Source organism: Centropristis striata, chromosome 17 (genome assembly GCF_030273125.1).
Source record: "Centropristis striata isolate RG_2023a ecotype Rhode Island chromosome 17, C.striata_1.0, whole genome shotgun sequence".
Classification (NCBI taxonomy): domain Eukaryota; kingdom Metazoa; phylum Chordata; class Actinopteri; order Perciformes; family Serranidae; genus Centropristis; species Centropristis striata.
The window spans coordinates 9,674,565-9,814,530 of record NC_081533.1 but is presented as its reverse complement, the minus strand read 5'-3'; the positions used below and the strand labels follow the sequence as shown (position 1 = coordinate 9,814,530).

General features: G+C 37.6%; 3 protein-coding genes and 1 long non-coding RNA gene across 5 annotated transcripts; 2 read left to right on the top strand and 2 right to left on the bottom strand.

Annotated features, from left to right (window-relative positions):
- The first annotated feature begins 47,372 nt into the window (after nt 1-47,372).
- Nucleotides 47,373-109,117, top strand: rin1b (Ras and Rab interactor 1b). 2 transcript variants are annotated; one of them, XM_059354952.1, is made up of 12 exons: nt 47,373-47,618; nt 74,234-74,377; nt 74,667-74,781; nt 74,990-75,062; nt 77,570-77,661; nt 80,879-81,060; nt 83,077-83,355; nt 84,585-85,134; nt 93,039-93,347; nt 95,224-95,355; nt 100,803-100,972; nt 107,238-109,117. In XM_059354952.1, the coding sequence occupies exons 2-12, from the start codon at nt 74,234-74,236 to the stop codon at nt 107,559-107,561; spliced, it is 2,370 nt and encodes a 789-aa protein (XP_059210935.1). In that variant the 5' UTR covers nt 47,373-47,618; the 3' UTR covers nt 107,562-109,117. The 2 variants fall into 2 exon arrangements, with proteins under 2 accessions (XP_059210935.1, XP_059210936.1); XM_059354953.1 differs by lacking the exon at nt 47,373-47,618 and adding an exon at nt 58,036-58,275.
- Nucleotides 109,118-110,997: 1,880 nt separating this feature from the next.
- Nucleotides 110,998-120,767, bottom strand: zgc:101810 (uncharacterized protein LOC493612 homolog). The gene is made up of 9 exons (XM_059354828.1): nt 120,498-120,767; nt 118,933-119,043; nt 116,282-116,440; nt 115,825-115,954; nt 114,774-114,910; nt 114,538-114,687; nt 113,220-113,365; nt 112,993-113,125; nt 110,998-111,933 (listed from the first exon to the last, which is right to left on the bottom strand). The coding sequence occupies exons 1-9, from the start codon at nt 120,543-120,545 to the stop codon at nt 111,763-111,765; spliced, it is 1,185 nt and encodes a 394-aa protein (XP_059210811.1). The 5' UTR covers nt 120,546-120,767; the 3' UTR covers nt 110,998-111,762.
- Nucleotides 120,768-121,894: 1,127 nt separating this feature from the next.
- Nucleotides 121,895-125,392, top strand: LOC131989593 (uncharacterized). The gene is made up of 3 exons (XR_009395967.1): nt 121,895-122,022; nt 124,450-124,520; nt 125,256-125,392. It is a non-coding gene; the product is annotated as an uncharacterized LOC131989593 (long non-coding RNA).
- A 15-nt stretch (nt 125,393-125,407) lies between these two features.
- On the bottom strand, nt 125,408-128,854 carry six7 (SIX homeobox 7). The gene is made up of 3 exons (XM_059354861.1): nt 128,447-128,854; nt 126,881-127,044; nt 125,408-125,618 (listed from the first exon to the last, which is right to left on the bottom strand). Exons 1-3 carry the CDS (start codon nt 128,852-128,854, stop codon nt 125,408-125,410), a joined length of 783 nt encoding a protein of 260 aa, XP_059210844.1.
- Between the last annotated feature and the right edge of the window lie 11,112 nt (nt 128,855-139,966).

Sequence of the window (139,966 nt, the reverse complement as noted above, 5' to 3'; positions counted from 1 at the left end):
TATTCCTCCAGTGATCAGCAGGACACTTCTAAGTAACTGGGGGCGGAGGACGGATGTCTGTGTGTATTTGTGTGAGTGTGTGAGAGAGCCAGGAAGTCTCTCTCTCTCTCTCTCTCTCTCTCTCTCTCTCTCTCTCTCTTTCTCTCTCTCTCTCTGTCTCTCTCTCTCTCTCTCTCTCTGTCTCTCTCTCTCTCTCTCTCTCTCTCTCTCTCTCTCTCTCTCTCTCTCTCTCTCTCTCCCTGCTTCGTGTTGTATTTTTTCCCCCAAGGCCAGCCGAGTTGGCAAGGCAACAAAAGGAAATAACGTGTGTGAGATTTATTAAAACTATGTATAATTTATTATCGGGATTTAACAAGTCCCATTACTGTATTTTTAACTGTTATTTTTCATGAACCACTGGATAAAAACCTTCATATGTTCAGCATACTGTGCCACTTCAGGCATCTGGGGGGGTGAAAAAGGCATGTGGAAGTGATATAAAAGATTAATTCTATACATGTTTTACATAATGCAGAAGTACAAAGACTCCACTCCTGAACGCCGCACATTGAAACAAGTGTAGTCGCTTTAAAATTAATCTTTCATTTCGACAGTGCTTAAGTGCTCGACCACACAAAAAGCTCCTGTGGTCGGAGTGTGTCGCGCTGCAGGTTACAATAATGAAAAACACACAAGCAGCTGCTGCTGCTCCGACAGGAACCGAAGAATGGAGCAGGGGCGGGAGAAAAGAAAACCTGAGCAGAGGATAAACAGGTTTTATGAAGTGGCTGTGAATATTTGAATTCAAGTGTGCTTATTTGAACATAACGGGGAACCTCAGCTTTGAGAGCACGAGATGCACAGCAGTCTTTTTAAATTTATTTACAGCTTTTTGAAATGTGTTCAGATATGTGTTATATTTCTTCAAGGTACATACACTGCAAAAAAGCTCACTTTAAAGGATAAGGCTGGTGATTTTCTACATTTTCTTTTATTGTCAACAAATAGCCCAAATCCAACAAAGTCCGACTGCCAACTGAGCATTTTGTCTGTCACACAGCTTTAAATGCATTTATTACTACTGAAAATCTTTTTAAAAAACTGATAGATTGTCTTATTACGAACCATATTTAAGCTTGCCGTTAGGTGGCGACCTCTATTGGTTGTAATAATTATAACAGCATGGAGGAAAGTAATTAAAGTGACATTGCATAAAGAGTGACAAAGTCCGTATGGGTCAAACACACAGGATTTTTACCCAGGAGACTTGTATTTGTATCTCAACGCAACTCAAATTTAACCTTGGGTTACAGAGTTCATACAAAGTCTTAAGTTTGCTTATTTTAAACCACTTTCAAGGTTTTGAATACGCTTGAATTTGAATATACTCCTTGATTAATGCTTGATTTTCAATTTACAATAAAGCAGGCAAACCAAAAATCCTTTAATATTAGAAATGAGACAATCCCGTCATCTTTTTGTTTGTTGTCTCCTGCAGTATACAAAACATACAGTCAGCAGTGGTAGAAGAAGAATTCAGATCCCTTACTATTATTAAAAGTATTACTACCATCCATCCATCATTGTTCCTTATTTGAACACAAACCAAGATCTTTTCCCAACCTCACCAAGTAGTTATGTTTCTCTTTCTCTTTTTGTCACAAATATATGATTTTATTTTTTTGAAAAATGCTTTGTAATGGGACTATTTTCCACTGTGGAATACATATTTAAAGCTCTATTCTTCCGACGGGGTGTGTCGGATTTAGTTCATTGTTGGTCTTTTTAAACAGGTTTATTGACAATAAGAGATGTAGAATATCACCAGAAGTATCCATACTGTATATTAAGGTACACTATATTTTACTTACTTTAAATTCAGCTGCTACACATAGAAAAAGCATTTTAAGCTTTTATCCAAACTCTTGGATTGCTTCAACCTGCTGAGAAATAACAAGAAAACACTGAATTAATGTCTTTGTCTGTCACTCTTCAAACATTTATGGAGACCCAACATGTTCAATATTTAATAAATAAACAAGAGATTTTGAAAGAAATTTGCATGAATAAAGTTGAAATATACAATCATAAGGTTGTGAAATAATGCAATAAATTAGCTTTTAAGTTGACTGTTTTTACATCAAAATGCCCTTTAAAAAAACAAAATTTTCCCCAAAGTTGATTTTATTTCACAATGCTTCTTTTAACCAAAGTTTTTTTTGTTTTTTTTAATTAACCGAGAAAAACTGGACAAACACACATAAAAGGGCATTTTGGATTAAAAACTGTTGCAAATAAGTTTTGTTTTTTTAAATAAGGAAACTGATGAAATAACATTTTTTTAAACTGCATTTTAACTGTAAAGTGTCTTTGAGTATTCTGAAAAGTGCTCTATAAATAAAATGTATTATTCTTATTATTGTTATTATAATATTATAATTATTATTCATAACAATCTTTTATTGTATTATTATTTCCTACATTTTTGGTTATATAATGCAGTATTTTCTCAGTATTATGTGATAATTTACTTCATAATCTCTCACACTTTGGGTCTCCATAAGCATCGGAAAAAACTTTTATTTTTCTTAGTATTTTTTTATTAAGGTTGAGTTCAGGTACCGTCAGTACATTCCTGTGGTGAAATAAAGTGTCTGCCAGTCATTTGTAGACAAATAAAATAAAATGTGACATCAAAATGGGGTATTTGAAAACTGAAAATGCATTTTTCCTCCCACGTTCGTGTCTTGACTGGGAGCTTCAGCTGAACAATATGTTTTTATTTCCTCTCAACTGTTCATTTATGACCCATTTCTCCGCGGCTGTGAGTCGCTCTAAGTGCTGTTTTGATTGTACGAGTTGTTCGCCCGGCTGTTCTGGAGAGTCTCTGTAATGGTCACGCTGTCGTGTCTAAAGTGTCAGAGAAAAAAAGCCAGACGGGCTGTGAAAAAAAAGTGCGCTAAACTCTCATTGTCTTCACATTATCTGCCCTTTATTCTTCTGTTACAATTTCTTTAAAGCGACATCGCAAAGCTGTTGTTCTTTATTTTACTAGAAATCTTTCCTGTGGTGTCAGATGCATTTTTTGGGGTCTTTGTTGTTGCAGCGAAACATGATGATTCTCTGATTCCTCCATTGATTTCCACCCTCTGTTTTATCTGTGAACTGTGAAGAATGGGACAGCTTTTTCCTCCCGTTCTGGTGATTGAGTGGGAGAGTTTTTTGCCATGTGGGGGCTCTGAAAAAAGTGGCTAACGACAATCAGAGCTAGGGGCCCCAAAGCTTTGTGATGGTGGCGGATAACGTGATGAATAAAGTTTGAATGATTTCAATTCATCTATGAGTGGACGTGCTTTATTTCTCTTCAATGCAGATTTATTCAGATATGCACTGACTTGAATTATTCAGAATATGACACACACACACACACACACACTCTTCATCAGCAGCGATACATAACACACAGTGGCAGTCGCTCAATTAAGATTCAGATTCTAAATGGTTTTTATTTCCCCCAAGACTGAAACCAGACTTTTCAGCCTGCAATCAGTCGTTTGAAATTACCTCCATCCAGCACGCCCGCCCTAAATGAAGGAACAAATTGCTTCTCACAGGGACAAAAACAAAATGCAAAGCAGTGTGTTTGATATGATTTCGATCGAGGCAATCATGATGCTGCATCGCCCCTCCGGCCCTCCGGTCCACCTTTCTGTTCTTCCCCTCACGTCATTTTTCTGAGATATAAGATAGAACTTTATTAATCCTGAAGGAAATTCTGGTTCCGGACTGCTCTTAAATTACAAAAACAATCACAATATAGGATAATGTAAGAAAAACAATGAACAAAATAACACGTCTTCTTTCATCCAAAATACATATTTAGGTGTTTTACCCTCTGAACTTCACCATGAAACAAATGTTTTCTTTGAAAGATCGGCACAAATCATAGAAAGAAACTGTAAAAACAGGTATTATCGTCAAAATTTTACTTGAATTTGAATGGATCATCGATTTACGAAAGGTTCCATTAGAAAAAGTAACCAAACAAAGCCTGAAATTGTCATATTTCTATCAAAATCGCTTTACTCTATGTCTAATTCAAAATCAAAATCTCTCAATAACTAGATCCTGTTAAAAACATTAAATTCTGCTCCTCACTGTGAAGCCATGATTGATTCTGCTGAGACGAACGGTCACGTGACAAATATTCACTGAAAATCTGTTTACACAGAGCTGAGAGGAGAGGACAGGAGAGGCTGGAAACATACAAATAGTTCAATATGTATAACATGCGGAGACACAATTTTCCCCAAAAAATATTTATGACATTTGTGGGCACTTGGGAAAGTGTTGTATATATAAATTCTATTTTATTCCAATTTTTTAAAAATAATTTTCTTCTTTTATGATTTATGTCATTATAACTGTGTTATTCTGCACCAAATACATTTTTTAGTTGTTCTCTCTTCTAGCCATGATTGAGCTGATTCCATCGAGCTGCAGGATTTATAGATTTTATATATATTTAATATGTTTCAGTGAAATACAAGGCCACAGTGAGTAAATTGTACAAAGAACAAAAAAAAACCTTAATTTAAAACACTTTGTCTATTTGCATCTGTAGATTTCTCCTGAATTCACTAAAACTTATTATATTATGCCTCATTTGCATGTAAAATTCCAAAGAATACTAAACACATTTGTCTTAATCTAAGACTTAGATTACTTAGATTCTAAATAATCAGCTGGGGACATTTCATGGTGACATCTATTAAAACATTCACCATATTCACAACTTTATTCTCTCAAACTCTGAGACAGAAATCTCCACTTATCTCCACTGTTGTGGTGAATTGCTGGTGTGTTGTGTGAATTGCTGGCATGTTGTGGTGAATTGCTGGCGTGTTGTGGTGAATTGCTGGCGTGTTGTGTGAATTGCTGGCGTGTTGTGGTGAATTGCTGGTGTGTTGTGTGAATTGCTGGCGTGTTGTGGTTAATTGTTGGCGTGTTGTGTGAATTGCTGGTGTGTTGTGGTGAATTGCTGGCGTGTTGTGGTGAATTGCTGGCATGTTGTGGTGAATTGCTGGTGTGTTGTGTGAATTGCTGGTGTGTTGTGTGAATTGCTGGCGTGTTGTGGTTAATTGTTGGTGTGTTGTGGTGAATTGCTGGTGTGGTTTGCACTTCAGTACCGCCGTATATTTGACCTCTTCATGATTCCACAACTTGTCAAGATCTACAAATGTATTTAATTTCACCTACATTTCTTCCCCTGTGTTCACCACATGACCACAAAAAACTAGAGCTGAAGCTATTAAAGAAACTTCTGACTGGCAATATTTTGTACAATATTACATTTCTTCATTCATTATTATTTTCAGAGAACATGTCAGGAAGCTGAAAAACCTCTCAAGCAGCAGTCTTCTTTTCTTTGAAGACACTTAACATGTGGGAAAAACAGGAGCAGAAGGTCTGCAGTGCTTTTAGTTGAAGTATTTGAATTCTCCGCAATTTTAACACTTTGCTGAGTCACTCGGGCCCTCGGGACGCTTGTTAACCTTTAGACTCTCAGTCTGAACGTGATTTCACAGTAAATCACTGAATTCTTCCTGCTGCCCCCTCGTCAGTTCCATCTACATTTTGATCCAGTCCGGTTTCTCCTGACACAATAAGTCACTGACTTCAAATTACTTATTGTAAGTCCCTTTGGACAAAAGCGTCAGCTAAATGACATGTAATGTAATGTAATGACTTCAAATACCTTTTGCATCAATGCTGTAGTATTATCAAGCTTTTTTTAGACTAAATAAACAATATTATATATATATTTTTTTGTCTTTTTAAGACTAACTATTATCAGAATCATCCACGGACTATTGTATTGTGTGCTTTTTTTATTGCACTTTTAGACAAAATACACCATGACAGTTTTTGACATAAGTTTTTTCAAGTTTAAAAAAAAAATTGGACATTGCACAATATTGCTCTTTATTTACATCTTTGGACAAACTATACTGTCAGAATTATCGACAGTCTGTTTTTTGGCGTTTCTTTGATTATTTTTCAACAAAATGCACCATTTTTTGCCATTTCTCAACATATTTTTTGTGTTAATTTAAAATTTTCTTTCAATTTTAAGACAAACTATATTATCAGAATTAATAACTATTACTATTCTATTGTGTGTGTGTGTGTGTGTGTGTGTGTGTGTGTGTGTGTTTTTCTTTCATTTTTGGACAAAATGTATGATGACCTTTTTTTTGATGTTTTTGGCCTTTTTACATACTATACTATAAAGTTTTTGTAATTGGACTTTTCTATGGCATTTTTATTTTTGATATTTTTGGACAAAATGCAGATGTTCATTTTTGGACATTTTAAATATGTAATACAACTTAAAATCTTGTGTTTGGCTCTTCTACTATATCAATATTCTGCACACATATTGTGCTGTGTTCAACATGTGACCGCAACTCATTGTTTATAAATTAAACTTCACGAGTGTTGTTTTTAACATGTTGTTAATGCTGTAAAAAGATTCGGTTAACCAACAAAACTACTTCTTTAGGTTTAGGCACCAAATGCTAAGATGGGGAAAAAGACAGAATTAAGCTTTAAAAAAACCTTCTAGACATAACTTCCATCAACAGTAAATGAGCACCAGTCTCCTTTGACCTTTTCACCCACCTGTTAGGCAACCAAAGTGGCCTTTTATGTCACGTTGCTTCATCACCATCAAAATTTTTGAAGGTCTTTTGATAGGAAATCGTATAAACCTTTCATGAGGAAAACCTGAATCTCTCAGACTTGCTGCTACATAATGCATGTGCCTGAAAAAGAACTAACACATTTCCTTATTCAAGATACGTAAAGCCAAATTAAACCCATTTCTTCACTTAACACTAAGTATTCATGCAAGCTGCTCCATTCGTCCTGCATCACATGAATGTACCGTCAGAGCATCATAAACCCTCCCTGCACAGAAAACAGCTTTCAAGACTGTCAGAGAGAATAATAAGCTCTGCAACCAAATGGCCACTCATTTGGGATATCAGGCTACATGCACTCACAAGATCACATTTAACTGTCTAATAACACACAAACAAACACACACACAGCTGTGCACCGAGCATCATGCACTCAAACGCATTACATCTCTTGTTAATGTATAAACAGGCTTTAACACATGCACATAAGAGTCTCGCAGACACAAAGAAACACTCCCTGGTGATGAAAACCCTAAATTGAGACCTCAAACACAAACAATGCCACAACAATGGGTTTTATTAATTCCATAACCATGTATTTATAATGTGCACACGCTGTTCTGTGGAACAAGTGGAAGTCTGGCTGGACTGCCGTAGCTTAGCTTAAGTGCTCTGCCTTGATTGCACTATGATTGGGCCTGAAATGTCAAGCACCTTTTCATCATCAAGGAGAAAGTACATTTCCAGGCTTTATGCAAGCCAGTGCTGTGACTCACGCTGCTGTAATCACAGGAGATAAATCACAGCGCTGGGGTTAAATATGTTTACACTTGAACATCAATTCTAATAGCCACGGGGGGAGTTTGACCACTGCAGGACGCTTTGGAAGAAATGAGTGCTTGATGTTGCCTCCGGACATTAGATTTCAATTAAAGACATTCAACATTACCTGGAATGTGATTATCGAACAAGCAGACTCCAAACCTGGAATAGAGTCTGATTAAAATCCCCCCAAATCAGGACTTGAGTCTTGACTTGGACTTGACTTGGACTTGACTTGACTTACCACTAATTAGAAAGGCTCGACTTGACTATAATCGGCCCAATCTTTGTTGGTTCTCCACTGGCAAAAGTTGCTCCTGGTGCTCTTTAAGTTAAAACACTAGAGAATGACATGTGTTACGTCCTGGCCTAGGATAACCTGTGCGCAACAAAAAAGAGCTCTCCCCCTTCCCAACTCCCAGAGACCAAGGATGACCAAGATAAGCAGTCCAATCCAATTTTTTGTACACAATAACTATTTTTGTGTCAGGGTGAGCATTGCCAAAAAAAACATGAAAAATAACAAAAAAAAAACAACAACATGAAAAATAACAAACAAAACATCTCATATTAAATCTAACTAACCAGAAAACAAATATAAGTAAAAGAAAATATGGGCTTCTTACCTGAACTCCCTACACAAAAACAGGAGAAAACGGTTATTAAACAAAAAGGCTACCCACCCCCACCTACCAGGACTGCACAAATAACCAAAGGGATCTTTGTCAATAAAACAACAGAGAACAAAGATCACAACACTACATACAACTGTGTCTACAAACAATTCAAAACTAAGTCGTCTGGCTGGGAGTCAGGAAAACAGGGCCAAGAGTGGGAGGCGTCCTCAGCTGTCCAATCAGCCGTTGTCCAATCCGACTCCAACCACCACCTGGGAAACAAAAAGGGGAGACGCAAAGAAAACAAGCAGCACCTCTCTCTGGACGGGAGGATCACCTGCAGCAAGCACTGCAAGAAACAAAACAAGGGAACCATATGACCCTCGGTCATAACACCCCCCCACCTAAGACCTCAATACATCACAATAACTACAATAAGGCCCCCTGAATTTATCACGAACACTACAATAAGGCCCCCTGAATATAACACAAGACATTCTTCACAAGACTGTTAGTTTTAAATAGCCAAGTCATCAATAACAAAAAAAATGTCAGCCTGCAAATCTATGCCATACAACTGATGAAGTACAGAGGTAACAAAATGAGACATTGAGTAGTAGTTTATTTTTTGGTTTAATTTTTACTACTGAATAGAAAGGCTCGACTTGACTTGACTGGACTTTTTTGGTTCTCCATTGGCGAAAGTTGGTGTTAAAACACTAGAGACTGACACACAATACAGGTCACAAGCCCACTATACAAGCCAAGTGGTCAAAAGCAGCAAATAATAGCAGCCTGTCAAACTAGTACATCATACAACTGTTGAAGACGACTTGAGTCTTGACCTGGACTTGACTGTTTTAATGCAGTTTTACCAAAAATTAGAAAGGCTTGACCTGATTCTAATCGGCTCGATATTTTTTGGTTCTCCACTGGCAAAAGTTGCTCCTGGTACTCGTTCAGAACCACCAAAACTCTCAGATTGACATATGACACAAGACATTCTTCACAAGCCTGTTATATTTTAAATAGCCAAGCCATCAATAACAACTCTATCTTTCCATGTACCCAACGCAAAGAATGGCAGCTTGCAAAACTAGCGGATCAAACAACTGTTGAAAACAACTTGAGTGTTGATTTGGACTTGACTGTTTGAATGCAATTTTACACCTAATTAATAAGGCTTGACTTGGCTCTAATCAGCTCGATCTTTGTTGGTTCTCCATTGACAAAAGTTGCTCCTGGTACTCATTCAGGACCACCTCAGTCGATGGTTCCAAGCAAGTCAAGCCGATGCTAGAAGGTGGTGTTAAAATACATTGACACTTGACACAAGACATTCTTCACAAGCCAGTCTTTTTTTTAGTTAGCCAAGCCATCAATAACAACTCATCTTCCCATGTGTCCAACCCAGATTTTTAAAAAAATGGTAGCCTCCAAGCAAGCCGAGCTGATACTGGAAGGTGGAGTTAAAACACAAGATTATTTTTAATAGCCAAGCCGCCAAGAGCAGCTGTAACTTTTCATCAAGAAAATACAAACAAAACAAATTGAAGCTTTAAAAAAAGGTAAGAAATTAACATGAAGTAGTTAATTTTTTTAGGACTATAGAGTTCAAAATTCAGAATTGAGAATGATGAACTAGTTCGCTTTAATCTATATATAATGCACAACTGCTCATCAGCCAAGTCACCATGGTGAGTGTGAGCTAACCACCAGTACCACAGTTAGCTCTGCCAGCGCTGTTGACAAAGCTGATAACGCCACCTGACACACGTTCGTGGTGCATCGCTGTCAGCCGCAAGTGGCAACCGGCATTATTTCTAATGGCCAGTAGAGGTCGAGTCTGATAGTTGCAAAAAGAAGTCAGTTTCTATTTAAATCATTTGGAAAATAACCCTACTTCTCACTTGATTTATTACCTGGGTCAAAAATTTCCTAATGAGTTTATGGTCTTAATTTCTAGATTCAAGTCTTCTTCAATGCAGCATGATGTTCATTTTGTAAATGTGATATGGGCACATTTAGAGTGAAATAGAGGATACACCAGGGTATGCTTTAGGGCTATGCTACCTTATGATTGACAGTTTGTTACCTCTGTGTTACCTCTTCTGTGTGTTTTGTGTTAAGAATGGACCCTTTCACAATTTGTAACAAGTTTGTCAAAGTTCATTTTAACATAATTCTGGGAGCCTAAAAATGTCTTGTTCAGTGTTATGTTGGAAAAGACACTCTAAATAGTCGGCTGTTCATTTAAAAATAACGATTACCCCACGATAACTAGTGTTGGCGTTAGCTGATGACGTAGCATCATCTGGCTCCTGACACAATCTGCACGTGCTGGTTGCAAAAAAACAAGATGCCGATCGCAAGGCTTCAAAACCAGAGTCCACAAACCAATAGGCATCATAATGACATCATAATGACTCCATACAGTTTTCATACACTTTATGGTTTGTCTCTGTGAATTTAATCTACTACTACTTGCATATTTCATTCTTAATCTTGCACTTTGAATGTCTTTCTATGATAAATATCTGATGGACTTATATAATTAGTTATAATAATAAGTTATATAAAATTATAAATTATAATCTAGAAACTTCAGCATATATGCGGTCCAAAATGGATTTTTCCAAAATCCAGATACAAACATTTCCTGACATGCAGTCCCTAAAACACATCAGATTGATTTCATAAACTGAACCAAAAGTGCCACTGATCTTTTCATAACTCTCAAATTTTCTATGGTTTCTCTTCATAATATAACGTGTCTTTTCATGAAATTTTACCTGGTACCAGTCCCTCTTTTTATGCACCTCCTTAACATTTCAGCAGCAGGAGGACGCTGGCAGCAGCTCCTCGGATGTTGCAGGCTAAATGTAGTCCAGCTTTGTGAGTCACAGAGAGCAAGGAGCCCTAGCAGCAGCAGCAGCAGCAGCAGCAGCGAGGTTTCCATGTATTTTTTCCTTTTGTGAGTCAGAGCGTGTTGGAACAATGCAGGAGCACAGGAGGTTGGCTGGGTGGGCTGTTGGAGCAGCTTATCCCTGATCATGTGCGCTCATCCCGTCTCTGAATAACCGCTCCGCTGGGCTCAGAGGTGCCACTGACATCAAATCCACCGTTTGTTCTTGCTCTCACTCTTTTGTTTCCAGAGGAGGAATATATAGTTTTACACGTGTTGCTCTGAGGCAGAAATTATATAATTGAGTGAGTTAAATCTCGACTTGTGGAGCAAAAGAACCACAGTTTCTCCCGGCTGAATTAAAAGTACAGAAGTTCAGAGGAAAAGGAAAGAGAGGAGGAGGTGGATAAACTTTTCGTTAGCTAATGAATCGAGGTTACACTGGTCAGAAGCTCTCTGGGTGCTGGATGTTGGTAATGAAAGACTATCTGTAACCCATCTCTAAAATAAATGTTGGCATTGCACCTTTCTGCAGACAATAGACATGAAAAATCTCAACATTTTTAACTACAATGTTTATTATTAAAGTTTCTGAACCGCTGCTACCTGTTCTCACTGTGACACGTCACAACAACTTTAAAAAGTCGACAAATATATACAGTTTTTCCCAGAAAGAAACTGTAAGAACAGGTATTATCACCAATTTTTTTTACTTTCCGACAGTCCTTGAACAGATCATATTTTACAAATGTTTATGTTAACTAATAACCAAAACAAAGCTTAAAATTTTGATATTTCTGTCAAAAATCACTTTATTCTACATGTCTCATTTAAAACGTCTCAAAAAATAAAATGTTTGTAATAACTCATTTCCTGTTAAAAAAGAACATCAAACGACACTGTGAAGGCATGATTGATTCTGCTGAGATATAAAATTAAGGCAACTTTCAGTTTTCTTCAAGTGAAACTTCAATTTTAAGGTAATTTTTTATTTTTTTTATAGAAACTGTAAAATAATGGTAAAAAAAAGTCTGTCAGAAAAAGTTGAAAACACTTACCATCATATTATAGTTATGAAAAAATAAATTTAGTTATTTTACAGATATGTATATTTTTTAATACAGATATGTATTGTATATTCATATTTAGAATAAATGATGTGTATAATAATATTAATACCATTATTTGATGGTAAGTGTTGACTTTTTACGATTCCAATCAGTGTCGTACCTACTGTTAAAAACATTAAATTCTGCTCCCACAGAGCTGAGAGGAGAGGACAGGAGAGGCTGGAAAAATGCAAATAGTTCAATATGTATATCATGTGGAGACCAAGTTCTTTTTTAATCCAATATTCATGACACTTGTGGGCAAGTGTTGAATATATAAAATCCATTTTTATTCCAATTTTAAAGAAATAATAATCAGAGAAGTTCCTTTTTTTTTAACGGTTTCTGTCATTATAACTGTAATTCTGCACAAAATACATTTTTTTAATTGTTCACACTTTTATAGGAGGTGCAGGACTCATATATACATTGCAGTGAAATACAAGGTCACAGTGACAAATATTCACTGTAAATCTGTTTACACAGAGCTGAGAGGAGAGGACGGGAGAGGCTGGAAAAAATGCAAATAGTTCAATATGTATAACATGTGGAGACACCATTTTATTTTTCCAATATTCTTAACACTTGTCGGCACTTGGAAAAGTATTGTATATATAAATTCCATTTTATTCCAATTTAAAAATACATTTATTTATCAAAGAAATTCGACTTTCGCTTTTTCTTTTTTATGATTTATGTTATTATAACTGTTTAATTCTGCGCAAAAGACATTTTTGAGTTGTTCCCACTTCTAGCCATGACTGTACTGATTTCATAGAGCTGCAAGACTTATTTATTTGTTGCAGTGAAATACAAGGTTATACATTTTTGTTTGGTGTTGCGCGTCCTTTGGAAGCAGAATACATTTTGGTGTTGAAAAAAAGATAGGTTTGCACAAATCTTGTCCAAAAAAAATCCATCTAACATTTAGCATTTTCCTCCTTCAGAAAAATGCTTGTAAAACTAAACATTTAATCTAACTACTGAGTAATTTGTAGATCTTTGTCTCTCTGTGGATGTAAAGCAGCCTTTCACACAGAGAGATGTGGACAGATGAATGAATGAAGTGATGGAGTGATGAGAGGATCCAGGATTAGAGGAAAGACTCTGACTCTGTGTGTTGAGCCAGAGCAGACGGCCGGGACTGTGATCAAGTTTTTCGCCGCAGGGATAGACAGACGGATGGAAGGGCATCAGCCAGTTTCTGTTGTTGTTTCTGTTCACATGAAGCCAGCGAGGAGATCGCAGTTAGGTCTCATTCCTGTGACTGACTTAATTAGTCCCCGGCCCTCGCTCTGTGCTGTGTGTTTGGGATGTGGAGGCATGCCTGAGGGAGAACGAGAGGAGCTAAATCGGCTCTGCATAAACATGAAATAAACAGATACTTCAGCCACTCGTAAAGGGAAACACAGCTTCCCCCCCACATGCACGTGCTTTGACTCACAAAGTAACACACGCACAGACATGCAGATTCACAAACGGCGTAATTAAACATCACAGGGGGGTCTGATGATAATAAGAGGAAAGGCCAGCAGTGGGAGAAGGCTGGAGACGATGGAGAGGGAAGCAGTGACGAGGAGGAGGAGGAGGAGGAGGAGGAGGAGGAGGAGGAGGAGGGGAGAGACTCTCTGCCACGACATGAACTTAACAAAACACAACATGGAGCTGTTGTCGGGGGTTTTGTTGTTCTGAGTGAGGTTTAGGAAGACATTTCGACCCTGCTGCGGAGGTGATACTTTCCGGCAACTGTCAAGTTTTTACACTGGATAAACAGTCCACAAATATTTGGCTTTTGTCTTTAGTGGGAAAGTTTACATTCTGCAGTCATTCTCCAGGACAAATGATGAACACGATTAGCAGTGATGGAAATATGACTTTCTCATATAAAGTCTGGTGGGCTCGGTGCAATTCAGTAGTGAAGTTACAATAATAGTTGTGTTTCCGTCAACAAATTTCTTTGCGCAATTTGAAGATTTGCATGAGAAAAGCTAGATGGAAACTCAACAATTCAATAAAAGGTTTGAAAATGTGCTTAAACGTTTTTACGCTTGATTGAGGTGGTTTTGCCACACTGTGCTTTATGCAGCATACCGAGATTGTACACACGTTTAGAGCTGGCGTTTTTTACAGTTACAGACTTTTCTATATTACTTTTACATATTTCTGGCTTTTATAAATCACTTTTATGCACCATTGGTTCTGTATGCGATTTAATCCATTAGCGACCATTCTGTAATTTGAAGACTTTGTTGTTTTTGTGTACGTGTTCTGTGATCTTCTGAGAATAATTCGGGGTCTTTACTTCATCATTAGACCACGTCTGTCCACATGACATTTTTCAAGCCTGCTACTTACTTGCCTGGTGTTGATTCTCAAATTTCCGCCCAAATTCAACCCAGAATGCTCTGTGTTTTGGTTGGCTTCCTTCCTTTAGTCCGGACTGTGTTCTCACCTGCAGAAAACTGAACTCTGGTGCATAACAGAGAGCTCCATTTGTTAGCAAACAAAAGTTCAGTTCTTTGGTCTTCACCATAGTTTGTTTGAACGTTCACATGAGCAAAAACCAAATGGAATATCCAACAAACAAACCAGAGTATGTTTAGCCCCTTTTAGATTCATTAGGCAAGAGATACACTTAGCTTCTAATACATGTTCACATACACATGATGGCTGTCTTGTTTATCATGCAACTGTTTGGAGTATGGGTGGTGCACATTATTAGAAATTAACTCTATGTGCACATGAACTTTAGCTGCAGTGTAGGAACAGTTTGCATTGTCACAACGTGATTCATTTAAGGGCTTTACATATATCTGTCGCTGTCACTGTAACCCCTTGTAAAGGATACTGTCCAACAATGTCAATTTTTTATATGTATATATACACTACCACTCAAAAGTTTTGGGTCACAGAAGCAATTTTTTAAAATTAAAATAACAAACAGTCCAGACATTGTTAATGTGGTAAATAACTCTTTCTTATGAAATATCTATTATATATTGTCCTGTGTTCCAGTGGCACATTGTGTTAATCCACATTTACTGTGTTGAAAGGCTCATTGATCATAAAAACATCTGAGCATTATGTTAGCTGAAAACTGTTTTGTGCTGATTTGAGGAGCAATAAATGATCCTTCCTCAGGCTGGTTGAGTATCTACAGGTAAAGTTGGAGATTTGTACAGGTAAAAATTATTATTTCTGCCCTTGTCAATGTCTTAACTATATTTTCGATTCATTTTTAAACTCAATCATGATTGTTTTTATGGAAAACAACGGACATTTTCTGGGTGACCCCAAACTTTTGAGCACTTGTGTATATATATAAAGGGAGTATGAGAAAGAAAGTAATGGCAGGTTTATGCAGGATGTCCCATTTCGTGCCAGTGATGATTCTCTCTGACCAATCAGTGCACAGTTTTAACCACAATTTCTACCATGTACCATGTACTCTCCACAACTTTTGCGAACGGAAACCCAAAGAAGGACGGTTCTAATCGGGTCCGGTGGAGTCGAGCCGCGCCTTCTAAATGAGGCAAAACAAATCATTACATCACAAGAATAATCAAATGACACTTAACACCATTCATTTTACAATCATCCTGCCACCTATACGTCTCTAGGTTGTGGCAACGAATGAGTTTCCCCGCTATATTTCCCCAAATATTCCTCTAAAAATATTAAAACCGCAATGCAAGCAGCAGAGCAAACAGAGATGATGCACTAGAGGGCTCTTTAACCATCTGATCAAAGCTTTTCAAGTTAAAAAAGGGTTAAAAATATTTTAAAAATGAAGGAGATTGATGATTATGGGTGATGAGCTGCAGGGAAAGAGATCAGAAATGAGAGGAAACACATTAAAAAATAATGTGCTATCAAGTTAGCTCGGTGTTGATTGCTCATCACTCAGCCCCTGCTGTGAACACACACAGCACACACTGCTAATCATATAGATGAACCTATACACACACTTTGATGCCACACAACACACACAGGCAAGCTCAGGCAAAGACACACATTAAAAACACACACATACACACACCCCCTGTGTCTCTATCGGCCTGCAGCGGCTCCAGAATCGACAGCAGACCGACGCCTCCACCTACGGCCTCGTTGTTTACCGAGACTCCCCTGACCGCAGTTCAAAGCGCGCCTCATACTTCCCTCCGCAGTGCACCACTCTCTGACCCCGAGCCCACACAGGAGCTGTGATCTAAAATAAAACAAACAAATGCTTTGTTCTCTGCAGAGTGAAGCCCGCTCAATATCGAAGAGAGAGACAGAGAGAGAGAGGGAGAGAGAGAAGAGGAAACCTCACAGGGAAATTTCTTTTGGAAACGAGTTTGACGAACGTGGGTGTGTGTGTGTGTGTGTGTGTGTGTGTGTGTGTGTGTGTGTAATTGAATAGAATAGTATGCCTTTATTGTCACTATACGCATGTACAATGAGATTTAAAAGCTGACTCCAAAAAGCAGTGCGACAATAAATATAATATATATATATATATATATATATATATATATGAAATAAACAATAAACAATATGAACATTGGCAAGTAAATGTAAAGAAAAATATATACAATATAATGTAAACATTGGCAACAAAGGGAGGTGAGGTGCACAGTCTTCAATTTGCCAAAGCATATATAATGCTATACAGTGTTTATCCATAAATATATTACACATTGAAGGACAAATATTGCACATTGCCAGGTATTGTATATTAAAAAAAGAAATATTGCATAGTAGTATGAAATCAGTGCATATGAGAGTTCAGGGTGGTTATTGCTTTTGGGAAGAAATTGTTTTTGAATCTGTTTGTTTTGGACCTGATGCACCTGTAACGCCTCCCTGAGGGCAGCAGGTCAAAGGTCAGAGCCAGGGTGGAGCTGTCCTTAGTGATGGTTCTGGCTCTGCTCAGGCAACGGGAGGTGTAGATGTCCATCAGTGATTGGAGAGGGCAGCCAGTGATCTTTGGGCTGCATTTACGACTCTCTGGAGCAACAGTGCAGTCGCCATACAACACTGTGATGCAGTATGCCAGCAGGCTCTCGATGGATGAGTGGGAGAAGGTAAATGGTAAATGGACCTGCACTTATATAGCGCTTTTCTAGTCGCTTTGCGATCCTTCAAAGCGTTTTACACTACAGACTGCGCTCATTCACCCTTTCACACACACATTCATACTGGTGGCAGAGGCTACCCTAAACGGTGCCACCTGCCACCATTGGGAATTCATTCACACACCAATGAACGCAGCATCAGGAGCAATTTGGGGTTCAGTATCTTGCTCAAGGATACTTCGACATGTAGGCTGCGATGGTCAGGGATCGAACCACCAACCCTTCGGTTGGGGGCCAACCAACTCTACCAACTGAGCTGCTAAGCCTTCGTGATGACTGCCGTGATGTTTGCTGTCCAGGAGATGTCGGTGGAGATGAGCACGCGGAGGAACGTGAAGGTGTGGACCCTCTCCACACACTCGTCGTTGATGAAGAGGGGGGCTGGGTCAGTGCTGTGCTTCCTGAAGTCAATGATGAGCTCTTTGGTTTTTCTTGGTGTTCAGAGCGAGGTTGTTCTCTGAACACCAGGCCGCCAACTTCAGGACCTCTTCTCTGTAGGCTGACTCATCCCCCTTTAGGATGAGTCAGCCTACTGTGGTGTCGTCAGCGAACTTGACGATGAGGTTGTTGTTGTGGGTCGACCTGCAGTCGTCGGTGTAGAGGCCGTACAGGAGGGGGCTGTGTGTGTGTGTGTGTGTGTGTGTGTGTGTGTCAGAGATTTTAAGCATACTACACAAGGAAATATGTTCAAATTGTGATGATTTATTCAAAATGAAATTACAATAACTTATTTAACCAGTTACTTGAACAAACTGTTAAACAAAAACAAAAGAGCCCCTTAATGACAGAGTGTTACCTTATAACAACAACTTGAGTTAGAGTTTACTAGATGCACCTTAATGCACCATGAAGTCCCTGTCGGCGCCCACCACTGTGCACACTCTTTGCTGTTGATTTTACATAAATTCAATGGGAAGGCAAAATGTTTTCTTTGGACATATGCATCTTTGCAGTGACTTATGGTGAAAAAACAGGATATTTTAGTGTTTTTCACCCAGCTTGAAATCGGGACAATCAGAAAAATGGGGATGTGTTGGCACTGTAGTTTATCTTACGATTTCACATCATTACAATGTTGTATCCATTACTTAGCTAACTATCTCAACTGTATATGAATCAATGATACTTTTCGCTAGTTAACCATTTAAATTAGATGTTATTTTAAGCAAACAATTTCAACTGTTTATCCATTGATAAACTATAAGACAAGTATTTTAACCATTTATCTATTGATATTGATGTTTCAAACTATTTCATCAGTTCACTTTTAGCAAGGGTTTCAATTTTTTGTCTTCTAACATTACTTAAAGCTATCTATTTCATCTGTTTATCCATTAAAGTTAGGCTACTTTTAGCTATTTTAACTGTTTTATCCAATAGGTCTACCTGAAGCTAACCAGTTTTCACTCACTCTTAACCAGATAATCACAGCCGATCATGAAACTTTATAACCACAAACTAGAGAGCTAGAGCATTCAGAGGATGTGCAGCTTTCTGATGTTTATTGACAATAAGAGGGTTTCTCAGCAGTTTAAAGAACAGAAGTGCTCGTCATCCAATCGCTGAAAATACAGAAATCTCCAAAATGACCAAAGTATTCAAAACCAAATCACAGCATGGATTTTCCTATGTTGTTCCAAAGGTCTTGACACATTGATGTAATATTCTGGAGGGTTTTTGACCATTTTTTAATCCATTCTCAATATTTAAAAAAAAAAAGCCAGCAAATATGTGAAACAAATGGTATCAACCCAAAAATTGCTGCAACAACTTATGGGGCATAGTTGGACATGGAAATGGACTTCAGGGAGAAACATATTTATGTTAAGAACCCTTAAACATTAAAAGGTTTAATTAACGGATTAATTAAGTCATTTTTATCAGAGATTTAAGACCTGAACAACAAGCTTTCAGATTATGTGCAACACAATATGTGGCATCTATTGTTGACCTGCTATCTCCCCCTAAAAACCACTACCCACAACTCTCTACAAACGGAGGTCGATCACTGCTACTGCTACATAGTGTTCTGGTCTGTGGGTTTATTCTTCCAATCAAATCATCGTTTATATGTCTTTTTTCCAAACAAGTTTAGGTGCTCTACAACCTCTCCACGTCACAGTAACCCTGGCTGGGAATCACGTCTGTATGTGCTCATCGAAGGCGACGCGCGTGTTTCTTTTTTCTGTCGAGGTGAATCTCGTGTCGTTATGGATGCGTGCATGTGTGCCTGTGATCGTCTGGTGAGCTGTCAGGTTTATGCCTTAATAATTGGCTGGTTGTGGAAACACCTCCATTCACATTTATTAGCTGCAAACATCAAGTGAGGAAGCGGGACCTCTGCTGCGAAGTGTGTAGGTGTGCCGAGCTACAAAGAGCATAAGAAATGCTGCAGACACAAGAAAAATCTAAAGCAGGAAGATTCTTAGTGGAGTGTGATTTAGCAGCTTGTTGGCGAAACATATTAGATGCAACTAATATGGAATTAACAGTACACTGTAAAAATAAAAAACGGTAAAATAATTTCTTTAAAAATAGGGATAATATACAGTAAATATCTGTATTTTAAAATATATATCCGTAGAATAACTAACCAAACTACTTTTACATATTATTCACTGTAATTTAACAATACAGACCATATAACAATTTAATAATACTGTAAAAAAAAAAAGAGTTTTAAAATTCTTTTAAAAATCTATAATGTCCCATTATATTAATTTTCAGATTATCACTTTTTATGGTTAATATTTTTAGTAATTAACTATTTTTTTCAAAATGCAATTATTTAATGTAGAAAAACAAGAAAACCCTGTAAGATGATACCGTAAATCTGTATTTTTTAAAAATATATTTCCAGAATATTTTTTTACTTTAATATGATGAGAAGTTTAAAAAAAAATTTAACATTAAATTTAAAGCTTTACTTTAAAAAGAAAGTGTCCTTAATTTTACTTTCAGCAATATGTTGTTTTTTTTTACATCAAATTCAGTGTAATTTGGCATTCAATACCCTTAAGTAATATTAATAATATCCCATTATATTAATTTACTAATTCAATTTATTAAAATTTTTATGGCATTTTCACTTAATGTAGAAAAACAAAACAAGAAAAACATAAGAAAAATACCAAAAAAATGGCATTTGCACTTAATGTAAAAAAAACCCCAAGAAAAACCTTGTAAAATAATAGTCAATTTCTTTCTCTTTTTACAGTGTGATAACAATTGAATAATACTGATGCAAATCTATAATGTCCAATTATATTAGTTTTCAGATTTCAGCTTCCATTTTATAGTTAACATTCGTATTAAAAGTAGAACCCAAGAAAATCCCTGTAAAGTTTTTTTTCCCCCTCCAGTGTATAGTGAGAGATTTAAGTCTCATTAAAGAGACATGCATAGAAATAAAGAGTCGGTCCAGAGTTAATCTGACAGCGATGAACTTTAATTTATCGCAGATCTCATAAATAAACTTGAGATGTCTCCCCTTGATGTCTACGTTAGTCTTTCCTTTAAATTGGACTCATCTTCATTTTCTGCACTCTTGCTTAATTAATGGTCTTTTTTTAAACACAGATGAATGAGATTCAAGCCGCTCGGCTCTTTACTTTTTACCAGCAAAAATCCAGTTAATGAGTCAAGCCTCACAGCGAGAAACAAACATATTTCCAAACTGATTCCTGCTGTGTAAAAAACTTTTCCTTCCCAGCAACTTGGCTCAACAACATTAGAAGAGTTGTGTGTTTTCTCATAATGTCAGCAGGTGACATTGATGGTTACATAACAGAAACTCTGAGCTCAGAGACAGCCTGGGGGCACGATGTTGAATTTTTCAGGTTTAAAGTGCCGACAAAGCCATCAGCCACCCACACAGGTGCTTCCACTTATTCTGCTTGATCCGACCTCGTCTGTAGGTGTGAACACGCCACAGCTGATTGACTCCTGAGCTGTTAGCTCTGCTACAGCTGGTAGGAGTGAGACAAATTAAACCTTCATCACTCTTAATTAATGTAGTCCCTCTGGTGATTGATTTCCAGCACAGACCCACCAAAATAAAAGTCTTGCTGGAATATCAGAAAGCAGGGTTTCCACCACAACGACACTGGTAGGGTTGCAAAATTCCTGGAATTTTCAAAGTTGGAAAGTTTCCATGGTAATAAACAGGGAATTTACTACAAAATGAAGGTTGGCCTTTAACTGGGAACTTAAATATAGTTGCGGAAAATATATTTTAGCATAATCTTGACTAATACAACCAGATTTCATGCAAGTACACTTGAATATCTTCTATTCCTCAATCACATGCACACTGCTTACTGCAGGGCGGCTGAGGCCACGCCCCCTACCGAGGCCACGCCCCCTACACGCACTGCGCATTCCTCCATCACATGTTCAATTAATTGACATGTTGAATGGGACTTTTTTGGATGAAGAGGGGCTCTTTTCATTTTTTTTTGTTTTTGTTGCATGTTATCAGTATTTATGTTTCCATCAAAAAATTTCTCTGCACATTTTGAAGATTTGCATGAGAAAAGCTTGATGGAAACCAACCAAAAGTCGATCGAAAATGTGTATAGAACTTCTTACACTCACTTGAGATGGTTTTTAATGGTTAATGCGTTAAACAGGAAATGGAAAAGCTTCTTCTGAATAAGTTCTGATGTAGCGTATATTTAACTCTAATGACTGATCAGCTGTTTCTGCAGGAAACCCCAAAAGAAGAAGAAGAAGAAGAAGAAGAAGAAGATGTTTCCACTGTTAGCATGTTCCTGAAGACTTTTCTCCATATTCTCTTGGGGTGTGTGGACAAAATTGTTCGATTAGCAACCTCCTTTTTGACGTTGTTTTTTTTCTTCTCTTGCTCAATCTTTTCTTCAACTGTTTACTGACGGATTAGCCTACAAGATCTCCAACCTAGACAACAGAATAGACCGTTTGTCAATACCACCCACAACGACTCATAATAATAATAATAATAATAATAATAATAATAACTTTATTTATGTACGGCCTGTTTGTTAAAATGACTCATATGAGCGTTTGTGGCATTTTGTGGCTCACAGTACAGTGGAGTGGAGCATTCTAAAATCAGCAATCATATCATTATACATACGGTTCCAGTTGTAAAAAAAAAAAACGTATTGTTGAATTTAGTTTACAAACACTGACCTAGGTTCAGGACAAAAAAAACACTACAAAACAACAGGTTTAAACAGTAATCAATGTACGTAAATGCTGGTAATGAAGTAGTTAGGGGGGTGACGTGAGCCACAGAAGTTACGCTGTCAATCATTCCGAGTACATCAGCAAGATGGAGCCAGAGGAGAGTCTGAAACGTAAAAATTAGTCGTATTTTGCTGCTTGTACAACACCCGATATTGTCTTTTCTTAGGGGACACCAGTGTGGAAAACTATTATATTCTTCATATTTTACAGCATTTAGCATTTACAGCAGAGTATTTAAATCCTGTTCTCAGAGACACATGACCAAAAAACCCAAACTCAGGGGGTTATAATGTGAATTTGCATGATAGCATCTGACTGTCTCCCTCTGTTTTCAGATCTGATCCTTGTATGTTAATTACAATAAGTCGTGACTTCACCTGTAACTACTCCGCCCCTTTGATCACATACAGACAGATTTTCTGTATATAAGTGTAATAGTTCCTTTTGTCGAGAGGAAAGGCCGAGCTCCTTCTTTAGGTGGACCACGTAAAGGCTTTGATTCATCACAGCGGCATTCTGCATTTTTCTTCAGAGACTCAGCAAACCTTAACTTTTCAGGAAGAAACGGCTCCTACAACAGTCTCGGATGACACTGCCATCTTCTGACCAAAGTACGTTATTGCAGCTTTGTTTATTTGTTCTAAACCCATTTATGGAAACTTCTCTAATTCGCATTTTTGCTTCGACTTTAATCGAAGCATTCCAGCGTCGTAAAAAATGTGTTGGATGGGGCTTCTCTTAAACTAACAGAAAGTTGTTATCACACCATTTAATGGACAGTCATAGTTTTGTGAGGTTTACGTGGTTACAAACAAACACTACATGGGAAACATGCCTAATTCGCATTTTCCTTAATGCAACATTTAAAAATTCCGCTCCAAATTTGCTTTGACTTTAATGGAAACACGCCTATAGTCATTGTGAGCGTGCTGAGGTTAGCATTTAGCTCTGAAGCTGTCAAAGTAGATAAAAAGAAACTTTATTGCACAACCTTTTTTTTCTGCTGTAATATAATATGAAAATGTATTTATCACCAAATTCCTGCACATGTGCATGATGAGTAAACATAGAATGCACCGTGTTTTTATGTCGTGCACGGTTTCTGTGTATTTAATTCTTTCATTTACTTTGATAGATTCCACACCACGCCTACGGCCTGGCAGAAGACCTTTTGTTTTTGTTCTGTTTTTTTGCTCTAATAGGGTAATGAGAAAGAAACAGCAGGCAGCGAGAGATGACAGAGCCTGTCTCACTGTCATTAAACCTCACACAGACCTGTCTTCACCCACAGATAAAAGAGCAGGAGAAGAAGACGGGAGGATAATTGGAACAGCAGTATATGCAAATATTTAGCCATTTAGAAAGGATTCAGGGATGTTTGTGAGTGTGTGTGTGTGTGTGTGTGTGTGTGTGGGTGGTTGTGTGCATGTGTGTGTTTTAATGGAAGTTTTTTTTTCCGTCTGTGTCTTCTCCCCAAGCGGTTGATGTCACTCAGTAGCCGAGCGGAGGAGCATCTCCGGTTTCCCGAGCTCACAAAGAAAATAACGGGCGCTCTGTTGCAGCGCTCCATTCTCCAGCAGCCTGCAGAGACCTGGTGGACCTTACAGAGGACCCCTCGCCCCGCTCATTATCCACCCCTCTTCTTCTCTCTCATTTCAACCTCTCTCACAAACGCACATGATATAATTCCACTCTGTCTCCATCCCACTTGTTTTCTCACACCCACACAGGCTGAAATCCCACCTCCTCTTGAATCTTCTGCCCAAAAACTATGAAAAAAACACGAGCAAAAGTGTAAATACATCACCTTATCCCTCACACCGTCTCCTCCATCTCCTCCCAAGGATTTCTTCAGACACCTCCGGCTTAAAAATTATGATTCATGTTGTGTTGTTGCCGGCCGACTGCGAGAGGGGCTGCATCTTTCATCGAGGTAGGGCCGCGCTCTTCTGTTGCCTTGTTTCAATAATGCAACAGTCTAAAGCATCAATACAGCATTCAGAGCAGACAACGCTGCTTTCCTCTCGCCTATAGGCCGACACTTCCTGAACGAGACCCTGCGAGGCTCCCTGCATCAAAAAGTTTTAGGGTTGTTTTTTTTTCATAGATTTTCACTGAAAAATACAGCATTTCTGATTGTTTAACCCTCTCTGAACCACAGGCTGCTTGGTTTTTTTTTTCTTTTTACATTTGACTCACTGTGGCCTTTTATTTCCCTGTAATGTATAAAATCTACATAAAATCTATAAGTCCTGCAGCTCTATGGAATCAGCACAATCATGGTAGAAGTTGGAACAACTTAAAAACAACTTTTGAGCAGAATAACAAAGTTTTAATGACATAAATCATTTTTTTTAAAAAGGAAAGAGCAAGTTGAATTTCGCAAATAAATGTTTTGTTTTTTTTAAAATTGGAATATAATGGAATTTATATATATAACACTTTTAGTGGCCACATGTGTCAGGAATATTGGGGGGGGAATTGTGTCTCCACATGTTATACAGGAGTGTTCAATATAATAGCAGTCCAATGTGATTTACCAGATTAATTCAGGTTTTTAGTATATTTTTTAGCATTTGTGATGTGCAGCTCTTAAGGCTGTGCGATTGGTCAATTAGTTGAAAGGGGTGTGTTCAAAAAAATAGCAGTGTCTGCCGTTGACTTTACAAACTCAAAACTATTTTGTACAAACTTTTTTGTTTCTAGGATTTAGCAATCCTGTGATCACTAAACTAATATTTAGTTGTATGACCACAGTTTTTTATAACTGCTTCACATCTGTGTGGATGGAGTCAACCAACTTGTGGCACCTTTCAGCTGTTATTCCACTCCAAGATTCTCTAACAACATTCCACAATTAATTTACATTTCTTGGTTTTGCTTCAGAAACAGCATTTTTGATGTCACCCCACAAGTTCTCAATTGGATTAAGGCCACTCCATAACATCAATGTTGTTGGTTTGGAACCAAGATTTTGCTGGTTTACTAGTGTGTTTGGGGTCATTGCCTTGTTGAAACACCCATTTCAAGGGCATGTCCTCTTCAGCATAAGGCAACATGACCTCTTCAAGTATTTTGACACATGCAAACTGATCCATGATCCCTGGTATGTGATAAATAGGCCCAACACCATAGTAGGAGAAACATGCCCATATCATGATGCTGCACCACCATGCTTCACTGTCTTCACTGTGTACTGTGGCTTGAATTCACAGTTTGGGGCTCATCTGACAAACTGTCTGCGGCCCTTGGACCCAAAAAGAACAATTTTACTCTCATCAGTCCACAAAATGTTCCTCCATTTCTCTTTAGGCCAGTTGATGTGTTCTTTGGCAAATTGTAACCTCTTCTGCACATGCCTTTTTTTAACAGAGGGACTTTGCGGGGGATTCTTGTAAATAGATTAGCTTCACACAGACGTCTTCTAACTGTCACAGCACTAACAGGTAACTCCAGACTGTCTTTGATCATCCTGGAGCTGATCATTGGCTGAGCCTTTACCATTCTGCTTATTCTTCCATCCATTTTGATGGTTTCTTCCGTTTGCTGCCACGTGTCTCTGGTTTTGCTCTCCATTTTAAAGCATTGGAGATCATTTTAGCTGAACAGCCTATAATTGTTTGCACCTCTTTATGAGTTTTCCCCTCTCCAATCAACTTTTTAATCAAAGTACGCTGTTCTTCTGAACAATGTCTTGAACGACCCATTTTCCTCAGGCTTTCAAAGAGAAATGCAAGTTCAACAAGTGCTGGCTTCATCCTTAAATAGAGGCCACTTGATTCACACCGTTTTTTTACAAAATTGATGACCTCACTGATTGAATGCCACACTGCTATTTTTTTTAACATACCCCTTTCAACTAATTGCCCAGTTGCACAGCCTTAAGAGCTGCATATCATGAATGCTGGGTCTTGTTGGTTTTCTGAGAATCTACTGCACCTACTGGTACCTTGTTTACCATGTAGCAATAAAAAATATACTAAAAACCTGGATTAATCTGGTCAGTCACATTTGACTGCTATTATTTTGAACACTACTGTATATATTGAACTTTTTGCATTGTTTACAGCCTCTACTGTCCTCTCCTCTCAGCTCTGTGTAAACAGATTTTCAGTGAATATTTGTCACGTGACCGTTCGTCTCTCAGCAGAATCAATCATGGCTTCACAGTGTCTCTGAGGAGCAGAATTTAATGTTTTTAACAGGATCTACTTATTACAAACAGTTTATTTTTGGCAACATTTTACATGAGACATGTAGAATAAAGTGATTTTGACAGAAATATCACAATTTTAAACTTCGTTTTGGTTACTTTTTTTAACGAAACTTTCCGATTATTACAAACTTAGCATTTTGAAAATAATACCTGTTTTTACAGTTTCTTTCTACAATAAACAATGTATTTTTGGCGATTAAAAAAAAAACACACACATTTTTAGAGGGTTAAACACCCATTTTTTCCTCTTTATTTCCTCCTATGTGGCTTCATGTTTGAACAAATCATCTCATTAATTGTAAGACTGCATCATTTTCTCAAATTGAAAAAAAGTGATTTTGACAATTTGACAATTGTAAGCTTCGTTTTGGTTGGGAACACTTTCTTAACCTATACGCTCAGTTCAATGACTGTCAGAGGGTTCAAATTTTGACAATAATGCCTGTTTTTACAGTTCCTTTCTATGATACGCGGTGTATTTTTGGCAATCTATTCAAGCAAATATTTGTTTCAATCCCACCAAGTTAGAGGATTTTATGTCCCCAAGCATCTAAAAGTTCTGGTTGTTGCAACAAGATACTCAATGTACTATAATTAGCCTACAGGACCTAAGGATTCAGAAAGAAATGGAGCGAGGTCGAGAGTAACCATAACTGCAACAATTGCATTTAATGAAACCCCTTAAAATGATTTATCATGTACATAACATTATCATACAAGTGTTATCCAACCTTTGAATAACCTCAATGAATGAATAAATGGAAGTTTATATTCTACTATTAGTTACAGGATCTTCATCAAACCTTTATTTGGGATACAATACTTCCATGGTGACAAAGCATTAGATAATGGACACCTCCACTGTTTGAAAAGTTTAGTTTGAGAAAGTTCTTGACTAATGTGTCCCTTTCATCAGGCTGCGTTTTTCTCTTTTCAGTCTTTTTCTCTGTTCAGAATCCCAAAGAGCGAAAGCATGAAACCTGATCCTCAGATAAAAGCATTCAGTTATTGGGTTATCGAACAGAGGGACAGAGAGGAGGAGGAGGAGGAGGAGGAGTGGGTGGGAGGTGGGATGTGTGTGTGAGGCGGCGGTGGTCCTAACAGTCGGCCGTGGCCCCCGAGAGCGGGAGTCATGGATTTAAAAAACAAATGAACGGTTACAAGAGGAGGGAGTAATCTGACCCCTCCCTTGCTTTGCATTCACATTAAAGAACTAGTCTCTGCTACCTCTACACCCCCCTCACACACACACACACACACACACACACACACACACTCCTCACTCCCCTGAAAGACAGCTCTCAGAATTGGATTACCAGCTCTGAATGGGGTCGGTTCCCCTCCGCTGGGTTTCGTCTCCATCCCCTGCCGGGACTAGTGGTCTACACACACACACACACACACACACACACACACACTGCAGACCTCCTTAATTGGTGGGCTGTGCCCTCATTACATGTCCAAATATATGCATGTGCTGCTATTGTCTCTCCCCAAAGACTCCCTCTTTGAATGCGGATTGAAAGAGCGCACCATGCTGTGTGTGAGTGTGTGTGTGTGTGTGTGTGTGTGTGTGTGTGTGTGTGTGTGTGTGTGCGTGTGTGTGTGTGTGGTGATCCCAGCTGTGGATGTGTCCTTGATGGCGGTGAACTTGAATCTCAATCTGACCCTATTCTTCGTAGACAAAGCTTCATACTGTCTATGGGGACACCCTGAGGACTCTTTCACACACCTACATACACACACACACACACACACACACACTCACACACACACTCACACACACACACACACACACACACGCACACACACACACTCACACACACAGGGGCAGGTGAGCTCAGTGGGAGCTCTGAGAAAGAGATCTGGTGTCTTGTTATCTGCTGCAGGCTGTTGCTCTCTCTCTGCTTCTCGCTGATAAATACCTCTGAATAATTACCATAAAATATTCAAGCACGAGTGAGTAAAAAGGGAGAACCACTTCAGCAAAAACCACAATTATCTTCCACCGAAACCACAAGCTGTGGCAGCGAGGCAACCAAAGCACTGCATGAGCTCATTTTTTGGACATCTAAAAAATCCTGACCAACTGCTTCCTGCTGGAAATATTGGGAGAAAATCAATCTCCACACAGGAATCCATTAGCTTTTATGCATTTGGCTTTCCTCTTGTGTTGGCAGGCTCGCAGGTTTAAAGTCAACAACCATTGTAAACTCAAATATAGTGCAGCAGCTGCCAATGGATGCCTAACAACAGCTTACATGTTTTAAAATGTTATTCCCTCAACATTTTGTCATATATAAAGAAGCTAATTGTAACTCACCACTGTCTTTCCTGCTTTGTCTGCCTCGATGTGTGAGTGACAAGAAATAAAGTTCTTCTTTGTCATTTTCACGTAGAGACATGACATTTGGTAGGCAGATATAACGTGGAGACGCACAAAAAAGCCTCTTGGACCCATAGCCTAAACCCAACAGGAAGCCAGCCATCTTGACTCAAATGTCATTTTTTGGCCGTTTTTGGCCATTTCCAGGCTCTGTACTTTAGTGATCTCCTCCTACAGCATTAGCCCGATTGACTTCAAACTTGGTCAGTCGTATCTTAAGATGTTAAGACGCACACTGACGTGCGTGGAGGTGCGAGGATCCGTTCAACGCTGCTTCAGCTTTCATTTTATCTTGTCTTGTTTTTTCTTACATTGTCTTATCGTGTCTTGTTTTGTCTTAACTTGTTTTACCTTGCCTTATCTTCTCTTGTCTTGTTTTGTCGTGTCTTGGCTTGTCATATTTTGTTTTGTTTTGTTTTGTTTTGTCGTATCTTGTTTTGTTTTACCTTGTCTTGTTTATTTGTTCTTACCTCGTCTTCTCTTGTCTTCTCTTGTCTTCTCTTGCCTTTTGTTATTTTGTCTTGTATTCTGTTATCTTATCTTGTCTTGTGTTATCTTGTCTTGTCTTGTTTTCTTTTGTTTTGTCTAGTCTTGTTTTATATGTTCTCATCTTGTTTTACCTTACCTTGTTTTGTCTTGTCTTCTCTTGTTTTCTTTTGTCTTGTCTTAACTTGTCTTGTCTTGTTTTATCTGTTCTTATCTCATCTTATCTTGTCTTGTGTTATCTTGTTTTATCTGTTCTTATCTTGTCTTGTCTTACCTTATCTCATCTTATCTTGTCTTATGTTATCTTGTCTTTTCTTGTGTTATCTTGTCTTTTCTTGTGTTATGTTGTCTTGTGTTATCTTGTCTTGTGTTAACTTGTCTTGTGTTATGTTGTCTTGTGTTATCTTGTCTTGTGTTATGTTGTCTTGTGTTATCTTGTCTTGTCTTGTCTTGTTTTATCTGTTCTTATCTTGTCTTGTCTTACCTTATCTCATCTTATCTTGTCTTATGTTGTCTTGTATTGTGTTATCTTGTGTTGTCTTATTTCGTCTGTTCTCATCCTATCTTACCTTGTCTTGTCTTGTCTTGTTTTCTTTTTTCTTGCCTTAACTTGTCTTGTCTCACCTTGTCTTGTCTTGTGTTGTTTTGTCTGTTGTTACCTTTTCTTACCTTGTCTTAACTTAGCCTGTCTTGTCCTGCCTTATCTTGTCGTATCTTCTCTTCTCTTGTCTTCTTTTTCCTTGCCTTATCTTATCTTATCTTATCTTATCTTGTCTTGTCTTGTCTTGTCTTGTCTGGTGTTATCTTGTCTGGTGTTAACTTGTCTTGTGCTATCTTGTCTGGTGTTATCTTGTCTTGTCTTGTGTTAACTTGTCTTGTGTTAACTTGTCTTGTGCTATCTTGTCTGGTGTTATCTTGTCTTGTCTTGTGTTAACTTGTCTTGTGCTATCTTGTCTGGTGTTATCTTGTCTTGTCTTGTGTTAACTTGTCTTGTGCTATCTTGTCTGGTGTTATCTTGTCTTGTGTTATCTTGCCTTGTCTTGTGTTAACTTGTCTTGTGTTACCTTGTCTGGTGTTAACTTGTCTTGTGTTATCTTGTATGGTGCTATCTTGTCTGGTGTTAACTTGTCTTGTCTTACCTTATCTCATCTTATCTTGTCTTGTGTTAACTTGTCTTGTCTTGTATTGTATTGTGTTATCTTGTGTTGTCTTATTTCGTCTGTTCTCATCCTACCTTACCTTACCTTGTCTTGTCTTGTTTTCTTTTTTCTTGCCTTAACTTGTCTTGTCTCACCTTGTCTTGTCTTGTGTTGTTTTGTCTGTTGTTACCTTTTCTTACCTTGTCTTAACTTAGCTTGTCTTGTCCTGCCTTATCTTGTCGTATCTTCTCTTCTCTTGTCTTCTTTTTCCTTGCCTTATCTTGTCTTGTCTTGTCTTGTCTTGTCTTGTCTTGTCTTGTCTTGTCTTTTCTTTTCTTCTGAATAAAGTGGAACTTACATAATGCAACAATTGACACAGAACACAGGGATGAAGAAAACAAATTCAAGATCACCTCAAATTAACACAGTGCAAAAAACTGCTTTGCAAACAAAACAAAACTTTGTCTAAGCAAGAACTCACAAACTCACCCCAAGGACTTTGCTCGCCACTTTGACAAACTAGTCAACACCTTAACAGTTGATGGGTTCATGTGAACCAGTTATGGTTAATTATAGTGGAGACAGTTCATTTGCATTTATAAAAATCAGACGCGAAGAAGATTTTTGTTCTCTTTTTGTTCTTCCACTTCCTGTAAATGCGTCCGCCTGTCAATCATCAGGGATTCTCGTCTTTTAACAGAGTAATTTGCGGATGGCGGGGGAGGGATTAGTCAGCCAGAGGTGTGATCGTCACGGCTGTCATACGCGTCCCTCACTCTCACCCCGCCACCCTCGATAAAAACGACACTTAACCATATTCTCCTTCACAATCTCGCCTCCACACACACACATGCCCATCACTCCCTCCACACTTTCACACTCTCGCTCATTTCCTCCCTCTACCTGCGTCTCCGTCTCAAAGGTTTGTCTGTAAGTTGACCCGGTGGCGCTGGCAGCGACGTGCTTATGTAACGCACACAGACAGATATCGGAGGAGTGGAGGCGGAGTGTTTATGTGCATGTATATACAGAAGAAAAGGAGACGCGTTGCTTTTATTTTTTCACTGTGTGTGGGGTGTTAATGTGTGAGAGAACAGCTGGGGATAATTTTCATATCAGTGACAGTTTCTTCTGTCTTTGCTGAGGAAGGAAATGTGACCTACTGTCAACAACATGAGTCTGGAAAAGAAGTGAACAACAAGGCTCTTTTTTTCCTCTCGTCTCGGAGCAAAACATGAAAAAAAATATATAATGTGTGTCTATTTGTCTCCCCTCACCCAACCCCTTGTTCTCCCACAGCCAATACGTCCGTTAAGTTAACAAATTAAAGCTATAGTATATAACATTTCTGCTTAAAAATGGCTAAAAACGGCTTGATTTATCTTAGGTATTTGAATTTGTTTACCAGAAATTTTCAAAGCGAGAGAAATTTGTGCATTTGATCACAAGTGGACATGTCAATCTTAGGTTATTAGAGAAATAAACTGGGCAAATTGTTGCAGCACCTATCTGTCAAAAAGCATTGGAGAAATACTTATTTTTGGCATGAAACTGCTTTATAAAGTGAATTTAAGAGTTTTAATCACTGGATCTGTTTGTTTTGGAAAGAAGGAGACTTCTGGGGATAATTCGACTTCCAGTAAAAACCTACTGAACATCTGGATCTTCAGTTTTCAGAGAAACCTGAGCAAATGTTGAGGCCCAGTTCACATTTTGTTTGCCTGTTACCCTGGGTGATCTGATGACAAGTGGGCAGCTCTAAATACAGGTGTGAACACAGTAACGGCACATTATAATTTCAGGTGCATAAAATGTACCCAAATTCATGTTGATGTGGGATTTCATGGTGGATTTTTAGTCACCAAACATCTCAATCTTAAGTTATTAGAGAAACAAGCTGAGCAAACGTTAGCATCAGCCAAACAACATTGGAGAAATACCGATTTTTAACATGAAACTTCCTTTTTCAGTGTTTTTACCTGTTTTAATCATGGAGTCTGTTTGTTTTTTGGAGAGGAGGAGACCTCTGTGGACAATTCGGCTTCTGGTAAAAAACAAACAAAAAAAAACACACACCTGGATTCTCTCTGGATTTTAGGTTTGGAGAGAAACAACCTGAGCAAATATTCACATTTGGCTAACAAGGCCTCCATCATTTGATCAAGTGAACAGCTCTAAGTTCAGGTGTGAACACAGTAAGGACACAATATAGTTTCCGGTGCATGAATTCATGTTGGTGTGGGATTTCATGGTGGATTTTAGTCACCAAACACATCAACCATAATGATTTCGAGAAACAGGCGGAGCAAACAGCAGAAAAATTCAAATTTTAAGCATGAAACTGCTTTATTCAGTGTTTTTGCCTTTTGGATAATTCAGCTTCTGGCAAAAACCTCCTGAACGTCTGGATCTTCAGTTTTCGAAGAAACAACCTTATATGTTGAGGCCCGGGTCCGATTTGGTGTTACTATGCACCCTGGGTGATCCGATCACAAGTGGACAACTCTAAGTACAGGTGTGAACACAAGTTTCAGGTACATAAATACCTACATTTATGTTCATGTAGGATTTCATGGTGGATTTTTAGGCACCAAACATCTCAATCTTAAATTATTAGAGAAACAAGCTGAGCAAATGACAGCTATGCAGCAAGCAGCAGAGAAATTCAAATTTTAAGGATGAAACTGCTTTATTCAGTGTTTTTGCCTGTTTCAATCACAGGATATGTTTGTTACGGAGAAGGAGACCTCTGGGGATAATTCAGCATTTAAATTTGAATAGTTTCAAGTTAATGAAATGGACCCACAGTCACGTTTTAGTAGGATTTCAGCAGACATTCTTCCGCTCTACGTTTCACTGACCGCTGTGGGTACTCCGTGCAGGAAAGTGAGATTCGATCACAAGTGAAACACAGGCGGCAACCTCCGGGTCTGAGCAGGGAGGCAAACCAGGAAGTGCCTTAAGCTGCATTCTACCAAAAAATTCCAGCAGGGGGCGCTGACGGCGGCTACAGAAGCATTTCTGTCCATTTCAATGCAAAATGAGAAAACTTCTCACTTGATTTATTACTTCAGAGTAGTGTAATAGTGTAAATAATGGCCCCATTTAGAAGAAAATAGCAGATAAAGAATCGTATGATTTGGGGCGTGGCTACCTGCGATTGACAGGTCACTAACGAGGCGAGCCGTCATCAGGAGAGAAGCAGAACAAATCGTATGCACGGCAATGTGTCAATAAAGTTATGTATGATATTATATAGATATAAAAAAGGACGTTTACCGGTTTGGTCTCATAACTTTGACCCTTTCACTGTATTTTCACTTAATGACGCTGACGATTTTTCTTCGGTAAGTAACATACATTTTGTTTTTGCTTTTTGCCAAAACTAACTATCTCCGGCTGTCATCATCAAACAAAAACTGGCACAGAATTTAAAGCCAAAACTTTAGAGGGAAGCTGACGAAAATATGACATATTGTGCATTAAATACAATTCTAACTTTCTTTCTGCACAGTTGTGTTTCTCCATTTTTACACATATTTCAAACTTCATGAACATGAAAATGTCTCATTAACACCAGAAAGAATGCTTTAAATAATGCATATTTTCGTACAAAAGGTCTCTAAAGAGGCCTTTTATGGCGTTTAAAGATAAGTAAATGGAATAATTTGCCTTTTCATTACTGAGTGCAGTCCACACACACACACACACACACACACACACACACACTGGGTGTCACAGTGCCTGACTGTGCAGGGCGAGGGACAACAGCTCTCAGGTTTTCAGGTACAGGGCGTTTGGATTGTGTGATTTACACCTCAGCGTCTCTGTGACAACGATGTGGGGAGCGAGACGACAGCTGCAGGAGATCTGGAGACGTCAGCTGACGCGCGGCGTCTCGAACAGATGTTGGTGTCAAAACATTTTTATGAAGTGTCTGTTCCGGTGGATGGGCTCTGATCTGGGACTTCTGCCTGTCCCTTCCTGCTTGTTCTCTGTCTTTAAAACACACACACACACACATACACACACACACACAGAACAAGCACTCTACAGCATGTTGGCATTCAAATAAAACTAAACTTTTAATTATTGACATCAACAAGGAGCATTTTCTTGCCAAAAATATAAACGTATTCAGTTTCTTGCTCTGTTTTGCTCTTAAAAGGCTTCTGAAGCCACATTTAGACCATCTGGAAGCATCAAACAGCATTGATTAATACCATTACTTTTGGTTTAGTAGCTTCTTCTTTTTTAATAAAAGAAGACTGTAATTGGCAAAACTGAATGAAATGAATAAATGAAATGTGAAGAAAATTTGGTTTGATTGCAGGCTAATTTAGAAGAAGAGCCTTCCGCCGTGTTAGGAGGATGTCATTGGATGACATAACATGTTTTTCATGCTCCTTGAACATGAATAGAAACAAATGGCTGCCTGGAAATTAATCTAAAGCCCATTGTAAGCTTTGGCACATTTTATATTGAAGAGCATAGTTAATGGACCAAAGGGTTTTGGTCACTTTAACATCAAGCATGTAAGAAAGTGACAAATATATGAGTTTTATTTATATGGTTTTATATGGTAGCCAGTGGTTGAATGTAATTTACCCAAGTACTGTAAGTTTAGTTTTGAAGTACTTCTACATATGTAACTTCTACTTCTTCTTCGCTACATTTTGAGGCAAATATATCCACTATATGTAGCTTTAGTTACTTTTCAGGTTGAAATTTAACATAAAAAACACGATTAATTTAAAATGACTCTGTAGTTTTATAAATTAAACCTCATAACAGTATATAAGGAGTTAAAATTAGCCCTACTTTAATAAATGTTTACATAAATGCATCAATTATATATTTGGAATATATAAAAAACAATCTGAATGGGGCCATTCTGCATAACGAGTACTTTTATTTTTGATACTTTAAGTACATTATGATGCTGATATTTTTGTACTTTTATTTCAGTAAGTTTTGAATGCAGGACTTTTAGTTGTAGTGGAGTAATTCCACAGTGTTGTATTAGTACTTTTACTGAAGTAAGGGATCAGTATATTTCCTCCACCACTGTCTGGGTCAAAGGAGGAAGGCAGATGGAAAGTATAAGGAATCACAAAGTGCATCCTTTATAACTGTTTCCCTTTATTTATATAAACACAATAGACACTAGGTGCAGAAAAATCTAACTTTATAACCAGTTCTTTATAATCTCTTCATACAAGAGTCATGCAGAGCTGATGATATCTCTATTGTTTGCCACTACTTAAAGGAGCAGTGTGAAGGATTTAGTGACATCTAGTGGTGAGGCAGCAGATTGCAACTGAGTGAGCACCTCTCCCCTCACCCCTCCCTTTCCAAGCATGTGGAGAACCTACAGTGGCCAGCAGGTATATATATATATATATATATATATATATATATATATATATATATATATATATATATATATATATATATATATATATATGCTATAAGGCAATGTTTGAAAAACCTGCTGCTGTATAAGAAGAATTTCCCATTTGGGGATATATAAAGTTCATTCATTTCTCTATATAGTTGTCAGCTGATCCTTGCAATGTGTTAATTCTTTATTCTGTTTGCAACACTTCTTCGATTTGCTTTTAAACAACTTGTAAATGCTTCAGTTGTTTTTTCCAGATGCTTTGACCTCCAGTTGTGAGATTCCAAATACATCACTTAATGGATTGAAGGAGATTAAAATGTTACATAAAACAGGAAAAATAAATAATGAAATATTGAAGACATATGACCACGTCTTGCTGAGCTAAAAGACAATTTTCTACCCAGATGGACATGAAATCTGGTAAAGTGGTTCACAGTCTAACAGTGAACCAGGTCACATTGCTTTGTGTATCCTGTCCGCTTGGCAAACACCCTCACGTCTCGCTCCGAGCAGCAGTTGCATGCTGCTTTCTGACTAGACGCAGGATTAGCCGTGTCTTCCAGCCCGCTGTAACTCTTTCGGCCCTCTACAAACCAAACCACTGCCTCCCCGCTTCCTGCCTGTTCGGCCTGACTCTGTGACTCAGCTGCCAGTTTCTGAGATGTGAACAAGGTGTCAACCCGGCTGCGTCACTGAGCTGTGCGTGCAGCGGAGGGCTGATCTGTGATGAAGGGAGGCCGAGACGGACGGACAGAGGGACAATGGACGACGAGTCAGCTCTTCTGCCTGTTGTCATATGCTGCTCGGCCCCCGGGCATCGTGGGAAATGTGCATGTGAGAGGGTTGGCACGTGTGTTTGACATCGTGGGTGTGTGGAAACACTCATACTCTGACTGTGTTTCATTGTTTGTGCACTTTAAGGCTCTGTGTCAAATTTATTTTTCTTTATCAATCCCTTAACCCCGTGAATCCCAAGCCATTTCATTGTCCGTTTGCTCTTTGTACATTTCACTCACTTTGGCCTTGTATTTCACTGTAATAAGTAAGTCATGCCTCTATGAATCAGCACAATCATGGCTAGAAGTGGGACAACTCAAACATGACTTTTGTGCAGAATAACAGTTATAATGACATAAATCACAAAAAAATAATAAACGCAAGGAGAATTTCTCTGATAAATTATGTCTGAAAAATTGGAATAAAACGGAATTTATATATACAACACATTACCAAGTGCCCACAAGTGACACATCCTCGCAGCTCTGTGTAAAAATATTCGTCACGTGACCGTTCGTCTCAGCAGAATCAATCATGGCTTCACAGTGTCGCTGAGCAGAATTTAATGTTTTTAACAGGATCTGGTTATTACAAACTGTTTATTTTGCTTCAATTCAAAATGAGAAAATAAAGTGGTTTCGGCAGAAGATTTTATTTTTCTAAAGGAAACTTTTGTAACATATGGTCTGTTCAAGGACTGTTGGAAAGTTCCCATTTTGATGATAATCCCTGTTTTTATAGTACCTTTCTTCGATAAACTATGTATTTTTTGGTGACCTTTTAGAGTGAACGTACATTTTGTGAGGGTTCAGAGGGTTATCCACCCATTTTTCCTCTTTATTGTCTCCTATTCTGCTTTATTTTTGAAGATATCATCCTATTTACCATTAGACCCCACCATTATCTCAAATTGAAATATTTTCCATGTGTTGAGCATTTCTCCAAAACTCAGCCTGTCTTCTTTGGAAACTTTCAAAATAAAGTTCTGTGTGTTTGAACAATGTTTGGGCTGAACAGCTTGTACTGACTGACTCATCAGTGGGCCAGCCCGGTTTAAGAGCTTTCATGTTCCATTCTGCAGGAAACATATTGCTGCAGAATAAATTAGACACATTTGCATTGAAATGGTCGCAGATACGTAATCAAGGTAATTACACGTTCTGCAGAAATACGAATGTAAATTTTCATGCAAATGTTTTAATTAAGCCTCTTTCTTGACCTCTTCCTAATCACACAAATTGCCATGTAATTTGTAGCCGGACTACATTTCGGAGTAATCTCACTTTACGTAGCAGATAAATGTGAAAACAGCTCTCTAGTGTCAAAACTACACAAACCTCAATCCGCATTTTTGAGACTTAAATCCTCAACTGTAATGAAGTGGAAGTTAATAATTGAGGACTCTCACATTACAGCTTCCTGAAGACACAACTTTTCTGATCCGTACCCCTTTGCTTCAGTTTTGGACCATAAATTGTATATAAAGATGGACAACGTGACAACTCCCCAGAAGTGAAGCCAAAACAGCAGAATAGGTGCTAAACCCAGCCACCTCCATATTAGTCAATGGGACTTGAGCCAGATTAAAAACTCAAAGTAGAGGTCCAATAAATGTTTCCCAAAGATGGTTTCTGTCATTTTAGGTAGACATTATCACACTGATGTTTGTTCAAATGTTTTTCTGATAGGATTGGTTTTAATTAGTGATTTGATGTTAAAGACAGCTGTAATTGACTCGCCACAGGCTCCAATCTTTGACGCTACTGCACTGACTCTGTATCAGGAATTTTTGGCTTCAGCGTTTTACAGTCTATGTTTAGGATGTTTCGAGGACAGTGTGTCACTTTCCACTTGCTACAAGCATAGGGACTTTTCAAAAGAAACGTACATGTTCACAGGTAGTGGTTATGTCTAATTTAAAATGCAGCCAAAAATAAAGCATTTTTGATAACTAGTTCCTGTTAAAAACATTAAATTCTGCTCCTCAGAGACACTGTGAAGCCATGATTGATTCTGCTGAGACGAATGGTCACGTGACAAATATTCACTGAAAATCTGTTTACACAGAGCTGAGGGGAGAGGACAGGAGAGGCTTTAAAAATGCAAATAGTTCAATATGTATAGCATGTGGAGACTCAAAAATTTTTTTCCAATATTCATGACACTTGTGGGCACTTGGAAATGTCTTGTACGACTAAATTCCATTTTATTCCAATTTTAAAAATAATAATTTATCAGAGAAATTAAACATTTTTTTATGATATTTGTCATTAAAACTGTATAAAACTATATTGCAGTGAAATAAAAGGCCACAGTAAGTAAAATGAAACGGCTTGGGGTTCAGAGTCAATCTGAGCTGACTTTAGCAGTCTTTATAGTACATCATTTACTCTAGGTGTCTAATATTGCTGTGGACACAAAAATTACATCACACATATACACACGCTAACTTGTGCCATGTGTGTTGGTGTCACACGCTGAACGTCGTATCTGACGAGTTGGAAGTGAGACCGGGATGCTCGTCTGTCCGTCAGCTCACTTTTTAACTGCAGAGGTCTGAACAGCAACACGGCCGCCTGTCTCCATGACCGCCCCACAGCATATGATATGAGCCTACACACAGTTTCTGACATGATGACACCCTCCACACACACACACACACACACACACACACACACACACACACACACAAACACACACACACTCTCTGACAGTATCTTACATGAGCAGTGTCCGTGTCTCTGCTCATTTCTCTCTCTGTGAGTCAGAGATGCTTTGCCCAGCGTTGAGACCACAACACATCACTTCCATTTTAGTTCACACTCTGAAAGGCTGTGGGCGGCCTGAGAGTGAGAGTGTGTGTGTTTGTGTGTGTGTGTGTGTGTGTGTGTGTGTGTGTGTGTGTGTGTACAGAGAGAGAGGGAGAGAGCAAGAGGGCACCAAAGGAAAGAGAGATAACTCATGTATGTGTGTGTGTGTGTTCCAATTAATTAGCATTAGCCCGGCGCTGTTGGTTTCCGAGTGGCTGCAGATTGCCACACTAGTGGTTTTTCCACTCAGTGGACGGAGGAACTGGCCCTACAGTGATCTGGCACGTGAAAGATGCTGGAGAGATGTGGGAGCTGTCCTAACGTGGCAAACACCCAGGAATGAAACACTGAGAGCCACACAGCATCTGAAGCCGAGTTCCCTCCCCTGAAGGCGTTCAGCAGACCGCAGCTTCAGAAAATGGGACGTTAAAAGAGCACATCACACATCCCGACCTCGGAGTGAAACAGTTTCTCGGTCCAAAATGAGCTACTCGCATTAGAGAAGGCACATGAAATGTAGCTATATATAAGTGCACACTGGATAATGGGAAAAAATGGTTGCAGTGTATTAGTTTTGCTATTTGAGACATCAAAATGTCTCTCATTGCAGACAGGGCTTCACGGAGTCATTTGTGAGACGGCAATTTTGTAATTTAGCCCCAAAATACAGACAGACAGAGTCAATATTAGCAGGGCTGCAGCCGCCACCGGGGACACTGAGGTCTCGTCTGTATTTTTAGGTTTGTCTGTCCGTCCTCTTTGTTCCCTGGCAGAAATATCTCAACTACCATTTAATGAATTGCCATAAAATCTTGTGCAGACATTTATAATCCTCCGAGGATAAATCCTTCTGGCTTTGATGATCCCCTGACTTCTCCTCCAGCACCATCATCAAACTGAAATACTGTCCAATACTTTGGTTTATGGCTAAATACCAGTGGAGGAATGTAACTAAGAATATTTACTCAAGTACTGTACTTAAGTGTAATTTCTTGTACTTAACTGTAGTGTTTCCATTTTATTTAACTTTATACTTCCACTACATTTAGAGCCAAATATTGTACGTTTTACTCCACTACATACATAATAAATGCATCAATAATAATAATAATCCAATAATATATCTAGAATATATAAAACAATCTGGGCCCATTCTGCATAAAGAGTACTTTTCCCTTTGGTACTTTAAGTACATTTTGATGCTGATACTTTTGTACTTTTACTTCAGTAAGGACTTTTTTAGGACTTTTACTTGTAGTGGAGTAATTCTACAGTGTGGTAATAGTACTTCTTCCACCACTGGCTGCGTCAAAGGAGGGTGGCAGGTGGAAAGTATAAAGAGCGACAAAGCTCACACACAGAGGGCTTTTACTTTTTTATACTTCTGGTACATTTTGATGCTGATACTGTTAAGGGCTAGTACACAGCAGACAAAAAAAAACCCATCCACGACAAAGAATTAAGAAGAAGTTCTCCTGGGAACCAGTAGGGCAAGTTACCATGTGAAGTACAACGACGAACTGGCAGAGCCTGGAAGGGTGAACCGGAGTTAAATACTGCAGGAGGTTGATTAGGTGATGAGAGGCAGGTGTGGAGGCTCAACAGGTGAGGATCAATCAGGGAGTGGTTGAAGAAGTAGGTCAGTCATGCCCAGGCTGCACAGACAGGGAAGACAGACAAAACAAACACAGAACATTTACATTACATTTACATTTAGTCATTTAGCAGACGCTTTAATCCAAAGCGACTTACAGGAAGAGTAAAAGCAAACAATCAAGGTATAGTGCAATAAGAGCTATTAGTGCAAGTGACAATCAAACTTTGAGGAGTAGACTTATCATGTGGTCTAGGAGAGAAGATGCTCTCTGAAGAGCTGGGTCTTCAGGAGTTTTTTAAAGGTAGAGAGGGAAAAAAAAAACATGAAGGGCAGGGAAACACCAGGAAAACCCAGGGTAATAGACAATGGTAGCACATCCTAACAGATACTGTTGTGCTAATTCACTTGAATGCAGGACTTTTACTTACTTTTACGTGGAGTAATTTGGCATTGTGTTAGTACTTTTAGATTCATATCTGAGTTCCCCAGCAACACGAGCATTCACCATGCCTGAGCGAGCCCCTGCAGAGCAGCCAGTCTGCTCAATAGTCAGAAAACCGTCCTATTGGATCCCAATAGGGATTTTACCAACTATGTTTGTTATATAACCTACTAAGTTCAGTGTGTAAGTTTGGTAACACAAGACACAAACAGCAGTCTTTTTATAGATATATATTATAGATTTGGATACGGTGCCGCCACACAGGCTTGCAGACAATTTTCACCAGTGGCCGATCGCATTATTGCAACAAAAAGTCCCAAAAAAAGGTTTTTCCCACCATCATTACACAGAGACATCTGTTATACTGGGACGCCTCCAACTTCAAACAAAGTCACTTACTATTATCTATCATGGATCTATTATGATTTTTAATCAATGTTATTTAAGTGCTTAGGTCTCCTGGTGAAAGTCATGGTTTTGTTTGCTTCATTCATTCCTATGAAAGCTGCTAAGTGGTGCATGATGCCAAGAAAGTTCAACTTTCCGATATTTTGGCCCTCCTAAACTTTCCAAATGTTATCAGCCTCAGACAGAAGTTGTAATTCCACAGTTTGGTCACTATGTCAAAATGGCTTCAAATCATAGAGTACTCAAGTCCAGGAATCGAACTTGAAGCCAGATTTTCGGTAATCCTGACTCAACTTGACTCACACTGTGATGACTTGGACTTTAAGCTGGATGTTTGAGATGACTGTGAATCGTGCATTCTGGCACACAATGACTTGGACTAGCACTCTGATGACTTGGACTCAAACATATTTGAACCATGACTTTCTTAACAATGCATATCGATAAATGGAATAACCACATGAGGTATTAAAGAATTGACTCTGACTCAACTCAGGGTCTTCTTTGGTGACTCAGACTCGAACACTGGGGACTCGAGACGGACTTGGATTCAAGAATTGGTTGAGATTTAAGAATCAATCCTCTCGACTGTATGTGAGCTTTGTCGCTCTTTAGACTTTCAACCTGCCTTCCTCCTTTGACCCAGCCAGTGGTGGAAGAAATATTCAGATCCCTTACACTACTTACGTGTGTGTGTGTGTGTGTGTGTGTGTGTGTGTGTGTGTGTGTGTGGATGTGTGTCTAGGGCATATCTCGCTGACGGTTAGTCGGACTGACTTAACATTTCGTATGTGGCTTGTGCACGAAGGTGTGCATCCTCGATTTTGAACATTTTTGAATACGTTTTTCAAAAAAACATTATTTACGTAGGACATGTTGCGGCATTGCACTCTTTCTGATCAGACGCCTTTTAGCAGAGCTCCGCCCATTGTGTGATAGACCTACACCTGGTCAGTAACACAAGTCACTCTGGATTTCCACCCTGACTCATCTCATTTGTAAGTCTATTTAGCCTACCTATCTTTAGGAGTTTTAAAGAGCGCTACAAGGTTCGATTTTCCAATAATATTCGAATAGTTTCCAGCGAATATCAGTGTTCAATGTGTATGTGCTGGATGTTGTGGTACCTTATGAAAAGTAAGTGTTTTATGGAGTTGCAGACGTTGTAGTGGTCTGCATAGCCACAATATATGAAACACAATAGTTATCAATCAATCTACATATTCCACAACACAACTAATAACCCTTAGTCACATTATTCACATCCACTGTTTGAGCTGCATGAAAACGTGTTCCCTCCTATATCTGTGTCTGTATATGTGTCTAACCATGTTGAATGATTAAGTTTCTTTTTCTGAAAAAAAAATATTTCTGTATCTCTTCCATGTATATCACATCCATGTATTACCCAATATACACTTTGTATATTAACACTACGCAAGAGTATTACACCTCATTGTACATCCCATTTTCACACACAACCCATTTGGCCATAATTGAAAAATCTACTCAATCTCCCACTATACCAATACACACTTCCTACGGGCACTGCACTAGTCACTTTAAATGTATCATGTTTTTATGTTGAATCTGGACCTGAAAAGTAACTTAAGTTGTCAGCTAAATGTAGTGCAGTAAAAAGTACAATATTTGTCTCTAAGTAAAATGTTAGAAATGTGGAAATACTCAAATAAATGACACAAAGTGACTTACTGTGAAATGACAACAGAGAGACACACAGTAACTAAGAAGAGGCAAGAAATGACAACAAAGAGTCACAAAACAACTTCAAAAGGACATACGTTGACTGCAAAGAGACTCAGAAAGAGCTCAAAGAGACACACAATGATGTAGAAGAGGCAAAAAATGACTACAAGGAGTCACAAAACAACTACAAAGGGATACAAGATGATTACAAAAATCTCAAAAAGCAGACACAACAGTCTATAAAAGGCATAAATTGACAAAAAAAAATACTTAAAATGACCGCAAATTGAGTCAAAATGACTTACAATTACGGTACTTGAGTAAATGTACTTAGTTACATTGCACCACTGGGCCCAGTCTTGCATGTCCAGGCTCATGGCTCTTGATTACGTAGGTTATATACAAATAATGGTGCAAGTACGAACAGAGGAATAGAACAGCTTGACTTTGTGGACAACAGAAAACAATAAATAAATAAATAATGGACTCCATATTTGTGCACCAGAATGTTATTCCTGGCAGCATGCACAGGGCTCTGAAACAGCATTTACACTTATGTGTGAGTGAATAACTTAAACACAAGGTCCACTTAACAGCTTCTGTGGAGTTTTCGAGTGCATATCACGCTCTCTTTTGTCTTTAATCACAATTTCACACTTCGTTTTATGGGGCTGTAATTTCCTAAAAGGTTTCTGGAATGAGTTATGTAATCTCGTGCTACAGTACTTACACAGAAATAGAGACAATGTCAGCTCTTCTCTGCTTTGGGGGGTTTTTTTTGAGTCATGACGTCAGCATTTTTAAAATCCTGAAAATGTGTGACTGAACCAAGGAATAAAAGGAAGAGCAGGGAGCTGAATAGGAGGAAAAAAACTGTAAACTCAGTCACTGATGCCAGCCATCAGTTTGTAAGTGTCATTGTCCTCGTTTTCAAAATGGCAGGATTTCACAGTTACACTCATCATCTGCAAGGATGAGTCCAGAGAGGCATGAAAATGCAGAGAAAACAAGTCTTACTGGGAATAAAAAAAACAAACCCGATTAAATTAAAGAGGAACGACTGTGGTCATAAGATGCATGGCAGAGACCCAGAGAATAATGATCCGCTGCCAGACAACAAACAACATCTGGAGCTGGCTGAGCACCAGCCAACACAGCAATTATAAAGACTAATAATGAGGAATGTGCATAAGAAGGGACATTATCAGGCTTTGCACTTAAGCCGACTAGAAATGGGATAAAGTGGTGTGAGATTCGGATAAGAAAAGAAAGGAAGAATTAGGTTTAAGTCTAGCCAAAAGTATGTGGACATCCAAATGTGACCGTTGAACATTTTCATTTCAAAACCAAGGCCATTAAGCTGCTGCTAAAATAAAAGTATTTATATTTCTGGCTGCAGGAATTTACTGGATGGCTTCTTGTTTTAACACAAGAACAAGAAACAAAAGGCTGAAGCACACTCCCATTAGGAAGAGCTACTCAGGTCCAAATGCAACAGAATAGAAACCTTTGAGGCAGGACTTAAAGATTATTATTTATATTATGGTTCAGTATATATGCAAAAGTTTTGTGAGTTGAAAATATTTAATTATTGTGCTTTGTTACCTATTTCCAGTGATGGTTCAGACACAAAAAGACTACTGAGATATGCAAAACATACCCAAGGAGACACACGATGACTATGAAAAGGGGGAAAATAAAAGGGGGTCATAAAGAGTGACAAAACAACTACAAAGAGACTCAAAATTACTACAGAGAGACTTAAAATTATTACAAAGAGATACAAAAGACTACAAGAGGCATAACATGACCACAAAGAGACACAAAACAACTACAAAGAGACACAAAATGACTTCAAAGACACACAAAACAACTACAAAGAGACTTAAATGACCACAAAGAGACACAAAAAACTACAAAGAGACCCAAAATGACTACAAAGACACACACAACAACTACAAAGACACATATTATAACTAAAAAGAGACTTAAAATTACTACAAAGACGCTCAAAACAACTACAAAGAGACTCAAAATTACTTCAAAGACACACAAAACAGCTACAAAGAGACTCAAAATAACCACAAAGACACACAAAATAACTACAGAGACTTAAAATGCCTACAAAGACACTCATAACAATTACAAAGAGACTTAAAACAACTACAAAGACACTAAATGACTACAAAGAGACCCAAAAGACTACAAGAGGCATAAAAAAAGACTCAAATTGATTTCAAAGAGATACACAATGACAAAGAAGAGGCAAGAAGTTACTACAAGTCGCAAAACAACTACAAAGAGACAGAAACGATTAAAAGAGGCACAAAATGACCCAATGAGCCACAAAACAAATGCTAAGAGACTTAAAATTATACTACAAAGAGACACACAATGACTAAGAGGCAAGGACTAACTGCTAACAAAAGACTAGAATAGTCACCATACAACTACAAAGACACTCAAAACAACTAAATAGAGACACACAATGACTACAAATAAGCAAAAAAGACAAGAATAGTCACACCACAACTACAAACAGACTCTAAACCACCACACTGGTTTGTCTTCATGGAGCTTTTGTCCCTGTATTTGCAGCTAAACGCGGCCTGTGGCGCCCTCCAGTGGCCAGAAGCGGAACCACACACACACCTGTAAAAAGAGAGGAAAAAATAATAATGATGGATGCAGCAGTCCAGAAATAGCTCACACACAAAAAAACGCACCGTGCGTCAAAGTCCAGTTCCGGTTATATGACGCGACGAACAGCTTCCTCGTGGTCACAGTGTGAGGAGACCGTGATATTTATAATTAATACGCCTCACTAGATGAATACAAAACGGATCAATTAGCATTTTAAGACCATCAGCTGCAATCGCCCTCTTCAACACAGTGCTGTATATCAGTATATAATGTTGGACAAAGGGGTGCTGATTGGATGCTTTTTAGGGGCTTTAAAAAATAGTTTTTATACTTTTTAGTAGCACTATAATAACTCCTAAGGGACTAATTATGTATATTCCTTTGCATGCTTGAAATAAAATAATTTAAATAAGAATCATAAATAATATAAAATAAGATTGGATGAAAGGGTGCGGATTGGATGCTTTTTAGGAGCTTTATATACTTTTTAATGCATATTTATAATATTTATAGGCGTGTTTATACTATATAATAACCCGTAAATACTAGGAGAACATTTTTAAAAATTCAATAAAAACAAAAAATATTTTTGAAATATTTATTTAAATAATGATTATCGTCATTTTTAAAGACGTTTATATACTTTTTATGATCACTATAATAACTCCCAAGGGACTTATTATGTATATTCTTCTACAGGCTTGATATAAATGAGAAAATATTGTAAATACGAATTATAAATATTCTAAAATAACTAATAAATTGTGATTTTTCAGTGGCAAAATATGATTTGGTGTGTGTGTCGGAGTCAGGGAGGCGGGAGGGGAGGGGGGCACGCACACACACACACACACACACACAAACGCTCACACACAGTGTCTCTGCTGTGACTGTGTATCACTTCAGATGCTCAGACAGAATTAAAAATGCGCTCCTCCGCCTTGTCACCAGTGTTGTGCGCATTTTCTTGACAAGCCCGTGTTCCCACAGCATGGTGCTCGGACTCCGAGGCTCAGCACTGTCTTCATACATAACCATTAAAACTCTCTCGGACGCCTAATTAGGCAGCAGACCACACACAGCGCCGCGCAGCACCTGTTCCCACCTTCACAGAGAAGGTAAGTTATTTTTGATGCGTAAGAGAAAAAAAAGAGATAAGAGCGAGTGGTTGTCAGAAGAAGAAAAAATAGACTCCGTGAAGTAAAAAACGTAGCAGTAGTTCCTGGAGAGTTGGCACATGCATCTGTGGCTGCAGGCTACTGTATCTGTATTAATATTTTCTCCTCCCTTTGAAGGTCTCTTTCAATTCTCAAGTTCAAAGCGCGTTGGCGTTTGTTGTTTAACGTAGTTTCCGGTCGGCAGGGGACGTCTTGGTAAACAATGCAGCCCAGTGATTCATGCATATGTGTCCCCTTGACATTCAAGCTCTGCCAATTAATCAATTAGTGATCAGGAAGGCGAGCTCTGCAGAGAGGGAAGGGTGGCGGTGATGTCACTGTTCTCCAAAAGCACCAAAAACCCACAGTGGCTTAATTTAATTAAAGTTTTCAGCCCTCCAGACACGATTTCTTGTAATTGTTTCAGACTGGCATTGATGCCACAAAGTGTAGGTGTTCCATCTACAGGTTTGTGCTCAGAGGAGCTGTTGTTCTCTGACAGTTGTTTTGCATATTTGCTATGACTTTTGGAAACATATTGCGGTTCCCTTTTGTCCAGAGAAGAACAATAAAAGGCTTAGAAATCAACAGAAGTTTGACTGCAGCAGAAGTTCAGTTGTTTGAACCTGAATCCAGCACCCAGGGGAATTTAAATCTGCTTTTTTTTTTTTTTTACGTAAAGTTGCAATATTTAGTTAATTTTGCATGCAAAAATGGCAGAAAATGCTGTTTTCAGTCCCTCAAATGTGAAGATTTTCCACTTTTCTGTTTCATATCATATTAAACTGCACATTTTTGGGTTTTGGACTGACCCATAAAATCATTTTTCACTGTTTTCTGACATTCTAAACACTAAATGATTAATTGAGACTCCAATTAATTGATATTGAAAACAATTAAGCCTCAAACTAATGTCCTCCATGCACCCGCACCTCTTTTACCAGCCAGAACAATGCTCAATTAGCCACTCAGACTTTTTATTTTTGAGTATTTTGATCTCTCGTCTCCCCTCTGAGGGCAAAGTGAATGTAATCTCACACCATTGGACTGTTACATAACTTTAAAACTGAAGTGCCATCATGCCTGCGTAGGAGTGGATGTGATGTTCCCACTTCCTTGCTGTTGTTTTGCTCGTTAATTCTGAGAGGCACATTACTGTAAGTGGCGTTTTGTGACTTAACATGACTGCTGATTTTCTTTTTTTCTTATGCAGATGAGGGCCTGATTGCTTTAGAAGTTCTCGCTTTGATTAAGTAGCCTACCTACATGTAGTCTGTGGTTGTGACATGTTAGTGGTGAAGGTGGCATGACCAAATGTGTGTGTGTATTTCTGTGTGTGTGTGTAGGGGGGCTGCGTTCTGCCCTGTGTTGTGTAGGAGGGGTGTGATCGCAGTGTGCCCGAGCATGACGCTCAGAGCGCTTGGACACAGTTCAGTCCTTTGCTGAGCAGTCTGTCCTCGGCGCTGGAAGTGGTGCGCAGACAGACACTTTACAGTAACCTGACTCATGTATATGGCAGGCTTCCCCCGGCGCTGCTCAGGAATTGTGTCATCGTCGTCATGTAACACAACACACAGGAACCAGCCACGAAAACTGGTCCTGCAACAAAAAGTCCACCATTTTAAAAGGAAAAATCTGGCAGCTACTTGTAAAAAAAAGAATGGCTTGCTTGCCAAAAAAAACCCTCCTAACTGTGAAGTGTTTCGGTTATTTTTCAGTTAAAGGCTACAACAAGAAGATGATGACTGCACTTTTGTTTTAAATGCTGGCAAGTCACGGTGAAAGTTGGATTACTTAACAAGACTACCCAGGGACCAGAGGGGTCACAAAATGGCACTAAAACAGACACATTCTGAATACAAACAACCCAAAGAGACACAAAACAACCACAAGGAGATGCAAAATGAAAAGATATAGATGCAAAATTCATACATGTCGCATGTAATGACTAAAGATAGTTACAAAACAATCACAGAGATGTGAAAAAAACTAGAAATAGATACAAAACCATCACGAAAAAAACATGCAAAATATCTAAAAATAGATGCAAAATAATCACAGGGCTGCAAAATGACAGAAAAAATAGATGGAAAACCACCATAAAAATATGCAAAACTACTAACATAGATGCAAAACAAGACACACGAGACACAAAATGAGAAAAAAATTATGCAAAATTCATACATGAGGCGCAAAATTGCTAAAAATAGATACTATGTAGGTACGTACCTACTCGTATAAGATAATGGCTTGCATGCCAAAAAACCCTCCTGTGAAGTGTTTCGGTTATTTTTCAGTTAAAGGCTACAACAAAAAAATGATGACTGCACTTTTGTTTTAAATGCTGGCAAGTCACGGTGAAAGTATCAATAGAAAACCAGGGACCAGAGGGGTCAGGGGTCCTAACTCACACAATGTCACTAAAAGAGACACATTCTGACTACAAAAAGACACAAAACAACCACAAGGAGATGCAAAACGACAAAAAATAGATGCAAAATTCATACATTAGGCGTGAAACTACTTTAAATAGTGACAAAACAGTCACAGAGATGTGAAAAACTAGAAATAGATATAAAGCCATCACAAAAACAAGCAAAATGACTAAAAATAGATGCAAAATAATCACAGGGATGCAAAATGACAGAAAAAATAGATGGAAAACCACCATAAAAGTATGCAAAACTACTAACATGGATGCAAAACAATCATAGAGATGCAAAAACAACCACAAGGAGACACAAAATGAGAAAAAATAGATGCAAAATTCATACATGAGGCGCAAATGACTAAAAAATAGTTACAGAACAATCATAAAGACATGAAAAATGGCTAAAAAATAGTTACATATATACGTAGGTACCTACTCGTATAAAATAATGGCTTGCTTGTCAAAAAAACCCTCCTAAATGTGAAGTGTTTCAGTTATTTTTCAGTTATAGGCTACAACAAAGAGATGATGACTGCACTTTTGTTTTAAAAGTCAGGGTGAAAGTTGGATTACTTAACAAGACTACCCAGGACCAGAGGGGTCAGGGGTCACAAAATGTCACTAAAACAGACACATTCTGAATACACACAACCCTTAGAGACACAAAACAACTACAAAGACAAACAAAACAACTGCAAAGAGAGACAAAATGACTAAGAAGAGGCAAGAAAAGAGTTGCAAAACGACAAAAAATAGATGCAAAATTCATACATGAGGTGGGAAATTACTAAAGATAGCTACAGAACAATCAGAGAGACGTGAAAAAAAACTAGAAATGGATGTAAAACCACCACAAAGAGACGCAAAATAACTAAAAAGAGATACAAATTGACAAAAAAAGTAGATGCAAAATTCATACATGAGGCGCAGAATTACTAAAAATAGTTTCAGAACAATTACACAGACATGATAAACGGCTAAAAATAGATGCAAAACCACCACAAAAATATGCAAAACTACTAGAGATGCAAAACAATCATAGAGATGCAAAATGATTACAAAGAGACACAAAACGACCACAAGATGCAAAACAACTAAAAGTAGATGCAAAACACATGTCACTAAAACAGACACACCCTGACTACAAACAACCCAAATAGACACAAAACACCCACAAAGAGACAAAAAGTAGATGCAAAATTCACGCAAGACATGAAAAAAGGATAAATAGATTTAAAACCACCACAAAAAGATGCAAAATAACTACAGATAGAAGCAAAATAATCACAGGGATGCAAAATGTCAAAACACAAATGGAAAATTCCTACATGAGGTGCAAAATGACAACAAAGGGACACAAAATGACCACAAGGAGACGCAAAACAACAAAAAATAGATTCAAAAATTCATACATGAGGTGCGAAATGACTAAAATAGTTTCAGAATAATTACACAGACATGAAAATGGCTAAAAATAGACAAACCTACTAGAGATGCAAAACAATCATAAAAATGACTAGAAAGAGACGCAAAACGACCACAATGAGATGCAAAACAAATAAGAATAGATGCAAAACACATTCACAGAGTTGCAAAAAGACTAAAAATAGTTACGTATACGTACCTACTCGTATAAAATAATGGCTTGCATGCCAAAAAAACCCTCCTAACTGTGAAGTGTTTCGGTTATTTTTCAGTTAAAGGCTACAACAAAAAGATGATGACTGCACTTTTGTTTTAAATTCTGGCAAGTCACGGGAAAGTTCATACATGAGGTGTGAAATTACGAAAGATAGTTACAGAAATGGGTGTAAAACCACACCAAAAAGATGCAAAATAACTAGAAATAGATGCAAAACTAGTAAAATAAATGCAAAACTGTTGTAGAGATGCAAAATGACAAGAAAGAGACAGATAAAATGACTTAAAGTAGCTCCAAAACAATATCACTCAAAGACACTCAAAATTGTAGAAATAGATGTAAACTACCAGGAAAAGATGAAAACTAACTAGAAATAGATGCAAAAATGAAATATTGAAATAATCACAGTGATGCAAAAAGACCATAAAGTGAGGGCAAATGACCAAAAATAGATGCAAAACCACAAGAAAACCACTCAAAACTAGTAACATGGCGGAAAAACAATCATAGAGACACAAAATGACTATAAAGAGACACAAAACAACCACAAGTGAATGCAAAACAGCAACAAACAAAAAAAAAACATGTTAAATACATACAATGAGGCCCAAGATGACTTAAAATAGTTACAGGACAACCACACATGTAAAATGGCTAAATATAGAAACCACACAACAAACCAACACAAACATAATATGCAAAACTACTAATAAAAACTAATCACATGGATGCAAAATGACCACAAAGTGATTGAAAATAAGCCAAAATAGATGCAAAACTACCAAAAATAAATGCAAAACTACTAACATACATGCAGAACTATTGTGGAGATGAAAAATGACAACAAAGAGACACAAAATGAATGAGATGCAAAACGACTAAAAATTGTTGCAATGGAACTACAAAGGGGCACAAATGACTGAATGACTGATGAAGTACACTCAAAATAACTAGAAATAGATGTAAAACGACCACAAAACGATTAAAAATGAGCAAAAATAGATGCAAAATGATGACAAGGTGGTGTAATACCAAAACCACCAGAAAAAAACACTCCAAACTACTAACATAGATGCAAAACAATCACAACTATACACAACCTAGATGAGCATGAACTGATGCAAAATGACTACAAGGAGGAGCATAACAGCAACAAAAAGATGCAAGACTATTAAAATAGATACAAAACAATCACAGAGGTACAAAATGACCACAATGAAACACAAAATGACAGAAAATAGATGCAAAACCACCATAAAGACATGCATTACAACCAAAAACAGATGCAAGATGACAACACGGCAGTGTATAATGACTAAAAAAAGATGTGAAACCACCACAAACATGCACATTACAACCAAAAACAGATGCAAAATGACAAAAAGATCCCAAAAACATCTCAAAGACATGCAAAATGACCAACAATAGATGCAGAACCACTACAAAAAGATACAAAACTATTAAAAATAGATGTAAAACAACCACACCGAGATTCAAAATGACCTAAAATCGATGCAAAACCACCACAAACACCCTCAAAACTACTTAATAGATGCAAAACAATCACAAAAACACTACAATTACTTAAAAAAATAGATAAATGATTACTACAAAGGGGTGCAGAATGATGAGAAGTAGACTCTTCTTGGGTGCTAAACAAAGAGCACCCTGTTGAAGTAACTAGAACTGATTTTAATTCACATTACCAAAAGGTTATATTTTATTTTATGGGTTTGTTTTTGTCCAGTAATTTCCTAAGATTAAGACCTAATATGTGCATGATAACTCTGGGACAATTCCTGGAGGTTTCTGTAATTTGGTAGCTTATAGGGAATTCTTCAGGTGGTCCTTATACTTTACTTCACTTAAATGTAATTTTTCCACTTTTTTTACTCCACTACATCTCAGAGGTAAATACTTTTTACTGCGCTACATTTGTCTGACAGCTTTAGTTACTAGTTTGTTAGTTTGGTTTAAAAAAACAGACATTTTGGAAATTTTCGGCAACTGGATGACGAGCACTTCTGTTCTGTAAACTGCTGAGAAACTCTCTTATTATCAATATACCGTGGAAAGCTGCATATCCTTTGAATGCTCCAGGTCTCTAGAATATGGCTGTAAAGTTTCATGAGGCTGTGATTATCCTAGAGGTCACAGCAGCTCATTTTATACAGTGAGGTCGAGACTCAAAAATGCCCTCACTGCAATGAACTGGCTAGTATTGATGACTAACATCATCCCTCATGAAGAAAACTGGGCTCTTTGAATCCATAAGAGTCTCAGCTTTCCAGTGATGCTACATGTTGCAGTTAAAATCCTTTATAGTGACACCAGTATGCAGAAATATACATTGTTTAAAACAGCAGGAGAAAATAATGCATGAGAAAAACTGTTTGGGTTTTGCCTTAAACTGTATAAAGTCATCAGCGTAAAGTTTATAAAACATATGTCAGTTTGTTTTACTTGCTTAAAAATAGCATATTTCACCCCTTTACGGACAAGATAGAAGAGATACTTACACATGTCAAAATATTTCATGAATTTGTGATTTTACCAGAATGGAAAATAGAGAAATGAATAGGAAAAATATATATTTATTCTGAATGTTCTGATTAGATTTTCCTGCAGATTAAGTTCATAGGATAAATTAATTTGGTTAAAATAATAAATTAATTTAATTTAATATATTAAAATTGTAATTAAATATAGTAAAAAGATTATTAGTAAATATAAAATATTCAAAAATAAATAATAATAATAATAATAATAAGAAGAAGAATAACAATCATAATCATAATCATTATTATTATTATTATAAAATAATTGGGAAATAGAAAAATTAATAGGAAAAAATAAATTATTATTTTTATATATATTTGTTCTGATTTGATTTTCTAATAATTCATCCTATAGATTAATTACAGAGGATAAACAACTCAGGGAGATTTGAACATCCTGTTGCCTGGAGATAAATGAATCTTAATTTGGTTAAAAATAATAAATTAATAAATTGAATATAATATAAAAAAATTCTAAAAATATATAAAATTGAATAAAATATAATATAAAATAAAATAAAACATAATAAAATATTATACATTAGTAAAAATATAAGTAAATAAATAATATATTATAATGTTTAAGGCTTTATTTTTATTATTTATATCACTTCATTTGATTATATGAGTTAACTGTTCATAAAAAATCCATAAACCTTTTTTTTTTTTTTTTTTACTACTGGTGGTTTTCACATTCACATTCACATTCACCTTCCATTGAAAAAGACAGAAAAAATAACACATGATAAAGCAATTTAGTCTATTTCTTAATTATTATTGCTATTGATTAAGAGTAGAAATCCATTATTACAGTCATTTTTAAAACCTAATTGACTTCTGAACAGGTTCAAATATTTTTCTTACTGTTTATGTTTCTACAGCATTATTCTCCATGCATATATCTCTTTCTGAGAAGCTTTGAGGAAGGTCTAAGTGTTCAAAAGGAGTCGATAGAAGAGCAGAAGTTGAAAAGGAAGAGGTCTGGCTCGGCTCCCTCCCTTCACTGAGTACAGTAATAATGCAGGCTTTTGTCCTCTTGTGGTCACTCTAACACAATCTGAAAATGGAGGATGAAAGTGATCCCTCATTGTCATTGTCAAGACTGCGCTCAGGAGCTTCACACGAGGGAGTGGAGCGCCTTGAGATGCCTGGAAAACCAAATAAAGTCCAAGTGTGAGCCGTTTAGAAAGAGGCACAATATGGGCAACAGCTTAAAGAAAAAGTAAGACTTTTTACACCATGAAATGCTTAATATTTTGTCCTTTAATCCACGTGATGCATCTTGTCTTTTGGGTTAAAGCATCTCTGGTTATCTCATTTAAATTAAATATATTTTTGACCCCAAATGTATGAAACTAAGCCACAAAGAAGGCAGTTCAACCTGGAATTTAGCACAAATTCTTGCCCGTTTTTGTAAAATATCTTCTTAAAAACATCTCAAACATAACTTTAAAAGCACTCCCTCTTTTTTAGCAGGTGTTATTCACTCACTTATGGAAAACCTCTGACATTACCTAACAGTTCTTTACAAAAATAACATTTAGTATGAAGTGCTCCTCCTGCCGACCCGTCATTAGTCACACTGTGAATCACACAGTCACGCAGGGGTCAAAACACATCAGGAAAAGGCACGAAATGTGGTGTTAAAACACCTTTTTAAGTGCATGAATTAATTATTCCTGAGCTTTAATTTCAGCCTGAAGAAATATTGTGCTTTTTTCTTTATAAAACTGAATGTTATCGAGCAGTTGAGGCTCAGCTCCACTGTTGTTTTTATTGAAATAAGTGTGAAAACTCTGACTGCAGGGTGAGACTATTGCAGTTGTTTTGTCTTTTGAGAAGTGACAGTAACAAGTGACAGCATCTTGGAAAAAGTTGTTCCCACTGGAGAGAAGTGGATAGATTGGAGCTAGATTGTTATTCTGGCAAGTTTCCTCGGCTTTTTATGAGAAATTTTTGATTTTCAAAACTCAAACTAGATCGGCTGACCTGTTCAGATGGACGGATTTGGCGTCGCAAGCCAAGAGCAGCCTTCAGAAAAAGCTTAGAAACATGGTGAGAAAAACAAGACTTGGTGATAAATATTCATAAGTCATTACTTTAATCCAAATCCATTAAAACTTAGTTTAAAAGTTTCAGGGCACCATTTATAGCATTATGAGTTCATCAGGTTTGGTGATATCATGTAGTTCAGCAAAGCTCCACGGAAAGTAATTCAAATTTTATGTATTTTTGATTTTAATTCAATTAAATTTACATTTTGAAAACATACTGGCATTTAAATGGTTATGTAAAAGAAAACGTTATTACAAATAATATTAATATTATTATTAAAATTATTGATATTATATAAAATACTTTTTATTTTAAAGCAGTTTAAGGAACAAAAAATATATATAATTTCCTTTTGAAACAATGTTGTTAATAATCATATACCAGATTGTTGAATCCCTCTAGAATATAATTTATAGAAAATCTTTGTTTTTTTAAAGCAGCATTATGTGAACATATGCCGTGAATTGATATTTGGTAATTATCAGTCAAAGTCAAAGTAGAAAGTAATATTTTAATGTAATTTCATGACAGTTTTTTTTTTTTTTTACCCAGACATGTTTTGTTCTCTAAAGACATTAGAGATACTTTTCCCCCTCTTTTTTATGGAAACACAGGGGTAATTATATTATTATTATTATTATTATTATTATTATTATTATTATTATTATTATTATTATTATATAATTATATTATTCCTCTAATGGACAAATAAAAGGATCCCCAATTCCCACTCAAGGGCAACTGCTTTTATTTAAATGTTTTGGGTTTATCTCTTTTTTTTGGATGCACAAGGTTAATTATAAATTATTCCACTAATATCCATATAAGATTAAGTCATGTTCCCACTCTAGGGCATTTTTTAATTAATTTTTATTTCCATTCTCTTTTAATGGACGCACAAGGGGAATTATAAATTATTCCACTAATGTCCATATCAGCAGAGCCTCTCTTTTACTTTTTCCCATTTTAATGACCTCTGTAGTATTAAAAAAACAACTATTTTATAAATTAGAATACCTATAAAATAAAGTAAAATAAAATACATTCAAATATTTTTTTTGTGATTATGCCCCAATTAGTATTAAGTATTAAAACTATTTTAAAGGAGATTGCTATTAAATAAAATTCATTAAAATATTTTATAAATATGCTCCCAGTAGTATTACGTATTAAAAACATTTAAAAATTTAAATTACCCTAAAACTTTTATAAAATACATTAAAATAATTTTATAAATATTCTCCAAGTAGTATTAAGTATTAAAACCATTTCAAAATGAAAATTTCCATAAAATAAAATTCATTAAAATATCTTATAAATATGCTCCCAGTAGTATTAAGTATTAAAAACATTTTTTAATTAAAATGACCCTAAAAATGAAATAAAATACATTAAAATAATTTTATAAATATGCCCCCAGTAGTATTGCGGTACGTATTAAAAACATTTTTAAATTAAAATGACCCTAAAAATGAAATAAAATACATGAAAATATTTTTTTATAAATATGCCCCTAAGAGGTATTAAATATTTAAACTATTTTAAAATGAAAATACCTATGAAATAAAATACATTAAAATAATAATATGTAAATGTAAATATACCCCAAGTAGTATTAAGTATAACAACTATTCTAAAATTAAAATTGCTTTAAAAATAAAATAAAATACATTAAAATAATTGCATATATCTAAATATCGACTTAATATACAAGTATTTTCCATAAAATGTATAAAATAATTTTCCTTATGGAAACTTCCATGCCTTTTATTACCTGTAATAACTGATTTCGGCCACTCGGCGGCAGCAGAAACAAGCTGTAAACACAACACAGCCGTTAGCATCTCTTTGGCTAACAGCTGCTTATTTACACATTCAGCTGCGACATGAAAGTTCATATGGAGTCATCATGTTTGTGGCCATCTGGCGAATGTAAGTCCAATATTTACTTGCCTTAACTTCTGTTTTTGATCTCTACTGACTCCTGGGTGAAATATCCGGCTCTTAAGCTGCCAAATGCTCCACTATTGGCAGCTAACTTGTTGGTGATTCTGCCGTTTTTTACTCAGCAGTTAACATAACGATACAGTGACTTTTAGACATAGACTGTATAAATAATGGACGTAGTGACCGTGACGTCACCCATTGGTTTGTGGACTGCACGTTGGAAGCATAGGTTGGAAGCATCGAGTTCAGCGTTACACTCGTCGCCATCTTGTTTCCGATACGGGGAGCAGACCATATTTGGAATGTGGAGGAGCGAGAGGGATCTGACGACACCGACTGTCTGTTAGTCCAACTAAATGCTGAACAAGTCATTTTTACTGAACAAAAGTGAATTAAGTGAAAATACAGTGTGAAAGGGTCAAAGTTATGAGACCAAATTGGTTAACGTCCTTTTCAAATCTATATAACATTATATATAACTTTATTGACACGTTGCCATGGATACGCATTGTTCTGCTTCTCTCCTGATGAAGGCTCGCCTTGTTAGTGACCTGTCAATCAAAGGTAGCCACGCCCCAAATCATATGATTCTTTATCTTCTATTTTCTTCTAAATGGGGCCATTATTTGAACTATAAACATGAAATTGTCTTGAAGTAGAGTTTTTACTAGCGATTGAGACCATAGTGTTGTCCTAAAAAAATTTCTGAGGTAAAAAATCAAGTGAGAAGTTTTCTCATTTTGCACTGAAATGAATGGACAGATTTTTTCTGCAGCCAAACTTAGCGCCCCCTGCTGGAATTTTCGGTAGAATACAGCTTAAGCCACTTCCTGGTTTGCCTCCAAGCTCAGATACGGAGATTGCCGCCTGCTTTTAGAGCATTTTTTGTGAAAATCGCCGCTTGTAATGGCAGCAAAAGTGAACCAAAATAGTAAAGTTATTGGCTGGAAAACTAACCCGTGAGCTAAAAGCATGTTAAAAGAAAAAAGAAAAACACACTTTGTAGAGTTAGTTAGTATAGCTAAGTTAGCTCAACTGCATCAGTTCATAATTTTCTGTTTGTGGCTATGAGCGAACCTTCGATTAATATATTTATATGTGCTTTTTTGAAATTATTCTTAACTTTTAGTATGAAGAAAAATGAGGCAGCCTCTGTTGAAATAATGATGCTACCACTCGGTGGCGCTAAATACACATGAAGTGGCTTCATAGTCTGGTCAATAATAGAGTTTAATTGTTATGTAAAGTTAAAATAGAAGTAATCCATATTATGTATATATTATATATGCCTTTAGTGTTTACTTATTTGTTTTATTTTTATTCTATTTTATTACAACTACCTATTTTTTATGTTCCGGTATCTTATTCCGTCTATGCTGCTTTAACACCAAAATTTCCCCTTTTAGTATTAGTCTATCGATCTATGTCTAATCAGAAAGAGGTGTATTGCCAAGAGAAGGGATTTGTCTTGGTAGAAGTCAAGAATCATTAATAATAATTTAAAACAGAGATGCATGATATTGCATTGCCAATCATTTTCATCTGTTCATACCGATATACAGTACTGTGCAAAAGTCTTAGGTAGGTGTGTAAAAAAGGCTAGAAGAATTGATGCTGGTTTGAAGGCAAAGGGTGGTCAAACCAGATATTGTTATGATCTAGATTTTTTCTTCTGTTCACTCACTTTGCATTTTCTAAATTGATTTAAAAAAAAATAAACTATTAACATTTCTACTTTTGAAAACATTTTTATTTTACAGCATTTTATTATTATTATTATTATTGTTATATTTTTCACACCTGCCTGGAACTTTTGCATAGTACTGTATTTGCACATATTTTTCCAATTAATTGCAGGGAACATCAAGTCTTCCCTGTAGCGCAAATAACATATTATTATGCCAACTGTTAAATTACACATTGCCTGTGCAAAACAACAGAATTACTTCAACTTGAGTGATTCATTAAAGAATCTTTCCATATAGCAACTTTGTTATTTCTCCGTCCTAATGACCAACTCACTTTGGCTCTGCGTGCCAGCCTGATTGGTTAAGGTCAGGACAGCCCATTGGTCAGCAGTTAAATGTTGCAATTTATATTAAATATTATTATATTTTAAATGTTTCTGAATGATGTAGCTTTTTCATTTTAAAGTCTTTATCTTTATCATTGGGCATCTCTAATGATAAAATAATATATAATGAAAAACATGTTAAAATCATGTGAATTATATCCATTTTTAAAGTCAAAAGAGAGTTGAAGTGTTTAAAAGCAAAGTTTAATAATAATATGACATTATTGAAAATGAACTGAGGGTAGCGCTGTATTATTGCTCATCATTTTTCACCAAAAATAATTTCAGGATGATAGAACCTTTTTATAGTATTCCGCTTTTTGTGGATCATTGCTCAGCCAATGAAATCATTTCGTATTTGATTTCGTACACACTTTCCATATTGTGCAGCAATGAGGGTGTCACACTTGTGAGTTGGTCTTTTTGTGTGGGCCTCAAGAGGCCACGGGACCCGAAGCAGCTTCTTATCTGCTTCAGAGCAGATCTCTGACAATAGAGAAGTATTCTGTGGAAGAATTTATTCACACAGATTGTCAAAGAGTCAAAGCAAAAGATCGATTCTGAGTTGTTTCAGTTCAGCTCAGTGTCACACTGCCGAGACAAATCAAGAAAAGGCGCAGTAGAGACCGTTCATGGAGAAATATGAGGGTTTAAAGATTTTATGACATCATGATGGATACGCTGTAGCGCGTCTCTTTCTGTCCTTTACACACACACACACACACACACCAGTGGTCTGACAGAACCATTTGTGATATCTTCTATCTCTTCTGAATCACAAATACACTTCTAAAATTATGAATATTCACAGTTATGCTAACAGGCTTTCTTCTCTCCTACAGCCCCAGCGTTACTTCTGACTCACACTAATGCCTTTGTACGACTTCGTCACACATACAGTATACACACACACACACACAAGAGAAAACAAACACACACACACAAACACGTAACACAGCTTTCACTTCCTTGTCACTGGCCCTGAGTGCCATTGCTACGGCGCTTTTTGCAGCAGGCATCAGAACGGACACCTGTCATCAGTCAGCAGGCCCCCGTGCCCACTGTTGCCCTCTGTGGATACTTATAGCCCACTGCAATTATGTTGTTCCATTAGTCATCCTACGCATGCACTGATGGGCTGCTGGCTATACTTAGCCATCGTCATGGTCACTCTTGTGCAAAATGAGAGATTTTACAGTCTGATACTTGTGTTTGCTGTCAAACGCAATAAATAGAGATGAATAATAAGCACACGGTAGTTGTTTTGTCAAAGTTTGGTAGGGAACAATTGTGTTATCAACTATTAGTTTGCTTTTTGTTTGTTGTGTTAGAGAGCTGAAGTGTCTAGCACACAAACTGAAAACACGGCGTGTTAATACATGAGGTTAAGGTGGCACTAGAGCCCGAGCAATGTGGAGACCGATATCTGCGGAGAAAAAAATCACCAATATCATACATGGTGCCTGCTATAGATTTTGACTGAGATTTAGACTGTGAAAAGGTCCTCAACACAGTACAAATAACTTAATATTTTAAACATAATTATACATACAATATATTAAATTGTCAACAACTTCTAGAAATTGTAACTGAGAAAATAAAGAATAAAAAAAAAAAACTAAAAAAAACCTACTGTATGTACACTGTCAGTCAATTGCTGACCATTTAAATAAAGAGAGCATTTTTAAAAAATGAATGGCTAATAATATTTCTAAGAAATTCACCAATAACCTATATGGTGCCCGACATAGTACGTCTTTGATCTGGAAATTTGACCTTTTTTATGGATAAACTTTGCATAAATATGACTGTGAAAAGATCCTCAGAAGGTTTCTGTTTAACGATTCACTGTATTAAATAATATTTAACATTAACATAACAATATTTATACATTATACGTTCAATACATACATGAATACTAGAAGTAGCAACTGAGAAAATATTGAACATCCATATCAATACTGTTTGTATAGTATTTCTAAATCACCCCATGTAATGTTTCCTGCATTATAAATTGTCATATAATTTCAAAAAACAAAAAACATTTCATATTGGTGCATATCGGACTGATTCCTGCTTTGGTGGCCCATGTTGTTAATTTTTGAACTGGAATAAATATAGACCCTTTCTAAATTAATTATGCACCAATATGACTTTGCAAATGTACTCAGAGGGCTGCTAATATTCAACAATATTATACAATGTCATACAATATAATTACAATATATTACATTGTCAACCAATGCTAGAAATTAAAGAGAAAAAAAATACAAATTGAATAAATAGTTAAATAAACATAACCCTGTTTATTGCCGACCATTTAAATAAATTTAAAAATAAAAAAAATCAGTGTATGTTGAGTATCAGTCAATTGCTGACCATGTAATTGATAAAAAATAATAATAAATAAAAATAGCTAGATTATACCTTCTCTAAATCACCCAATCGAGTTTTTCATATTGGTGCGTATCGGAAAAAATTTACAAGATGCTGATAGATAGCGATATGTCTGTGACAGGCCAATATCGGTCACACTCTAGTTTATTTACTAACTCTAACTAACTTTTGCTGTACCGAAAACATGATTTAGTTTCCTGTTGCCTCTGCAGAGAGTGAGGGTTTGTACAAAGCTCCAGTGTGACAGTGTGTACAGACACTTTATTTTGTGACTGGACTGTAAAAGTTTTAGCAGAGTTTGGGATTTACTTCCCACCAGAATTTTCTGTTGTTCCTTTCTGTCATAATTAGAGGTGGTGTGTGTGGTTTTTGACAGACAGTTTGAATATGATTTTAATATGAGTCATTTCCTTCAGTGTAATTGTTAGAGTAGGTTAAATGAAGTTTGCAGCTTCCTAAATGTGATTCACAAAAGAAAAAATAGGGAAAATACTAAAGCTGCAACTCACGATTGTTATAATTATGAATTAATAAGTTGAACATTTTCTTAATTGTTTGGTCTAAAATGTCAAAAGAGACCAAAGCGGTGTCTTTATGTCTTGTTTTGACAGCCGAAAACCCAAAGAAATTCAATTTAATATGATGTAAAACAGAGAAAAGCAGGAAATCTCCAAATTTGAGAGGCTGAAAAACTGCATTTTCTGCCATTTCTGCATGAAAGTTACTCTTAACAATTACTCGATTATTAAAATATTTTTTCTGTCACGTTGCAGCACTAAAAAACTACATGACACCATGACACTAAAAGTAGGTAAATTCTTTTAATTTTTCAGATTTTTAAATAGTGCTTTAAACACGACTTTTTATCATGGTTGCATTAAAAGTTGCAGCATAAAAAATTACATGACACCATGACACTAAAAGTAGGTAAATTCTTGATTTTTTTTATTTTTAAATAGTGCTTTAAACATGACTTTTTATCATGGTTGCATTAAAAGTTGCAGCATAAAAAATTACATGAAACCATGACACCAAAAGTAGGTAAATTCTTGATTTTTCTGATTTTTAAATAGTGCTTTAAACACAACTTTTTTTATCATGATTGCATTAAAAATATATAAAAAATGCATTACTGGATCATGAAGGTATGCAAGAGCTATAAAACATACTACGTAAAAGAAATCCTAAGAAACGTATTAGAAAATACAGTACATAATCTCTAAGACAACCTAAGCATTTTAGAACATCAAAATAAAGATAAACGTGTGAATCTTCAGTGGCTGGATATGTGCTTTGCTAGCTGCCTGCTCATCAAAATCTCCAGATGGAAAAAGCGTATGTAGGATGTGACAATGAGCAAAGTGCACGACATCGCTGTCTGTTTTCAGTCGCACTATCATTACATGTCTGTTGGCTGGAGGTTACACTGGAGAAGAAACACGCTGTGAAGCCTCGCCTGATGAAGCAGAGGCAGGAGGAGACGGTGTGTGGTGTCGAGGGGGTGGGAGATGTTGTGGAGGATTCGGTTTCCTCCTCATCCTCCTCTGCTGCCATCTCCGGAGTCTCTGGAACTGTCTCTGGACTTATTTAGTTATGTTCTGTGTTGCTGTGGAAGGCAAAATGTAATGAACAGCCCAGATGATTTATCACTGAGATATTTCCATCGCGGCTGTAACTCAGTTTACATCAACTGTAATATTTCGGTTCTAATGATCAGAAATAAGCAGCAGAGAGATATTAATTTCTCCCCTGGCTCTATCCTCGACTCCAGAGAGTATTCAATGCAAGCTGGAAGATGTTTTGTGTGAGGTGTAAAGGGCAGGTTTTCTTCACAGGAACCTTGTGCTCTTTTGCTCTTACTATCTCTATCATTATGGCTTCATCCACCCACACAAAATACTTATCTGAATACAAGTTCATGTGCATGTGGAGGCTGCAGAAAGTAATTCTGGGAAATGTAGGAGATTTCTAGAAGTGGAAGAGGCAGGTTGAAGTCCGAATGTTAAAAAAAAAAGCAAAAACCGTCAAATCAAATGAATATTTAGTTGAACATCTTTTTCACCTTTCAAGCAGCCGTTGGTTTCTGTTCAGTTTAGACTCATATAGACCCGTTTTGTCCTTTTTTTAGGGGACAGGGAATCTTTAGGAGGAGATAGTAGGTCAATAGAAGTGGTTTACACCATACCATCTGAAAGCTGAGAACCTGAAGGATAATCGAGATGCTTTTCTTCACTGTGTTTTTTTTTTTAGTCGTAGATCTGTGATAAAAATTGTTCCATATTGAAAAATATGTTTTCTTTAAAAGATTGTCAAAGATACACTGTTGATCGTACAAAAAAAACTGTAAAAACAGGCATTATTGTCAAAATTTTAACTTTCTGACAGTCCTTGAATGGATCATAAATTATGAAAGTTTCAGTCAGAAAAGGTCACCAAAACAAAGCTTAAAATTGTGATATTTCTGTCAATATCACTTTATTCCACATGTCTAATTTAAAACATCACAAAAAATAAAGCGTTTGTAATAACAAGATCCTGTTAAAAACATTAAATTCTGCTCCTCAGCGACACTGAAAGGCCATGATCGATTCTGCTGAGACGAACGGTCACGTGACAAATATTCACTGAAAATCTGTTTACACAGAGCTGAGAGGAGAGGACAGGAAAGGTTGTAAAAAATATATATATTTCAATATGTATAGCCTGTGGAGACACAAATGTTTTCTCCAATATTAATGACACTTGTGGGCACTTGGGAAAGTGTTTCAATTTTACAATTTTCAAAAAAAAAAAAAAAAAGCGGGATCATAATTTGTAATGATATTAGTGGGATCATTTTTTTGAAACTTGAAAACCTCATGAAACTTTACAACCACAAACTAGAGACCTAGAGCAGCCATGATGTATAGCATTCCTATGTATATTAACAATAAGGGGGATTCTCAGCAGTTTACACCATAGAAGTGCTTGCCAACCAACTGCCGAAAAATGCAGTTCTTGCAGAAATCTCCAAATTGTTAATGTTTTTGATACCAAATCACACTATGGATTTTTCTATGGTGTTCTTCAAGGTCTTAGTCTCTCAATGTCATATTTTGACAGAATTGTATCAATTCTCAAGTGGTCAAAAATGGTAAGATTTGGCACTAAATGTGTTTAACAAATGGTATCAACCCAAAATCTGCTGCAACAACTTATGAGACATAATTGAGCATGGAAATGGCCTTCATATACTCATATCGTAATATTATAAGCCCTTATACTGCATCTCAAATTAATCCTCAGCTTTCAGGTGATGTACACCGCTTCTATAAGGCATCTACTGTTGACCTGCTATCTCCCCCTAAATATCTCCTCTTCCTTCTCCATGCTCTTTGTCAGAATGTAAAGTTGCATGAGAACCACGTCATTCTCCACCTCACTCAGGATGGTTCCAGTTTATTTTGTGCTCCACTGCAGGGCGCTCCTTCATCATGCAGACTCTGAGCTGCAGGTGGTTCTCCTCGGGAACACCTGACCAAAAAAAAAAAAAAACCCTCACCAGACTTGAATCCTCCTCTTCCTCTGCCTCACATGACAAAGCTTCATCTGGAGGTGGAGGAGATTGATCAAAAAAAGGTTGAACCATCGGGGGTGCCACTGTGCTTATCTGTAACCCAGATGGGGCACTGGTCTGGAGGTGGATCAATCTGGACTCCATGATGTTGTCCATGTGCACCAGGCTGAGCTTCCCGCTGAGCAGCTGCTCACTGCCAGTGATCTCTCTCATCCTACACTGTTCTTCTGAAAAATTTAAAATCCTTTTGTTTCATCATCCTCCTCTTCAGCTTCATTTAGGTCAATATAACTTCCGCTTCACCTCCAGCCCTTGAAGCCTTCTTTTTTCGTCTTGAATCCCTGCTATTCAAGGATTCGTTGGATGGAAAAAAATGTGCATATCTTGGATTAACACATGCATGACACTGTGGTCTGATGAGTGACGGCTGGTTCCTGCCTAAATCATACTTATTCTTAGGCTGCACAGATTATTTTTTTTAGGAGCAGCACTTATCCAATCTACTGGGAAATGTTATTTAACAGATACCTATAGCACCTGCTATGCTTTCTCAGATCTGCAAAAAAAATTGTATTCTGTTAGTGTTTGAGTCACTCCATCAATCCGTCATCATTCTCTCGGCCAGCATGTCGGTCTGTCCTTCTGTCCAGTTTTGCATCTCTTTCCAAATCTCTCCTCTCTTCTGCAAAAAAGGTGTAAACTGTTCAGGTTTTCTGTAGCAGTCAGTCATCATTTGCACAATAAAATCTGATGTTCCCTTTCCAAAACTACCCATTAGCAGCCTGCTGATTTCTGGCACTGGTAGATGCTCACACCAGATTTGCCTCTACAAGCCGATTCCCCCTCCACTGAGCCGGGCTCCCAGAAGAGGGGACGTAATTTAGGGTTTTTCCGAAACTCCACTTCCCTCTACAACTCCCCATAGATTCCCAGTACTGGCTCAGCACTCCTCTGCCTCCCTCTCCTCTCCTTCATCACCCTTCAGACAAGTCCTGCCCTAACTGTCTTTTCATCTACTTGTTAAGTCCTCACAGCAGCATCAGACTTTCTGGTCTATCCCGCTGCGTTCCCAGCTGCTTCTGCTTCTGCTTCTGCAGCCCTCAGGTGCAAAAACACCTTGTTAGATATACAGTGTACGTCTCCTTCTGCTTATTAAACTCGCAGTCTGCTAGCTTGAACTTGAGCGCTGCAGGCCCAGCTGAAGTTGTGATTTCCTTACCCAGCTTTAATTTTCAGCGCCGGCTTTTCTCCTCTCTTCTCTTTTCATCATTTTTATCTTTTATCTTGTGTTTCTCCCTCTCTGTGTGGCTCTCTTTCTCTGAGGGAATTACATAAGTCTTTCTGTGTGTGTGGGCAGCGTTGCATTTTATGTAAGGCGGACCTGGAAATGGCTAGCGAAACACAAGGGTCTTGCACTCTTTTTTTTCCCTCTCTCTCTCTCTGCTTGTCTTCTAGCCTTGTATGGTTGTGTGTGTGTGTGTGGTTGGGTCATCGGACTGTGGATCTGCGTGGTGGTTGGCTCCGGATACACAATGGGGTGACTCTGCAGGCCCACTCAGACTCACACTCACAGCTTCTCCTTCTTTTTTTTTTTAAAGCACACCTTGAAATAAAAAATATTTGACTCCTAATATGAAGATGATGATGCTTGTTGACTTGTACTGCTTGTGTGAAGTGTGTCTGTTTTGAAGTGACGAATGTCTGAAGTGTAACTTTGATGGATAAAACTTTATTCGCATTTAACTAAGCCCTGCCCCCCTTACTTTCTGTCTAACCTTGATATTTTCTCAAACAATGGGTCTTCGATTTCACACAGAAGTTAACAGGAGCAGGCCTTTCAGTTATAATTTTATCTGCTGATGTGTTGTCACTAGCGTATTTTAGCACCTGAAGCTAACAATTAGTGATCGCAATTAATTTCAGATCGATTACACTATTGTTTGTAAGTTGCCGGAGAAGTAAACAAGAAGACCGAACGTGGAGCTAAAAGGGAAGCTGAGGGCAGCGAAATAGATGTCAGCCATGACTTGGAGCAATAAACCAGGGAGGTACAGGTGAATGTTGGGAAGAGCAAAGGAAATTATAATCTATCCGACGCTTTATCAAGAGAAAACTATTCACAGCACAGCACTTCACACACAGGTGTGGTGCATTCAATAGTTTGGGAACGACTATGGTGCGTTCAAAAGCATGAGTCATATGAAAACTTATAGAGAAACAAGTTATTACTGAATGGAAGTTAGTTCAATAAACAAGTTAACAAAACATTAACAAAATGGGCTTTGTAACAACAACAAATCTGTTTAATCATTTGAAGTACCACCTAAGTGATTATGCGGAAAGCATCTTCAGGACAGATTTAAAACGGGCAGTTTAAAAACAATATAAAAATCGGAGATCGGATGATATGAAAAAATATATTGTGATAATTTTTTTTGCCATATCGCCCAGCCCCAAGTGTAAGCGAATTTAGCCTCAAGGTGACTACTTTTTGAATTAAAAACCTATAAAAGTGTGCAAGGTAAAATCTCAGCATCCTCAACAATCTGTACTGTAGATGACATGGAAATAGTATTGTTTGGAAGCTGTATTTCATGGTACTAGTTAGCCCTAATATTATAAGATTGTATCATACTTTTTACTTTTTTTTTTTATCTAGATTTTACGTCGTCTAACATAACCTTTGAAGGTTTGGTTGTTTTTGCAGACAAAATCTACTTGGACGACTTGGACAAGCAACACATTAATTATTCACATTTATGTTTTATAGCATAATTGCTAAACGTGTGGACAACTTTATCATGTAAGCACAAAGTTAACCAACATTCAGTGTACCAGAATAACTGTCACCATTTCACGACAAGATAGGATTTATTAATTCTGAAGCATGCTAGAACTGAATCCGATGTTGTGTGGATTAAATGTGCATTGAACGACCCTCCCTTGCTGAAGAATAAATTTCCAAAAACTAAATAAAGAGCAGGACAGAGTCGTGATCTTTCCTTTAAACTGACATAGTAGCATGGCTGAACCTCTCGAGGTGAGGTTGTGCTGAAAAAAATGTTACCAACATGGCATGGTAAACATGTTTTTTTTAAGTGGTATATAGAGACAGAGTGATAAAAATATATGGCTAAATAGGGTTAATAAAGATAGAAAAAGAATAGATTAGAATAAAATAAAATAAAATAATAGCCCCATGCACTCAGTTTCTGCATGTGGAGGAATCCAAGTTTGACATTAGCCCTGTTAGAGTTGATATACTTTCATTTCAGAATAGAAAAGTTCTGCAAGAGTTTCCTGTAAAGCCTTCCAGCTGTCAAAACAAACCTGAGATTATTATATAACGGCGACCGCCTCCTTTGATTGATGTCTGCCGTACTTGATTCCTAACCCCTCGAACGCTATTTACCGCTAACTGCTAATGGTCCTACAGAACGCCGATTGGCGTGCGGATAGCTGGTTTCCCCGAGAGGAGGGGAGAGTTATGTAATAGGTTGCAGGAGGTGATGAAAAATGTAAAAAATTCAAATGTGTTATTGAATGAAAACAATATTCATAAGGCTTCCTCTAATGCAGCTGAAAAAGGCTGCTGCATCTGAGCTGCAGAGTCACTGTGCAGGCATGAACTTTGATGTGGAAAATTATTAGTGGCATCACTTTATTATTTATTTACTGCTATGATTTTTGGTGGGAAAAAAAAAAAGGCTTCCTAGAAATAAAATATTTCTGTGCCGCCGGAAAAACTGTCAACCTTTTAAGATTTTGTGTGTGTGTGTGCGCATACTGTACTGGATATGTGTGTGTTTGTGCGTGTGCGTGCGTCTCCAACTTGTCAGAGAAAGGGTGTTTCACTGAGTGGGAATGCCTGGTAGGATGTGTAGGCCCGGGTTGCTATGGCAACCATCTGCTGCTACGCTCACAAGCGTTTGCCGGCGGCCCACACAGTGTGACATCCAGCAGCAAGCCAATCTGAGAGAGAGAGAGAGAAAGTAAATCAGTGATTGAATGTTAACACTGAAGGGCCAAAAATATGAGAAAAACACACACGGTTCAAACTGAGTGATTAAAGCAGCATGTAAAGGTGTGTTTTATCTACAAAGTCTCACATGCTTAAATATTTAATATTGAAACAATCTAATTTTGTTCTAATTTCATGGTGCATGGCGTGGAGACAAAGATGGTCATCTTCAGATATTTCCAACAATTTAGACATATTTACTAACTTTTCCTTCCTTTCACCAACCTCAAGTCTCTTTCAGACGTTTCAAGCCACGTTATTTACGCTTATGTGACGTACGGGATTTTTGAGACCTACACCGGCACTGATGGAGAAATTCATTAATAACCGATATAGTGGCCAATATAGTAATTTTTTGAGCTGGAATGAAAATAGACCTTTTTATGTGGATTGTGCACCGATTTTTCACCACTCAGAGAGCTACTTTCTCAAACATAAAACTTTATTAAATAATAAAAACACTTTTATACATTATAAAAACAATGTGTTACATCTTCAGCCAATTCTATAAAATAGAACTGAGAAAATAAAGAATGAATAGGAATTAAATAAATAGCTAAAAACATCATTACTGTTCAGTTTCAGTCATTTGCAGTCATTTCACACCAAGCAACATTTTCTGCATTGCAGTGTAAAAAATGTTTCCATAACAGCACATATCAGAAAGCATTTACACTAATATCGATATGCCTTTGATAGGCCGATATCGGCCAGTAAAAGTAACAGATATATCTGTCAGGCTCTACTTGAGAGGAAACGTAAGGTGAAATCTAAGCCTTATGATGAGAAAAGAAAAAGATTCTGCAAGTCATTATAATGACACAATTTCAATTTCAATTTTGTCAAATTACTTACCTTAACATAAAATATACTCATTTTTTGGGGAAAGTTTGTTATTCTCATTGTTTTGCAATACAATTAGATTTTGAGCTACTGAGTCACTAGTTTGAAATAAGTCATTATTTTGAAATGTCATTCATTTTGACAGATTCTCATTTTTTAAACAAGTGATTATTTTCGATTGTTTCCCATTTTTTTTGTCATACTAAGTAATTATTTTTGACAGAAGGCATTATTGTGAGATAAGTCAGAAGTTTAAACTTTCAAATTATTCAGAAAACTGTGGAGTTTTCTGCTGTTATAGTGAAGTCAGAAGGAGGAGAGGTTTGCAGCACAACACTTGGATTATAGACTTAACAGAAAGATGAAAAGCTGGTTTAAAATGTGTGAAACTTTAAACTGAAGTTTGGTGACAGGGAAGTTAGTTAGGAGGTTTCATACCATAGTTTTGTGAGATTTTGCCGCATTGTTGCATTTTTCATTTGGTTTGCGCTCACACTGCATTTTGTCTTATCAAACATTGGAAACTAATGTGGAAGCAGTCACTTGTGGGAAACTCTAACACTTCCGGTGCGGTCTTGGGATTTCTGGCTTTTCTTTGGTGTATCTATCAATCAAACATTTCTAGAGGAAGGCGAACAATACCAGCTGCTGACAAGACAGCGAGTTGTCGAGAATTTCATTCTTCGAAATGAGACGAGTAAGATGGTACCATAGGAGAAGGCGGGCCCTGACGAGAGAGAGATTATGATGTGTTGTCCTCTTTACACAGACGAGGAGAGAGAAATGGTCATAATCAGTAATTGGCTCGGTTGGTAAATGTTTATTCACACATTCATACCTTCAGGACTTTTCACAAGATTATGAGATGGTAGTTGTTTGAAAAAAAAGTCACTGTATTATATGTGACATTAGACAAGTCCACAGGGAGTGCAGGGTTGCAAAATTCCAGGAATTTTCAAAGTTGGATACTTTCCATGGGAATTTATGGGAATAAAGAGGAATAAACAGGGAATTTACATGATTGAAGTTGGCCCTGAACAGGGAACATTTTCATTTAACATTTTAAATGGCACTCTTTTGGCCATTTTACTTAATTTTTTAATTGACGGGGAGGGTGAGTAATATTTAACTCAACATTAATTTTTTTGTTGTTCAATGAAAGAATTATTTACAAATAAATCTGTTGAAATTTGAAATGAAAGTTTTTTTTATTTTTAATATTCCCAAAATTCCCCAGCTTAACTTCCCATGTAAAGTTTCTGGAAACTTACTCGAAAATTTTACCAGCAATTGAGACCATAGTGTTGTCGTGATAATTTTTTCTGAGGTAATAAGTCAAGTGAGAAGTTGTCTCATTTTGTATTGAGATAGATAGGACCAAAATGCTTCTGCAACCACCATCAGCGCCCCCTGTTGGAATTTGAATGCTGCTTAAGTCACTTCAGTGTTTGCCTCACTGCTCAGACCCGGAGGTTGCCGCCTACATTAGACAAGTCTAGAAGACAACTAGCCCACCAAATTAAAAATATCTTGAGCGTTACAATAAAATTTCATCCAAAGACTAAATCTGACGTGATATGTCATATATTATATCACATATATATATGGGCCTGCACTTACATAGTGCTTTTCTAGTCGCTTTGCGACCACTCAAAGCATTTTACACTACAGACTGCGCTCATTCACCCTTTCACACACACACACATACTGGTGGCAGAGGTTACCCTAAACAGTGCCACCTGCCACCATTGGGAACTCATTCACACACCGATGGACGCAGCATTGGGAGCAATTTGGGGTTCAGTATCTTGCTCAAGGATACTTTGACATGTAGGCTGCCACGATCAGGGATCGAACCACCAACCCTTTGGTTGGGGCCCAACCAACTCTACCAACTGAGCCACAGCCGAATATATACCGAACAAAAATATACACGCCCCATGTCAAATATTGATGCCACATGGACTTAACAACTCTAAGTGAACTTATGCGGACTTTTACTTGTACAATAGGATTTTTTAATTTATTTGTGTAACATTGTTATTCCATCTCTGTGTCAGTGAGCATTTGCTCAGGGATGCAGTGGTTTCATGGGTGTGGCATTTCCAGACGGTGATCAGACAGAATGAGCAGTACCCAGACACTCCTTATACTGGGGACCCCAAAATGTTACATTTTGTCATAAGTCATCATTCCCCAGATGTCTCAGGTCATGCGGGAACGTGCCATTGGCATGCTGGATGTAGGGACGTCCACCAGAGGTCGCTGTGCAGCTGAGTGTTAATTATCAGGTGATCGGCCGTTTGAGAGTTCGTATTCACCGGACATGTCGCCCATAGAGCATCTTTGGGATGTTCTGCATCGACGTGTCCCCGACCGTGTTACAGTTCTGGATAATGTGCACCAATAACATTCCTCAGACCACGGTAGACAACCTGATCAACTCCATGAAGGAGATGTGTTGCTCTGAGAAATGCAAATGGTGACACACAAGATATTGACATTCAATTTCTTCAACCTGACCCCCAACGTTTTCAAAGGATTGTCACTCCTTTGCAGATGCCAATATCTAGATGTAATGGACGTTGATCTGAATTAGTCATGAACAAAAATGTATTTAATTTGCTTCACACATTGCATAACCCTAATGTTAATAAAAATTCTAAAATTTGACATGGGGCCTTTTTTTAATTTTTGTTCAGTATATTACTCATTGTAGCCTTAAGACCACTCGTTGACAAAAAGATACAAAAAGTAAATCTGAGTACGACAAGTAAACACAATGTTACAATTATTTATTTTTTTAAAAAGCAATGAATCTATTTATTTTAGTGTTTATTCCTGTTTTATTTATTTTATTGTCTCTTGTTCTGTTTGTTTATGTACAGCACTTTGTTGCGGCTGTGGTTGTTTTAAAGTGCTTTACAAATAAAGTTGAGTTGAGTTGAGTTGAGACAAACTAACAGCAGGGGAAAAAATTGGATTTCCAAACGAAAACAGGAAAAATGTGACGTGATGGTTGTTGAGTAATAACCCTGTTGGTGTGTTTCAGATGCAGGAGGTGGGCAGTTCCCATCGAGGCTCTCAGAGGGTCTTCAGCGTCCTGGATCGTCTGCTGCTCACACACCCTGTGTGGCTGCAGCTGTCACTCAACCAGGACTCGGCCCTCTACATCCTGCTCAGAGAGCCTGTCGGGGTACGCACACTCGTTCATTTCAATGCTTGATGAATTTAAGAAGTTTCTACATAAAGCTGTGGGATTTATTGACAAAGTAAGCTTTAATTTCCCCGTACATCTTAACTTTGAGGGCACACTGATTGCTCATACATATAGGATAGAAGGTTCTCATTGTTTTCTCATGCTTTTATTTTGTACTTTATTGCACCATCTGTGCCTCCTCCAGGAAAAAGTGTGAAAAAAAAGAAACATTTTTAACATCCCTGTGCTTTATTGTCGTTTCTGTGGTGCTTGTCGGTGCTTACAGACCTTTTTGGTGCGTAAATGCAGCTCCAGCCAGAGGAAGGTGCTGTGTTTGAGAGTGACGGCGGACAAAAGTGCCTCCTCTGTTAAGGAGTGCTTCATCTGTGAGGAGGACTCCAGTGAGTACAAAACAAGAGAGATTAGCATGTTCCATCCACCTGCGATACACATAACTCTGCGTTTCTCTGCAGTTCATACACTCACTGGGTGAAGTAGTGTGGGACAGAGAGGAAGGGTCCTCCAGATTGTTTTGTAGTGGCCATATTTCCTGTTAGTGTCCCACTGCCTCCACAGCTGTCAATCAAACTCTGTCTCTCCTGTCACCAGCATTTGCCTTGGAGAGCTCAGCGCTCACCTTCCCCGACCTGTGTCGACTGGTGGCCTTCTACTGTATCAGCAGGTGATGCATTATCTAACTTTACCCTCTGAAACGATTATAATGTATGTTTCCTTTAAGTAAGCACCAAAAATACAATGTTTGTTGTAGAAAGAAACTGTAAAAACAGGCATTATTTCGTGAATTATATGTGAACTTTCCGACAGTCCTTGAACGGATCATAGGTTACGTAACTTTCCATTAAAAAAAGTAACCAAAAAGAACCTTAAAATTGTGATATTTCTGTCAGAATCTCTTAATTCTACATGTCTCATTAAAGAAGTCGCCAAAAATAAAGCGTTTGTAATAACTAGATCCTGTTAAAAACATTAAATTCTGCACGTGACACATATTCACTGTAAATCTGTTTGCACAGAGCTGAGAGGAGAGGACAGGAGAGGTTGTAAAAATGTAAATAGTTCAATATGTATAGCATGTGGAGACACGTTTTTTTTTCCAATATTCATGACACTTGTGAGCACTTGGAAAAGTGTTATTATATTATATACTATATATAAATTCCGTATTATGCAAATTTTTTAAAATGATTTATGAGAGAGTTGCAGAACTTATTGTATGTTGCAGTGAAATAAAAGGCCACAGTGAGTAAAATGTAAAAAGAGCACAAAAAAAACACCCTGAAACAGCTTGTTGGGGTTCAGAGGGTTAAACAAAGTTTAAGATGTTTTTCATGATTTCCTCCCGTATTTCCTCCCTAATGGTTTAGAGAATCATCTTTCCTGTAACAGCATGAAAACACCCCTGTGCACAAAGTGAGATCCGTAAAGAGATTGTTTACCCAGTTTGGTGTTGAAGAGCTTAACTGGCCTGCACAGAGCCCTGACTGTAGGGATTAATGTTTTTCCGGAAAATAATACATTTGCTGCCTCAGGAGCAGAAGCATCCTGGGAAACCCTTGGTGCTGCAAGGATTAATATGCATACGCCTATTGCCTCCTAAAATTACTATTTTAGCATTTTTATTTAGTGGTATTAATAATTATTAAGGAGCAAGACACGGTTGCCATGCTTCCTGAAAAAAATGGAAAATCTCGGGGGAAAAATCTTGGACAGTAATTTCTAAATAACAATGGGAAGCATTATTATTATCAGCAGGTCCTTAAAATAAACAAAACATAAACTTTGCATGCAGCTAGAGCTTCACTGCAGCTGTGAGGAATATGAATTGCCAGGTTTGTCTGCTGGGAGCAGCCTTGTGGAAGTTATATTTAACAATTGTTTATTGTATAAGCAAACTATATTTGTCTCAGCAAGTAATTTGCCATTTTCATTCATTCTATTAAGCTGAGACAGATTCTATATATCTGTTAGCACATAGAGCAAACACTCTGCATCTTCATTTTAAAGTATGTCCATGCAAAGTGTAGTGGAGATGTGCAAAAATTCACATAGGGGTTTTAATCACAAAAAGCGACTCATTCTTAATTACCTTTCACTAAACATATGCAGCTTTCAAAATAAGAGCACAGTGTGTTAATAGAATCCACCGCAGAATTGACAAGAAGACTGTCAAAATAAAGGACTCATATTCTCCTTTAAAATAATTCATTAAAATATGCAATCATTAAAATCAATGTATATAATGGAATAATGGCATTAAAATGTGTGAGAGGCACCAAATGTGGGCTTTTATGGAAAAAAAAATTTCAACGGGGGCATTCCCCCGGACCCCCTAGCCAGCTATTATCCACACTGGCTAGCTACTCCATGTGAAAAGCATGGAAAGCATGTTAACAGCAATTTAAAATGTCATATTAGGATAATAAAGATTCTATAATACGGTATCTCCCGACTGTGAAAAATGTTATTTCAGGTGTTTGCTCTCATTTAGCTCTCAAAGTGCTCAGGATTGATCCATTTTACTTAAAAATGTACCAAATCTGGGGCGTCCCGGTGGCTCACACTGGTAGATCGCTTACCACTAAGGCTGAGTCCTTGCTGCGGCGGAGCCTGGTTCGAATCCGGCCTGAGCTCCCTTTGCCGCATGTCTTCCCCTCTATCACCCCCTTTCTATCTATCACTATCAATAAAGCAAAAAAATGCCAAAAAAATTATCTTTAAAAAAAAAAAAATGTACCAAATCATCTCCCGGGGGAAGGGCATGCTCCCGGACCCCCTAGATGTTTATTTTTATTATTTGATAATACTTACAGTCAAGAGTATTTTTTTTTTGTACTTGGCAACTGTTGAGATTTGCATACATTTTAGATTTATTGTTTATTTTTATTTTTATTTTGTTGTACGATTTTTATTTATTTATACAGACTAAAAATAAATCATATTTTCTATATATTTTTCAGTATTTTGTAATATTGTCAAGAATATCATTATCACAAAAATACCTTAAAATATCAGGATATTCTTTAAAGGCCATATCGCCCAACCCTAAGTTCACTTACATTTGGCCATCCAGTGTACCTGACATCATTCAGCCTCTGGACACCTCGTGTCCACACATGCTCAGAGTTTACTTGAATTGATTTCTGTGTTGATGTTTTCTCTCGTCTGCAGAGATGTGTTGCCCTTCCCGCTGCAGCTACCAGAGGCCATCGCTCAGGCCTCGACACACAGGCAGCTGGAGGCCATCTCACACATGGGACAAGGTAATGATAAAAAAAATAATAATCTTTATTTACAGAGCACTTTTCATAACACGTTACAAAGTGCTTTACAAAGGCTAATTTAAAACAGAAATAAAAATCAACAGATAAAAGTAATTTTAGTGTAGAATTACCAAATCAGTCTAATAAGAAAATGACAACATTATGTGCAACTAAAAGACAGTTAAGGAAAGTTAAAGTTCATGTAAAATCAGGAAAGGCTCCAAGATAAAAGTATGTTTTTTAGAAGAGACGTAAAACAGATCACTGACCCAGTGGACCAGACTTCCTCAGTACATGGATGACGACTTCTCGTCTTTTTCACAATGAACTCAATAAGTAATCGAGGATTTTCATTTTTGATTTTGGCTTTCAAAAATGATGAAAACAAGATAAAACGATTATTGTATCACATTCTGTTTCACAGTGATGCTCTTGTTTTGTCTTCTGTCTGTCTGTCTGAATAAGGTGAATATACATACTTGATCTAAATTATTTTGGTCTGATTTATTTTTCTTCATTTGTTATATATTGAATGTTTGTATTTAGTATTTCTCAGTAGGTCATGGAAGTGGGCTCAGGTTGCAGCACATAAAAAATATATTTATTTATTATTTTATTATTATTTTGTACTAGTTATTCAAATATATATTATATATAATTAATAAGTGATTTATTTCTTTTTTTTACATTTATTTTATATTCGTTTTTCAGTTAGATTTTATATTTATAGTTCAAAAAATTCCAAGAAAAGCTTTTTGTAAAAGTAATATGGAATAATAATAATATAATAAGGAATAAATGTGTGATTTCAAAGCCAACTAGTAATTCTGTTAAATGATCATGTTGACCAAAATTATTGTAATCATTATTATTAATCCAAAAGAAGAGGAATTTCTCAGTCAGAAAGTGAAATGCTGACGTTCAACAGCACCAACACAACAAACTGGTTTTGTTTGGCAGCATAAAAAGTGAAAAAGAAGGAAATCAGTGGTGCTGTCAGCAGAGTAGCAGACCATTAAACTCCCGGCGAGGTTTGAGTAATTCATTCATACATCGTGATATATAAAGCCGAATAATCTATATAAAATCTGAATATTGCTATTATTATGATGGAGAGATATTATTCACCTCTTTACATTTACTAATAATGATGTCCTAGTGAGAGGAGTGTGTGGCAGCGCTGATTGGAAATGTTTCTATTCGGGCAGCACCGCTGGTGAAGGAGACGCTGACGCTCCGGTGTCCAGCAGGATAACAGTAAACAGCAGAAGATTTAACATTTAAGAGACATTTAATATCCTTGGCTAGTATTCTGTTTGAAGAATTTCACGATTGCAGGGTGTAAAAAACAAAACACCAAAGAGTTTGATCAGCTCCAGGCATCGATACAATAGTCTAAGATCAATTCTCAGACGTGTGGACTTCACACTGGGCGGCTGTGGCTCAGTTATCGTGACAGGCCTACACATTAGCCTCAAATGTCAAAATTCATGCTCTGTTCACATTCCCCTTTGACTAACCAACAATCAAAAAGCGAGCATGCCAAGAAATATTGCCAGAAGTTTTTTACACTCTTCTGTGTTTATAACTATCAAACTGGATATCACCCTAATCATCACCACCCGGCAGCTCTGGATGCTGTGAGGAAACAGTGAAGCTCTTCTGTAAAAAGCTTCTCCTCAGCAACGTATTGCGTCTGTGAGAAAGTAAAGGAACAAGTGTCTACAGTAGTGACTGCCAGCTTGCATCTATTTTAACACGGTAATGTGTACTGATGCAGCGCGGCAGCAGAGAGCGAGGTGTGACTTCAAGATGGCTAAAAATGACAGAAGTAAGACACAGTGTGTGTGTCACTGACTGCAGCTCCTTCTCACCACGGTTCTGCAAAATCTGTCTGCACAGAAACTTGCATCGTCCACTGATTTTTGTGCCTTTTTGTGTTTTGTTTGATGACTGTTTTTATGCAAAATGAGAAAATGTTATCTCGTCTAGTTTTTAAGAGATAACCCTTGTGTTGTGTGCACCATTTTTTTACATTACATTACATGTCATTTAGCAGACGCTTTTGTCCAAAGCGACTTACAATAAGTGCATTCAACCTGAAGGTACTAGACATAGACCACAGGAATCAAGTAAGTACAGAACTTTAAGAGCTAACTGTCATCGCTACAGGAGTGCTATATGTTAAAGAAGAGAAAAGAAAAGAAGAAGAAGAGCATTTTTTTTTTAAATATATATGTTAGGTGACCATGACTTAACCACTTGTCCTAAGGGTCAAAATTGACCCACCATCACAAAACCCCGTTATATAAAAAAACTTCATTGACTTTTGGTAAATGGACCTGCACTTATATAACGCTTTTCTAGTCGCTTTGCGAGCACTCAAAGCACTTTTACACTACAGACTGCGCGCATTCACCCTTTCACACACACATTCATACTGGTGGCAGAGGCTACCCTAAACGGTCCCACCTGCCACCATTGGGAATTCATTCTCACATGGATGAACGCAGCATCGGGAGCAATTTGGGGTTCAGTATCTTGCTCAAGGACACTTCGACATGTAGGCTGCCATGGTCAGGGATCGAACCACCAACCCTTCGGTTGGGGGCCAACCGACTCTACCAACAACCAGTCACTCATTACAAACTTTGTGGATATCGAGGTTTTCCCTCTCACAGTGCAGAAAAACTGTGTTTGATCAGTTTAATATTTTATTGGTTAATTTGTGTTGCTAAGGGTACTGCATGTGTGTAAACATATTTTTAAGCAAGTGTGCATGTCTACATGCACTCAAACATGCATGTTTCTTATGTTTTCTGTGTTGTTGGTTTTTATAGCTGCTGGGTCAAAATTGACACCTAAGACAAGATTTGTCCCCTGTTGGTGTACAGCTTTCATGGAAATGTGAACAAAGGCAATGTTTAACTTTTTCTCATGTTGGGGTCATTCTAGGAAAAATGATCGAATTTCAAGTTGAAAAAAGATCGTTATGGGAGTTTCCTCTGCTGTTAAACATAGTCGCAGGTCATTGTTTGACCCCTCAGACAACACAAGAGTTAAGAAGCCTAAAAGAGAAAAATAAAGCTTCTCTGTGTAGTTTTTGACATAAATATTTGCAGAATTGCTGCAGAAAACATGAGATTTATCGGTTAGTATATCTGTGAATATTGTATGTACATCTGAAAAACTTTTGTATCCAAACTCTCTCGACTAGAATTCTGGAGCGCACCGACTGCTTCGGAGATCCAGAACGGCCCGGTGGACCCGGTCCCATCAACCAGCAGCAGCCAGGCTCAGACGTCTGCGGCCCAGGACCGCTACACCCTCCTGACCCGGAGCAGACCAGGAAAACTCTGCTTCATCAACCCGCTTTTCCTACAGCTGGAGGTCAGCAAGGTCAGTAGTGATGGTTGGGAGCTTTCTGTGACACTACAGTCCCTTTCACACGAGTTCTGCAACCCTCAATATCAAGAAGATGATATATGGCAGGGGTGGTCAACCTGTGGCTCCAGAGCCTCATGTGGCTCTTTAGGCCGCCTGCTGGGGCTCCCAGTGGCTGAGACAAAAAAAATACATATATATTTTTACATGAAAAATGTAATTAAGCAATGGTGTAGACCAAAAACTATTTGTATTCTTCAATTGTAAAAAAAAAAAAAAAAAAAAAAAGTATATTAATCTTTAATATTTAAAAAGTTTTGACATTTAAGTCAACTAAAATGTGCTTCATAGCTTACGAAAGTCTCCGGCCCGGCGCCTTAACCTTTAAGTTTTGCCAACTTTGAGTTTAGTTTTGAGTTCCCCTAGATAGACTAGTTTTCAAAATTGTATTAATAAATGCACAATTTGACTATTAATAATGTTGGTAGGCTAATTTAGACTTATTAGGCTGTTTAATTTTCTAAATTTTTGCTCAATATAAGGTTTGCGGCTCCATTCAGCGATTTTATCTTTTTTTTTGGCCAACAGTTGCTCTTTAGTTAGTAAAGGTTGCCCACCCCTGATATATGGTAACGTACGTTGGTAAGGGCTGAAATCACAAGACGGAATAAGAGACTGGGTTGTTTATGACCAGATTTTGAAGCAGCTACGTGGCCACGGCATTATCTGCATCAGTGAGTCAGTAAGAGCGTCTGACAGGGAAAGCAACTGCTTCATTAGTTCATATGAGAACAGCTCAAATAGGGATGAACCCTCTGAACCCAACAAGCCAGTTTCTTTTTGCTCTTTTTACATTTTACTCATTGTGGCCTTGTATTTCACTGCAATATATAGAATATAAATAAAACCACAACAATCATGGCTAGAAGTTGGAAAAACTCAAAATTGTCTTTTTATTTAATTATTGTAACAGGCATTTGAATAGAGGTTTTCAACAACCTTCTTTTAGAAGCTATTGTAATATTTAAAGTGGATATATTATGGGGGTTTTTTAGGTGCATGCTGGCGTTTTTTTTTTTTTTTTAAACACGTTCACATGCTTCAACTATCTGAACCCCAACAAGCCGTTTCAGGGTGTCTTTTGCTCTTTTTAACATTTTACACACTGTGGCCTTGTATTTCACTGCAATATGTAAAATAGATATATAATCTCCTGCAGCTCTATGGAATCAGCACAATCATGGCTGGTAGTGGGAACAACTAAAAAAATGTATTTTTTCTTTATAATGACATAAGTTAAAAAGTTGGATTTCTCTGATAAATTATTTTTTTTAAATTGGAATAAAATTTCATTTATATATAAAACACTTTTCCAAGTGCCTACAAGTGTCATGACATTGGAAAAAAATAAATTGTGTCTCCACATGCTATACATATTGAACTATTTGCATTTTAACAGCCTCTCCTGTCCTCTCCTCTCAGCTCTGTGTAAACAGATCTTCAGTGAATATTTGTCACGTGACCATTCTCAGCAGAATCAATCATGGCTTCACAGTGTCGCTGAGGAGCAGAATTTAATGTTTTTAACAGGATCTAGTTATTACAAACACTTTATTTTTGGCGACATTTTAAATGAGACATACACGTAAAGTTTCGTAACCTATGATCCGTTCAAGGTCAAATTTCGACGATGATGCCTGTTTTTAGTTTCTTTTTTTCTATGATGAAGGTTGTATTTTTGCGGATCTTTTAAAGAAAACACATTTCAGTCCTGCCTTGACAGTGAGGCTCAGAAGGTGAAGTGTTGGTGATTTTTTAGCAGTTTATCTTCATTTAAACTTCACAACCTTTAAAGAAAAGTCAGGCAACCTTCTGAAAATCTCAAAAGTTGAGTCCATTACAAGTCTCTGAATCCATCCATATAACCACTGTTCACCTTACACTTCACTTTATACCCTTTGAAAAATAAACCGATCAAAAGGCCCCCGGCTCTGAACGACTGAATCCACTTTTTTTCTTTTTTCTCTGCAGCAGCCACAACTCATTAACCACAGTGCCTCCAATAAACGGCACCGATTCAAGCGCAGCATGCGGCTCCGGCTCTCCGAGTCCTCCATGAATCTGTCCCTGGAGGGGATCGGCTCCTACTCGCCCCCCTCGTCACTGGAGCTTCCCGGCGGGGCGGAGAGGCTGCAGAAGGCTAACCCTCAGAGGAGAGTTCACGCCGGGGCAGGGGTCCTGAGGAGGACCCCCGCTGTGTCACCTGGGTCTGCAGAGGAAGAGGACATGATGACCGTCTATGTGCCACAAGTAATCCGCATCAGCATCTTTATTTGTTTTTCAGACCATCTGAATATAAGAAAGTTTAGTTTGATGATTTTTAAATGGAATTGTTTGCTTTTTTATCTCATGCAAAGATTAGAAAATTACTAGAGGTGTGAATCAGCAGAGGCCCCAAGTTCCGATTGGGCCGCCAACTTTAAGCTTCACTGCTCTCAATTTTTTTTTTATGAAACATAAAAAAGCCTAACTTTGCAGCGTTATTTCGACAACTTCCCGACACGAAAAGTGAGCCCACTACGGCCTCAGAAAAAAACAACAACTGCAAAAATAGTGATGGACCGTCGGCCGCCTGAACGCTAAATACCGATACTTGGCGGCCATGAATCTATATAATATTGCCACGCAAAATATCGCGATACTATGCTGTATCGATTTTTTTTTCCGTGTCAACAACTTCCCGACATGATATCCTGACGCACATACAGCCTATAGAGTCCTTAGATCTTCTAGTTTCATTTGACACCATTATCTCCAGTATAATCCATAAAAGTGAGCACGAAAGCCTCCGAAGAAAAACAACCGGTGAAGTTATTGGAAGTAGAGCTGGGCGATATGGACCAAAAAGTCATATCCCGTATCCCAATATATTTAGGCTGAATTTTGACATACAACATATATCCTGATAGTTTTATCACAGTGAGAGCAAATATTCTGTCAAAGTCAAAGCCAAATATGACATGTCACAAGTAGTTTTATTGAAACCGTTTAAGTGAACATAAATAATAATAATAATAATAATTATAATGATAATACATAAATAACAAAAGGAGTACCTTGTTTTGTTTTTTTAAATCAAAGCTCCATAAAGTGCACATTTAAATAAAAAAATATCTCAAATAAAAATAGCCTATGAAATAAAATGGGCCAATCGTTTTACTAAATATGACAAACCCTAGTAAGGGCAGCATTCATAGATAGATAAAGAAGCATTTTTGAACTATATCGATAGATGTGATATGGTTTAAATCCATATCACATTTAAAAATATATCGATATATTTTTAATATCGATATAACGCCCAGCCTTAATTGGAAGTAATTGGAACGTGATACTTGGCGGCCATGAATTGGTATAATATTGCCACGCAAAATATCGCGATACTATGCTCTATCGATTTTTTCCCCAACCTCTAAAAGTTACCCACCACCAGATCTCACCTCTCATGCTTTAACATTATTTATTCTTTCCCGGTCAAGACATCTGCAAAGGCGGAGGAGCCTCCACAGCCCCAACAGGCCGCCAAATCCGAGGGCATCGAGGTGGCGGTCCTGGCCCTGGAGCGCCGCCCGGCTCCGTGCCTGGCGGAGCTGGACAGCAGCAGCTCCTTCAGCAGCATGGACGAAGACAACGACTCGGATTCGGATCCTGAGAGCATGACTCGAGCCCGAGGCGACATCTACCAGCGCCCGCCGCTAGTGCGCTCTCGCGGGCGCGGCGGGCTGCACCGCATGAGCGAGGCGTTCGTGTGTTTCTTCGCTCCCGACAAGCGGCTGACGCGGCTGGTGGAGGAGCTGTCCAGAGACAGGCGCTCCATCTTCGGGGGCATGGTTCAGGATTTCGTCCTGGCACAGAGAGAGGTCCTCAAATCCCTTTCTTCCTCTTCCTCGTCTTCGTCCTCGTCGCGCGTCACCTCCGTGCAGCTCCTGCAGGGTCTGCGTCTCTTTCTGTCCCAGGCCAAGTGCTGCCTGCTGGACAGCGGGGAGCTGGAGCCTCCCATCGAAACCCTGGTGCCGGAGAACGAGAAAGGTAAACAAACACATCAAAGTAAAACACATTATATTTTGATCGTAGCACGTCTTTCAGATGGTTTTCGGTCATGTAGGACAGTGATTCCCAACCCGGGGGGCCCGACCCCCCTAGATCCATGGGGGGTCTCGAAGCCCTCTTGATTTTAAGGAATGTAGTAAATCTAATGGGTTAAATATATACATCTAGAGGCGTTCCGGTGGCTCACACTGGTAGAGCGCTTACCATTATGGCCGAGTCCTTGCTGCGGCGGAGCCGGGTTCGAATCCAGCCTGTGCTCCCTTTGCCGCATGTCCTCCCCTCTGTCACCCCCTTTCTATCTGTCACTTTCAATAAAAAAGCAGGAAAATACCAAAAAAATAATCTTTAAAAAATATATATATACATCTATACCTATGAATTTGAAAAAAGCCAATTTACAAACTCACAACACATGACAAGTGTGAATGTCTTGCTTTTTTCGAAAGTAAGTCATTTAGCATATACGTGTAAATTTAACCTCTTAAAACCGAAATTATTACATATTACTGCTTACAAAGATATGTGTCACATCACTGTGTGGCGAAAACTCGGCGAGCTAGCCCCCAAGAGGGGGGTCGCCAAAGTTTACAATGGTAAAAATGTGGGTCCCTCAAGAAAAAGGTTGGGAATCACTGATGTAGGAGGTCTTAATCCTGGAGTGGAGTAGACTTGGCCTGACTCGTGCCATCTTGTGCCTGATCGGTTGATCCAAAGTCCTGTCAGAAGGCAGGTTCAAAATGATCCAGCATGACTAAACTGGACAGAATTAGAATATAAACAGCCACATGAACATCTCAGACATAACATCTGCACATTTTCACATGTAGATGAAGAAGCGTTTCCCAGGTTTTAACATTATTACTGCCCTTAGTTACAACTTCTTAAAGGGATAGTACTTATCCACAGTGAGTGTATTACCTACAGTAGATGGCGCCGGTACACCCCCAGTTTGGAGAAGCACTTCCTTTCTTTGGTTCAGACTGCGTTCTCACCAGCAGAGAACTGAACTCTGGTGCACTTGGAAGCGAACCGAGAGCCCCGTCTTTTAGCGGCCCAGAGTTCGGTTCTTTGGTTTGAGCATTCACACCAGCAAAAAACAAGCGGAATATCTAACAAAAAACACCAGTTTGTTTTGAAGCGGATCAAACAGCTGAGGCCTAAAAGCAGCCTTAAAGTCGTATTGGGGATCTTTTTTAGGGGGTAAAATACTCAGTAGTCGACAGCAGTACATTGCTTTGCTTCAGTGCCTGTTTTCCTGTTTATCTTAAAACTGGCAGCAGAATGACCTCCATCTACACTGACGGATAAGTTTCTCATACAACTCCGCCTCAAAGACTCCAAACTATCCCTTTAAGCTCCTTTAAAGTATTACCATATTACAAAGTGTCCCCAGTTGAAGTAAAACACATATTTATTTTTATTTTTATTCCAATTTTTATTTTATCGGGAGAGAAAGTAAATCACCGAGTGTTATAATTCAACTGGATTTCGCTGACTGTGCCGGATTACATTCTGAGCTCGATCTCTTCGACCTTGTGAATTTCTCGTATGCGTGATGAGTTTATCACATCAAAACGAGGAGACAGTGAGTGCAGCAGGGGACTGGAGGAGGGAGAGAAATGTGAAGAAAAGAGAGAGAGAAAAAAAAAACTGTACTATATTAACACTGATTCAATAGAGCACAGTGCCAGAGGACGCAGGTCTATGGAAACAGACAGCCTTTTCTCATAAATGGTGGGCTGCCCAGGCTCCAGTGAAAGGCACTGTCAACACAAAGTAGTTTGCGTGGGGGGGCGAGCCTCATTCACTAGAGCTCATATTGTCTCTGTTATTTAGAAAACAGCATTAGGAAAGCCCTGCCCGACGCATCCATTGCATTCAAAGTGTGATTCTTCTCGTTATTGTAAAGACATCGCAGGGCGATACTTTGGAAGGATTCGAGTTAGATCTTTTGACACAGTCCTGTGCGTAGGTTTGTCTTTTTTTTTTTCCTTTTTCTTTTTTTTTTTGGGCTCCTTTGTGTGCGGCCGAGTGTGTGTTTGCAGGTGTGTGTAAATGTGTGATGATGGATGGTTGCCTGGCAGTGCAGAGGCTTCAGGGGAGAGAGAGAGAGAGAGAGAGAGAGAGAGAGAGAGAGAGAGAGAGAGAGAGAGAGAGAGAGAGAGAGAGAGAGAGAGAGAGAGAGCGGTCGGTCGGCCGCTGCCTTCCTTCCTCCCATCCTTCCTTCCTGCGCACTGATTCTGATTTATCTCGCATTGCGTCGGTGGGAGGCATTTGCATTTTTTTTTTCTCCCCCTCGTTTATCATAAAAAGATATCACAGTCCCACGCTCACTTGAAGAGCAGCACGATTCAGAGGAGGGTGGGAGGGAGGGATGGAAATAGGCAGGATACTTTGGAGATGTAATCAGTTACCAGTCAGATCTGTGAGTGAGTAAGAGCCAGAGAGGTGTGTGTTTTTTCAGACTGTAATCGCACTACATGTAATCGGTTACTCTCCAGAGCTGGTGGAAGAGAGAGGGATGCTGGGAGGGGTGAGAAGAGGGAGGTAGAGACACAGAGCACGGAGGGCGTGAATGATTAATCACAAGGGGGAATGATATAGTAAGTTAGATAGGGAGGGGGGGTGTTAGGGGATTATACAGGAGGGAAACATGAAGGATGGAGAGGAGAGAGAGGAGGATATTGATGATGAGTGGAAAACAGTGTGCACTGGAGAATTGTTACCCACTTAGTCAGGACTGCCCACTGACTGCAGGAGAATCACTCAGTGTGTGTGTGTGTGTGTGTGTGTGTGTGTGTGTGTGTGTGTGTGTGTGTGTGTGTGTGTGTGTTCCACGTGTGAGAGCATGCATGTGTAGCATGTCCACGAGTTTGTGTATTACATCTCACTGTTGTCAGGCCAAAAATAAAACTGTATCTCCACACTGTTAGCTTTCAGGTGCTAAGGAAGATAGACTTGTTTTAGCCTGATGGCAGCAGGGACGGAGCCAGACTTTTAGACATTTGGGGCTCAACCAGATCCCAGAGGGGGGGGGCTCAACAAGATTTTTTTTTTAAATCTCATTTACAGCAGCTACAGTCATGGAAAAAATAATTAGACCATTGTTTTCTTCAATTTATTGTTAATTTTAAATTCTGTGCACACAGGAGGGGCAATGAAAGGGACATTCAGCTGGTTTCAATCTGCAACCTCACCGCTAGATATCACTAAATCCTACGCACCAAACCTTTAACTAAAAACATAGAAAATATCAACCGAAATGGTCCAACTATAAGCACAGGCAGACACAAGTGGCTTTCTTGCTGCTGGTTTATTTTTTCCAAATCCAATGGGAAAACTCATTATTGTCAAGAAAATAAAAGTTAGACCATGTTTACTTCACATAACATTTCACGAAGTTTTGCATGCTGCAAAAGGGGAGTAGTCTTCAGTCTTTTAAGTTGCATGTCCACTTTAAGTCTGTTAAAATAAACAATTCACTTTTTTACTTTTTAACGTTTTTGTGCAACCGGCCTTCAAAATAAAAGCACTATTTCATTTGCCAGATTAAAGTGTATTCGAAAGAATATTTAAAGGACAAATACAACTTCTCAATCATGACATTGGTCTTAGAAAAGTAAACAAATTATACAAATTATGACTTACACCAACACTGCTCAGTCAAAATCTAGCTGTAAGACTTTTATTATTTTTTGTTCATATTGTGCTTATACAGTCATGGAAAAAAATATTGGACCACCCTTTTTCTTTTCTTCATCCTTTTTCATTTTAATGCCTGGTACGAGTAAAGGTACATTTATTTGGACAAATATAAAGCTAACAACAAAAATAGCTGATAAGAGTTTAATTTAAGAGCTGATATCTAGAAATTTAACATGGTTTTCTTGTTGTCATCATTATATTTGTCCAAACAAATGTACCTTTAGTTGTACCAGGCATTAAAATGAACAATAAATTAGAGAAAACAAGGATGGTCTAATATGTTTTTCCATGACTGTATGTTGCATCTTCCTATATTAATAAAATGGTCACAGAGTAGAGCTGGAGCCAGGTGTGATGCCCGCATAGAGAAACTGTAAACACTGTACAGGGAGGAGGATAAACAGGGTTTATAAGGGCCTAACAACTATTTTTCCCCTGTGTGAACTTGGTTCTGTGGTGAAGAGTCACTTCATGAGAAGAGTCCTGCAGGATTACAGTCTGATTACAGTTACTTACACTTCAGCTTTCTAGACTTGAGGTGGAAAAAATGTCTGTTCAGTCTGATGCAATCCAACACAGCAGCACAGCAAGAAGTTCTACCTTTTGGGAAAGATGGAATATTTACTTTTGTCAAGTCTGCACCAGAAAGTGTTTTTTCAACTTTTCGAGACTGCAACTTGTTTTTTTCTTTTTTTTTCTTAAAGGAACACTCCACCGTTTTTTCATATTAAAACATGTTATTCGGTCAAGTAAGACGAGTTGATACAGACCTCTTGCGTCTCAATGCGTGCACTCAATCGCCCTGGCGCGCGGCGCCACTTAGCTAGCACTTAGCTTAGCCCAGTTCATTCATTAGGATCCAAACAGATGGACAGTTAGAAGCGACCAAACTCCTCCACGTTTTCCCTATTTAAATACAGCTACACGAGTAGTTAAACGACCAAGTATGGCGACACAAAATAAAACGTGGCGCTTTTCTGAGCGGATAAAAAGGATAACTATAATGTATGGCGGAATAGCACTTGGGAGCACTTCGACTCGGCGCAGTAATATCATCACTCCTGAAAAATCTTCTCCCCCTCCCTCTCCCTCTCCCTCTCACTTCCGCTCCCTCTCACTTCCGTCAACAGAACCAACGTGAGCTGCACCAGGAGTAGTAGTATGAGCAGAGCTGACGAAGTATCAGGTTGTAGGAAGATATTTGTGAACAATCATGGTTATAACGTGCATCTTAAAGGGTTGCGATAACAAGCAGAAGGTATATAGTGCCGTTATGTTTCACAGAGAGGGAGGGGGAGAAGATTTTTCAGGAGTGATGATATTACTGCGCCGAGTCGAAGTGCTCCCAAGTGCTATTCCGCCATACATTATAGTTATCCTTTTTATCCGCTTAGAAAAGCGCCACGTTTTATTTTGTGTCGCCATACTTGGTCGTTTAACTACTCGTGTAGCTGTATTTAAATAGGGAAAACGTGGAGGAGTTTGGTCGCTTCTAACTGTCCATCTGTTTGGATCCTAATGAATGAACTGGGCTAAGCTAAGTGCTAGCCAAGTAGCTCCGCGCGCCAGGGCGAGTGAGTGCACGCATTGAGACGCAAGAGGTCTGTATCAACTCGTCTTACTTGACCGAATAACATGTTTTAATATGAAAAAACGGTGGAGTGTTCCTTTAAGACACTTACGCAGCCATTTCACAATTGGCTACCTTTCTTATGTTGTGTGAATCAAGGTTATAATAGTTTTGGATTTTTCATTAGTTTTGTTTTCAAATTTGGTTAGTTTTAATTCGTTTTTAGAGTGCGTTTGTTAGTTTTTATTGATATTATTTATTTATATTTAAATGCTTAGTTTTAGTCTGATTTTTACTAGTTTTAGTGTTAGTTTTAGTTTTTTTGTAATGGGGTATTTGTTGGGTGCAAGATTCAGAAAGGTCACAATAAATTTGCCTTATTTCTTTTGCCTTATCCATTTCAGCCCCAATAAGGTTATTAACTCGTATGATGATGAAAAATAGATTAAATAGATCATTTCAACCGGGCTCCAACAGGCTTATGTATGAAAAAAAGTTAACAAAGACTAAAATAAAGGACATTTTCACTATAATTGTAGTTTGTTTTAGTTCATGTTGTAACCGCACAATACAAGTTTCAGTTTTTTATTTTAATTTCAGTTAACCCTATGATGCACAACATGGGTCTAAAGTGACCCGACTGAGTTTTTAATTTTCTATATCTTTGCAATAAATTAATTTCATCATTCAGTATTCCAGGTTTTCCTCAATCAATTTGTTTTTGATTATCATACATCCTAATTTTTTGTTTTTCATTTCTTACTTTTTGCATAAAAACCCTTTTATTATCACTACGCTTCTAATGCACAACATGGGTCAAAAATTTCATTATGGGGTATTGTGTGTATAATTTTAAGGAAAAGTGAATTTAATCAATTTTGGAATAAGGCTGAAACATAAAAAAATGTGGGAAAAGTGAAGTGCTGTGAAAACCTTCCAGATACACTGTATGTGTGACAAAATGATACATAAACATGTTAAATATATTAAATATATGAGTGTGGAAAGTAACTATTTGAAACAAATGACTATTATTATAGTATTAGGTCATTTCATTTTAAATCAAATTTGGATGAATGAGTCAGTCATTTTTGACCCATGTTGTGCATTAGGAGGGTTGTCCATATGTTGTGCATCAAAGGGTTAACAAAAATGTTTTTTTAAATCTAGTTTTCGTTATTTGGTTAATTTTCGTTAACTATAATAACCTTGGTGTAAATGTCTTCCAGAACGGGAGTTTAGAAGGATTATTCATAATATAAACCATCTTTATTCTTACGTAGGAGTCCTGGTATTCAGTAAGTTTTCAAGGGAGTAAAGGTGATCTTTATTTTAATTAACTTCTTAAAATGTCTCCTAGCTGTATGTATAATAGAATTGGTGTTTGGGTCAAAATACAATTTAAAAATAACATGAACACAAGATGTTTGTGTTGTTGTTTTTTTATTGCGTGTTCTGTTGGTTAAAATGGTTACAAAGATTTAATTACGAATGCAAACAATAAGAAAATCAATGCTTGCTTTGCTTCTCCTTTTTCTCTCTTTGCTTTCCTTTTTTATTAGTGACATTAAGTACTTTTGCACTGACGACCAACGTTTTCTGTCTCAGTGTTTTGCAGTCCGAAAGCTGCCTTTTCCAACTTAATCATTTCTATTTTCTTCAAGTGGAAGAGTGACTCCATTTTCACTGCTGACACTTCATTCGCTCTAATAATTCAATTGCACCAGCAGCGTACCTGTCTGGGCCTCTTGCCAGCTCCTCTAGATATGCAGACACATTTCTCTACCTGCAAATGACCACTTAAATAAACCTCACAAGCAAATCTGTGTGTGCAGAAAAACTTCCTCTCAGTCGTATAGAAATGTTTCAGTCCTTTCCTCACCATGCCCCCCCTCGCTCTTGTCCTCAGACCTGGTTTATTTGGCACTTCTTTTCCAAATCCAATGGGAAAACTCATGATTGTCAAGAAAATAAAAGTTAGACCATGTTTACTTCACATAACATTTCACAAAGTTTTGCATGCTGCAAAAGGGGAGAAATCTTCAGTCTTTTAAGTTGCATGTCCACTTAAAGTCTGTTAAAATAAACAATTCACTTTTTACTTTTTAACGTTTTGTGCAACCGGCTCATGAGACTCTTCAAGGAACTTAGCTTAGCCTTCAAAATAAAAGCACTATTACATTTACCAGATTAAAGTGTATTAGAAATAATATTTAATGGACAAATACAACTTCTCAATCATGACATTGGTCTTAGAAAAGTAAACAAATTATACAAATTATGACTTACACCAACACTGCTCAGTCAAAATCTAGCCGTAAGACTTTTATTATTTTTTGTTCATATTGTGCATATACAATCATGGAAAAAATTTTGGACCACCCTTTTTCTTTTCTTCATCCTTTTTCATTTTAATGCCTGGTATAAATAAAGGTACATTTATTTGGACAAATATAATGCTAACAACAAAAATAGCTGATAAGAGTTTAATTTAAGAGCTGATATCTAGACATTTAACATGGTTTAATCTTTAAACTTCCTCCCAGTCGTATAGAAATGTTTCAGTCCGATCCTCACCGTGCCCCCCCTCCCTCCCTCTTGTCCTCAGACCTGGCGCTGGAGCGGGCCATGTTCTCCTGCGTGCTCAGGCCTCTGAGGTCCCACCTGGACAAAGCTCTGGTGGCGTCGCACAATCAGGACGGCACCACCCAGCGCCTCACCCAGAACATGATCCGCCTGAAGGGGGACGCCGCCATGGAGCGGCTCGGCGTGCGGACGGGCGTTCCCGACAGCCGCGAGGTGGAGCGGGTGAGGCAGAAGCTGATCCTGATGCAGCGGACGCACTCGCCCATCGACAAGGTGCTGCTGCTGCTGCAGGTGTGCAAGTGTGTCCACAAGGCCATGGGGTCCCTACATGGTGAGACATTTTACCTCATTTTATTGGATTTTAAAGGTACAATAACGAACTTTTTCTGAATTACAAAGTCTAAAAATGAATAGACCACTGTTTGGTTGTGTACTTTGGTTTTACTATTATAGGTTGTCTGCCGATAGCATCATATCCTCTTTGTGCATACGTCTTGTCAGCTAGAAACTGTCAGAAATTGACTTCTTATCCAGTTTTAATCCACATTTTTACAATACACTTTTTAGATTTGGGTGACTTTTTCCCGATATGATTTAGAGGTGTGAATCACCAGAGGCCCCACGATACGATTTTATCCCGATAGTATTGTTTTTTTACCAATTAGAGGGAATTCTCAGTCTGTTCATCTCACTTCAGACTTTTTATTTCTCCACAATGAGAGTCAAACCCACAGACCGACCAACAAAGTATTCAGTCAAACTGAACTGAACTGATATCAAACATGTTTGGACGACAACAACTGCAGCATTTTATTAAACTTTCCTCAACTTTAAGTTTCGCTGCTCTGAATTTTTTGGATTGAAACATAAAAAAGGCTTAACTTTGCAGCGTTATTTCAACAACTTCCCAACACGATATCCTGACGCACATGGTGTCTATAGATTCCTTAGATCTTCTAGTTTCAGTATCAGTATCTCCAGTATATTCCTAAAAGTGAGCCTGCAACAGCCTCCACAAAAACGGCAGCAGTCGGAACGCTAAATATCGATACTTGACGGACATGAATCGATATAATATTGCCACGAAAAATATATAGATACTATACTGTATCGACTTTTCCCCTCCAACTCTAATATGTTTTAACCATATGAAGGATTTTTGTCATCTGAAAGTTATCAGATTTGCACAGATTTGTCGCCTTAACAAAACAAAATTATAACTGAAAACTGATTTTTCTTTCTCTCAGGACTCTAAATACTGTGTTAGACCCATTAATACACCTCATCGTGTACTTTGTCGCTCTTTATAGTACAAGAAATCATCTCCATTTAAAGTTAAAATTGGTTGTGGGGTCTTCTATAGGTTTGATCTACAGATTAAGGCAAATATTAGGTTAATTAACAACTTTTAAGATTAGCTTTTCAAGCTTTTCCCATAATTGACAAGAAGACACAATGGAAAACACTCTTAAGCCACGCCCACTGAGGGATAAGTGTTGCTTAAACACTTATTTTTAATGTTTTTAATGAGTTTTACCAGTTACCAATCACTGGATCTGCTTGTTTTGGAGAGGAGGAGACCTTTGAGAATAATTTGGCTCCTGATAAAAACCTCCTGAAGGAATCCAAATCAGGAAAGTCGGACTGCAACTCCCTTAATTTTTTCTAAGCTCCAACTTTACTTTAAAAACAAACTTTATAAGTAGCAGCCGTCATGTTAAAACGTCACAGATTTCAAGTTTGGAGATGATTTTCTGGAAATTTTCTATTTACTGTAATGTTTTTTCAACTGTGTTTGCTGCTTGAAAGCTTTGCTATAATATGAACGAAGGTCAACAATCTTGGCGAAGGACGATCTCTTGTCACTTTCAAAACCTCCACACTTCAGACGAGCTGTAACTGTGTGAGCCGCAGCACGACCTGTCTGCTTCTCAGCACGACCTGCTGGGAAATAAAGTACTGTGCAAAGTATTTGGTGCATAGAAATGATAAGTTTTATTTGCAAAGCCTGAATAGGCTGGTAGCTACGTACACCAGGCTAAATTTAATTTAATTGAACACCTAATTTGGACCAGAAATGCACCTTTTTTTCTCTTTTTTTTCTTATACATTGCTGCAATTTGTAAATAAATATTATTTTCAGTTTAAAAAAAACCCCAAAGACGATAGCTTAGCCTTAAGCTGTCCTCCTGTTCTTCTGTTTCCAGGACAGGACGTGAGCTGGGACGACTTCCTGCCGTCTTTGTCCTACGTGATCGTGGAGTGTAACAGGCCTCACATCCTGATCGAGGTGGAGTACATGATGGAGCTGCTGGAGCCGTCCTGGCTCGGAGGAGAGGGTAAACTGTGCTGTGCCCTTTAATGTGTCTTTAATTTTGTTAAAACAAGCAACAGATCGTGCTTGTTTGTCTGTGGAAAAGGAAGGATTTCCATATCCGTACTAGCCTGGCTAACACCAGACTAATCTTAAATGAGATCTAGTCTGGGAACCAGCCGTTCATTTCTCCGTAGAGGAGGCGTGGTTTACGATCCTCCAGAGCCGTTTATTGGGCGCTACAAATGTCTATCAAAAGCAGCAAAAGCAGAAATGGATGGTTGTTGTGTGTGTGTCTGTGAGAGAGTGTTGCTTGCTGCTTTGCTTCTCCAGTTCTCGCTTTCTGCAAGATTATTTATTTTCACGCTTTATTCCCCCTCATGTCATTCAGCCACACACATCCACTGATTTTATGGGCAATAAACAAGCTGCTGCAGGCCTCTCGGCTCGTAGCGAGATCACCGGCGTTACAATAGCGGGGCTAATATCTAATAGCCCCGCTAACGCCGTAACGCTACCGCTAACAGCCCCGCTACCGTAACAGCGGTGATCTCGCTACGAGCCGGGGGACAGCGGAGCCGGCGAGAGACCTTTCGCCTTTCAACTTTCGCTCTAAACTATTTAAAACACCATCTACAGCTAAAGAGAGTTTCGCGTCTGCTGCAGCCATGTTGGATCAGTAAGAAAACTACAAAACTACAAGCTTCCGTCTGCCGAGTAGTACGCGTCATCGTCTCTCCGTCCCTCCTTGTTCTGTGATTGGATCCCTAAAACAGGGCTAAGAAACCTCTCTGGTTTCCAGACCCTTTCGCAGTTCGAAATGAAATCGAGCGCGCAAGGCAGTCTGGGTATACCCAGGCTATATCCGTACAGCAAAAAGATACAGAAAATACAGTATTCATACAGAAGCTGTTCGTAAAAGATAATACTTATCTACAAGTAAGATATGACCCCTAAACCAGCTGCTAAATGAACAGCTGTTGACTTGAGTTACATGACTTAAACTCTAAAACATTTTAAAGTGAACTTAAATGAAGCAACAAATGGATTATGATATTCTGACTTAATTGATTATTTTCACTATCAAATAAATCTGCCAGTTATCTTCCAGATTCATTAATTGATCATTTGGTATAAGCCTTATCACAAACCTTAATTTGCTATCATATAAGACTTTAAAAGATAACTAATGACTTCAGATCTAGCTGTTGATCACTTGTCACTGATTAGATTATGGCTGTCACATCTTTACCAATAATAACATGTCACTTTTGTCAGATTTAAAGGTGTTCATGACATGAAATTCTGTCTGAGCCTGGCTTGCCACCAAACAGCTCTCACCACAGTTTGATTCACATTCAGAGGCTGTATCCCAAAGTCAAGGATCCTCCCCTCAGAGTCGGGTCCTCCAGAGACGAGGCCAGAGTCCTTTCTATCACTAATAACACACAAATGGAGCAGCCTTCCGAGTGTGCAGGTGTGTGTCATTGCGTAACTGGACGTCCTGCTTAACCCATTGAAGCCTGGAAAGCGGATACGTCATTTTGTAGTATTTGTATAAGCTCTCAAATACTTTTTGAATTTCATTTCTATCTGCTACAGAGGCTGAAAAATCTATTATTTGGTAGAAGTGTTGACACTTCTGTTGAATTTCCAGAAAAACTTCAGGTTTTAGGGGCTGATTTTAAAATCGCCCAGAGGTTTTACAGGAAGTTTTAGGCGTCAATGGGTTAAATTCAGCGCTGCAATTTACTTTGCTTTGGCATCAGCACTCCACATATTTGTGGAAATAGAAGAAGATGCTTTAAGGTTGAATCTTCACAATTTAGCAAAAAAAAGCCACAAAGTGGATTAAGCCTGAATATTTCACTGATCCTGGCTGAATTTGGCCGCAACTTCTCTGTGATTTTTTTTACATCTTATCTTTTTTTATAAGATAAGATAAGATAAGATAAGATAAGATAAGAAATACTTTATTCATCCCAGCAGAGAAATGTAGGTGTTCCAGCAGCCAACATACACACAACACAACACAACACAACACAACACAACACAACACAACACAACACAACACAACACATGTATACATACATATTCCACCTATACAGAACATGAGCCCACAATACAGCCTAGTATAGAAGAAGTGGAATGGATGGTCCATGTGCATTAGTAGCTGTTACTCATAGATAACAGTTACAGCAAGTGTGCAAATATACAGGTGTGTAAATAAATAAACAGGTGTGCAAATATACATGTGCAAAAAACACATACTGTAAATACAGTATAAGCAGCTAAGCTAAAATTTAAATAAATATAAAAAAAACATTCACTTTCGTTTTTGGAGCAGTTCGTAAATTGACACTTTGCCAGCTGTAGGAGCCTAGATTGCACGAAAAAAAAGATTGCACAAAAATGGCATGTTCGAAGTTATTTACTAAAAGAAAGATGGACAGTGAAAATCGGCAATTCAAAGAAGAATGGATTGAAAAAATTGCATTCATTCTCCCTCCAACCAGCACAAGACCCATGTGCTTAATATGCCAGGAGACTATAGCCGTTATTAAAATTTCCAATTTGAAACGGAATTATGAGACAATGCGTAGGAATTTTGAAGAGACATTTCTTTAAAATTCAGACGTAAGAACAATAAAAGTGAATTCACTGAAATGGTCATAACAAGCTGCAAGCAGGACTCTTGTCACATCTATGACAGGTAAACACAAGAAGCCATTCTCAGATGCAGAAATAATAAGATAATGCATGACTGAAGTAATGGACACAATGTTTGAAGGCAAACAAAAAGAGGAAATTAAAGCTAAAATCAACAGCGTTCGTACAGGTGCTTGAAATCCTTGAAAATGCTTGAATTTAAATGTTTCAAGGTTTAAAAAGTGCTTGGATTTTGGATAAAGTGCTTGTAAATGCTTGAAATTCTTACTGTATTTCTCTTGCAATCTGACTATATCCACCTATAGACTATAGATAATCACATGTTCAATGTAAAAAATAATGAATAATATCTGAAATGAAGACCGTTCCTCCTAAAAGTGAAACCTCCCCCTTTTTAGTATGCAAGTACTCATCTTAAACATGCAATTTACAACAGGTGTAAGATACTAGAAAAGCTTGAAAATTGACCATAAAAGTCCTTGAAAAATGCTTGAATTTGACCACTGCTAAAGTGTACGAACCCTGAATTAAGCAAATCCCCCTGGAAATTATATTTTATTTAAGTTCATATTTTTGTTGTTTTGAATAAAAAGGACATTTTCTTTTGAATGTGGCCTGACCAACCTCAATAAATGGACCTTTGAGTCATTGAAAAAAATCTTTGTGGCCCTTTAAGATTTGTATTTGTTTACCCCTGTATAGGGTTGTCACGATACTAAAATTTTCAACTCGATACCGATATTCAGGAAAATCTTTGATACTCGATACCATTTTCAATACCACAAGGATAAAAAGAAAGACCCCAAAATTTAACAGAAATATTTTTATTAACAAGAAAAATGCAACATGTAAAAAATGAACAGAACCACAGGTTAAATATTTATAATAAAAAACAGTTGTTCAAAAAGAAACTGCAACTATGATAACAAGCTTCAGATACTCGATACTTTTGAAAATGAGTATTGTATCCGGATACAACGTTTGGTAAAGCTTTATAATAAGATCCTTAATAACCATTAATTACATTTACATTTACATTTAGTCATTTAGCTTTTATTCAAAGCGACTTACAGGAAGAGTAAAAGCAAACAATCAAGGTATAGTGCAATAAGAGCTATTAGTGCTAGTGACAATTCTTTGAGGAGTAGAATTATCATGTGGTCTAGGAGAGAAGATGCTCTCTGAAGAGCTGGGTCTTCAGGAGGTTTTTAAAGTTAGAGAGGGACGCCCCTGCTCTGGCAGGAACTGGTAGTGTGTTCCACCAGCGGGGAACAAGAAGTGCAAAGAGTCTGGATTGTCTTGGACCAACGGGGGGCAGAGCCAGGCGCCGTTCATTGGAAGAGCGCAGCGGTCTTGAGGTAGCATAGGTCTGAATCAGGGCGTTCAGGTAGGTAGGAGCAGTACCGGAGACAACTTTGTAGGCAGCATTAGAGATTTGAATTTGATGTGGGCTGCAACAGGTAGCAGCGGAGTGACATGTGACCTTTTAGGCTGGTTGTAGACCAGGAGCACCGCCGCGTTCTGGATCATCTGAAGCGGTTTTACTGAGCAGGCTGGCAGGCCTGTCAGGAGGCGTTACAGTAGTCAAGTGTTGAGATGACAACAGCTTGTGTCAAGAGTTGAGTGGCATGTTGAGTTAGGTAAGGTCTGATTTTTCTGATGTTGTAAAGTGCAAAGCGGCATGACCGGGTAACTGAGGCGACGTGACTGTAAAAGCTGAGTTGGTCATCAATCATCACACCTAAGTTTCTCACCACCCTGGTGGGGGCAAGACACAGGAAGTCAGTTTTGATGTTGATGTTGTGGTGTATTGTGGGTTTAGCAGAGAGGACCAGCAGTTCAGTTTTTGAAAGGTTCAGCTGGAGGTGACGTGCCTTCATCCAAGTGGCTATGTCAGTAATTAACAAGTAATAAGGCATTGTTCTCGCTTTAGATCCGGTAGTTGCAAAAAGCATAGTTAACTAATAGTTAACTTATAATAGATGAGCAATAAAGTGTATTTTAATATCAATAAGCAAACAAAATAAGATTAATAAAGGCATGACAAAGACATAATGGGTGGGTCATGGGTGTTTGTAATGCCATTATTAACACTTATATAAGCTTATAAACACACAATAATGTTAATAAGCATCTTGTAAGGACTTACAAGGGCCTTATTACTTGTTAATTAACCCTCTATAAGTACGGTGTTGCCCTCAGGCAACATACCCATTTTTGGCCTGTCAAATTTCTACAGTGTATGTTTCTCAGTGATGCAATACTTTAAAAAAGAGGGAAGAGTATAGGGAACCACTAGCAATGCTTTAATTTGACACAAGACCTCCAGGAGGCCATATTGAAACCCTTCTTTGCAGACTTTTCCAAAGGAAACAGCTTTGCTATTTTGTGCAACAAAAAAGCACTCAAAACATCATTTTGTTGCCCTTTTCCATCTGGAAACAGGTGAGGTCTACTTATAGGTGAGTAAACCTTCATTTTCGATAGTTTCATGCAATTTAGTTTTATAATTGACACATGGCAACAGGCAACAAACCCCAGAAACTTAAAAATATATATGTAAAATTTCTTCAGATTATGTTTATTTAGTCTATTTTAAGACAAAAAAACCCCACTCCAAACATTCTATTCCTAACGGGCATCATAATGTGTACCATAGAGGATTAATGGTTATTACAAGGACCTTAATATAAAGCGTTACCCAACGTTTTAGTATCGATACTTTTTTGAGTATCGGTACTTTTGACAACCCTACCCCTGTACTAGAAGCTGACTTGTCTCCTCTTGTGTTTGTGGTTCCAGGTGGCTACTACCTGACCAGCGTGTACGCCAGCCTGTGTCTGATCCAGAGTCTGGACCGGGAGCAGCCGCTGGCAGGCTGCCTGACGCCGGAGGCCCAGGAGGCGCTGAAGGAGTGGAGCTGCAGGCGGAGCCGAGAGGCCCAGAGACAGAAGGAGAACCAGCAGAGTCAGGTGGGTTTATGATCGTAGTAGTGCGACACAGAAACACTGTTAGCTGTTAAAGCATGTGTGGGTTTGAACAGTAATCTACTTTATAGCTGTCACACACAGCCGCCCTGTGTGAAGTGCTGATTGAGGCGAGGAGCGTGGAACTCCTGCTTATTATTCAGTGGAATAGTTTTATGGGATATTCTCCACGGTGCCGTGTCAGTGATGTAACGGTTCAGTTTCATTTAAAAACTTTTTATGCCTCTCTGGCGCTACTTTGTACTCTTTATTGACTGGAATCATATGTGTCAATATGTCAGTTCATACCTTAAATTAAACCCCTAAATATCACTTCACTACATACAGTCACCCTTGTTTTCTTCATTGCATTTGTTCATTTTAATGCCTGGTACAACTAAAGGTACATTTGTTTGTACAAATATAATGATACCAATAAAAAATAGCTGATAAGAGTTTAATTTAAGAGCTGATATTTAGACATTTTACAGGGTTTTCTTGATAATTACCAAAATCATTATCTAGAAAACCATAAAAATGGCTAGATATCAGCTCTTAAATTAAACTCTTATGAGCTATTTTTGATGTTATCATTATATTTGTACAAACAAATGTACCTTTAGTTGTACCAGGCATAAAAATGAGGAAGAAATTGAAGAAAACAATGGTCTAATCATTTTGTTCTATGACTGTACATTGTTTAAGTCTGAACTAGGGGTGGGCGATATGGGCAAAAAAAAAAAAAATTTTGATTTTTTTTTTTTTTTTCTGATAACGATTATCTGACAATATCCTTTGAAATGTGATTTGAATTCTTCCTGCTTACCAGGACATCTACGGATAGACACAATGTTTCAGAAAAACAGCTCTTGTTTATTTTTTAAAAAACTTAAGCATTCAAGAGACTCCCAGTTAAACTCCAAAAAAGAGACATTAAATGAGTAAACATCGTTTACACGTTTGTTTTCTTTTTGAGATATTATAAATCCTCGATAAGGTAAAATTGCATATCGACAAAACAGCGTTAACAATATTATCTTAGACGATATTTATCGCCCACCTCTAGTCTGAACAGATATAAATATATACTGTAACGTGACTGGTCAGCGGAGGCATAAAACTAAACTGGTAATTCTAGTTCAGTTTTCTCCAGTCAGAGTTCACAGAATTTTTGTCACAAGACTGTTGGTCTCAGCCGAGTCATTCATGGTTTACAAGTTGCTTGGAGGAACACAATTTATTGTTTTTTACAGGATCTGGTTAGTGTAAACGGTTTATTTTTAGCATTTTTTTAAAAACAGAGACATTTAGAAGAAAGTGATTTTGATCAAATGTCTCTATTTGTAGATAGAAGCGTTCGTCGCACATAATTCATTCAAGGTCTGACGAAGTCTTACTATAATTTCTGGCTGTTTTTTTTTGCTTTCTGGCGATAATAAATGGTGAAATTTTGTCAATTTTGTCCTGGGTGGAGCTTAGGCAAGAGCAATTGAAACCACACACTTCAGTCTATCTATCTCTGTATTTTATTTTTATCAAATTAAACTAGGAAGAAACTACAGAATGTTAAGACCAAATCTTTGATCTAGCCGTGATCCGACTGATTTTCCCTGTCTGCTCAGGCTTCTAACAGCCTTAAAAAAACAAAGATCAGCTCATCATTCGTTGACACTTTAACAAATAGTGCAGAAGATTCAAATCTCTCGTCTTCTGATAGACAAATCAAGATCCCAATTATAATGAACGTCATTTTTGCATCTGAAATATGGAAACATTTAACCTGAAGCTGTAATTTCAGCTACTTAGTAACTAGTATCTTATGTATTTTTATGTTTTTATCAGACGGTTGTCTACTGATCGGTTAGTTTCTTCTCGTCATTGATTTTTTTCAAGAATAATGTAAACTGAGACATGTAGAATAAAGTGATTTTGATAAATTATCCCTATTTCAAGCATAGAATGGTTATTTTTCCTGATGGAAGCGTCCGTCGCACATAATTCATTCATTCATATAGGATAATAAATTTCTCTCCTGGATTGGAGCTTAGGCGAGAAAAAAGCCTTTTTTTAAATTATCAAATAAAGCAAGGATCTAACCATGATCTGACTGTTTTTTTAATATTGTTAGAAGTCTGTGCAGACAGGAAAAATAAAAGAACAGCTAAAAAAAGTGACAAAAAAAAGTGCAGAAGGTTCAAATCTCTCATCTTCTGATGGACCAATCAAGATCCCAATTATAATAAACGTAATTTTTGCATCTGAAATATGGACAAATTTAACCTGAAGCTGTAATTTCAGCTACTTATTAACTACCGGTAGTATCTTATGTATTTTTATGTTTTTGTCAGACAGTTATGTACTGGTTAGTTAGTTTCTCCTCGTCAGTGATTTTTTTTTTTTTTTTTTGCATTTTAAAAAAAACTGAGACTGTAGAATGTCGAATAACGTGGGTGACATGTAAAATGAAAAGTATCACTATTTTGAGCTTAGAATGGTTATAGAGATTCATTCAAGGACCCTCAGAAAGTTAAAACTTTGGCTGTTATTGCTGCTTTTTCACTTTCTTGCTCAAATTAAGCTAGGAAGACATACAGTACATACATTTACATAATGTAAAGAACAAACAAATCTGTGATCTAGCCATGATCTGAGATTCAAATCTCTCATCGTCTGATGGCCCGATTTAAGATCACAGTTGTAATGAAATATTGAAAAATTTAACCTGAAACTTTATTTTTTAGCTACAGAGCAACCCGTTTTTAATGTATGGATGTGTTTTTATCAGATTGTTCTCTACTGATTGGTTAGTTTCTTGTTATCATTTGTTGTATTTTTCAAATTATGTTAGCTTTTTTTGTTGTTTTTTTGTTTCTTATTGCTTCTTTTTCTCCTTAAGTTGAGTGAAAGTCTTTCGTATAAGCCCCCGTCTTCTTATCTGCGTTTTATACCATCTTCTGTGTGCTCAAACAAGAACCAAAGCACCTTAATGTGTCAAATGTGGTCTATAAAGGTGTGATGAGTCTTTACACAGCTTTGATTTTAAGCCTTTTTCATTGCTTCAAAGTCCTATAAAAGCAGCTGATACTCTGGATCTGAACTCCACTTCAGCTTCTAACACTAAGAATCATCAACAAACGCTGAAATAAGTCAAACACGAACCAGTTTTATGTCTTTCGAACGGCACAAACAGCAACAACACCGAGGCGATAATCCACCCAGAGAGGTCAGACTTTACAAATTTAACCTGAAGCTGAAGTTTTAGCTACAGAGCAACTCATTTTTTATATATTTAAATGTTTTTATTAGATTGTTCTCTACTGATTGGTTAGTTTCTTGTTATCGTTTGTTATATTTTACGTACAAATTATGTTAGCTTTTTTGTTGTTATTTTGTTTCTTATTGCTTCTTTTTCTCCTCAAGTTGAGTGAAAGTGTTTCATATAAGCCCGTCCTCTTCTTCCCCGATACATTTCCTTTTTTTTTTTTTTTTATGAACTGTATTTTATACCATGTTTTGTGTGCTCAAAAAAGAACCATACAACCTTAATGTGGGAAATGTGGTCTATAAAGGTGTGACGAGTCTTTACACAGCTTTGATTTTAAGCCTTCTAATGTTAACTTAGACTAAAAAAGCAGCTGATACTCAGAATCATCAACAAACGTTCCAACAAGTCAAACACGAACCAGTTTTTTGTCTTTCGAACGGCACAAACGGCAACAACACCGAGGCGATAATCCACCCAAAGAGGTCAGACTTTACATTAATTACACTGATGGCTGAGCAACATCAGCTTATCTCACATCTGTGACAATGACAGGTGGGGCAGGACGACCCAGATTTGACTGGAAGGGGACCGCAGGTAACTGTGATGCTGCTCGGGAAGTCCGAGCAGCGCTCTAATCCAGCGAGGTCAAGAGGTGAAGACACGGCGGGGTCACACCTGGATTTCCCTCCTTCGCGTGCAAATTTCAAACTCATTTTAGGGGATTAGTTTTTAGTCATTTTTAAGAGGTAATCCACTGATCTGGGGCCGCCGGCTTACGAAGGGGGCATGCACTAATGCGCACTTTTACCTACACTCTCCTGTTATCACTGCGCCGGCCTCGGATTGGTAAAAATCGCTCCGGTGCCAGATGCCATGGAAAAAAGGCATTGTCATCCACAACGTTTCTGTCTCGTCACGTGGTGCCTCTCCTGGCTTCAAATAGCCGATCTAACTCACCCGGCAGCCAGATTTTCCACTGACACAGGCGGGGATCAGTGAGCCAAGTGCTATGAAGAAGTGGGCGGTCAGATAACATGAAATTTATTGAGCTGCATCTACCCATCGAAGCAGGCAAACACAATATGCACACGGACAGCGAGGAGCTCAGTGACTCTGTAAGTTTTCTTGATGGCAGACCTGTTGATTGTAATTGCCAGCGTGTGTGTTTTTTCTGTTTTAAGAGCCTGTTTGGCCACTTGTGTATCTGTGTGTGTTGGGAGAGGAGAGTTGTGTGTGCAGGTAGGATGTGTGTGTCTGTGTGTGTGTTTGTGTGGGGCAGAGAAGAGATTTCTCTCTGGTTTCTCAAGGATGGATGTTTGGTAAAAGGATTAGTATGTTTTCATGGTGTGTGTGTGTGTGTGTGTGTGTGTGTGTGTGTGTGTGTGTGTTAAAGAGAGGTGTGAGGGCGTCTGTAGGTGGTTGGATCTGACATTATATAATGGCTCAGGTACACCACAATTGCTGGTAAGTGTTTTTGAAGAGTGGCATTTGTTTTTTTTCCGGCTCGTTTTGTTGTGCGTTTGGTCGTTTTTTTGTTCTTTGCAAAATGTCAAAAAAAAAGTTTCTGTTTGGATTCGAAGGGAAACTTCTCTAGAGCGAGCATGATGGATTTTATCTGGTGAGTTTGTTTGGACGCTCTGTGGTGGATTCACATTGAGCCCGACCGATTTATCTGTTGGCAGATATTATTGAGTCGATATCAGCCCGTCACAGACATATCGGTATTTTTCGGTTTCTCTCTGTATTTTTCGGTATCGGTGCACGTGTTGTCCGATATGTGCCAATACGAAAAACTTTTTAATGGAACATATAATGCAGAAAATGATGCTTGGGTTGATCTAGAAATAATGTTATCTATTTATTTTATTTTTTTTCATTGTCAGAAATTGACTGATACTGTACATATAGTTCTATTTAACTTTTTTCATTTCATTTTTTTTTCATTTATTTAAATGGACAGAAATGAGCTAATATTCAACAATCAGTTGTTTATTTAGCTATATTTTTATTTTTTAAATCATATTTAATTTTTACATCGTATAAATTCTTACAGGATCTGAAGCTGATTGATAGTGAAAATAAAGTACTTTTTAGCTTTTTTCTTTTTTTAGTTTATTCTCTATTTAAATGGTCAGCAATTTATGAATACTAAACATACTGTACTATTAAGCTTTTTTAAATTAATTTAAATGGTCAGCATTTGACTGATACTGTTCATACAGTACTAATAGTCTATTTTTTATTTTGCTTTTTTTTTTTAAATGGTCAGCAGTTGGCTGATACTGAACTTACTTACACCAGTGTTTATATAGCTATTTATTTTATTTTTATTTATTCTGTATTTTTATTTTATTTTATTTCATAAAAATATTATTAACTGATACTGAACATACAGTAGATATGTTTATTTAGCTCTTTATTTTATTTATTTATTTTTTTCAGTTATTTGTTGAACTGGTTGACAACTGACACATTGCAAGTATAGTAACAGTAAATATTATTTAAGTTATTTAAAAAAGCAGCCTGCAGAGTCATACAGGTGTAAACGATGTACTTTTTATTCCAGCTGAAAAATCCACTATAACCTGAAGAGTATATTGTACAGTATAAAACCAGTATCAGTGTAAAACGTCTCGTATCAGTCGGCTCTAATGTTGTGAGAGTGTCAATGGAGCCGCAACAGAGAAAAGAGCAGCTGATTCTCCTGTAAAGCTCTCAGAGCCGCTGGTTGTGTGTGTGTGTGTGTGTGTGTGTGTGTGTGTGTGTGTGGGAAGCAGAAGCTTTGTTTTAGAGAGAATTTCTTTTATGAGCATCATTTATTATGGTGGATTATCATCAGCCTGTGCTCTCACTTCTCCTCTGGCTCCATCTCTCTCTCCTCCCCCTCTTTTGCCCTCACTCCATAAGCCTCTTGACCTCTGTTTTGCATGAATACAGTATATATTCACTCTTTTTTTCTCTCTCTCTCTCTCCTCTCTTCCTCTCCTCTCCTCTCCCTCCCTCCAGAGGTGCGTTCGGATACTGTTCCAGGACGGGGAGCGGAGCGCCGTGCGGACGTTGCAGTGGAGAGCCGGCGAGACGAGCCAGGCCCTGGCGCAGCTGTGCGCCGCCACTTTCGAAGTGTCCGACCCGCAGCAATACACCCTGTACTGGCGCAGCGGCGGCGAGATGCGGGCCCTGCCGCCTCAGGCCCAGCCCCAGGACCTGGCCAGCCACAGCGAGGGGGGGCCCTCGCTCTCCTACCTGAGGACCGACCACGACTTCAGCAAGATGCGGCGGCTCACCAGAGGTGGCGCCGTGGACCTGAGCGAGTCGGTGTGTGAGGAGTGAGTGGGAGGAGTGGAGGAAGGAGGGAGGAGGGGGAGGAGATGGATGGTTGCTCGGGCTTTCTCTCTCTTTCTCTCTCTTGTTCTGTCTCTTTCTCTCTCCGGCGGTGTGTTGTGTCTCGTCGCGGGTCAGGACCCGTTGTGAAAAAAGCCCTTCTCCAGACTCGGAGCAGACCTTTTAAAGCGGTAAACTCTTTTCCTAAATGGACCAACATGCAGAGCAAAGCAGGACCAACATAAGGGACTGTTGCCAAAAGTTGTCCCACTCAGTGTGGCTACTGGTGTAAAGGAGTGTTCTTCTATTTGTGACATGGAAAATGTGTAATAAATGGATTTTGGTTGTTATTTTGAAACATGAAACCCAGAGTTATACCATGAAGGGATTGCATCATTAAAACGTGAAGAGGCTCAAATCCAAAGACAAATTCTGTGAGACTACTGTTGCCTGGAAACAAAATCACTTCCCGTATACACACACACACATACACACATACACACACACACACACACACACTTACACACACGTGAAGGCAAATTGTCCACCGTGGCTGTATGTGATGTAACCCTTTCACTGTATAGTTCTGGGCTCAATCTAAAAAGACTTGGATGTTTTTATTACTTCACTCTTATGTGTAAAAGTCTGCGGATTGGTTTCTGGAATACAGTTTGATTTGATGATGTGTTATAATATAATAGCCAAGACCAAACCTCAATACCAAAGTGATAAAGATAAATAAAGACAGGCCACTTTGTGATGTTTATTTTGAGAGAAATCAGGTTTAGAAGCTAGAGGGAGAAGCTTTAAAATCAGCTGTTTATTTTTAGAATCACCCACAGAGACGATTTTATTTTTTGCTTTTTAGGAAAAGCGCAGACTCTCCTTGTTGCTATTCTATTTAGTGTTTTTGGCAGGTGGAGTAATGATCGAGTAGGAGGGAAGTGATAGAAAAGCATCAAACCATGTGAAGGAAGGGAAGAAAAAAAAAAGCAACAGATTCATTGAATGACTTGCGAATGTATTCAAAATCTTTTTTTCTCTCTCTCTCTCTCTCCATGTCAGACTTTAATCCTTTCACAATTCATTTGCTTTTTGAGTTTTACTGTAAAATAACAGTGCTGAGCGGACAGTCTGACCAATAAACCGGCTCCTCTCGGCCGCTGGGCTGGTTGAATGTAAATGTAAACGTCACCAGCTGCTGGTGGCTCCTGCTGCAAGTCATCACTATCAACGGACTGTTCAACCCAGTGTCACTACCGATTATCATGTTGTGTATCTTAAAACTAACTTTTAATTGTTCAATTTGTTGGGTTAGATATCAAAAAGTATGGATTCTGATCAGCTGCAGAGGTTCACTTTGACGTGTTTTTTGAACATTATTCTTGCATGCTTTTATTTTTCATTTAACGTGAAGGTTCCTGCGAATGTGGCGTGTGTGCGCGTGAAGCATGTGTTCATTGTGAGAGCTCACTATTTCTTTTCTTGTTTTCAATGTGGAAAAAAACACATTACTGTATTTTGTCAGGTAACTCAGTATCGCAATAAAAATTGCAATATCTGTTCACAGTGTTGTTACATTCACTTTTGTTTTGTGGTTTGAGGTGTGAATGTTGTGACTGAGCGTCTTTACCTGACTCCACCACCAGGGGGCAGCAGATAATAACATTTTACTCCTGCATTTAAACTACCGGCTCATTTTAAAATGTATTCATTCAAGATTTTTTTGGTTCTCTAATGTTGACATCCTGACAGATTGATTTTTATTTCAGCTGTAAAGGCAATTTTTATTGTCATGCATTGTTTAATTTTGAGATTTTGGGCAATTTTGCTTCCAAAACAACAACAAAAAATACCCATTTAGGTGTTTGTTTTACTCTTGTGTTTGTATACTGTAAAAAAAAAAAAAAAAAGAAAAGAAAAGAAGAAAACAAAAACGTTATTTTCCAGACATTTACTGTATTATTTTACTGGATTGTCCTTGTTATTTCTAAATTAAGAACATAATATTAAAAAAACGTTTTTAAGTACCTTTTAAAAAAAAATATTTACCACACTATTGCCATTGAAATCTATAAATGAATTAATGTGACATTGTAGTTTTTTTTTTACAGTATTATATAGTATAATATAGTATTTTATAGTATTATTCAATTCATGGTCTTCAATGTTAAATTGCAATTGCAGTTAATTCTATGTAAAAAAAAAAAAAAATCAAAAATACACATATTGCTGAATGTAAAACAATGTTTTTTTCAGTAAGAACTTTAAATTTAATGTAAAAAAAAAAAGGAAAAAGAAAAGACTGAAAAATCTGGGAGCAAAAGTTGCAAAACACATACCATTATATTAAAGTTTAAAACAAACTTTATTTATTCTAGCATAGTATAGTTATGCTTTTATTATATTCTATATAATAATACAGATATTTGCTGAATATTATCTGTAGGTTTAAATTAATTATCTGTAAAATAACTTGCAATAACTTTGATGGCAAGTTTTTGGCAACTTTTGCTGCCAGAGTTTTTACCTTTTTTTTTACAGTGTAGATGTTGTTTCATATTCAAACATACAATTTCAGAAAATAATCAACTCGGAGAAAGTTTCATGGTGATATCTATTAATTTATTTACCATATCAAAGAAAGCGCTGCTCAGTTTTTACACAGGCCTTCATTTTAATCCATGTTTAATGTATTTAATGTATTTAAAAGTTTATTTAAAAATACAGGTAAACCCTTTTATGCATTATAAACAAACTTAAAATATGTTAGAATCTGCTTATAGCACTGTATAATTGTAATTATAAGCTCTATCGTTCATTATAAAGCTGTAATAATGACTGATATGGCCCACACAAACAGAATTTCTTTATAATCTTTTGATAAATAATAACTTTGTTCCTCCAGTCTAGTTTGACAGGTTTTTATTATTTACCATTTAAATCTCACATTTTTTCACATCAGTCGTTGTTGTTTTCGAGCATTTATTAACGTAACTTTCTCATTGTTAAAAGTTATTTTACAGAGCACAGTATGGCGACTGGTTCACTGCATGTAACTGATAATTTATTAACAGAATTTCACCCAAAAAAAGTGAGAAATTGTTGAAATAGTCATCTTAGTTTATGATGCACCTTATGCATCTTTTGTGTGTCCTAAACATACAACCCCGATTCCAAAAATAGTCAGCACGATTTGTAAAAAATAAAATATAAAATATAAAATGAATGCAAGAAGTGTTTTTTCGTGTTTTGAAAAAAAGTTTCCCAGTTTGAGCATTAGATTTGTCTCTGTACAGTATTTAATTTTATGTTTTTATTCCATTTTTCACACTGCCCCAACGTTTTTGGGAATCAGGGTGGGGGGTATCACCAATAAGATCCATTTGCCAAAATTATAATGTAAATGCTTAATAAAACTTGGAGGGACATTTTTTATTTAATTAATATCTACTTTAATACCATAAAAAACAGGGAAACAAGTGATAAATGACAAACATGTAAAATGTTTATTTTGTCAGTCGTTTCATTGATTAACCCTCTGACCTGTATGTTTTCTCCCAAAAAAAACGCCATTCGTTGTTGCAAGAAACAGTAAAAACAAGCATCATCATTGTAATTTAAACTTTCTGACGATAATGTCCTTGAACGGATCATAGGTTATGAAAGTTTCCATTAGAAAACGTGACCAAAATTAAGCTTAAAATTGTGATTTTTCACATTTCTGTCAGAATTAATCTAAATGTCTCATTTAAAACGTTGCCAAAAAGTAAGTGTTTATAATAACTAGATCCTGTTAAAAACATTAAATTCTGCTCCTCAGAGACACTGTGAAGCCATGATTGATTCTGCTGAGACGAACGGTCATGTGACAAATATTCACTGAAAATCTGTTTACACAGAGCTGAGAGGAGAGGACAGGAGAGGCTGTAAAAAATGTATATAGTTCAATATGTATAACATGTGGAGACACAATTTTCTTTCCTATATTCATGAAACGTGTGGGCACTTGAAATGTCGTATATATAAATTCAATTTTATCACAACTTTTTTTTTAAATAACGCCCTGAAACTGCTCGTTCAGAGGGTCAATCACACGCTAGCATGAATGAAGGAGTACCGTCTTTTTCATCCAGCTTTGAGAGGTGAGAAGTTGATATGAGAAATTGAAATGTCTGCTTGTTGTTGTTTACTTTTACAACTCTTATGTTTATCTGACTCCACCTCCAAGTTTCTGCAGCACCCCCAGACCTTTCTCCTCATACTCCGCCCTGCTCAGCCAGAAGGAATCCTTGTCCTTCATGATGTTGGCGAGCACGGCGCCGCCCAGGAACACCATGTGTTTACGCCGGGGAGGGTCCTCGATGCGGATCTTAAACTTCTACACAGGTGAAGAAAAAAAGAGAGATATCACTAAAACATAGCAATAACATGTACAGGCTTTTATCCTTTTAACTCTGTTTTTTTAAAAATGTTTAGAAAGTTAATTAAAATACTGTCACACAGTTAAAAGATGCTACAAGAATACATTTTGTCCATATTGCTACAGTAATCATCACAATATTCCTATTAACAAAATATATTTTCCATAAATGGTTTTTGCAACAAAAATATTGGGTTTGGATTTACAATAACAGAAAAATATAAAATTCTAAAAAAATAAAATCATCACAATATAATAGTCTAAATTTAGTACACAACTCTATATTAAAGAAGTTATTAATATTTTTGGAGAAATAAATATTTTATTGAAAATTGCCCCACTGGGCACAATTTTGGCATTTATTTCTATTTTTCTGTTAATTTTGTGTTTATGCATTTGGTATATATTTGGGCAAAGGAATGGAATTTTTGTTGTTGTTTAAAAAAAAAAGTGTTTATTATGTTGTCAGTTCAACCTCAGCTCTTAAACCTACAATAAACTGATCAAAATAAAGCCGCTCAGACAGAGACGTGATTTAAAAATAAAAAACTGAAATTAATGAATATTCAGTATATATGATCAGGACTGGTGTTCATTTAAAACATACTATTAATTCATAATAATAATTAATATTAATATATACATTTATGGCATTTTTTTTTTTTACATTTTGGACCACCCAGGACTTTTCAAAGTGAAGCAGAAGGATTTATTTCAAACTTTTTGTTATTTATATAATGAAACCAAACAGTGATCTTATATACAGTTTATTGTTGCCTTTTGGAAAAACAATCTCCACTCAAAGTCCCCTTACTGTTAGTCTCTGTTTTGTTTTAATGACCATGTGATACGATCAAAAGCTCCAGAACAAGATTATATTGTTGTTCACGTTAATGAATTATGGGATTTATGCAAAGGTATTATAGAGAACACTTTATATAACAATGTTTTGCTGCAACAGATTTAACCCCAGCTGTATCACTGGTAAATATTATCAGTGAATATTAAAGTTCTTACTGAGAGTTTAGCGGTGTTTCCGTCCAGGACTCTCTCCAGGTAGAGCTGCTTGATCTCTCTCTCCAGTCTGGATGGAAGCCCGGGGTACATGGTGGTGCCTCCGGACAGGACGATGTGCTTATAGAAGTCCGACCTGCACAGAAAAAAAAAAAAAAAAACACAATAAAATGACTTGTGCTCGTCTCCTGTAGGTGTGTTAGTGCAGACAGCGGAGAGGAGGCCCTGACCTCAGGTCCATGTCTGCAGCCTGGATGGTGTTGAAAAGCAGCTCAGCCACTCCGGCTCCCTCCACGTTGATGAGATGAGGCTGGAAGAGAGCTTCAGGGGCCCCGAACCTCTCTCCACCCACCTTCACCTGCCGGCCGTCAGGGAGCTGCACCACAGACACACAACAACTTTAGATACATGGCAGCAGTGTGCCACAATGTTTTGATTTATTTATTATTTTTAGCCTTTTCCAGCTATATTTGATAGTGCTGCAACTTAAGAAAACGCATGCAAAACACAAAGCAAATTGAGAAAACACAACACAACACAATAAGAAAACGCGCTGCAAATAGACCACAACACAACAGAAGTGTTTCCAGAGGACCCTTAAAAGTGATGCACACGTCTGGACATGCATGTGATATTATCACATTATTTTAAGATAATGATAATTTCACATTACAATGTTATAACGTGAACTTATCACATGATATCATGATAATATTTTCATGTTATTACGTGATATATATCGTTAGCCCGCTAGCCTGTATCAATCATAGCCTATTGCACTTAAACAAATCAAATAAATGAATGATACACGTTTTAGTTGATCTCTCTCAACGGCACCAAATTGGTCTTTGTCTCGCTAGCACGCTAATGTTAGCATGCTATCGATCGCTGGCTAACATTATTATTATTAAGTCTATGGTCTCAACTGACCTGGGAACAACTCGGTCTCCCCCAAGAAGAGCGGGAAAACGTTGCTGGGGAGAGGGACATCTGGAATACCATGATTAGCCTGCAGCCCTCGCAACTCAGCCCCAGATAAGCAAGTAAAAAATGTATGGATGTAAGTTTTAAATTGGACAACTGATGCTGCTCTCATGTTTTTACAAGAAGCATTAAGGTAGAGCTTAGTTTGCTTAGCTTACATTAAAACATATTAGGCCACATAGAAGGTCAAACGGACATGCAAACCTTTCAAACTCTGTGCAGGTTTTAACTCGTGGTCACCAGCAACTTCTGAAAGGTATTCAGAACTGACTCCTCATGACCCCTTGACCAGTTGTTTTTTTGCAGATTTAACAAACAAGATATAACTTTTAGCATCAGAAGGCTAGCTTTTCCCCCGTATTTCCAGTCTTAATGCTAAACTAAGCTAGCCTGCTGCCGGCTTTAGCTTCATAATTACCGCACAGGTAGAAGAAGACTGGTATCAATCTTCTCCTCTAACTTTTGACAATACAGCGAACAGGCATATTTCCTTAAAAATGTTGAACCATTTCTTTAAGTTGACTAAAACTAAAAGCTTTTCTGGGATTTTGCTCTTTGTTGTACCGTGAACGACTCCACCAGGTAGGTGGTCTCCTCAGCCAGGCGCTGCTCCTGCTCGATGTCGTATCCCACATAGCAGAGCTTCTCCTTCAGCATACGCACAGTCTCAAAGTCAGCAGTGTGGTTGAAGGCGTAACCACGGAGAAGCAGGAGCTGATGGCAGGGGAGAGAAAAGGTGTTATTTTGTCTCATATTGTGCAAAATCCAGATTCTATGTCCCAGAGCGTCTGGAAGCTCACCTTAATGAGGTACCGTGTGATGTCACGTCCTGCGATGTCCAGCCTGCGTGTCAGGTGGGGCAAAGAAAAGCCCTCGTACACAGGACAGATGTGGGTGACACCATCCCCAGAGTCCAAAACCACACCAGTCAGCAATCCTGTACACAGGATCCATTCCCAAAAGAGTATTTCATGAAACATTTCCAATAACCCTGAAGGTCAGAATTTTAATTTCTTTTGTCTTTAGGTGCTAAAACAAAAAAGTTAACATTAAAAGAGGATTTAACCAGTGGTATTCAGATCTTTTACTTCAGTAAAAGTACTAATACCACACTGTGAAATTACTCCACTACAACAAAAGTCCTGCATTCAAAACATACTTCAGTAAAAGTACAAAAGTATCAGCATCAAAATGTACTTAAAGTATCAGAAGTGAAAGTACTCGTTATGCATAATTGTCCCACTCAGATTGTTTTAGATTCTAATATATTATTAGATTATTTGTATTGATGCATTTATGGAAGCAGTGTTTTTAATTTGGTAAAGATAGGGCTCATTTTAACTACTTAATATACTGTGAAGAGGTTTAATTTTAAAAAAAGTTGATGGCTTTTAATTTATCATGTTTATTATGTTAAATCTCAACCTGAAAAGTAACTAAAGTAACTTAAATGTACTTTAAGTATAAAAAGTAAGTACTCATAATCATTAGATTATTTGTATTGATGCATTTATGTAAACAATGTTTTAATTTTGTAAACTACTTAATATACTGTGAAGAGGTTTTATTAAAAAAAAAATGTCTAATCACTTTGAATTCATCAGGTTTTTTATGTTAAATCTCGACCTGAAAAGTAACTAAACTAGTGGAGTAAAAAGTAAAACATTTTCCTCAGTAGAAGTATAAATATCAACTTACATAAAACTTACATAAAATGGAAATACTCAAGTAAAGTTCAAGTACCTCAAAATGGTACTTAAGTACAGTACTTGAGTAAATCTACTTAGTTGCATTCCACCACTGGATTTTACCCAGTTTGTATTAATTTACCACCAAATTCTGCTGTCTTACCCTGAGCATAGAGAGTGAGCACAGCCTGAATCGCCACATAAATGCCGTGGAACTGGTACTTCTCAAACATGACCTCCGTTATCTTCTCCCGGTTCTTCATGGGATTCATGGGCGGCTCAGTCAGCAGGATCTTCAAGAAGTAAAACAATTTTTTTTTAAAAGGTTCTTGTTTTGCCTGGCATTTGTATTTTTAGACAGAAAATAATGAAATACAGAAGATATAGATTTAAAATATATACAAGAACATACATTTTGATTAGGTATTTCATGTGATGTTACAATGCTTATAATATAATAATAATAATGCTTATAATATATAAAATAAAGGTTGACACAGTGAAATTCTTGCAAACCTCCCAAACAGGTGTCCATAACATATAACAGCACAAATATTTTTGCAAAGAAATCTCTGCAGCTTGTCTTGTCCTGCAACATCTGCCCAGCTGTGATCTTCTACCTTGCACTCTTTTGGGTCGAGGTCCAGGCGGTCGGGCCCGAAGGTGTAGTCCCACAGGTGGAGCATGTCCTCCCAGCTGCGCACCATTCCGTTCTCCATGGGGTAGGCGATCTCCAGCATGGAGCGGCATTCGCTGGCCTCGTCGCCCACCATCAGGTCCTGGAAGGAGGGAACAGGAGGAGTTCAGTAAAGAGTTAACCCATAAGAACCCAGACCCAGTTATCCTATAAAGATGTGTTCTATAAGTGAACCACATAGAACACATTTCTGATATTTAAAAAAAAAAATACTACCCCTAAATGTCAAAGATCTGTGATGTGACATATACGTTACATTGTGCGTTTATTGTATTTATGTTTATGATATTTCTTATTTTAAAAATGGAAAAAAACTAGACACATTTTCTGCTTACAGAGACACAAATTTGCCTTTTTCTTTTGCATCTCCATAACATATATCAAAATTTTGACTTTAATTTGTTCAAGAAATATGGTCAGAACAAGTTAAATGCAATACAGGACACCCTATTAACGGGGTAGAATTGTTAAATGGGTTTAAACTTAGCCTCGTAACAAAAAATAAGCTTTTTGAAATTTTTCACATATCTGTTTCCAGTCACAGCGACATTTTGGAGAAGTCACTTCTTGTCAAAGTCACATGACCCCCACACCAGGGTGTTGAGTATATGTCGCTTAAGTGTTTGTTACACGGATGTCACCATGAGTTCTTATGGGTTAAGAGCTGACATTTTTCTAACAATCCTGTCAATTTATCTTTGTATAAATGTAGGATTAGAACTTTTTTTATGGAAATAGGGAAGTTTAAAGCAGACTTTTTTTGGCACCCATATCAAAACAATTCTTTCACAATATCATTGTTGTTGTTGAATGTATAAATCAATAATCATTATTGTCTTAAAACAAGCCGTTTATTAGGAACACTATCAAATATATATATATAGTATTTACATCAGGCAGTGGTGGACAGTAAGTAAACCACTGTACTTAAGTAAAACTTCACATTACTTGTACTTTACTTAAGTATTTCCATTTTATGCCACTTTATACTTTTCGTTTATACTCCACCACATCTCAAAGTTAGAATTTTTTCAGCTACATTTACATGACTAGTTACTTTATTGGATTATTAGATTAATATAGGTAAGGCTACCCAGCAATATATAAATAAAGTAACCAAATGAGTTTCATTCATTTAATATATCCTTTGCATGATTCTGAAATTGGCAATTTTGCATAAAGAGTACTTTTATGTTTGGTACTTTTAGGATACATATACTTGTTATACTTTTACTGGTTACAGAAAATGTATACACTGTGGTATTGCTACTGCTACTTTACTTAAGTAATATATCAAAGAAAAACCAGGCTGCATAGTCGGTGTGAGGATTACAAGAGTAAGTGTGTGAATGATCTGCCTCGTGTTACGGGAGCATACGAAGTTAACTGTGTCTCAGTGCGCTAACAGGTGTACCGTTTTAAGACACTTTAATACGTAGGAGCTGACAGATAAGACGAGCTGGAGGAAAAGCCGTAGGTCAGGTGTTTAATTAGTTTAACAAGTCTTACAGTGTGTCTCCAGACTCACCAGACAGGCTTTCTCGTTGTCCTTGTAACTACTTCACATATGGCATTTACGTGTATTTGTTTTACTTTTTAAATGAGCTTTTTTAACACCTAACTAGGAACCTTTTTTTGCCCTTACTTCTGATAAGTACTTTTGTAGCCAAAGGCGATGAAACTGGAAGTGATTTCAGTGAATTCAACTCTAATAATTAAGCTGTGATCAAGTGAAATGTAATGAACAGCAACCAGCGAGTGAATGGGCTGATAACAACCTCCTGGACCTACTAGAGGATGGAGCAAGCCTTTGAATGGGCTATAAACAACCTACTGGACCTACTAATCATGGAGCAAGTCTTTGAATGGGCTGATAACAACCTACTGGACCTACTAGAAGATGGAATAGGCCTTTGAATGGGCTGATAACAACCTCCTGGACCTACTAGAGGATGGAGCAAGCCTTTGAATGGGCTATAAACAACCTACTGGCCCTACTAAACATGGAGCAAGCCTTTGAATGGGCTGATAACAACCTACTGGACCTACTAGAAGATGGAATAGGCCTTTGAATGGGCTGATAAAAACCTACATGACCTACTAAATGGAGTTGGCCTTTCAATGGGTTGATAAGAACCTACTGGACCTACTACAAGATGGAGCAGGCCTCTGAATGGCCTGGTAGAAACCTACTGGACCTACTACAAGATGGAGCAGGCCTCTGAATGGCCTGGTAGAAACCTACTTGACCTACTACAAGATGGAGCAGGCTTTTAATGGGCTGATAACAACCTCCTGGGCCTACTAGAAGATGGAGGAGGCCATTGAAAATTAGAACTAGACTAAAGTGTAGGCCCCTACCTGCCTGTACTTACAGGATGATAAACGCTATTTCAACAGTGTGATGTTGTCATTTATGAAAACCAGTTACAAAAGAGGGGGTGGGATGCAAGACATAAATGAAGGGAAATTGAGGCAATTTTCATGTTTTTTTTCCAGTTGAATTGTCCCTGATCACAACCCAGATGCAACCAAGTTGATTTAAGATGCCAGGTTCAGTGAACGTAATCTCACCTTTATCTCAATGTTGCCAACTTTGGTGGTCGAGCGTATGATTGGTCGACCCACCATGGCGGGGAAGATGTGGTCGGGGAAGTTGGATCCAGCAAAGCCACACTTGACGAACTGGGAAGGGAAGTGAGAGTGAAACTTGAGATTATTTTTTTTTTGTGTGAGAATAAAGTTCTCAGCTTCATATGTTGACTGAAAATGAAAGTATATCTCTGAGTCGATGCTGCATATTAATTGTACTCCTGCACTTAAAATCCCTTTGTAATGAATAATTCATAAATCAGTGCCATTCAGTTTAATCCGGCACTAGGCTTAATCAGGAAACCGTCCGAGAGTATATGATCATGATGCATTTGCCAGATTATTTATCAGATAATAAAAATGCGATTTCACTCCATTTTTAAAAGCATGTGTAATCATCAGTGGTGGAATGTAACAAAGTACATTTACTCAAGTACTGTACGTAAGTACAATTTTGAGGTACTTGTACTTGTAACTTGAGTATTCCATTTTATGGAATTTTATACTTTTACTCCAGTACATCTAGCTGACAGCCTTAGTTATTTTTCAGGTTGAGATTTAACATAATAAACATGATAAATTAAAAGCCATCAACTTTTTTTTTAAAATTAAACCTCTTCACAGTATATTAAGTAGTTAATTACCAAATTAAAACACTGCTTCCATAAATGCATCAATACAAATAATCTAATAATATATAAGAATCTAAAACAATCTGAGTGGGACCATTATGCATAACGAGTACTTTTATTTTTGATACTTTAAGTACATTTGGATACTGACACTTTTGTACTTTTACTTAAGTAAGTTTTGAATGCAGGATTTTTACTCGTAGTGGAGTAATTTCACAGTGTGGAATTAGTTCTTTTACTTAAGTAAGGTATCCAAATACTTTTTCCATTATTGGTAATCATTTATTTGGCAACTACAGGGAAATACATGTTGTTACATTGCTTTTAATGGCCTGCAATTGCTTCTCTGTCTGTCATGGCTACACCTCATACTGTAGTGTCTCAACTTGTCTCTGTGACCATAGACACATTCCTTAGCCTGGAGGGATGCAATGCATTCCAAGCAAAGACAGAAAAGAGGATACAGAAAGTTTCTGACTGCAGCTACAGCTTATAATCACAAGCTTTATTTCCCTAAAATGCAATGCCCGGTTATCAACATTAACACACTGAAATACAGAATTAAAGAGCCACTCGTGGCTCTAATCTGTCTTCCTGATTTCTGACCAATTGTGGCTCAGTTCAAAGCATCACAACCATTTATGGCTGTGTGTGCACTTTAGAGGCAGAGTGACAAGTCCAGACAGATGTGGAATCAGGCTGCAGTATGCACACAGATTCACACCCTTCAGATGTTAACCACTGCACATGATCCACAAACAAACTTTTACCTAGTTATAGCAGCAGATGTTTCATTTTGGGTTTGCATTAAACACACAGCAACACATTGGAGATATCACTTTGAATAAAGAAGAGCAGAAAGAAAACAATCACCAATGCTGTTAAATAGCACAATACATTCGCGACTTGACTTACCCCTGTCCCATTGTCACAGACCACCACTTTTCTCCCCTGGCTGTCCATGCTTCAACAAATACAAGATGCTCCCTCCTGTCAGGACAGGGGTCTGACTAACAAATGGCAAATTCAAGATGATTACGCATGAATTCAACAGTTGACTGCAACTGACAGGTAAGTCTTCTTGCTGCTCCTTTCAGTATGGGCGGGATTAATGAATGTGTGGACGCCCACTTTTTCTATGCAGGAAACAGGGGGAGGACCTACACCTTTTTTTTTAGGGTAGTGTGAAACCAAAAATAAGAACATATTGGTCCATTTATTCTGTAGATGTTCTAACTCTGGCCACTTTTGGTGAGACATTTCTCTCACTGTCTTTCTATGTTAAAAGTTATACGCCTGTAGCATTTTAATCATTTCTTTATTTATCTTTTAATGTAATTATTTATTCTATTTTACACTCTACATATTTACTCTAAATTGTGCTATAATGCTACTGTCAATATTAGGCCTATTACTTTTATTTTTCATGTGTACATCTCTTTCATTTTGAAAAATCTGCTATGAAAAAAGTATGATGTCACTTCTGAGATATACTGTACACTACCCCCCTTTTTGGAGAAAAAAAAAACAATTATCAATAACATCTTTAAAGTTTAGGGTTTTTTTTATTTGTTGAGGAATAATAGAAATCATCAAAAACACTCAATTGTGTGTATAGGAATGTATAGGCTTTATTTTCTTTTGATTTGACGAAATTACAGCCCTAAATAAATTATGTGATCTTTTTTTGTTAATTTACAAGTTATTTACATCAATAACCTATGTAATTTATTAATTTCTTATTTTTATTTTCCATTGTAAGGCTTTACAATTCTTATATCATTTGTATTTTAAATTGTATTTAATATAATTTTAATTTGTTTTTAATAGTAAAAGATTAAGATTAATTAGTAATGAATTAATCTTAATTAATAATTAACTAATCTTAATTAATAATGAATTAATCTTCTTCTTTTAAATTGCTTTAACAGCCACAGTAATATAGTTTAAGTAGGCCTACATGGTATTTATCCAGCATTTTGTTTTTTTGTTTTTTTTGTAATGTTGTGAATTAATAAATAGGTAAAAACAGTCGCTAAACCAATCTGAAATGTACCTTGGTGTAGTTCTGGTAGTCCTCCACACATTAATTGCTTTATTCTTCTCAAATTGCAGTTGATATTCAAAAGAGACATCTTATTGAGTTCAATTCATTGTAAGGTGCATAGATGCATAGATGCTTATGTGCAGTAAAGACAGAAACACGGTATCATGGAGATGCTGGATTGATAATTTCTGGCGTTTTAATTTTTTACCATATCCGGCTACAAAACAAGAAAGAAGGCGTGTCACTTCCGGCCGCCATCTTTGTTTATGTTAGAAACAGTTGCAACTGGTGAAATGTGTTGAATTACTTCTCCACTGTGCAGCAGAAACAATATTTTTCGTCCAGGCTGGGTAGAAGACTATTTAGGAACCTGAAAATGTCCTCAAAGCATGGGTAAGTCTTTATTTTTATTTTTTAAAATGTGGCTTGTATCTTGTTCATCTTTAGAAAAAAAAACAGTTGGTGAATTGAAGGTTAAGCCTATCATAAGTGCTAACGTTTTAAATGTGAAAACTATGATTAACTTAAAAGAGAAATGAACTAACTTTGTGCTAAAACCACTATACTCTATTATCTATTGCACAAAGTTAGCTAGAAATAAGGTTAGCTGGTGAACATTTAAGCTAGCAGCTAAGGAGCCAGTTGTGTCTCAGGAAACTTAAATAGAGTTAAAAGAAGGGTGAATGTTGGATATTTATATCTACGAGGTGGCCCAAAACTGAATGCCAATGTTGTTCTATGTATGCTGGATGTCCTCACCCTGTTAAAATATTCGCCTAACTCCTTTTTTCAAGTTTTGCAGGAAACACTAAAAACTTCACCAAAAGTGTAATATATGACATTTATTGATCATTTCACTCAAAAAGGATGTAACAAAGGATGACATAGCAATAACACTGTGTGTAAATTATGTAACTTAAGAGAAATAAATGACTTGGGCAATTTTTTGAACATGCCTTTGTGACTTAAGCAAGTTATGGTAACACTTTATTTTGAAGGTGTCTACATAAGAGTTACACAAGCCTGTCAGAAACATGACATGACAAGTATCATGAGCATTAATGTTACTTCAAAGTGTCATTAATGTTCATGACACATCCAATGTCATGTTTATGACATGCTCATGTCACTCTTATGTAGACACCTTCAAAATAAAGTGTAACCATCTCTTGCTTAAGTCACAAAGGCTTGTTCAAAAAATTGCCTACGTCACATTTTATTTTGACTTAGGCATAATAAATCCGCTTAAGTCACACACTTGACATAGGGCATTATCTTAAAGGGGTAAAATCACATGATCTGATCAACTGAGGATGTAGGTGATTTTACCATAGGTGGCCGGCGTCATGAGGGGGTAATTTAGGCAAAAAAAAAAAAAATTTTGACAAAAAATGACAAAGGTGATTATTTTAACAGTGTGATGATGTGAATGTTGTGTTTCAGCTTGTTATACACATAACCAAAGGCGAGCAAATGTGGACTGAAACTTAAATTGAATAGACCTTTGGACACAGATATTTTGACTAGCCAACTATGGTGTAACCACTAACATAATTAATTACTGCATAAATGTTGGTAGATATATTTGTGTAGGGTTGCTACCAACAATAATTTCAATTATCGATTCATCTGCCCATTATTTTCTCAATTTATCAAAGTTAGAAAACAGTGAACAGTGTCCGGTGTTCTCCCCAAAGTCGATGGTTTTATCTGACCTACGGTTAAACTGTTCAGTTTATTATGCTGTATGACAAAGAAAAGCATCAAATTATCATAGCATGAAACCAGTAAATGGGCTTTTAGGCTTAAAGAATCACTTCAATGATAAGGCTATTCGATTTGCAAAATAGTTGCCAATATGTTTTCTGTTGATCAGTTGTGGGTGATCAATTAAATAAGTGATCGTTGCAGCTCTACATCTGGGGTTTTTTCGTACTATTTTGATAAATTGTTAAAATAGGATGATGATTCTGAGGGTTATGACCACACAGTCTATGGTGACAACATGGCTTGCTGTTTTAAACTTTTTATACAAACAATCGACACTTAATCTATATTGAATCGAAACAACAAAACACATTCCTGTGAACTGTAAAGCAATTTAAGTTTTGTTTTATGTGTTTACAAAAATAGTTAGAATGTTGCTTGTTGGTGCATCCACATTAGTGTATATTGACAAAATTTGAAATGTTTAGTGTTGAATAGTGAAAATCAGACTGTTGGATGAAACCATTATAAGGTTTAGGATCCTCACCAAAGACATTTTGGGAACCACCTAAGCAATGGGTTGTGCTTAAAAGTAACAAAATTACTTTTACCAAATCTTATGGTTGCAGGTTGCATTTTTTGTCTACTCTAGATTTTCCACTATTTTGTACACTAAGATTAGGATTAAGATTCAATTTTGTACACGCACACTGAAACAGCGAGCAGTGAGTTTGTCCTCTGCATTTAACCCATTTACACACCACAGATATGGTACTACTATTAATAATTATAATAATATAAATGTAAACATGTATTATTTCTTCTCTTTTTTACTTATTAATACAGTGAGTCAGTATAACTTTGAATAAAAATAGGTTCATTTATTTACATAAAACATTTACAAAAGACATCTTCTCATTGAAATGCAGTAACGTGTTCTGAGAAATGATGGTTGTAAGAAAGACAGCAAACAGGAGGCCTTTGAGTGTGTCGTTCTGACATGAGGACTCAGTCCCATCCGTCTAGGTCTCACTGTTCTCAAATGTAATAGGCACATTGAGTTAAGACCGATTCATGCTTTACATTCTCGCTGTCTCATCTTTTGTGTTTCAGCTCCTGCAGGGATTCACCATCAGAGCAGCTCAGGAGCATTTACAAAATATTTCAAAACGAGGAATGAACAGGTAAAACACAGCTGGTAACAAACAAAACACTTATTTTAAGCAGCACATTTGCATCATTAGCTACATAAAGTCTGACTAAACTAAATGTTATTATTTGTTTTTGCATTGTAAAAGAGTGATGCCCTTAGTTACTTTTTAAGGCAGTAAAATGTGTTTAACTGGTCAGTCACTATGTCTACATGCACATCATAACTTGATCATTCTGAATTAAAAATAATAATGCAATTTAAAAGTGAACATGGTTTCCTTACTAGTGCCATTTTTGGATTTTGGACATTATTCAAACAGTTTTCATGTTGGTTTGCATCCAGTTCGTCAACAACAACTTTGAAGAGATTAAATTGAATGTTTAAACAAAAATCTATGCTTATGTTTATGCTATTAATTAATTTTTTAAATGTTTTACAGTTGGCATATTTCTGTAAACTAAAGTTGATCAAGTTATTAATGTGCATGTAAATGTAGTTGTATATATTATAACAGCCTACTCAAGGCATTGTTCATTGTATCCTCACAGTTTCATTACAATGGAATGATGTAGATTAGATAATGACTATTAGAAAATTATCTATCCAAAAACATTAACTGAAACAGTATCAAAACTTGAATTATTAATACCAACATTATCTAAAGACCGTGGTCACGCAGCAGTAAACTAATTCATATAACAGTCGAGGTCATGTGCCACGGTGCTTTTTTAAGTGCATGTTGTTTTTGCATATCTTTGCCTTTCAGTGTCTGCTCACAGCCACATGGAGCGGCCTCAGCCTCCTCCCACTGACAACACCTCCAGTGTGTCCACAGCCACAGACAGTTCAAGTGTCATTATCTGAGTCTGATCACAGACGCTGCTCTCGTCTCTGCAGGACACGAGAGCCCCGATCATCTCAAGACTCAAACTCGCTGTCGCTGCTGACGGAAATGTCCGGGGTGGAGGCTCCTGTTCCTCTGCGCTCGTTCTCCAGGCTACTGTCGCTGGCCTCCGGGCTGCCCAGCTGGCGAGGAGAGGGAGGCAACATGTGGGGGTGATGGCGGCGGTCCTGAATGGAGCCGTCAGGTAAGCTCCCAGAGGGCATGAGGGAAGAGTCCTGCTGCAGTCTGGGTGGAGGGAGAGAGGAGAGAGGAGAGTGGGTTTAACAGTGCATGTGGTGGAGCTGCTCTTCAGGCACCTTTCACCGCCCTACTGTGCTTCATGATGTCACTAGTCTGCCTTTTCACAGAACTTAACCTATTCAACTTATCCTCATAAACATGTTTTTGCACTATAATGATTACATTACATGTCATTTAGCTGACGCTTTTGTCCAAAGCGACTTACAATAAGTGCATTCAACCTGATGGTACTAGACATAGACCATAGGAATCGAGTAAGTACATAACTTTAAGAGCTAACTGTCATTGCTAAAGGAGTGCTATATGTTAAAGAAGAGAAAAGAATAAGAGTTTTTTTTTTTTTTTTTAATATATCTGTTAGGTGACCATGGTTCATGATGGTGGTTCAAACAATGTAAAAATGGTCACATGTTCACTGTTTTACAGATATTTAATGTGGTGAAACTGAACTCCTTTGTGATGTTTAGTTAACAAAAAGTTGGCTAACATAAAAGGGATTGGGTTAACATAACTACTTCCGCATATAACTACTTGATGCAGTTATGTAGGCGTGACTGAAGATGATGTATCTACAGTACTGTGCAGAAGTCTCAGGAAAAAATGCCTAGAAGAATTGATGCTGGTTTAAAGGCAAAGAGTGGTCACAACAAATATTGATTTGATTTAGATTATTCTTCTGTTAAAAATAAACTAATAACATTTCTATTTTTGAAAGCGTTCTTATTTTACAGCATTTTTTCACACCTGCCTTTTACATACAGCACTGTATGTACCAAACCTAATTTACAGGTCAACTTAAAATAACAACATTGACTTTTAGTTTCAAACAGGACACAAACACAGGTCTCCTGGGTCAAACTTTGGGGTGTATTCTGGCTTCCCTTTCTTGGTCTTTATGCTTTATCATTTCCTCCTATCCTCCTGTCCTGTCATAATTACTATGGCCACTAGAGGTCACTGCCAACAGCAAATGTCACTATGGGTCCTTATAATATTGACCTCCTGGCTCACAGTTACGTGGGTTGCCTGTGAAATAGAATGTATTCCTTTTTGTACAGTTAACCACGAACAGTCTGACCTAATTTATTGAAGGTCAATTCAATCTGCGTCTTATATTTGTATGATGTAGATTTAACCTGTAACTGGAGTAAACTGCAATTTTTTCATTTAGCAATGAGCCCAATTTAGCTCCTCTTTTTTCCCTTTTCATTCATGATTAACATAATTGTGTGTAATTCTCTACATACCTGTTCTTTGCAGATGCGGCGCGGTCTCTTTGGCGGCGGTTCTTGAACCAGTTGCCGACCTGTGTGGGCGTGAGTCCCGTGGCCTGGGCCAGGTGGCGTTTCCTGGACGGGTTGGGGTAGGGGTCTTGGAGGTACCACTCTCTCAACAGACTGCGGGTTCTCTCCTGTAGAAACAAACAGAAATACATGATTACTCTTCAGGCTGCCAGTCATTTATCTTAATTCCAACACAATGTACACTTTATTACCACAGAATAGCGCTTTGCAATAACACCATATGGTGCTTCGATATCATCCTGTTAAACCACAATAATCTTATCACTCTCATATGATGCTCAGTTTAATCTTATTATGCTGGATTTATGATACATGATTACAATCTACATTAGCAGTATATGTAACAATTTATAGTCACTAAATTGGATCATGTTAAGGGGCTTAATAGGCACTTGGAGAGACTATCCCTCCTGAGGTTTGGAATAGAGATTAACCACATGTATGAACAATACTTCACCCCGCCACATGAGGGAGATCACACACATATGCACACATGCATATGCTTTCTAACACACTATTTTATTAACTTAATCTGTGAATGCATTCCTTCCTTGTGAAATTTACTGATGTTATCATGACTTTAGGTGAAAAATACAATCTGTTTGCTTCCAAAACATGAAAAAGGAAGTTTTTTTAATATTTTTTTTATTTTTATTCACATGGTTGTTGAAGATGCACCAGCAGTCTGCAGGAGATATACTGAAAATGTTTCTCTTTAAACGTTGGATTAAGGTTTCTATAGAGTGTTTCATGGACAGCAAATATATGGCTCATCTAGGTTACTGCAGGTTTGTGCTAACTGTCAGTTAAACTTATAGATATTTGAAAATAAACCGCTTCTGATTGAAGATTAGATTAAATTCTAATGGACCTTGTGGGGAAATCTGGCTTTTGCAGCGGCCCAAAGAAAAAGAAGATAAAACAGAATGATTAAAAATGTTAAATGATGCTGTAGTATTTACTTTAACAAAAGAAAATAGACTTGTGTGACAACTTATGTCACATGTCATTTTCCTCTAAAAAAAATTAGACTAACTATATGAGACAAATATGAGAATGTCAAGATGAAAAACACCTGTGGAAGTTGCATAATAGTCAGTATGAAAACTATAGTTTTGGCAACTCTAGGAAGCTTGTTTATGCCAAAGCATGAATGTCCTAGTCAGAAAACATTGTTCAGACATGCACCAGATTTTTGTTCTTGCAACAGGCCAAAAGTCTAAAGTAGTTTATCAGACTTGCTGGCAGGAGACAGAAGGATGAACACAGCTCTGAACATTATCACCTTAAGAGCTCAAAGACCAGGCTGTTGGCTGCAGCAGGTTAAAAAGCACCTTAAGTAACTGACGGCCGTCCCAGATGCAGTTTTATATCTAAATTCATGTTAAAATATGACGCCTGAGGTGCAGAATCATTCAACTTTCGCCCAAAGATGAGGGAACACGTGTCACCAGCGGCCATGTGGGTCCAATAAGAGCACTAAAACCCGCATCGTAACTTGCAGTTTACCTTAAAGCAGTGCGTCTTCTGCTCGCCGTCCCAGATGGTGCGTGGCAGGGGGAACTTCTTGCGGATCCGGTACTTCTCCACCGGGCCCAGCGGCCGGCCCCGGAGCCTCTCAGCCTCTCGGTAGTGCGCGTCCAGCCACAGGTCTTGAAGCTTTGCGTGCGACTCGCGCGTAAACCGGTGGCTCTGGAGGATCTGGTAAAGCCCCTCAAAGTTCCCGCCGTGGAAGGCGACCAGCGCTCTCGCTCGCATCACGGACTCGTGTCGGTTCAGCGCCTCCCCGGCGGAGCCTGGCACGGCGGCGGGCAGGGACCACAGGAACCTGCCGAGGCGCTCGATGTCCCCGGTCTCCTCCAAGTTCTCGCACACTCGAGCCACCTGGTCCGGTGTGAACATCGGCAGTGGAAACATCTCTGCTGCTCAGAACTGCTCGCAAAGGCGCATGAAACGATGTATCCAACCGCGCGTAAAGCTCCGTGCGCTCGCTGCCTTCTCTCGGTGATGGCGAGCGTATTGTAAATCGCAGCATCTATCTGCTGCCTCTCTTATGTAACGGGAGTCTTTCCTGCTATTTAGGTAAATGTTTCAGAGAAGCCGGTGCGCACGGCGGCCGTGGCCAAATAAAGAAAGAGGACAAGGAGTCAACCTGTATTTATAGCGAGATACAATTAGCATCTCTGTAGTTGTTTTGAGAAGGATTATACATCCCCGGCCATTAGCCTCTTAGTGGGGGGTAGTGTGTACAGAGGTGACTGGGTGATCAGCTTGTTTGGCTTAGCCTGAGGATACATTGACTGCCAGGATGACTGCAGTGAGCAAACAAGCGAGGATAGGTCATTTGATAGGACGGATCTGGAGGAGATGGAGCCCAGCCTCGGGAGGAGATCATGAGGGGAGTAAATGTGGAGTGAGAGGGTGAGGCTACGGTGGAGAAAAAGACAGCACACAAAGCTTAACAAAGCACAATGTGTGATACATATGAAACTTTTACACACACAGTTGCATGGTGCAGTTAAATCACAGTGCTGGTCGAAGTATATCAGTATCACATGTGCTTCGACATTTGGCCGAGAGGACACGTCAAGAGACAAAGCTGTAGTGATCCCCGGCCAGCTTATACCCATGTAATTAAAACAGACATGGTTGTACCTATAGGTTATCCTCCGTGACCTCTTGCCAAGACAAGACATAATGAAAACGCCCCGAGACATCGATGCACAGCGGAGCAACTCCAGGACAGGGAATTAATGATCTGCTGCCCCGCTTCAATCCTTCTGATCTCAGCAGCTCATTAATCAGCCTTAGGATAATTTTCTTATTAATCAGGTTGGAGATCCTGTAAGCATCTGTCAACTTTAATGCAAACATGCTACACTTCATTTTCTCAGAGGGGAACGTGTGCGGCAGCAGTGGACCAAAGCCGGAGTTAAGAAGTTATAGATATTGAGTTAACAAGTTAAAGCAAACCGTGAACTCTGGAGGCAGACATAGATTAATCCCCGGGGTGAATATGAGGCTTTGCATAAAGGTTGCAGTCAGGTGAAGGATCATCTGGTTTAAAATAAGGTGAAGTGGCTTAAAATCTGTCTACAAATCTGTCTAGAATACAGATATGAGCCTTCCAGACACTGACGCTGATCTATGAACATCAGGAGTCTCAATATGTTATGCAAATAATTGGAAATAGGAAGGATAAAGAATAACCACTCCCGTAGGGAAAAAAAGTAGACGAGGGAAGATTTAAAATCCTTTTTGAACTTTTTATTTTTCTGTTTTTTTAAGGGAATCTGGTACATTTTTGATCAATCATTAAATACACAGAGCAGTTATTTTTCTAATAATAAACATTGTTTCTGTCATTTTCATCAAGACAGTTGTAAAGTAACTGTTGAACTGTGGCGAAATCTGATCAATTTTGTCCCCCAAGTTGATAAAGAAAATATATTAAAATGTCAAGACTTGACTCACACATCAGTTGTTTTTGTCAGGATAAAATATCTTTTGAATTTTGTTTTGTATTTTCTGATGAAACACTGACAGATGCTACTTATGACGTTTGTTTTCTGAAAGGATATAAATCGTGTCCACCAAAATGTTTATTCAGTTTTATGAAGCAGGTTTTACTCCAAAACAGATTTTTAGTTACGATTTTTTATGACTGAGGCTTCATCTTACAGCTTTTTCAACAACAATTTCAGAATGATAATTGCTGAAATCAGTGAATTGTATATAATGCTGTTATTGTCTGCTTAAATAGATTTGCACTTTGTCCACTTATTTTAAATAAAAAACAAACAAACTGAAATAAATATCAACATCTAAACATTGTACGAAAAATAGTCCTTGTTTCTGACAGAAAAAAACTAAAATGTGTAAACTTACATTTAAAAAAAAATCTCAGTGGAAAGTGAAATGCTGTAATAAATAAATATTCCACCTTGTGAATATAAGCATTGGCTGATGCCAATTACCTTAAAATGACCAACGAATTAATCTGCCTACTACTAGCTTTTTGTCAGTTACAGATATGGAAAATAAGATTTAATGTAGAAGTTCTTTGAAAAGTTGTATTTATAGATTTTTTACACAGAACAGTGTCTTACACAGAGGTCCAGACTCTGACACAGCTAGACTGCAGAGACTGTAGCATTTTGTCATTGTCATACTCACCAAACTATTCAGTGAGCTTATAGTAACTCTTTTATTGAGGTTTGAGCATAGACTGAATATGAATAATGAACGTAGTCATGGTGACGTCACCCATTGGTTTGTGGACTGCCCGTTTGAAGCAACGAGTCCGGAGTTGCATCAGTTGCCATCATTGTTTTCTGAAACTGGGAGAGACCAAATCTGGACTGTGGAGGAGCGAGGGATGGATTTATGGGTGTATCTATAAATAAACTGAAGTTACTTACCGTAAAAATAGAACAGCCGTCTCCTTGGAGTGTCTATTACTACCACCGAACACCTAACAAGACATTTGGAAATGACCAAAATGTTTAAATAAACTTTCATGAAGTGAAAACACGCGGTGAAAGGGTCAAAGTTCTGATACGAAAACACGACGAACGTGTTAGCGACCTGTCAATCAAATGTAGCCACGCCCTAAATCATAAGCTTCTTAATCATCTTTTTTCTCATAAATGGGACCATTATTTACACAATTAACATCATATTGTCTTAAAGAAGAAACTAGCGATTGAGACCGTAATGTTGCCACGAGAATTTTTTAATTAAGGTAATAATCTTGTGAGAAGTCTTCTTATTTTGTATTGTGATAGATAGGACCGGACTAGTGCTCCGACAGTGTTTCCCCTGCTGGACTTTTGAAATATTGCAGGCTGAAGGAATATCTGGGTTTGATTCTCTGCTCAGACCGGGTTTGACTTTTTAATTCGTCCTTTGTCTGTGTATTTAATGTTTTCTGAGTAAAATCTAAATTACAACAATGTAAAACCAAAAGAGTTAAAACCAGCCGCTGAAAAACTCTGAGATATTAAATTCACAATAATACAAGACAGAGAAAAACAGCAGCTGGAATTAGGCTGGGCAATAATTCAATACAATAATTTATCATCTTTCATTGTCATCATATCGTGATAAAAACAAATATCGAGATATCGTAATACAAAATTACAGTCGAATTTGATACCAACAACCATTAGGGCTGGGTGATATAACCATATACAGTCATGGAAAAAATGATTAGACCACCCTTTTATTTTCAATTTCTTGTTCATTTTAATGCCTTTAGTTGTACCAGGCATTCAAATCAACAATTAATAGAGAAAACAAGGGTGATCAAATTTTGTTTTCCATGACTGTATATCACTTGAACAATATAAAAATGCTTGTTGTATATATATTTCTATAATGTTTGTTTTGTGGCCATATCGCCCAGCCCTCAGCTGAAATGAGCAAATTAATTGAGACCATAAATTAACTTAATTAATTATCAGTATTGACACAGGATCATTTCCAGTCAAGTGGTCGACTAATCCGTCCGGCTCCAGTCGTGGAGGACGCTTTCCAAATCTGCTCCTGAGATGCTGTCCAGTGGAGTTTAGGGTATAGAAAGCATATAGAATTACTTTATAAGCAGTAGGCAATCATTTGATACGTGTTAGATCCTAAATCTAGATTAAAATACCAGGTGGGATTGTTGAGCTAATGGAAAAGGGTGTGTGTGTGTGTGTGTGTGTGTGTGTGTGTGTGTGTGTGTGTGTGTCACACTCTTGGGCACAGAAGGGGAGAAATGAGCTCAGTGAAGATCATGCTCAAAGTTAATCTAACCCCTCCAAGTTTCAGACACTTCGCGCCACTGACCATCACACACACACACACACACACACACACACTCACCTTCATTACGAGAAATCCCCTCGCTCGACCCAATCTGTTTAACACTTTGAGAGCAGACTGAACCAAAATCTGCTTAAGCGCTCCCAAGCCGTTAGAACAGGATGAAGATGGTGATGGGATGAACAGATTACGTATGTGTTAGTAGAAGGTGGGGGGTCGTATATATAATATCTTATACTGTTTATCTTTGTGAAATAGGAACTCGTCACATCACTGAAACCATTTTCAGTTGTTATTTGTAATTGACCCCCTGCATTAGTGATAAAATGTGTAACCTTAAGGCCATTTAAATTATGTCTTTTTTCTATATTTCACAACTTGGCTTTATTTTTTGTCAGCATATCAGCACCTCTATTGATACATCTGCAACTATTTTGGGCAGACTTTTATTTTGAAATCGATACCAAAAATGGATGCACTGTAGTACTTTTTCTTTCAAACAGAGATTTATTTACAACCCTGTTTACAAAAAAAGTTGGGACGCAGTAAAAAACCATAAGTTTTACAGATAATTTATTTGAAAGTATGGCTAATAAACAGTATATATATATCTGTATTTTAATATATGTGTATATGTACATGGTCTCCATTTAGTTGAAATAATTTCATTTTCAGACACAATCCTCTGTTAATTGTGGTTTCATTTCCATTGTGATATGTTTGTAAGAGATTGATTAATAGTTTTGAGCAGATATACACTTTATCTGCCAAGAATAAATCACATTGTCACAATCATTTCATGGAAAGACAATAGAAAATATTTTATTCCAACTTCATTGGCGGCCATATAAGTATATATAAGTGTTTGGTAAATTTTGCTGTCAAACTTTTTACAGTTTTTTTTTACATTTAATGAAAAGTTTTACTGTAAGAAAACATAAAGTTTCCCTAATTTTACATTCAGCAATGTAACGGAAAAATCGACTCCTTGAATGTTTTTTCGTATTTATACATTCACTGTAATTTAACATTCAAGACCATTAAGCAATTGAATAATACTGTAAAAAAAATCTATTATGACCCACTATATTATTTTACAGATTTTAACTTCCACTTTCTGGTTAATACTTGTAATAAAAGTAATTTACCTTTTTCATGGCTTTTGCATGTCAAATCAAGAAAAAATACAGTAAAATAATACAGTAAATTTTTGGCCTTAAGGCTGCTAAGAGTTATCCTCCAAATTCAGACAGAAAAGCCTTGTTAGCCTGTTAAAACATATCTGGACATAGAATGCACTTTATAAGGAGATACAGTCCCTGAATTTGGACACTCTTGAGCTGCTACTTGCCCAATGTCTTCTTGGCTTTTATGTGTACTACTAAACCTGGAAGAAAGACATTTGGTCAATAACAAAAGACCGAATGTATTGATGTTGTGAAGTAGCTTGGGACCATGGAGTTGTTCAGTTGTTTTTCACCAACATTGCCTTCATTACAGTCAGTTTCTCCTGGTTAAGATTCCTTCAGTGTTCATTGTTCAGGATGTTTTTACCGGGAGCCAAATTATCCAACGAGGTCTCCTCCTCTACAACACAAAAAGACCCAGTAATTAAAATCAGTAAAAGCACTGATTAAGTAGTTTTACCTTAACCCTCTATGTTACGGTGTTGCCCTCAGGCAACATACACATTTTTGGCCTGTCAAATTTCTACAATGCATGTTTTTGAGTGATGCGATACTTTAAAAAAGAGGGAAGAGTATAGGGAGCCACTAGCAATGCTTTAGTTTGTCACATGACCTCCAGGCGGCCATATTGAAACCCTGTTTTGCAGACTTTTCCAAAGGAAACAGCTTTGCCATTTTGCGCCACAAAAAAACACTCAAAACATAATTTTGTGGCCTTTTTCCATCTGGAAAAAAATCTATTCCTACTGATAGGTGAGTAAACCTTAATTTTTGATAGTTTCATACACTTAGACAGTCATTTCAATGGGTTGTTGGTTCAATGGTACAACGTTGCCTACAGGCAACATTCAAACAAGAAACCGGTTAAAAAAAGTTCATTTTATAAGGTTTTTTAAATTTAAAATGTTATGTATTGTTAGGCCTGGGCCAATAATAAATAAATCAATTAATCGCACGATAAATTAAATGAACTCAATAATTTTGCCGGCCTCGATATATCGCCATGCGCATGCGTGTTTGTTTTCCTCGTCTGTTGCCTCCAAGCAGGCTGGATGACAAGAGGGTTCACTCTGTGCTCGATCTCAGCACCTGGGCGCTTTTGTTCCATAGCAGAATGAGCGGAGTGAACCCTCCTGTCAGTCATCCAGTCTCTTTGTCTCTGTGGGGAAGGCTGGGCCGCTAGCATTGGCTACACACAGAGTGCAGCAGGTGAGCCTCGTGCGGAGCAACGCGAGGAAAAAAGATGATTGCAGAGCCAAATGCCACAGCCCCGGTGTGGGAATATGTCGGTTTCAAACCGAATGAAAAAGGTGAGCCCATCAACACACGGACGAGCCTGTATGCCGAATTTGTTCAAAAGTGGTGGCAACAAAAAAAGCCACCACAACAAACTTGCATGCCCATCTAAAGCAGAACCACCCGACCCAGTTTTCCCAGCTGGGGAAAAAAACTGCACCTGGAGATGCAGAGCCTTCGTCCCGACAGTCAACACTGGTCGACAAAGTAAATATAAACGCTGTGCGCTCACAGAAAGTGGAGTTTGCTACATCGCAAAATAAATGCTGCCTTTTAAAAAATAAAAAAAAAATAAAAAATGTTTGTTTTATTTATTTAGGATATTTAAACGTTCTTAAAATTACAATGGTAAAAAACACTGAGAAATAAAAGTGTATTGTATTTGAAAGGGTGTGCATTATTATGATATATTATCATGTTGACAATAATATCGTTTATCGGCAATAATTTGTGGGACAATATATCGTCCAGCAAAATTTGTTATCGTGCCAGGCCTATGTATTGTACCCTGTTGAAGCTACTGAATCTTTTACACATGTTTATTAAATCAATGATGTTCAAATTCATTTTAAAAACTTTCTTTTTCACTTGTGCACCGTAATGGTACAATGTTGCCTACGGGCAACAAACCCCAGAAACTTCCACACAAAAAAAAATATAATTATAAAATGTCTTCAGATTATGTTTATTTATTCTATTTTAAGACAAAAAAACACTCCAAACATTTTTTTCCTAACTGGCATCATAATGCGTACCATAGAGGGTTAAAAATCTGTGTTTTTAATGCTGTTTGTCAGACAAAGGACTTCCTGAAGGGGTTTGCAATCTGAGTTTCTGCTAACGTTTGTTCAGCTTGTTTCTCAAACAACTGAAGATCTAGACGTCTGAAGGCTAAAATCCTTCATCCTGTTAAAATATACAGTTATAACCATTAAGAGCTAGAAAGTGTATCGTCAAATTGTGGCTTAAAACTGGATAAATAGTCAATAGTCGTGTTACCATCAACAAAATTCAATACGCATTTTGAAGATTTGCATGAGAAAACTTAATGGAAACATTAAAATTTGATCAAACTTTCGCATATTAGTTTTAACACTCGCTTGAGGTGCTTTTTGTCTTTTTAGAAAAATAGGATATGCACTTGGAAATGGAAACGCTTTTTTCCAAATAAGTTCTGATGTAGCAAACATTTAACTCACATGACTGATCAGCTGTTTCCACTCTGACATGAAAGAACAATTATAAATTGTCCAATTGAAACCAATTCCTAAAGACTTCTCTCCATTTTCTCATTGGTGGCCGAAGTTGTCCGATTAGCAAACTCTTTTTAGTTGTTGTTTCTTTTAGTTTCTTCTCTTCTTCTTCTCCTGTTTACTGATGGATTGTCCTACAGCAACACATTACACTGCCACCTTCTGACCAAAGTACGTTACTGCAGCTTTGTTTATACGCTATAAACCAGTTGATGGAAACGTCCCTAATTTGAAATTTTGCTTCAAATTTGCATTGAATTTAATGGAAATATGGCTAATGTACGACAGCTAATGGCAGACAAGCACAACGCTGACACATGACACAGTGGGGATATGACGCCATTGACAGGCGACTAGATAAAACAGACTGCACTGTAAAAAAATAAAGAAGAAAAAAATGTTTCATTTACGGTAAAATACGAGCAGCTGTGGTTGCCAGAACTCGTAAAAAAAAATGCAGTGAGTGGGTTTTCTACTGTAAATTTAAATGTAAATATCAGCGAAAACTATATTTAAGACTGAATAATGCTGTTATTTTTAGGATAATTTTGTCTTTGTGACATTATGGTATTTCTCTATTAATTTTACATAGATTTTTTTTTTTACAGTTTAAGTTTTGTACTATTCCTTGATATACCTTTATTAAGTGTCAACTACGGTGATATGCAATTTTAAATTTTTACAGCTTATTTCTGATGCAATTTGACAGTGTTTTACTGTAATTTCTACAAACATTTTTTACAGTGTGCATTTAGATTAAAAAAACAAATGTCTCTGGTTTGAAAACTTTTGAAAGTATTAATAATCTAGCTGTTTCTGGACATTTAGATGCATGAAAATGTAAAATATATACATTTTCTTGCATCTACATGTCCAAAAACAGCTAGATTATTACTTAAAATCAAGAACAATTGCTAACAAGTAGCAACTACAAATTGTACACACTCCCACACACACACACACACACACACACACACACACACACACACACACACACACACACACACACTCTGCTTCATTGGCTGGACTCATAGATTGTGGAACCCCACTTGGCATAATTAATTAGAGGCTTAAACAGAAGCCTCCTGCTTAAAAAATGACCTGTTGATTTTGCCAACAAGCAAAGCGGGGGGCATGCGTGTGTGTGTGTGTGAGTGTGTGTGTGTGTGTGTGTGTGTGTGTGTGTGTGTAATGGGGGTGAGGGGGTGGGGGTATTACCATGCTGTATAAATCCACACCAAGCACAATTAACAAGCAATTGGGAGGAGAAGTAATTAGTATTATCTGCTTATCACCGTCGACCCCTATTCTAAGGAAAATGGGTTAAAAAACACACAATGACACACACACACACACACACACACACACACACACACACACACACACACTAATTCCCTCCAGGCAAATGTGTAAGGGCTAATTACAAGCTCATTTGCAACTGAATAGCAGTATCCTCTCAGACAGGTCTATCCCCCTGCGTCCTCCCTCCCCTCGTCCTCCACACACTGAGTGTTAGCTTTACCTCTCAGCCCACGCCGGGACCACTCACCAAACAAACGACAAAAATTGCTTCCCCCCTCCGTGGCTGCGGGGCGAGAGGAGGAGCGAGAGGTAGAGCTCTTAGTTCAATAGACACAGGTGATATAAAGTCAATTTGGGCTGTGTTTTATAGCAAATACTGAAAGGGGGTTTCATTAAAACTTTAAAACCAAATAGAGCTTTTTAAATTAAATCTGCAGCCCAATTGAATTTTATGTATATGAATATATATAAAGCATGAATATAAATTAAGGAAACAAACACACCACAATGTGAATATCTAAAAGCTTTATTGGCTGTCGTGTGTTTGAAGCCTCTGCAGAGCAAACACGGTCAGAGACTCTGTGATTTCTGTGCGAGAAAGGATATGCAAAACTTGTGAGCATGTAAAGTCTCTATTTTGCAGTTTTGGCTTGTAGCTTTTATATATAATTATTTGTTTTACTCAACTCTTACACAAAGGGCTGCAACTAACAATAATTTTGATTTTAACCCACTGAAGTAGTGTCTTGATTAATTTTTTGGGACTTTAACATGCCAGGAAAGGGAACATTTTCAAAACTTTCTATGGGCAAAATTGACATTCAAATTCTGTGAACCAACAGTCAAAATTACAGAGATCTTTAAACATGTGTGTATTGTTTTTTCATATAAAGTAAACATTCATACATTCACAGCAGGGTAAACATTCGTACAGTCAGCCCTGTAATTTGTAGTTCAAATAAAGTTATTTAACCAACCATATTCATATTGAACTGACAAGAATACACAGATGTTGGCTTAATTAAACAGAATATGACCCACCCGTCCTAATATAATCAATATATAACCAAACATCTCAGTATGTCAACTGATTACAAGTGGATTGTCAGGGAAAAGGGTCGCTACAGGCAACTTGTACTTCTTGTAACCGTCTGCAATACGATACAATTACTTCTAACTAAAATTACAGAGATCTTAAATATATTAACAGGGAAAACTATAAGATAACCAGCAAATGATCACCACTCTATGAAGCTGGAACCAGTGAAGTCGTTTTGGCTTAAAATGACTTTAATAATCAGTTGTTTGGCAAAGTTGTTGCAGATCAATTTTCTGTCAGTTGACTTATTGATTACTGTACTAAGAGTTTTACTGCTTTTGTCTAAATACTTGAAGTGTAATCAATCTGCTTTTATTACTATCAGGTCAAAACTGGTCTGTTTGTTAAACCACTAATATACCCAACTTAATTAACCTTCATCTGAACTGGAGCCCTTTCATACTGCGTTTCTGCAAAACTGACATAATGAGCTTTGCCGGCCTTTCGCTGTAGGACATTCATGCAGATTCTGCAACGGCGTAATATTGGCGTCCGTTCACGTTGTCATCAGGCATTGTGGAACCAAGTGTGAGGAGACGGTAGTGCTGTGTAACAGAGCAGCAGCAGTTTGTGTAAAATAAGCGACAGCAGACACAAGTGCATTCAAAACAATGATGGTGGAAGAACAGCGAGTCGTGCTGTTTCTGTCTGTAGAGATTCTGCTGATTGATGCAGAGTTTTTCTGCGTTTTGTTGAACACGATTCGATTCCTGTCGGACTCAATTGAGGGGGGCGTGTTTCTGATGATACGCTCCACTTCCTTTCTTATTACCAGAGTGTTGGTCACACAAATAACTAGAGGTGTGAATCAGCAGAGGCCCCATGATACGATTTTATCCCGATACTTGAGTCACGATACGATATTATTGTCATTTTAAGCATTTTGTGATCTGATGAGTATTGCAATACAATATATTGCAATTTAACTGTTTAACTGCATTTTTTGTCCACAAAATAGATTCAATCAAGAATTGTTTTGTCAAATATGAGAAAGTTCTCAGTCTGTTCATCTCACTTCAGTCTTTTTATTTCTCCACAATGAGAGTCAAACCCACAGACTGACCAACAAAGTATTCAGTCAAAC

Bases quoted from the DNA above. Each gene is read 5' to 3' on its own strand.
- rin1b (XM_059354952.1), top strand. From the start codon at position 74,234: ATGCAGGAGGTGGGCAGTTCCCATCGAGGCTCTCAGAGGGTCTTCAGC. The intron at 77,662-80,878 runs GTAATGATAAAA...TCTCTCGACTAG, and splicing joins CATCTCACACATGGGACAAG to AATTCTGGAGCGCACCGACT. The intron at 85,135-93,038 runs GTAAACAAACAC...TCTTGTCCTCAG, and splicing joins GGTGCCGGAGAACGAGAAAG to ACCTGGCGCTGGAGCGGGCC.
- zgc:101810 (XM_059354828.1), bottom strand. From the start codon at position 120,545: ATGGACAGCCAGGGGAGAAAAGTGGTGGTCTGTGACAATGGGACAGGG. The intron at 114,911-115,824 runs GTAAGACAGCAG...TCCTGTGTACAG, and splicing joins GCTCACTCTCTATGCTCAGG to GATTGCTGACTGGTGTGGTT. The intron at 113,366-114,537 runs GTACAACAAAGA...TCTGTGGTGCAG, and splicing joins ACCTGGTGGAGTCGTTCACG to CTCCCTGACGGCCGGCAGGT.
- six7 (XM_059354861.1), bottom strand. From the start codon at position 128,854: ATGTTTCCACTGCCGATGTTCACACCGGACCAGGTGGCTCGAGTGTGC. The intron at 127,045-128,446 runs GTAAACTGCAAG...TTGTTTCTACAG, and splicing joins AGAAGACGCACTGCTTTAAG to GAGAGAACCCGCAGTCTGTT. The intron at 125,619-126,880 runs GTATGTAGAGAA...CCCTCCACCCAG, and splicing joins GCCGCATCTGCAAAGAACAG to ACTGCAGCAGGACTCTTCCC.